At 37.9% G+C, this 141831-nt stretch overlaps 10 protein-coding genes and 1 long non-coding RNA gene across 30 annotated transcripts in view; 6 read left to right on the top strand and 5 right to left on the bottom strand.

Moving 5' to 3' along the window:
• mitfb (melanocyte inducing transcription factor b) overlaps positions 1–4538 on the top strand; it is a 32858-nt gene extending 28320 nt beyond the window's left edge. For 3 of the 5 annotated variants that reach the window (XM_015014789.1, XM_015014797.1, XM_015014806.1), the window contains one exon: positions 555–3719. In XM_015014789.1, the coding sequence (XP_014870275.1) occupies positions 555–953 (399 nt within the window). In that variant the 3' untranslated portion in view covers positions 954–3719. Of the gene's footprint in view, positions 1–554 lie in introns of all 5 variants that reach the window. The other 2 variants (XM_015014773.1, XM_015014781.1) reach the window with 1 other exon arrangement.
• LOC106934726 (2-epi-5-epi-valiolone synthase-like) lies at positions 4080–8674 on the bottom strand. The gene is made up of 5 exons (XM_015014817.1): positions 8469–8674; positions 6601–7231; positions 5683–5922; positions 5146–5398; positions 4080–5036 (listed from the first exon to the last, which is right to left on the bottom strand). The coding sequence occupies exons 1-5, from the start codon at positions 8591–8593 to the stop codon at positions 4939–4941; spliced, it is 1347 nt and encodes a 448-aa protein (XP_014870303.1). The 5' UTR covers positions 8594–8674; the 3' UTR covers positions 4080–4938.
• Positions 8675–10142: 1468 nt separating this feature from the next.
• On the bottom strand, positions 10143–25048 carry LOC106934736 (forkhead box protein P1-B). Its single transcript, XM_015014826.1, has 16 exons — positions 24933–25048; positions 22317–22457; positions 16821–16958; positions 16644–16733; positions 16350–16470; positions 15460–15562; positions 15258–15365; positions 15057–15144; positions 14665–14742; positions 14364–14559; positions 13684–13760; positions 13452–13553; positions 12803–12930; positions 11398–11452; positions 11086–11252; positions 10143–10996 (listed from the first exon to the last, which is right to left on the bottom strand). The coding sequence occupies exons 2-16, from the start codon at positions 22440–22442 to the stop codon at positions 10834–10836; spliced, it is 1740 nt and encodes a 579-aa protein (XP_014870312.1). The 5' UTR covers positions 22443–22457; positions 24933–25048; the 3' UTR covers positions 10143–10833.
• A 2004-nt stretch (positions 25049–27052) lies between these two features.
• LOC106934852 (eukaryotic translation initiation factor 4E type 3) lies at positions 27053–32008 on the bottom strand. The gene is made up of 7 exons (XM_015015001.1): positions 31522–32008; positions 30675–30747; positions 30382–30476; positions 29776–29836; positions 29631–29697; positions 28745–28900; positions 27053–28640 (listed from the first exon to the last, which is right to left on the bottom strand). The coding sequence occupies exons 1-7, from the start codon at positions 31671–31673 to the stop codon at positions 28594–28596; spliced, it is 651 nt and encodes a 216-aa protein (XP_014870487.1). The 5' UTR covers positions 31674–32008; the 3' UTR covers positions 27053–28593.
• Positions 28579–38125, top strand: LOC106934765 (serine/threonine-protein phosphatase 4 regulatory subunit 2-A-like). Of its 6 annotated transcripts, none has more exons than XM_015014906.1 (10): positions 28579–28671; positions 33108–33189; positions 33978–34148; positions 34263–34356; positions 34474–34511; positions 34606–34680; positions 34787–34933; positions 35698–35972; positions 36884–37045; positions 37104–38125. In XM_015014906.1, the coding sequence occupies exons 1-10, from the start codon at positions 28590–28592 to the stop codon at positions 37217–37219; spliced, it is 1242 nt and encodes a 413-aa protein (XP_014870392.1). In that variant the 5' UTR covers positions 28579–28589; the 3' UTR covers positions 37220–38125. The 6 variants fall into 6 exon arrangements, with proteins under 6 accessions (XP_014870392.1, XP_014870401.1, XP_014870362.1 ...); XM_015014915.1 differs by having other exon boundaries at positions 37107–38125; XM_015014876.1 differs by having other exon boundaries at positions 36884–38125.
• Positions 38126–40490: 2365 nt separating this feature from the next.
• On the top strand, positions 40491–42245 carry guca1b (guanylate cyclase activator 1B). The gene is made up of 4 exons (XM_015015019.1): positions 40491–40958; positions 41343–41492; positions 41603–41717; positions 41814–42245. The coding sequence occupies exons 1-4, from the start codon at positions 40755–40757 to the stop codon at positions 41936–41938; spliced, it is 594 nt and encodes a 197-aa protein (XP_014870505.1). The 5' UTR covers positions 40491–40754; the 3' UTR covers positions 41939–42245.
• Positions 42246–42834: 589 nt separating this feature from the next.
• LOC106934864 (O-acetyl-ADP-ribose deacetylase 1-like) lies at positions 42835–44915 on the top strand. Its single transcript, XM_015015007.1, has 5 exons — positions 42835–43050; positions 43155–43320; positions 43470–43528; positions 43612–43724; positions 43851–44915. Exons 1-5 carry the CDS (start codon positions 42901–42903, stop codon positions 43993–43995), a joined length of 633 nt encoding a protein of 210 aa, XP_014870493.1. The 5' UTR covers positions 42835–42900; the 3' UTR covers positions 43996–44915.
• Positions 44916–48129: 3214 nt separating this feature from the next.
• LOC106934796 (synaptotagmin-2-like) lies at positions 48130–109796 on the top strand. 5 transcript variants are annotated; one of them, XM_015014935.1, is made up of 11 exons: positions 48130–48414; positions 48639–48700; positions 80220–80278; positions 98916–99127; positions 99458–99615; positions 104640–104777; positions 105132–105299; positions 106010–106177; positions 107734–107851; positions 108183–108316; positions 108705–109796. In XM_015014935.1, the coding sequence occupies exons 4-11, from the start codon at positions 98935–98937 to the stop codon at positions 108918–108920; spliced, it is 1293 nt and encodes a 430-aa protein (XP_014870421.1). In that variant the 5' UTR covers positions 48130–48414; positions 48639–48700; positions 80220–80278; positions 98916–98934; the 3' UTR covers positions 108921–109796. The 5 variants fall into 5 exon arrangements, with proteins under 5 accessions (XP_014870421.1, XP_014870414.1, XP_014870441.1 ...); XM_015014928.1 differs by lacking the exon at positions 48130–48414 and adding an exon at positions 48421–48542; XM_015014955.1 differs by lacking the exon at positions 48130–48414 and adding an exon at positions 48421–48542 and having other exon boundaries at positions 104649–104777.
• Positions 109797–116859: 7063 nt separating this feature from the next.
• On the bottom strand, positions 116860–138165 carry LOC106934828 (protein phosphatase 1 regulatory subunit 12B-like). Of its 4 annotated transcripts, none has more exons than XM_015014990.1 (12): positions 138054–138165; positions 136649–136739; positions 136362–136562; positions 136146–136254; positions 133780–133895; positions 125530–125546; positions 125314–125443; positions 124265–124369; positions 123856–123906; positions 123685–123735; positions 122892–122958; positions 117456–117541 (listed from the first exon to the last, which is right to left on the bottom strand). In XM_015014990.1, the coding sequence occupies exons 1-11, from the start codon at positions 138071–138073 to the stop codon at positions 122920–122922; spliced, it is 930 nt and encodes a 309-aa protein (XP_014870476.1). In that variant the 5' UTR covers positions 138074–138165; the 3' UTR covers positions 117456–117541; positions 122892–122919. The 4 variants fall into 4 exon arrangements, with proteins under 4 accessions (XP_014870460.1, XP_014870476.1, XP_014870468.1 ...); XM_015014982.1 differs by having other exon boundaries at positions 122892–122961; XM_015014974.1 differs by lacking the exon at positions 122892–122958 and having other exon boundaries at positions 116860–117541.
• LOC106934744 (high mobility group nucleosome-binding domain-containing protein 5) overlaps positions 138118–141831 on the bottom strand; it is an 8686-nt gene continuing 4972 nt past the window's right edge. The window contains exons 4-5 of one of the 4 annotated variants that reach the window (XM_015014848.1): positions 141752–141831; positions 138118–138203 (exon numbers count right to left, since the gene is read on the bottom strand). The exon at positions 141752–141831 is cut by the window's right edge and continues 987 nt beyond it. In XM_015014848.1, the coding sequence (XP_014870334.1) occupies positions 141757–141831 (75 nt within the window). In that variant the 3' untranslated portion in view covers positions 138118–138203; positions 141752–141756. Of the gene's footprint in view, positions 138204–139041; positions 140879–141565 lie in introns of those variants that run through there. The other 3 variants (XM_015014840.1, XM_015014864.1, XM_015014855.1) reach the window with 3 other exon arrangements.
• LOC106934878 (uncharacterized) lies at positions 140875–141414 on the top strand. Its single transcript, XR_001421785.1, has 2 exons — positions 140875–141320; positions 141366–141414. It is a non-coding gene; the product is annotated as an uncharacterized LOC106934878 (long non-coding RNA).

Genomic DNA, 141831 nt, shown 5'->3' on the forward strand with positions numbered 1-141831 from the left:
ATATCAAGAGAACGGAGTAATGCCCATTATGGCATATTATGTGTAAACCTGTACTGTGCCTTTCAAAAGGATTCAACAACTCTTTCATATTTTATCAGTTTACAAACACAAACTTTAAGGTATTCTATTTGAATCGATTATGACAGACCAACAGAAAATGGTGCATATTGTGAAGTGAAAAAAATCGAATAAAGAACTTCCATCTTTTTTAAATGAAATCTGACAAAAGCATCAAGTATTACAAACTTGCAGCTGTAATACAATGATATAGAAAATATATTTTCGCTACAATTTATGTGCTTGAAAACAAATGCATGCAACACATATCTGATTTTTATTTAAAGAAATATTTGTAAACTTTGCCTGTGTTGGTCTGTCACTTAAAATACTAAGAAAATACATTCAAGTTTGTAGTTGTAAGTATAGAAATGTAACAGTGAGAATGTAAATGTCTCTTTAAAGGACCTCATCTCTGCTAACCTGTTTGACAGATGGATATTGCCTGACGCATAAAAGACACACAAACCTTAAAGTCACTCTCTTGTACCTTGCAGGAGCTGGAGATGCAGGCTCGGGCTCACGGTCTGGCCATCACGTCCTCGGCACTCTGCTCTGCCGAAGTTGGGGTGCGGCCCATTAAGCAGGAGCCCGCTCTGGAGGACTGTCAACAAGACCTGTACACGCTCCACCCTCACCACCAACACCACCCCGCCGGCACTCCGGAGCAACCCAGCACGCTGGATCTGACCAAAGGCCACTCCAACTTCCCGGAGGGCCACTACGGCAGCGTTCACAGCAAAGCAGGATCCAAACTCAATGACATCCTCATGGAAGACAACTTATCACCCGTCAGAGGTGGGGACCCTTTGCTCTCTTCCGTCTCCCCAGACACTTCAAAGGACAGCAGTCGCAAGAGCAGCGTCAGCATGGATGAGAATGAAGAAGGCTGTTAGCGCACCCTAGTGGTAGACACTTTTTCTGTATCTTTAATCCCTCCATCTTGCCAGAAAACAAGAGGCCACAGGTGCAGTTATTCTTTGTTTTGTGGGGCAGGGTGGGGGTTACCTTTCTTTTCATTTTTATGTTTACATGTTGTATCGCCTCCATTTCATTCTTTTTTTTCCCCTATTGTTTGTCTTTCTAAGCTTTCAACCTTGACTACAAGGACTGATTTCAAAGTATTTTCTTTAATCAATGCTTTGGTGACAATGAGTTACAAAAATTAGATGTTTTTATATTTAAAAATTATACATTTATCTTTCGATAGAGGTTAGATTGTGTGTTTTGTTTTGTTTTTTCTATCGATTCCAAAGAATCTAGGGAAACTATAAATCACAGTCAGAGGTGTAGATATTTGTGGTGAGGTAAACACTCCTTTGAAAATCAGTAGCAATAATAGAAGGAAGGATATTTATTACTATAGTGCTTTACACTCCTTGTGTCTTAGATTGAACTTGAATGTGCCAATGCCTTATTAAAAAGTTTGTACATTATCGTTGTATTGCTATGCACACATTAGCTGATTCTGTCGGTCTTCCAGGTGAAATTACTTGCATGATAAATATTAAACGTTTGTTAATTTTATCCTATTTATGACTCTTTCTAGACATAATTTTATCTAAACATTCCCCTGAAAAGTGTCGTATTTATTAGAAAAGGACAGAGAGAAGCTGAAATCTCTCTTAAAATAAATATCTCCCCAAAATGTCCTTCAAGATTTTTAAAATACACAAATTCAACACATTTCCTTAGCATTATGAGGAAACATCAAACTACAAAGAGAGGCTAAAGTTTCAGAATAATGCCTTTTAACTACAAAGTGCTCTTTAGGCTGCAATAGATAAATTACCAATATATTATTCACTGCCAAAACCATAAAAAATACTAAATGGTTTCAAAAATTGTCTTGAAATATGAGACTGAGTTTATATAAGCAGTAATAAGACACACGGGATTGTTGGAGATCTTGGCACACAGTAATGAAACACTGCAGAGGTGTTGCTCTCTATCCTCAGATTTTTTTTATATTAGTCATATTTGTACCACTTCAGTAGCATTTTACATTCAGGGCGGGTTTTTTTTTTTGTTTGTTTGTTTTGTTTTTTTTATCAGTATGTGAAATTTTTAATGCTGAGAATAAGGAGACTGATTTTGTCTGAAATGCATGAAATTGTCCAAACACTGGATTAACCTCTGTGAACTGAACTGTAGTATGTTGGGCTTTTGTGCAGAAACGTACAATGTTTTACTTGAGAGTCGAGTAACCGAAGTACACACGTGTTGTATATTTCTGCAGTTTGTAAAAGTTGTTGCTGAATAACCATGTGCCATTACTGATATCTCTGACGCAGCACAGTCTCCGTTTTTTCTATGCAATGTTTGAAGTTGTGCCTGTGACGCATCATGTCTTGAAGTTGTCATTTATGAAGTAGCCTTTGACAGTAATAATTCAATTTCCATTTCAGTTAAGTGCCTTCTGTTACCTTGGTAATATATGAGGAATCATGCAATATTTTGAGACTGATTATGCTGGTATTTGGTGCTTTATAGACTAAAGAAATAAGGTTTAAAATCCCTTCCAAAAGTGACAGGAAATGACTTTTGGTCAGTGTGAGAAAACAAACTGCATCTCTTAAACTCAAGAACCACAAGAAATAATTTGCTAAACACTTCAAAGTGTTCAGTATTTAATGAAACCTAAAACATCTTAGTAAATTAGTAAGTCCATCTTATATATCTACCTTTTGCAAGTAGAAATCACAAAGTACTTCACAAAGAGTGTGAGTAGTGAAACATGTTTAAATTCAAACATGATTAAAAAGACAAAGATGTAATTAAATGAGCATATATGACAGACTGTAATGTATTTTTACAGTAAGTACTTTGCTTAGCTCTTAGATGCAGATTTTTTTTTTCTTTTTAATTTAGGGTCACTAACTGTCAAGCTTTACTTTTACCTCTGAAAAAATAGCTGGCTTGTACCTGTGAGCTAGACCAATGGCGCCAAAGGAAGTATGACTTGCAAAGATTAACGTTTACAACAACTAGCCTCCAAAACAAGATGAAAATGTTAAAGGATAAAGTGGGAAAAGATGGCTGAAAAGCTACATTTAAAATGGAGCTCCAAAAGTTATAAATTTAACGACCAATCAAAGCATGCAGACATATGTAGAAGCCAAATTTTCAGCAGTTTTCTTGGCTAAATAAAGACAGGAAGTGGCCAACCTGAAATAGCCTTAAAAAATATGTCCGCTAACAAAAGCTTTTGGAGGGACACAAGAAACAGAGGAATTCATTTGCAGATTAGAAACGGAAACCACCAGTGTCTCCAGCTAATGCACAAGACGGATTTATTTAAATAAAAAGGTTCATTGTGGGAATTTTGTGTGAAAGTGACGAATAGTTTATGGGATGCAATCATGGCCACTTTACTTTGACGGCCACTTTACCACTTTGCTACCACTAACAGGTGAACATTTCTGGATTTCGGAAAGAACTCTTTGAAAAGTCCTTGAGCCCAAAGACCTGTAGGTTGGAAAATGTGAACCTTCTTAGTTTGAGTCTGTCCACCAATTTGAATTGTGACCCAAATACCTTTCAAATTAAAGACCATTTACACTAACCTGATTTATAGTGTCCTTTTTACTCCCAATTATCAAATGCTAGCATTTAGTTAAAGATAGTGTAGACTGGTTTTAGCATTTGCTTGAAAAAAAAAAATAAAAAACGGCAACATAATTGAACCACTGTTTGTTGTTGTCTTTAAATACAGCGTACATATGTATTTATTACTCAACACTTTTAAGCTTCAGATATTGCTGTTGTGCTGTGTGTTCTTAGAATAACACTGAACATTTAAAATCTTTCTGACTGTAGCTTGAATGTAGTTGAGCAATTGTGCCAACAACGAAAGATGCAGTATATTTGTACAAACTATAGGTTTTGAGCTGCTGATGGTGTCTTTCATAACCTTTCACCAGAAACAGGAGCTGTAATGCTAGTCTGTAAAATATAGTTTTGGTAAAAATTGTTTAAGCAGTATGAAAGACATGGTTCCAAGAATAACATTTTTTTAAATATATATATATATATTTTGTCGCATTTTGTCATGCGTCACACAGTGTTACAATCTACTGAGTACACTCTGTACCAACTCATTGAAAGCCAGTAAAAAAGCTTGTATGTGACCATTGAGTCACTGCAGATGGACCCTTATGATTGTAAGATTTAGGGTAATAAGAATAACACGCAACCTTTCAATCAAGAGCAAGTAGCTCCTGGTTTAAAGGTTGGGTGTTGCACTTCGATATTTTATGGTGTGTTTTAAATCCACTAATGAAGAACCATTTTATCTCGGTACTTGAGTGTCTGAACAAGTTTATTCCTGTGGTTCATAAAGTGTTCTACTACTGTTTTCATTGTCACAGTTATTAAGAGATAAGTGTTGCAATACTTACTGCGCCCACTGATTTGTTAACTCACGCTCATTGGTACTCGATGTTAAACTACTCTGTTAGAAATATTAAAAGATTTATTTGGACTTTTTGACCGTGTGTGTTTTCTCTGCAATTTTAAAAATATTGCACATCTAATAATTTAAATAAAAAAAAAAAAATGTCGTTCCTTACGGAGATTTACACAGCTGCTAAATTATACTATTCCTAAGCTATTACATTTATAGGCTGTAAACATGGATGCTGTTCAAACTTTGTTAAAATTCACTTGGAATAAAGTTATAGATCTCCAAGCATATTCTGTAGAGATGTATTTTCTAATTTTATGAATGCATTTTAACTTGAGTAATAATAAAATCTATTCCTGGACTTGCCATGATGTTACCATCATGTCCCAATTTTTTATGGACCATATTTTGAACATGTAAAGACACAGAATATGGTTTTACAGTTAGCACTGCTGATTTTGTTTGTTTTATTAATATTAGTTTATTTGGTTACTAGCAAAGGTAGAGAGTTCTTCTGTCCACTTCTGAAAGGCTTGATATATGACATCGTCTTCTATCATGTCATGGAAGATTTCTGTAAAATTAATAAAATTAACATTGTTTTTTTATTATTCTATTACTGACAGTGGTAATTAAACGTACCAACACATCAAATACTGGCCAAAAAGAATTTATTACTTCACCTGCTCTTCCAAGCCCTGTTGGTAGAGGCATCCTCAGGGAGCCGGCCGAGTGCCTCAGACGCTCCCTGAAAGATTTCTGCACCAGGACCAGGGAGCATTCCTGGTGCCACACAGGTAGCTTCATACCCAGCATACACTGAATAATGCGGCTCTTCTCCTGTGTTGTCAGAAGCCCCTTTTCATGAGCCACATACACCATGAAGGACATATCGATGCTGACTGCCTCCCCGTGAAGCAGCGCTGGCAAAACCCTCTGGGTGGTCAGAAAAGATGGAAACTCGTTAGCTGCACTTATTTATAACAAGATGGATTGTTTGCAAATGCATTACTGCCAGTGTTCACTGATATTATACATATTTTAAAATGTGTAATACTTGTTTTTATGTTTTTTTTTTGTTTTGTTTTTTTTACTGTTATGTTTTATGACAAATTGTATAAACATATTCTTCACTTTGTGTTCGAGAACATGCTGATGAACATGCTTTTTGTTAGTTTGTGTATTGGCACAGTAAAATACATTGAAAACTGTTCCTTTACCATTTCTAGCTCAGGGCTGATAATGTGCCCAAAGTCCACCAGCCGATCCAGATCATCCTCCCACAAATTTGGAGCCAGCTCCTCCAGCATTGTTTCTGTGGCGATGCGCATGGATGCTGCAGCAACGTCTTCCTGTGCGGAGCCACCGCAGGTCTCGGAGGGCTGCAGCTTGGCATGCAGCATTTTTCTGCCGTTCACCTCGAGCAGCTCAAATAGGCCACGGTGCTTCATCAGGGCCATCTGAAATCATTACATCAATACGCTCACTATCGAAGCTGAATATTAAATAAAATCAGGTATGAAACTAATTTGTGACGTACAACTTGGTCCAAACAGACGTGTTTAAATAATATATTCTGCACTGCCACATGCATCCTTGTAAGAAATTAATATAAAGAATATTTTCTAATGAATGGTGAAACATCTATTTTTATTTTTGTGAATATAATTCACAAGGAAAGAAAACAAAAGTAGTAAAAGTTGCAACAAATTAATTAATTTGGCATATTGTGAAAATTATTTTAATTAGTGGAGCATTAGATGTTAAAACGAAATGATTTTTGATTAATTCTACTAATAGAAATTATATGTAATATTAAAAATATATATTAGCATCAAATATTAATTTAATATAGAATAAAATCTTATTAAAGATTCATTTCAAATCATTCTATAATTTAAAAAGTTTAATTGATGGCTGCTAAGTGGTGCCATTTTTAGTGCTGCGGTCTTGCAGCAAGATGGCGTTTCTGGTTTGTTTAGGATTTACAAGATGGTTGAATCATATCAACAAGGCTAAAATGTGTTTTACTGAGTGATCTGACAACCGAGTTAGTTTGTGTGCTTCACAGAAATCCCACAATTATTGTTCCACATGCAAGAACGTTCATCAATCCATGCTCATGGACAGACAAGCACCTTTAGCATCTCTGCAAGTCCATTGGAGATCTGCCGTGGAGGCAGAGTTTGGAAGAATGAGCTGTCTAAAAATGTCGCCACTGGTGGAACGTAGCTTCCCAGCTTGTTTTTCCCCCCACCAAAGTTGACCCCTGTTTTTGCCCCGACGCTGGCGTCAATGTACGACAGCAGAGTCGTCGGCACCCTAACATACGGCGTCCTTCGTCGGTAGAGCGACGCTGCCAGACCAACCACGTCCAAACAGACTCCGCCTCCGAGCGCGATGATTGGCTCCGAACGTCTGTCAATCCCAAAGTGGTGAACTTCCTCCAGGATCTTGGTCACTAACTCCATGTTCTTATTCTCCTCAGTGGTGGGCAGAGGAAGAATCTTGTAAATGACTCCCTTGGCATCAAAGTATTGAGAAACCTTAGAGCCGTACAATTCATGTACAGTTTTATCAATCACAACAAATCGTTTCACAGGTTCTGAGTTACTCGTGGTGCCTTTAAGTTCTTGGTCTTCTGTGTGTCCACAGAGCAAAGTGTCATTCCTGGGATCCAGCAGGTCTTTACACTGAATGACTCTGTAGGTGAAAACAACGGGGCTCACCACCGTCCAGGAAACTCCTTGGTCCGATTTGTTCTCATAGCTGAACGTCATTCACACCAAAGCAACAAAAGGAAGATTTGATTTAGTGTTTGGCATTATGTTACAATCAAAACTACATTGTTGTATTTACTATTAATTTAAGTTGTTTCATGCAAGTGTGATACAGAAAAACAGTGGTAGTGGAACTGTACTTGAAAGGATTTTTAAGGGTCATATTATTGCTTCAAATACTTTGTCTCTGAATCCTAAATGTAGGTTTAATGCACAGATGTTTGGGTTTGCTGGATGTTTTATTTTTCAGTTTTTATTTGAATTTGGTTCTTAATCAATTCAGTTTCTGCTCAGTTCTTGTACCTGGCAATATTTTATGCAATGTCTGCTTGGAAATGAATTAAAGCGATCATGTAAAAGACAAAGTGAGCATCAGGCCTAAAACAAATTTACTCTAGATTAATATTATCTGAAAGTCATATCTCTGGGAAAAAAGACAAAGGATCCAACAAAGTCCCAACACAAGATAGCTATTTTTTGTCATTGTGTGGTAATGTGTTTTTCTTTAGGGATTCAACCTAAAATAATAATAATGATTCAAAAAAACTTTTTTTTATTAAGTGTCTGTGGATCCAACCGAAAATTGAATAATTTTCTCTTTTCAGTTAATTTAATATTATTTTATCCTTTCAGTTTAGTTAGAGTTAAGATGTCCAAAGAAAAACTTCCAAAGATCTCTGCAGAAAGTCTCAAGAAATGTTGATCAAAACTACTTAAGGCTTTTAGTGAAGTCTGGTGATTTGGAAACAAAATATGAACGGCGAATGTTGGCTCAAAACATTCTGTAGCACTGTAAAAATTTTTCAAAACTGAGGTTTATATGGGGAGCTGCTAAATCTGGGGTTTTGTAACCAAAATATGCATCATTTTCAACAGTCTCACTTGAATTAAAATAAAGTCTTGCATCGTTAACATGGAAACTGCTCTCTTCTGGCAGTGCTGTAGATGTTTAACATGGTGCAGCAGCTTAAAATAGAAAGGCATTTCCACTCACTCTGTCCATGGACTTGACTACCTTAGACATGAGGGTCTGTGTACAGTGAGCTTGGACATAAACTAAATGTAACACCGACATACTTTATGAAGGAAAGATGATCATATGAAGGGGCAGTGTTTTTATTTTCTAAGAATGCCCAGATCAACGCCAACCTTCTTGTAAGCTGAATGTCAGTTTCCACTGTAGGTAAAGTTTTTACACAGATCATTTTCGTTCACCACATACTTACATTTTAGCATCTGAAAGTTTTCCCTCCTTGTCTTGGCACTGTGCAGCGTGTCGAGTCCACGTTCCATTCACTTGGACCAGATTGAACTCTGTTCGATCTGAACATTTGGTGTTGCTTGAATTCATGTCTCCAGAGTCGTTACCTTCCACATGTACCCACTTTGCGTCAAGAGGCGACTTACAGGATGCCAGTGAACATGATCGCAGCTAAAAGTACAGTAACCCCCCCCCCCTCCACCACCCCTTAGTGCTCCAGCCAACCCCACAGGCGTGTGTTACATTACATGTTCTCTGTGCTCAGGGTTTATTAAGACTTCATCAGAAGCATGTGAACTTATAGGAGTGGAGATACTGAATTAAAAAATGTTTGAATGGATGAGTTTTCCCATCCACAGTTGTTCTATTGCTGCCTTTGTGGTTGAATAAGTGAGTGTATTGGGTATAAATGGACTTACATCCTTTCTACTACATTCTGTTTTAATATGTTGTGTGTATTTTTACTGGAATCTTGGAAGAAGATGAAAACTAACTTTGGGCTGTAGGTAACAATGTATTTACATGTCGTAAGACGTTAATCAGGCATCTGCAAATTCTGCAGCTGGAGTCCTGACCGATAGGAAAATGGATGAAGTGGTTTCTTGTTTGTCACTTTTTAAAAATCTACTACTGGTCTCCATAGCAGTACACAGTCTTCCACCAAAATGAATTCCTGTAAAGGTTGTCAATCATGAACCGTGTAAATGTGTTAGGTTTTCAAAGAGCTGCTTTACTTCTGGTTATCTGGACCAGAAGGGAACAAGCAGAGGCAGCATTTAGTTTTTGATGCCCCTCGTCTCTGGAACAAACTATCTGAAAACTGTTGGTTCTTTTAAATCAGGATAGAAAGCATTTTTAATACATAATTTAGCATAAACAGAGTCTATTTGCCACTGTTTACACTGACTTTAGGAGACCGATTTTAATTTAATGATGTTATTGATATTGTACTGTTTTTGTGTAACTAACTGCTTAACTGTGTTATTGTCTTTTGTAAAAGAGATCTTTGATCTCAAGGAGTTTTACCTTGGTTAAATTGAAGGTTGATTGAATTTTTCTGTGTTTACTGCAGATTTTGATTACAAAATCTGAACTTTTTGAAACATTTGTTTCTTTTATGCCATGCCTTCATGCAGATGCTGTTATTATATTTATCTTTCCTTTGATGTCCTGTGAGGCATTTTTGATTGCCTTGTGTATGAATGGTCCAACATGGTTCAGTCACTGTTTTAAACAAGTAAATCTGAATAAATAACTTCATTCTCTTTTCTTTCCCATATAAAGAAATCTAAACTCTGTGCTTCTGTTTTTTTTCTCTTTCTTTAAATCTCCATCCAGACTCAACTCTTAGCAGGCTTTTAGTTTTTCTTTTTTTTTCATTTTGCCTTTGATCAACGGAATCACACATAATTCAATTTATGTGTAATCTCACTACATGATTGCACTATCTAAAAACAATTTTGATTCATCGATCAAATAGGAGTCCATATAATATCTGAATTAGACATGTTCAAATTGATCTGCTCTCTAAAAATAATTTTAGTATATGTTATAATCTAAATGAGCTTAATGGATTTAATAAACTAACATTCCCAAGAACAACCTGGGAATAAATTACAAAAATCACAGAGACATATAATTTCACATAGATCATGAGCAATTTAATATACATAGAGATGCACTGGTTTACAATAAGGATAAAATCTGTTTTATAATGTAATGTTCATGAAAGGGTGAAAAACTTAAATATAAAGAAGCAGTGTATTCTTCAGATCAGCTGGATCGATTATACCTTGAATACAAACAGATCATGTTTGGCAGTGAACATTTTTATTTTTATAGCAACATTTTTCTTATGTCCTCTACAAATCTTCATATATAATGATTACTAAAAATAAAATCAGGTAGTGTGGCCCCCCTCACAGCACAAAGCTGCAATTAAAACAAGGGAACGTTTATTGTTAAGTGCTAACTATTGGTGTTCCCTTTCCTTTGGCTTCTCTCATCATGGTCTTTTTTTATTATTGTGAAGAGATAAACTGTATAAAATGAGAAAAATCACAAACAGTTTCACAAACGTCTTATTGTGATCTCAATCACCTGTACAAAAACAGCTGAGAGCTAGATTACCAAACAAAAACTAATGCTCCAAAATTTTTATAACAATAAAAAATAAAAAAAAATAAAAAGAAGAAGAAGAAGAAGAAGGGAAACAAAACTCTAAAGGACAGAGTGTTTGGTTACACAGATGAAGCTGCTGCTTTCTGGAATGCCACTTCACACATGTTGTGAGTGATTTGGCGTCGCCGTGGAGAAGCTGGACCTAATCGTCAGAGAGAAGGCACGCGATCGAAGTGAAGCTCGGTCCTCTCCGGGCTGCCGTTGATTTCCTCCTGGAGCATTTCGGGGCTGTGGCCATGCTCGTCCGTGCTCTCCGGAGACTCGTAGGGATAGTTTTCGCTGATCTCCTCGTCCTCCTGCTCTTCTTTAATACTGAGGAGAGGACGCGCGCTGTCAGAACTGACGTTTCAAACCAGCAGGGGAGGAGCGCGGCGGAGAAGGCGGGGGAAGGGAGAACTTACAAAGCTTGAGGAGGGGACTGCGTTGCGCTGCTGTCACTTTGGTAGCCACATCCGTTGGCCAGCGCTCCGTTCATCTGCTCCTGGAGAACGTGAGGCAGCGAGTGCAGCGCGATGCTGCCTATCGAGGCCGGGTTGTACAGGGAGTTGTTTCCATCTAGACCAGCATTCTGAGAGGGGGGGGTGAAAGTGGCATTAAGTGTCTCAAACGTGCCAACTTTTAGCTTCGTCTTCATCTTTCATAATACTAAGCTTTCAAAATGGCAAAAAAAAAAAAAAAAAAAAACAAAAAAAGCCTGAGATCGTATCTCTCACCTGAAGAGCAGACCCGGGCAAACTCTGGCGACTTTGAGAGTTCTTCAGCAGAGATCTATTGGCAAAAGAAGATATATATTAAAAAGTTGCAGCCAAATGGGGAAAATGTTACAGCAATATCTAGATTCAATGGAAAAAAAGTGCAAAACGCTTCAAAGTAAACACATTTTCATTTGAGTAGTAAAATTTTAAACTAAAGATTTTATCTTCAATCTAAACTGAATTTCTTTGAAAAGTGAAAAAAATTCTGTGCTTAAAAATAATGATTTTTTTTTTTTTTACAGAATCACCATTAGCAGGCTCAGCAGCATCCTTAACAACTTTACAGGAGTGTTCAGGAAATTTTAATTCGACTTCGAATAAATGTACTTTTGCCTCTCTGTAAATTAGAGAAAAATCTGAAATCCTTTATTTGAACACATTTGGTCAGTGAGAGGAAAGCAGCAGAGAATATGTGCCATTAAATTAAGGCAGGTCAATGTTGACCCTCATGCTCAGGAAATGGCTGAATGAACGGAGATGTTTCTGAGGTTCTTCAAAAAACTGAAATTTCTTACATGGCTTTTTTCACACGTTTATGTAACATGACTGCGTCCACAACTAGTCTTTAAATGTAAGCACATTAAAATCTAAAATATCTCAAGCTCTGGATTTTTAAAGCAGTGAGTGAAGAGCTAACAATAATATTTTGGCACATTAGATTTTAGTTGAGACATTTTTTCCTTCCTGCAATTTCCCAAACAAAAAAACCTGGCAAAAATCCAAAGAGAAAGTTTTTTAAAAAATCACTTTAGTAGTCAATTCCCTTTCCTTTTGAATTTCATATGTGGGCAAAGGATATATAAATAGCAGTTATGCTTTTTTTGTGTTGATAACCCAATTCCTAATTTTGTGATGCACAACACACAAAACAAACTAACAAAAAAAAAAGTATAAATTCTTGGTTTATTACAAGGATCAAAGATTTTTTTTAAGTCTACATTTATTTCTTTGTGAATCCCAGATCAGACTGCCTGTCACTTCCCACCGTAAGTTCAATGATTTATTTAGCAGAAGTCATCACTGACCCTTTTCTGTACCGGCGCCGACTTGATTTAAATCAAATATACTGTAAATCTTTCACCTTCCCTGAGCTGTTTACGGTGTTGCTGTTGTCATATTTTATTTAAAGATGTCGAGATGCCCTTCGGTGTCCTTAATTTTGCTGCACAAACACAACAAATATACGCGGTGTTAGAAAAAGCAAACCCGCGGGGCTTCTTAGCTTCAACGCTTGCTTACAGTAAATATCGCAGGCGCTCGTGAGGCAGAGTGACAAGGTCAAGTTCTTTGATGTCGGGCGCCTGACTTCTAGTGAGGCGGGAAAGCACACGGCGTCCCGTCTTACTGTCGACAGTGTACATACCCGTTCCCAGCAGCCTTCTGAGGCCGCCGCCGGTGGAACTCGATCTCGTCTACCGTCCACACGGCTCCCTTCACGTTCTCCAGGCGCACAAAGCATTTATGCAGACTGAGGTTGTGTCTGACAGCATTCTGGAAGATTGAAGGAACGCGTTGCGCCGTTACACAAATGTCATGTAAATGACCACTAAATGTAAATTAGGTGCGGGAGATATGGACTTAAAAGTTTTATCCCGATGTGTAGTGGTAATATTGACCCTGTGTCACATCGATTGTAGCCCCACAAACACAAATACTGCTCTTGAACAACATTCCTATTTGTAATGCGCTTCTTTACTTTTGATTAGTGTCACTAAAATGCACACAGTAACAGCATTTCAACATATTTTAAAATGTATTTATACTTATTGATACACTACTACTGAACAGTGGAGAAAAACATAGTAAAACTAACAATCCCAACAAAACGGATAGTTTTAAAAGCTTTTAAATGTCATTAACTGAATTTGTTTGTGACATCGATGAATTAAAATCTTAAAAATTACAAATTTACCATGATAAATGATAAACGATAGGATAAATGCCCACCTCTAATTTAAATACAATGAGATGTTTTATGTTCTCATCTTTAAAATGTGTGATGTTATGGATACCTTCCAAGTAGCTGCATTGCGCCTGAAATATGCAAAGTTCCTGGTGAACCAGTTGTAGATTTCGTTTAACGTCAGCTGATTGCGAGGCGATTCAAATATAGCCTGAAACAGACAAAAAGGGAGTCAGAGATGCTGCTTAAAGAGTGACCGAGTTATGGAGCTACGCAAAAGAAAGCTGAAAAAAACCAAAATATTGAAGAGTTATATAGCACATACAGTCAGGACGTGTTACCTGTCTTATGAGGGATGCGTATGTAAATGGAGGTCTAACTTCTGTGCTCAGGTAGAACTCTTTATTATCAATTATATCTGTAAAAAAAAAAAAAAAGCATAAAAAAGATGTTTGTGAACTTAATATAAGAAAAAGATGCAACAAATAGAAACCGTTCTTTTCAAGTAAGATATTTAAAATGCCATGCAACGTATCTGTACCCACTGCGCTTGTGTAAATATTGTCATGTTACAACCATAAACTTCAGAGTAATTTATTGAGATTTTACGTGACAAACGTGGCAAATACAAGACTATTCAATATTCACATTTTTTTTTTTTTTTACCAATTCCGCTGAATGAATTCATTTAAAGTTTTACCACAGATCTCTAACACGATTTAGGTCTAAACTTTCAAACACAGGAATACGCTTTGATCTAAACCATTAGAAGTTATTTTTAAGCTTATTTCAAGTCAACATCTTGTTGGTACCATTAGATTTTAAGAATAGAAATGCACATCACAGTTTTCAGGTCTTCAATTTACAAAAAGCTTCACGATTATGCACTACTAATCGTGTCTCGAGTGTCCCGGTAAAACACAATGACGTTCGATATGGTTGTAACGTCGCAGAGGTCAACGGGTGTCAGCGTTTTGCAAAGCGCTGTAAATCCTGCAGATACTCCTGATGTGTTCAGTACCTTGGCTCACAGAGCGGCTGTATCGCCTCCGTACAGGCGTGCTGGTGAACAAGCTGTTGGGGGTGAGGACTGACGGCGAGTCAGAGAGCGGTGTGAGGGGCGTGGAGGGGGCGGTGGCACTCTGAGAAAGACTCATAGGAGGAGGGGCTTTGGGCAATGTCACTGGGGTGAAAGACACGTTAGACCCCAGATTCACCTGCGCACACACACACACACACAAAAAAAAGCACAAAAAAATTTGTTATCTACAAGCCCAGCGGAAGACGATTGCAAAAAGAGTAAATGGTAAATGAGAACTAACGGGCTGAGCGGCAGGTTTGGGTTCAGACGATTTGAGATGAGCCATCATAGCTTGCAGTCGCTCCTTGTCTTTCTTCAGCTGTGTTAGATGGAGGACCGAAATAGAGCGTGAGGTTGGTGAATTCACAGTTTTAGTTACATGGCGTTCAATGTGTCATCCTGAGCGCTGTAATTATCCAAACACAACACCTCTGCTTCCAGGGAGGGTGCAAAAAACACAGCAGAGCTACAAATACATCCACGTTTACTTTGACAGAGCTGTCTTTTAAAACTAATAAAAACATTTTAGTTTTACGAAAGTAAAGCACGCAAAGATAATTCTGGTAAACCGAAGAGGATTCATACATTTTTTTTTATTTTTTTGTTCGAGAAAGAAACCAGCGTTCTCCGTACCTGCAGCTCCAGCTGTTGAACAACCTGCATCTGCACACGGCACTGTGCCGTACTCTTGTCGTCAAGTGTGTGGTCGCTGTTCAAATGTCTAGACGTAAACAAATATGTTTAAATGTTAATTAGTCAGAGGACGCTGACAAACTGTAAAGTTGGGCAACTAGAAGGAGATTTAATACACTAAATGTCCTTGTATGTACTCACTTCATGAATGCCTTAAAGTCTCCAAAAACAGTCTCACAGCCTGGCCATTTGCACATGCCGTTTCCGTACAGAGGATGGCTGTTCTGGGGGCTTTCCTCCTGTGACCCACTGCACAAAACGCAAACGTCAGCCATCAACAGAACCTCCCAAAAATACATACAAACATGTGCAACCAGAAACGGAAAGCAAGTAAACTGTAAACCTTTCTTTCCTCTTCAGCAGGGCGTGGTGACCGTTGGTGGTCGACTGGCTGGAAGACTCTCGGATGTCTCCACCGGGAGAGAGGACGCTGCCGTTTTCACACCCTGAAGAGTCACAAATAGATAGACGGAGTGTTTCCTTAGAGATATACGCAGCTACAACACAAGTCATCTGAGTGAAGCTCAGATGAAGATCTGCTCCACACCAGGCGCCATGACATCAGAGGAGTCATTAGAAGTTTATTGGTTTGATCAAGAGCGCCCACCCCAAGGATTACTTAAAGTAAGTAATCCAACTTAAATATTTTCAATTTATCTGCTATATTTTGAGTCTGAATCATTCAGACATACAGAGGAAAGAATATGTGGGCATGAATCCTATTTCACATTCAACAGGAAACCAAACGATGCATTTTGAGCAAAAGATCTCTACATAATTAGCCTTGGGTCTTTCCAATCAGCTTAAAGAATTCATATTTTGAATTTTAATCAAAACCTATGGTAAGCATAAATAAACCCAGCTGAAATGCGAAATGTCCTAACAGAGTCCCGAGTCTGTAGTTCAGGTTGTTCAGCAGCCTACATGCAGAGCAGTCGAACCTGGAGATGCTCTAACCATTTCAGCTCAAAATACGTTAATGAAGCAGGTTTGTACACACCGTTTCCATTTTCATTTGTGTCTAAGAAGGCAGCTTCAGCAACCCAACCAATTAAAGATAAACATTTAGCTGCTTTCTTCGCTAAATTTAACCCGCGTAGACCCTCCAAAAAGTTCTAGTTTTTGAAACGGAACTTGATTTGATTCCTCCACAGGAAGTTTCTTTTTTAAATTTAACTTCCTCCATAGTGTGAGTAATGAAGGGAAGACGTGGGGCCGTGCGATGCGTCATACCTGGAGCTACAGTGGAGGTGCTGGGGAGCACAGACAGCAGGCCTTGCCTCTGCAGGTTGAGGAGATGCTGCTGCTGCACCTGAAGCAGCTGCTGCTGGATGGCGATCTGCTGGGCTGTAAGCTGCGACAGACGATCAGGGATTAAACTTCCCACAAATATTCTCTGTTGGGCTAAGAAACAGGAGCTTTCTGGACTTTGTATTTACACAACATTCGGTGTTCTGTTAATAACCACAAGTCAAAGCAGTCCCATTTAATTACTGCCCTGACGTACTGAGTAGTTCTGCAAGTTACCTCTTGAGTAACTATCCCGGCGTTCTTCTGTTGCAACAGCTGCATATTTATCTGCTCTTGCTGATTCTTGAAGACCTCCTGGATTTGTTGCTGCAGACATATTAATAGCGTTAGAGTGACGCGGGCACGGGGCCTGTGCTAAATGCGCCATACGAAACGAGCTGGTCGTGCCGTCACCTGGTGTAACATGAGCGCCTTCTGCTGCTGGACCAGCACCTGGATCTGCTGAGGACTGAGGACGGGCGGCTGCGGCACCTGCTGCAGCGGCTGCGGAGCTTCGGCGGGCGGGGTCATCATCGACGACGACGCTGGAACCTTCGTCGTCAAAGGAGAGAAGATCAGACTGGTCAAAGTCTTTCTCAGAAATCCAGGGAGAGGAGTCATTAATTGTTTCTGAGAAGGAGAAAGGGTTGGAGCCTTTAAAAGGGACATGTGCCTGTTTACCAGGTTCCACAAACTCAAATTCAAGATGTTTTAAGACCATTATGAATTAAATTTAAGCCCTATATCACAACAAAAAATGTAACAGAGATGCAATAGTTTTTTTTTTTTTTTTTTTTTTCAGGGGATCAGTTTCAGGGGAATTTTCGGTGTTCTTTTTGTGGCTCTTGGCTTTGTGCTTCTCACATGGCAACCCTCATAGCGTCAAACGTTTTCGAAGAATGTGCGTAGTCTCGATCAGGTTACATACAAGCCAGTGCCAAAGACAAATGTTGTCCAGTCAACTGCCGATAAATTTTACACACACCCATCATAGACGCAAAAAAACACTAGTGGCTTTTTTTTTTTTTTTTTTTTTGCTAATGTCGTCCAGCCGATAAATATAAAAATGCAAAAAAGCCAGCTAGCGAGTATTAGCAGCAAGCATTCAGCTTGTTGGTGGTAGGCTTAATCGCCTCAAGGCAAAGAACGCAGTGAGTGAAAACAAACGTCCCATAAGAAAATAACTTGCATAGTCACGACAAAATTTTAAATCCGTGGCTATTTAAGGCCTCAATTTTAGATTCATGAATTTAACACTTTTTAAGGATGCTCACTGTGAACCAGATATTCAGGGTGATCAAGTCAAGTCAGGCATTTTCTGGAGGACAATACTTTTCTGGATGTTATTTCAGTGAGCAGGGAGTTTATAGGCTTGGATTTTGACCCAACAGCTGCTTCCATTTCGTCCATAATCTGCTACAATGATTTACCTAAAGATGGATCATTACCAACTAGAGCAGCACAAATCAGAAACCAACAATTTGATGGGCTTTTCTGTGACTGTCAAACAGTAAAAAAAAAAAAACAAACAAAAAAACAGAAAAAAACAACAACATATCTTTCCAAGTCCATCAAATGCATCAAAACTAAGAGCTTCCTCCATTTTTGGTCAATTTGTTCATCGACTACCAGCACATCCTTCGTATGAATTCATTAAATTTCAGAAAACGATAAGAGACACGTGTTTGGTTACTTAAAACAGGATAATTCTGAAACTACTTTTTTTATTTTCTATTGGACTGAAATTTCTGCATCGACAAACAAAAAAAAACACACGTTTGTCCAATCCAAAAAACGTTGAACCAATCAACATTAAAATCGGCTGGCCACGCTTAAATGGCTAACTAGAAAATGTAAGTATATTTCAAAACATCTTTTCTATCAGCTGCTACATAGCCAAGCTCGTTTTTCTGTGTATGCAGTTAAGAATGGTCATCTTGGATGCCAATGGCTCTGATTTGTATAGTCTGTGTGTATAAAACAACCTGCAGGTTCCTGCAGTTCTCCTGCACTTAAACCGCAGCACATCAGACGTTTCAATGGGAGAATGTGATGATTTTCAAATATCCTCGAGTTTTGCACCCATCCTCCTTATGCACTGTATAAACAAAACTGTGCATGCCTTAGAAGAGAGTGAAGTATAAAAATACAACTTTATCTTTGTTGCTGCTTTTATGGCGAAAAGGTTAAAAGATAAGAAACAGAGGACACCGAGTTCGGGCCGAACAACACAAAGTAACATTCCTCACAGTGAGTCAACCAAATTTAAATGAAACTAAATTAAGACCAAACGGGACCCACATTATTACAGGAGGTAATTGGTGAAATATAAGCAAAGCATAAACAAATAATGGCCTATCAACAGCATTACTCTCTAGGAATCATGTGTCATTATGGACATTTTTGTAACTGAGTAGTGTTTTTCCCCCTTGATCTAGTCATTATTTTAGCAATATTTTTATATCAACTTCTTCATTGGAATTTTACTTTAATCCTTTTTTTTTTACTACATGAAAACAATTACTACAAGCTTAAGCATTTATTCCCTTTTCCTGCATACATCTTTTAAACTATTTCATTCTTGCACAAAAATAACTGTATACAAAGCGTAAGAGTTCACTCAATTGCATTGATGCACCACTATATTTTTCTGGGTTTTTTGGGGGTTTTTTTAGGTCAAAACTGCTCAACTTCAGTCTGGATCAAAACTCTAAAATGTTAAACATTTACCAGGGTAACAGAGGACGGTATGGTAACTATCCGTCCTCTACTAAACATCACAACACCAGTATTCCTGGTATTCGTCCTGATATTCTGGAGGGACTGGTTCTGTTACTTTACAACACCACATTTGATAGGCGTAAGGAGACGTGTGCAGGATTTTCAGTCAAACCATGGTTTTGTGATGGAAATATGTAATGTATCTATGTCAGTGCATCCCTGAGCTCTTCACTTTTTCACCCAGAAAAGCTGAACATCAAATACAAACATAACGTCATCACACATTACAGTTGTGATGAGGAGCTGTCCGCACAAGCGATTAGGCTTGGATAATTAAATTTCTACTTTTCAGCTATAAATCTCTTCTGGTTTGAACTCGTTTTTAAATTGGACGCAACAGCTTTCGGTGTTGTTTTTGGGAACCAGATTGCTGCCCCTCCCACACTTGTTGCCATCAACTGGTTGGAAAAAAAAAAAAAAAAAAAAAAAAAAAAGGCAACACTTTCCCTCACTTTCCAGAAAGACAATTTTTATCTTGATTACATCTTAAAGCATTAGATCATGGAATACCTTTTTGTTTTAGTTTTAGTGTCAATTCAGTCAAATGTTGTTTTTTTCTAAATGTTATCATTCAGTAATAATCTCAAGCTCAAATCAGCTTATTAAAAAACAAACAAAAAAAAAAAACAAATAAAAAAATAAAAATAACTACTGAACCATGTATAATTAAACCCAGCGCCACTCAGGAAAAATGAGATGTTATTCTTGCCTAACCACCTGTTATTAAATTCTTTCTGTAATTCTCAGTTCAACTTTGCGACGTGACCCGAGTGGTTCTGACATTACCGCTAAAAACAGCAGCAGAAATACAAAAACAACCAAAACACAGGATGGCTCAGGGGAATTATAACTCCAGCGAAAACAACAACAACAACAACATCAACAGCAGCCAGAACCCGAAAAACAACAACATCTTCTTCTTCTTCTAGTCGGAGCAATTATCTCTCCCCCCCCATCCTCCTCCTCACCCCCCCTCCCCAGCCCGCTTCACCCCCACCCCTCAACCGTCCCCCTGCTGTCAGCTTCACAGCTCAGGAGTTGTTTATGGTAAACATAAACCGAGGAATCAAAATGGCACAGAGATATAAATAATGAATAAAAAAAGCACACAGAGCCTGTTTACGAAAACAGAACTTGAGATTCGTATTTTAATTAAGGTTTGAACCACAAACAAACATTCCTCTCCGAAGGCACAGTCTGTTTGGAGTCGGGTAAACAAACTGACAGAGAATTTCACACAGGCTTTGGGCTAACAATAACAGAGGACTGCCTCCTGGTTTGCCCTTTCTTATGAAACTGCGTGCTGCAGAATGGCCACTAAAGCAATGAAAGGAAAAAAGAAGAAGAAAAAAAAAAAAGGCAGGGTCCATCCCACGGACAGAGCCAGTTGGCCCCCTCTATTTTTTTTTTCTGTGGACACCATCAACACAACAACAGCCTTCGCCTAATCCCCGTTGCTATGGCAGCGTGCAAGTCCAAACATCTTCTGTTGTTGTTATTGTTGAAAGTCATACCAGTGAGCAACTGAGTGTAAACACAGATCTGTTCCCGCAAGACTGGTCTTGTGAACTCTTTTGAGAAAAGACTGACAGCAGAGAGAAATGCTGAAAACATGCAGGGAAAAGAAAAAGAAAAAACACAAACAAACAAACAAACAAAAAGCTTCTCATTCCGGAACCGATACTTACTGATGTGCTGCGTTTAAAAATAAAAACAGCACATGCACTTGCTGATAAATCCAAACATCACTCTTATGCAAAAAAACAAAAAAAAAAACAAACAAACAAAAAGAAACATAGACAATAAAGGAACTAATTACAAAAGTCTGGCTCTATATGCTAGAACACAGCAAACCTGAGCGTCTCCATTGGAAGGTTTCTGAAACACTTCTCGGCAACTATGAAAATCTAACCCAGCTTTTCCACGTGACGCAAGCGTAAACAGACCTAACAATATAACACTGATCCCTCCACCCGGCAGGAGCCGAGCTCCCCCCTCCTCTTCTAAACCTCAGCTCCACACACACACACACACACTCCTCCAAAACCCATTCCCTGCACTCTCCTTCAGAGTGCAGGGAATGGTAAAGAAGCTGAGAAACACAGACGAGAGAATAGAAAGGTTTAAAGACTCATTAAAGTCATCTAAATGCGCGGGTTACTGTGTAAAAAAATAAATAAATAAAATAACTGTGGTGCTTGGATATGGTTCAGATGAAACAAATCTATTCACGCGTTAGTGGGTGGGGGAAGCATCTGGATCTGCTGAAGTGGAGATAAATGTTTATCCATGTCTCCTTACACCTATCTAGTGTTACAAAGTAACAGAACCCCTCGCTTCGGAATGATGTCATGAAAAATATCGAGGTCATCGTTTTCAGCTGCGGCAACACGTTTGTTCTCTTTCCTTTCGCAGTCAAATGTCTTTCATTCGCCGGTCAGTCAGCCAGAGATCAGAATATCAGCTCCGATCAGCGACGGTTCCACACTGAAAAATCCAATTTGCTTTTCTTCCATTCATGAAACCGAGAAACTCCCAGCACTTCTTACACATATATACGCCTATAACTTAAAGCATGTGCGCTCTGTTTGGGTTAGGTAAAGTCCAGATAATCTATCGCAGCTACAAACAATTTATCTAAAGAAGATAGAATGCAGAACTTTTTCTTTTTAATTCTAAAATTAAAATTGGATGAAAACTGGAATCAGGAATAAATGTGGAAATCATACAAGCCAGGAAAAGACTGATCTGTGCATCTGTACCAAACACCTTAAAGAAAAATATAATTTTTTTTGGAGGCTTAAGTGTTGTAAATTAAAAAAAAAAAGATATGGGAAATATGTTTTTTTTTTTTTTTTTAACTGCCCCAATTAATCAGCTGATTTGGAATTTGACTGTTTTTTTTTTTTTTTTTTTCAGAATCGGCTCCGATCAACGATCGTCAGGTTGAATACTGAAAACCAGATGTTTTTTCTTTTTTCCCCCCCCAATCCAAATGTATCAAAACTAAGAATGCATCAATACGTAAAAATGATTTGAATCGGTGTCGGCCGGATTGACGCATCTCTAGTCATTATTTGAAAAGCTGACTCTGATGGACTGAACGAACGCCCCGTACGGACGACTGACCCCTGCGACCTCTGGAGGAGGAGTCTGGCTGCTCTTCACTCGACTCTCATTCTCAGAAGGATTTCTGCTTTCTATGTGGATTGCTTGTATGGTGTGTCCTGCTGGATCTGACTGGGATTCATGCATCTGGACTTCACTGGCCTGCAAGAAAAGAAGAGAGAGAAACAAAAAAAGAAAGACGTGAAAGTCACTCAATGAAGCCGTCGAGGAATGGCGGAAGGCTGAAAGCATACATGTTTGGCCGCCTTCAACGAGGCACGAGAGGCAACGAGAGGCGATAAGAAATTCATTCTTCAAGAAGAAATATAGAAGAATCGGCAGCAGCTGAAATGAGCATCGCAGCATGCTGGGTACGCGAGTGAAAAGCACTAAAAGCTGAGAAGTTCGCTTCTGCGGCCCAGCCCAGTAATACAAACACACTCTACCACTAGTCAGAGAGGAAGATGTTAAATCTATTTGTTGAATAACCAAGTGCTGCCATGACTACTGTAAACACAGGGGCCCTGGGTCCGTGTTTATGTGCAAACATATCTTCCTTCTGGAACAATTTACCATTAACCAGGTGGTGCGATAAACGGCCGTGGCAGGTAGCACAATGCACAAGTAGGCTTTTATGTATACAGCTTGGGAGTGTTTGAGTAAAAAGCTCAGCAGCATAAACAAAGGTAAATAAAGAAGGCAAACAAAAAGCATAAGGAGAAGGAAGGCAGCACAGAAATCCAGCGCCTAACATGCTTGAGAGCTCCACATTTTGAGATTAATCTTCGAATCAAATCAATCTCATACGCACGACTGAGAGGCAACAGTCGGAGAACATCAGATTAGACTGCACTGCATATACTGTGATAAACTTAAGGCCAAGAGTCTGCAATGAGTAAAAAGAAAATTAAAATCAAACAAAAAAAAAAACAAAGGTGAAAAATGATGACTAATCAGCAACAAGTTAAGTCTAGCTCTAGAGATGTGTCATCCATGCTCAAGACATAACTTATACCTCTCAGCTTCCAGTAATGGCCAACTAAAGCTAAGATCTGTTGAAAACAGGCAGGGGCTTGGTAACGTCTGCACTGTTTATTTTAGCTCCTGGGATCAGGATTAGTTTGGAAGACAAAGGGCAGAGTTTCCTGTAGAGTTTTTTAAAAGAAGGCTGGAGGGGAAAGCTGAGCATAAGGGCAAAACTGTAAACTTTGTCAGCCACCTCGTTCTGAAAGTAATACAAACGTTATCTGGTTGTTCATCAGGTTTATCTTATAAAAAAAAAAAGCACATCATATTTTTTTTTCAAACAAAGTTGTAACTTTTCAAGGTTTGGATTTTGTTTTTGCTTAAATGAAACACTTTAAGTTGTAATAACTACGATTTTGAACACCAAGCTAAAAAGAGCATGATTCTCAGATCAAAGATGCACCAATAAATGGAGCAAACATTTTCAAATGATTTGTTGATAGGCTTTGATCAGTGGTCAAATGCTCAAATACGACAAAATCAGACTCACCCCCCCATTTATTTAAGTCTTTTTCGACCTGAAAATGCTTTAACCAATAGCGTGTACTTCAATGCTAGTTTAATTAGTTCAGTGGAAATCTGATTATCTTCTAAGGCATGTTCATTTACATAAATTCAGTTATCTTGTAATTTCTTCACTTTCTAATAGATTGAGAACTATTATCTCAAGGAAGCCACCTGCAGCACATTCTCTCTCATATGTGCCCGAGTTTTTACAGGAGTAGAAAAAATGGAAATCGGTCAGAAACAGCCTAATTGTTGCATATCTTCCTCAAAGTTTTAAATTTGTAAGTGTGATAGATTTATGATGCTTTCTGAATGCAGCTCATTAAGACACAATTAATTCTTTAGTCCAATCGTTTTATTTATTTGCCAGTATTTTTAATTTGTGCTGTGTTCCTTATGTTCATTTTTATATGTACTCTCACACTTTTATAGGATATGGATCGCCAATTAAAAATAAAATTAAACAGACCTACCGTGAAAAAACAAACAAACAAGCAAAAAACAATATAACACTCAATTACAGTTATAATACTGGAACAATTAGGACTGTAATATCCAAAATTAACCAAACGTTACAGCTAACTGCGTTCTGAATCTGAACTAAGTGCAGCCATTTCACTCGCAGCAGCTCCAACCAAGAACTTAAACTTATTAAGGACCAATAGAAGATGTCACCTGAAGTGTATTATTGTAATGTTATCTTTAACTTGCCTTGAGGCGACATGATCACATCCGATATCCGTTAACGCCAACCACCGCAGTTCTGGGTTTCCGTTTAAGATTGGAGCCATTAGCTTACATAAGCTAGAGAACCAGATAAACCCTGATACTTGAGTCTAATAGATCAACTATACAAAACAATCGAGCAACATACATGAGAGTCAGCTTCACAGCAACGCCGTTTTCAATCAACATCACGCGTGGCGTGCACGTTAACATCAGCCCTAACAAAAGCTATATTACGGGTCCTGACGTTAGCTCAAATGAAACGGTTCTCCCTCTCCTCTTCGCTGCGCCTCCAGGTGGTTTTCAAAATAAACCCATTGTTCATGCCTGTAATCGTTCAATATAAGGGAGAGAGCTGGTATAATGTCGTTTACTCACAGAAATATGTGCGAGCGGACAGTCTTTGACGCTGGGTGGTGTCAGAAGAAGATCCCTCGATGCTCTCTGCCTTCCTCGGTAACGAGCTAGCCACAAGTTGCTAACGGGGGCGTGGTTTGGGTAAAAGTAAACAATGGTGACGTCATGTTAACACGAGGACTTCTAAATTTTTGACGCAAGTCACTGCAGGAAAAATGTTTCTTCTATAATAGTTTTTAATAAATAGATTTAAAAAAATTAACACAACCAAACATTATCATGCAGTGTGTAAAATGTTAGCTTGTTCATGAATAAATTATGTCTCGAATAAGTTTGATTTTTGAAGTAATAAAATAAGGAAAAATGAAATTTTCTAAAAAGCCTCTTTTTTAAATAAACAAGAAAATAAATGAATAACGTGAGGGGGAAAAAAGTATAAACAGAAAACATGCTGATAGTTTGCATAGAAAATGCTAATAAATTATTAAGTTGGTTATGAATAAATATCTGAATTCACCAAAACAACAACAAAAACAACGTTAACAAATGCAGACATTTAATAAAACACAAGAACAAAGCAAAAACTAAATGACATTTTAGAAAATAAAAGCAGTTTTGAACATGTAAAACCAACACATGAGTGTAATAACAGACCCAAGCACGCGAATCACTGATGCAAATTGTTTTCTTTTGTTTGTTTTCCTTTATCAACATCTTTTGTTTATGTGGTTTTGCATAAATTACTGTATCAATGTGGCCAGGGATAGAGTTTGCTTGTGGCACTGGTGGGGTAAGGAAGCCAAAGTTGAATAAAGTGGCATTCAACTTGTTGAGTCTAGTCCTTAATTAATCTCTTGACAATAATAGTCAAGCTTCTTTATGGTATTTTGGTCAGTTTGCCAGCCTAACCAAGCCATAACCATTAAAGCAAATAATGGTTGTGTGAGAAGGTTTCAAGTCCTGCTGGAAAATGAACGAGCATCTCCACAAATCTTGTCAGAAAAGTGAACTAAATCTTTCTAGTAGATCACTGCACTAATTTTGAACTTGGAAAAAATAAAAATAAATAAAACAGCAATGGATCAGCATGAGGCGATGAGGTGATACCTATATTACTGACTGTGGAAACTTCACATTGGACTTCATGCAACATGGGTTCCTTTCTCTTCACTGATCCTCCATAGTCTGCAACACTGATCTTCAAAGAAAGACTAAATTTACTTTCATTTTTGCACCACTGGGCAACAACGGAATCCTTTTTTTCTTCCTCCTGATAAGATTCTTCCGACTTTATCTCTGCATCAAGCTAACAAAACCAAGCAATTACAAACAGTTATAGGCCATGACCTTGACACATCTGTGTGTGGTAACACCCCCAAACTCTGTAATGGGCTGTTTCACAATCCCCTTGAGGCTTCACTAGTTATACTAGTTGCTTGTGAACCTTGTTCAACCATATTTTTGTTCTTCCACAAAATTTTCCATTAATACATTTTGATACATAATGTGAACAACCAGCTTTTTTTTATTATTATAATTTTTTATTTACAAGATACTTTTTGTGGCTTACCCTTTTTGAGTAGGCATCATTGGACTGCTGAGAAGTCAATAGCATTTGACATTACCCCGACATGCATAATTTCTGTCCAACAAATCCTTTTTTGTTTTGGTCTTAAGCAAAAAAGGCTCAGGGCATCATTTACCCTGAGCCATTATCATCAAAATTCACAGAATTTATGATTGTGCATAACAGTGATATGCATTTCACTCTTTGAATTAATTTACTAAAATAGAATTATAAAAAAAAAACTAAATGCTCATCTAATTGATCTATTTTTAGGTGACCCGGTAAATAATATATATTGTATCCTTCTCTGCAATTAATGGTTATTATGCTTATTATCCACAAGTTCAAAAATGTGACCACAAGAGGGAGACATTATCAAGACAGATGCTGTTTAAAATGCAGTATTATTTTTACTATTGGAAATAGCAAGTACATAAATATAAAAGTATTTCTTCCATCTCAGTGAAAATGTTCTTGTTTTTATTTTTAGCCCCCTACCCCCAAGTTTGAAAAGGAAACATCCCAAATATAATATTTTATATAACTTTTCACACAATATTCCAAACAATAATGATTAAAAGTTCAGAAAATCTTTATTGTTTCCATTTCCAACACATGGAAATCTAACAGTGAAACATGAATAGGTGCACAATTAAACCACAAACAGGGAGAACTTTAACACCATAAACAATCAATAAACAAGGCACAATTTGAGATCAACAATCAGTTACAAGATCTTTGATCTGAAGTCGTCTGTCAGCAGTATATAAGTGCAGGACAAGAACATTATTATTCTTAACAACAGTGTACATTTGAATGAGCACAGGAATTACTAACAAAGACAAAATGACGTTAAGTTTGATTAAATGTGTTGTATTAAAATGATTTTTCTTGTTGATACATGTTTTAATACGAGAAGTGAAGACAGCACTGCCTTAGTCTTAATGGCTAAGCGGCTCTGCAGAAACAAATTACATTTGCTGTACCTGATGCAGTGTTAGTTATACTACTTGGAATGAAACCCACACATGAATATCACAGAAACTGCAGGAAATTTCGTGTTGAAGCAACCAACAATCTTTGATATTTTCATTTTACTTTATACACCTAAGGCCAGTAACATAAGATATAAACAACTCCTGTGACAGTTATCTGATCAAGTTTCTCAGGGTTTTTTTCCTCCAAGGACCAGTTAGAATTTTAATCCGAACAAAAGTCAATTAAAAACCCCTTTGACAACAACATTTTCATCAAAACAAGCAGAGAAACTTCTCATTTCATCAAAATGTGACACAAAACCGAAGTGTATTTGGTCTCCAGTATCACAATGTCTCATAATTGTCAGATTATCAGATGTCTTGCACACAGATAGAAAAAAATTAAACAAGGTGCTTAATTTAGAGCAAAAATGGCAACCACAACAAAGAACATTCTACTAGTTAAACGTAATTGCATATATTTCCCAGAATGTAATCAAGGTGTTTTGTGCATGGAGATTACTGTGTGTAAAGTTTAGGTAAACATTACACAGCATGTTTAGAGTTTTGCTACGTATTCTAAGAATGGCAAGTTCCTTCACACAAAAATCCAACACGAGGAAGATGAAATGCTATATGGTACAAAGGATTTTCATCTGTAGTGCATGTAACATTTTCCTAAATATAACTCAAAAAGAAATTTTGTAGAACATATCACCTATGTATTATGTCGTTGTATAATCTTAGATCATTTATTTAATACAAATCAGCAGTACCTGTCATTAATTACATCAGAAGGGTCTATGCTAGGTTAACGGCAGATTGGATGTCAGAGATTATCTAAAACTAACAGATCTATTTTGCGTTTATAAAACTTTACAGTGCAATAAAAACAGAAATACATTCGAAGATACCATAAAACTAAACCACTCCGTATAACTGTATTTTTTATTTTTTTTTTTTGCAAATGTCAGTGATGCTCAGATGAAATGAATTTCTACTGATTGAAAACACTTGGGCTAAATTGAGGTACTTAAGAGGAACTATAGCAATTTGTAGTCTACCTGAGTAGTCTGTAATAACTTTATCAGCAGAGAAGATTGTTGCACAACTGAAAACATCTAATGTGCAAAAATGTTTAGTGTCTTGTTCGACCGCCTTCGAAAGCGTGGTGCTCCTTGTGTGCTAAAGATAACAGAAGATGCAAGAGGAGAAGGTAAGCAAAGTACTCAAAAGTGTGCTATGAAAAACATACAGAAGACAATGCTCAATGGAAAGAAGATACTCACGTTTATAAAACACGGCTTTAAAAGGTGTCTGAGGCAGGAGCTCGTAGATCTTTCCCAAGATGTTTGACTCGTCGGCACAGGAAGCGTTCCCATTCCAGACCTGAACGATGTCTTCTCTGTCCCGTACGCTGATGCTGACCCCAACTACCTCGTCTCCTGTACACATAGAAACATACAATGAGATAGACTGCTCATGGTGCAATAAAGACATTAACAATATCCACTTTTTTATGTAAGAGCAGTACCCCAGTTAAAACATGATTGATCACAGTTTTTCATACAAATACAATCTGTCCAAATACCAGACACGGAGTTCCCCAAGTCTTTGTATTTGGATTGATACTGCTTATACTCTAAGTTTAGGTAAATATTACACAGCATGTTTTGAGTTTTGCTAGATAAATGAAGCTGACTTAATTTACCAATGGAGAGTCATAAAACTGATTAGATGTTTAGTCTCTAAGCATGTCTTAAAAGCCCGGAAGAGTTTTTTTTTTTTTTTATTCAGTTAGGACGCAGCTTCATCTCTAAGGATCTACATCACCCTTCACATTTATTGGTTCCCATGGGAGAGATGTGCTAAAATTTCTAAAATAAATTTAGATTTTATTGTAGCATAATATGTCACTGAAAAATTACAGATAGCTCACGTCTTTATTCCCGTCCATGTTGGAAAACAAACTTAGGTCATCGACCCTGCATAATTCTTACAGTTGTCTTAGGGGTCATCAGAAATGTTCTGATTGTAGATGCATGCAGTTTTATGAGATTAGCCATGTTCTCATAATAACCTATTGACTTATCCATTTTCTAAAATGGCTTGTTTTCATGCAAACTTTAAGCCAGTTTATTTCAGCATTGAATTTATTTATTCAAAGACATTTACCTGAAGCACAATAATCGCTGAACTGTTCTCCAATTGTGGCCAATAGTAACTCCTTCCACACAGAAGACTGTAAATATGAGGAAAGATTTAGCAAACAGAGAAATCAACTTGCATGTTAAGTACAGAAGAGTGCCATTTCACTTACAGTACACTCTTTGGGTACTTTCATTTTCCAAACCCCGCCTTTAGCATTGCTTTCTTCTTCCCTGTATGCAAACCAGAAGGAACATGAGCAAATATTCATATTGGCAAGCATGATAAAAATACAAGCGCACCGATCATTTTTTTTATTTTCCCATATCCCGGCCTCTGGTTTTTGTCAACTGTCAAGTGATGCGTGTCTCATTTCCTATCTGAAACAAACTTCTTGGGTGAAAGGAAGTAATTTTAAATCTAAATTGGCCAGTGGTATGAATAATTTTGATCTTAACTGTATAGGTCCTTGTCTCAACCCTTAAGATTTCCAAAAGGCTGGCAGCTGTTCCAAATCCAACATGTTCAGTGGCAGACAATGTTGAAAGTTTGAAAGGATAACATAGAGAAACTTGTCTGTATTCTGTTCAAGCTTCCTGCAATCTGATGAAGCTCACTCCATCACCGATACTTAAAATACTTCTTCACTCAAAGTAATGTCCAACATATTAAGGAGCGTTGACACACAGGATAGCCTAATAGCTCATAGGTATCCTAGTCTGGTCACCTGATGTCTTCTCCAACGGTTATCTAATTTGACCGTGCCAGCAGAACTCACCAGAGTGGCTTCCTTTCTCCCCTCATCAGATGATAGCTACATCTCAAAGGCAAGCTGGAAACACTCGGGATGTTGTTGTAAACTCGCCAAAAGTTCTGTTACGTTTTCAAGGGGAAAAGAGAAAGCGGGTTAATGTTTGACATCAACAACAGTCAAAACAAATATGACTGACTGGCCTTATGACACTTTTATTATTACAACAAATAACTAAAACTCTGAATCAGACTTATTTTTCTTTTCCATACATGATTAAATTGTGACCGAAACATACTAAAAATAGCCTCGCATCTTACCTGAACAGTCTCCACTGTGTAGATTTTCTTCAGGTTTGACTCGCACTCAGCTGCTGTTGTACCTGGTAGAGATCTTGCCAAACAAAGACAAATCAAATGTCTGTAAGTATATTTTATTTTAAATGTGAACATGTTTACTTTTTTTGTAATTTTTTTTTGTATCAGATATATCATGGCTGCCCTCTGTGCAGATAAATTAGAGCAGCGGTAGGTTAGGAGGGAGTCAGATGACTGACAAGCCAGTAAACAGGACTGACCCCATTTTAACACGGTCTCCCCTATGCTCCACTAACATGTACACATAGAGCATGTTGCTTGAAATCAACACTGTTCTGATTATATAAAATTATACATAAAAGGGTGACTTTTATTTATTTTTTCCCCACTTGACAGTTAATAAGAACTTGACCCACAAAAGCTTTGTTGGTAAAATTGAAATGGAACAGAGACACCAGCAATGACTCAGCAAGCTGAGAACAATATGCCGTGCTTATGAAAGCGGACACTGACCTGATTTCTACTTTGGATTTATTTTTGAGTTACTAATAGTTTCAAATTACAGTTTTTCTTGTAATGTTATTTTGTTTAACTTATAAAAAATATTTGTAATTTCCCACAGTTGTATATTATATAAAAATGTTTTTTTTTAATTATTATTATTTTAAGAAAAACAAGTTTTTCCACCTTTTCCAACAATCTTATAATAACAAATGGATAACAAAGAGAAATTCTAGGTCTGTTTGTCTTTTATTCCTTTAAGAGTCAATCAATTCGAAAGAGTTCGCTCACTTGTCGCCGACAACAGTTTTATAACAAAGCAGTTTGGAGAAAATAAATTCTTTCTTACCTATCAAGCCAGAAAGTCCAGGGTGAATGTAATGGCAGGATGTCATTTTCAGTGTTGTGTGAAATTTTTCCTAAATCTCTGTCGTTGATATGAATGTTTTTCTCCAGGCTTGGTGGTGAGCTCAGTTGTAAAGCAGCTAATGGCACTGCCATTATTAACCATGAAAACCGACGAACTTTTTAGTGGAGAACTATCATAGAGCAGGATTCCCACGCAGGCGTTTCTTCGGAGTTATGGTTGTTTATACATATATATAGATTCCCTGGGTAAATTTATCCCAGACCAGCTGATGAGTCATTGGTCGAATCCCCAGTTAGCAGAGAAAAACGCTCTATAACCGCCAGCCCACAAAACACCAGATAGATCTCGAAACTTCTATTGCCAAAGTCACGACATGCCTGAAAATGCAAATATAGCTATTCGCGTTATTGGATCGAGATGTTCTTGAACTACGCGGATTTATTTTTAACACCAAGTTGCATAAAGACCTTTGTTGATGTCCATCTCTCTTCCTCAAAAGTGCAAACGTAATTGTAGACATGCGCAGTTCTGCACTGCCAGCAGCTTTGTTGGATTGCTACCTGCTAGCTGTTCTGCTAACCAACAAGCATTTCCTGCCTGAGGACTGGACACAGCAATGGATATCGACGCAATATTGGAAGCGTTTCAAGGCAATGTTTACATTTATGAAAAAAAATAATAATTCGTTTTTTAAAATGTTTAAGTTAAGTGTTTCCCCTCACGATAAATCGGTATTATTTGCTAACTACGTAACGCACGTTACCCTACGAAATGCAGCTTTTTATGAAAAATGTGTTAAGAATATTGTTAGGCAATGAGGTGTTATCATTAGTTTGGCTTGGCTGCTTTACATGTACCTTTTGGTAGGAACAAGTCCGTCACATTCCACACTTTTAACCCGTTTATGTACAATCCGAGACGGTTATGTAAACAGCTAGCTCAGGAACACACTGCTAGCAATAAACTGCTAACTTTGATTTGAAAGTAATGTGGTTATTTCAATATCTAACTATTTGTGTTTTCCTCCCAGCTATTTATATTTTCCTATTTCATAACTAAAGAAAAGAGCAGTTGAAATTTTTAACCTAATACCATTTTGTGTTATGTGTGGCAGTTGTGGTTTGACGGGCTGCTTTTTGACTGTCAATAAAGTTGATGTATTTTAGTTATTCAGACCTAAAAGGAAAACTCATGTAAATATTTCTTGGTAATATATGTTTGTTATTTTTAGTGATTATGCCTAACAGCAAATGAAAACCCCGAAGAATAAATCTAATTTCCAGGCTACATTTTTTTTATTGGTCTCATAATAGTTTCTGAGAAACTAAATAGAAGGTTTTCATCAGCTGTAAGTAAAACAATGAACAGAAATGGACAACTGAAATATATCACTGTGTGTTTTAAAGGCACTTTTTGATGCTATTTTAAGATTTTGATATACATTTATAATAGCTGTCTTTTAGATTCATTTCTTGTATCTTCTGATGTGCTCATGTTATACAGTTGAATGAATTTTAATAACAATAATAAATAGTTGTACCCTTTTTACTCACTGTGATTTACAGATTTTGAGAAAAGAGGCAAGAAGGAGACCTGTCCTGCTCTAGAGCAATTCCTGTGTCATGTCGCCAAAACAGGACAACCAATGTAAGTAGGAACTTGCAAATCTGACACAAGTAGCATAAAGTCTTTATGTTTTCAATTACACTGTGTTCACAATTGTTAGGCATAGACAAGTGAGTATTTTGACCGTAGGATCATTTTTAGACTTAGTTTTCTAACTTCAAGGCATATGAACATGAATTCTTAATGGTCTTAAATATAGCATATGATGTTTATCTGTGTAATGAATGTGTGGCCGAAGTAGATCAACACCATGTATTAAGGTATGCATCATTATTAGGCAGTTTCTTTTTTTTAGACAGAATTAGCCAGAAAAAGAAATTGAAGTGGTTCTAGTTCTTGGTGCACAAAAAGTTGACTGTCAAGAGATCAAGATGCTGACACACTTCATGAATGGAAGGCTTGTAATAGTTATTGAAAAGAAATGTGACTTGTTTAGCCACAGGTTTCACTTTTGTTAAATGTCAGAAATCTTTATTAGACATTTTTGAGTTGTTCATTCACTTAAGCACTTGAGCAATGAAAATAAAAAGAGATGGAGAAAATGTGTTTTTCATGTAGTTGAATTCTGCACGGTAATGATTGTACAAATATAGATATTCTTCTAACAAAGCCCAAACATCATTTTTGCTTTCTTAAAAATTCATGTTTTAAGGTTTACTAACATTTCGGATTAGTCAAGAGCACGGTAGATGGTGATTTATAAAACCAATCCAATAAGACTTGCCTAATAACTGTGCACACATTGTAGACCTGAACATGTATAGCTACTTATTATCTGTACTTTTTTTTTTATTACGTATCCCCTTTAGGATCCCTTGGTCACAGTTCAAAACATACTTTTTATTTAAGCTGGATAAAGTGATGGAGGATTTTCATGCTTCAACACCAGAGGAGAGAGACTCTCACAATCCCAATGTGGAATATATTCCCTTTGAAGAAATGAAGAAAAGGATCTTAAAGATAGTGGATGGTTATAATGGGTGAGTGAAGCATGAGCATGGGCAAAAGAATCAAATTACAAACTTTCCAGTTCTGATGCTGGGAGCGAGATGTCTACTTATCACTTTTACTTATGTCTCTGATAACCTTTTCAGGATCCCATTCACCATTCAGCGGCTGTGTGAGCTGCTTACAGATCCCAAGCGTAATTACACGGGTACAGACAAGTTTCTCAGAGGTTTGGAAAAGGTGAGATACAGTCAACATTTTAAGGCCTAAACTCCGCACATTTGGTGCTATGTAATGGATATAAATGTGCAGTCTGAAGCTTTGAACTGAATTTTTCTTTTCTTTTGTTTACTGCAGAATGTAATGGTGGTAAGCTATCTGCATCCCACATCAGAGTAAGTAAATCAGTTGTCAAGTTAGTTGTAACAGCTACAAATATTAATGTGAAATTGATAAAAAAAAAAAAAAAATTTCTTACTTCCTTAAAAGGAAAAATGGGACATCGACTATGAATAGAATGAATGGAGTGATGTTTCTTGGAAACTCATCTCTATATTCAGAAAGGTGGGGCTAATTGCTGAGTTAAATAGCTGATATTTCTTTTAAGAAAAAAAAAAAAACAGACTCCTGAATGTGTAGATATTAATCTGTTTGTTGTGGTCTTCTTCAGCAGTCGAAATGTGAATGGGCCAAGTTTGTCAAAAACACTCAACAGACCAAAGCTGTCGTCGTCTTCACTTTCCACCAACGGGCTCCCAGAGTGTCCAGCCAGTAAAGACCCAGATGGAATCACTGAAACAGAGGAGCATCATTCCAGGTAAATTATGAGTCAACGTGTAGTACAGCATCCTCCACGTTTACTGGTATTCGTAATAAAGATGTGTATAAAGAAGAGTTTAGAAAGGAAAACTAAGAGATAATTGTTTTAAGCAATTCATCACAGACGCTCATGTAAAACATGAGGTGCTTTACACTTTTTCATTCCGAGTTTCACCTTGCTCAGTCTTAGTCTTGTCTGTTTTGAAATAGTTGATTCAATCTTGTGTCTCTGTAATAATGGCTGCTCATCAAATGTTTCTGATGAACAGCCATTTTCTATCTTATAAAGATACATCTTTATAAGATAGACACCATGTTCCTTTTTTCTCCACTTTGAAAAATAGCAAAGACAAAAAAGGGCTTCTACATGCCATTTTGGATTTTATCCCAAAGAAATAGGAAGTTGTGCAATAAAATGCTTCAGTTATGCTTTTTTTGGAGAAATTGTAAGGTGTGAAAGTATGTAATAACACTTTTTTCATAACATTTGATCCTTACTTCTGATGAGTAAAAATGTACAGAGATTAAAGATTGAATATTTCAGAATTCAGTGTGAAATCATCTTTGCAAAACAATAATATTTTAATAACATTTACTAGGGATACCAGTAAGCGAGTATGAAACAGACTATGTATATTCACTGTGAGGAGACTGTGTAAAGCCAGGTCCTCACATTAGTAATACAATTTTGCTAAGTTAAGACTATGTCTTATAAAAGCCAAAAACTATGAACATTACTGACCGATTTATTGTTTGTGGCAGTGAAACACCACCTTCAGAAGACGAGGCGAAACCAAAACATGGAATAAAGCACAAACATCGAGAAGAAGACGAAGAATCTGATTGTGACAAACAGGAGGCCAAGAAACGGAAGACTGGTGAATATGATGACGAAAAGGAAAGGGAAGAAGATGAGTCATCTTGTCATAAAGAACCAGAGAGTTCATCAGACACACCAGAGTCAGAGGAAGACACTTGTGGTCAAGAGTGCAGCAGTGAAACATATCATGACACACCCTGTAAATCAGACAGTCATGGTAGGTGTGAGTTCATCCTTACTTAGGCCAACTTGTACTTAAGAACACTATAACAGCAGGATTGTGTTGTTTAAGACACATTAAAAATATGCTACTTCACAGTCCACAAATATTATTTTTTAGAGCACAAGTATGACTAATATATTGGTGGACATAAACATTTAGCTGGTTCATGTACAGATGCATCTCCAATAAATTAGAATCTCATCAAAAAGTTTATTACAGTAATTCAATTTAAAAGCCAAATTCCTATTCTGTATAGATTTAGAGGGCTCTTTCCAAGCATAATAATGGAAATTGAACTGGAAGGTACTTTAAACAATCAGCTGATATTTCCACGCCCTTGTGAAGCAAAGGCCAAGTTGAGAAATATCAGAACCAACAATAAAGGCTGCTATTAAAGCAGCTTTGGCTGTCCTAACACCTCAGCAACATTGATGCAGTAATTCAAGCGGAAGGAAAACCTCTACTTTCTGTATTATGCATTCATTGTAATACAGTAGGTGGATATAGTTTCCACTAAGCTGACATTTCTGTATGGAAATATCTTCATGATGTACTGCTGTTATTTCTAAAGAGAGTTTATTTTCACATTTTCAGTAGCTGCAAGCCAAAATATTCAAAACTGGCAGAACTAAATACTTTAAAAGTACCCCAACATTTGTAATAAATCTAGTTAGAATTTGAATTTCCCCTTTAAATTTAATTATATAACACATTTTCAATGATTTTTAATTTTTATTTAATCTTGTTAAGCAAATGAAGGATGTAATCCCTTTGACATTCTCCTCTTGCATAAAATGGAATAAAATCTAAGCATTTTTGATTTAACTGCAGTTCAATTTCTTCATAATAATTGTGAATATTTGCTATATTCTATCACTAAAAAGTGACATCTTCTCTCTTCTTAGGGGAAAGCAGCACACCGTCTGAACCACCTGAGAGGGAAGGGGAGTCGAACGATGCTGGTGCTGCCGCCAGTGTTCAGAGCAACATCTCTGTGGATCAGTCGGAGCAAGCGACTCCATCAGAGACACATTCAACCTCCGAACAGGACAGTGCTTTGTGCAGCAGCAGCAGCAGCAGCAGCAGCAGCAGCAGCAGCAGCAGCAGCAGCAGCAGCAGCAGCAGCAGCAGCAGCAGCGATGCAGAGGGCTTACCCAGCGAAAAAGCGTCTTGCAGTAATTCCCCTGAGCTGCCAACAGAGGGTGGTGCTGAAACTTCGGACAGCACAGAGACAACATTAGAACTGGGAGAAGGCAACTAGCTTGAAAGGCGGGAATGCCAACTGACTTGTTTTCTACACTGTATGATAGAACCCCAAGGGTATATCTGTAGCACTGTGGACCATTAGGCTTCAGGACCAAGAGGCATGTGGACTTGGAGACTTCTCAGAAGGATCTTGATGTCCTCTTCTGTGTCAGCTTCTCACGGCCACTGGTCACCAGATCTTTAAACTGAAAGATGATTTAACGACATAACGAAGACTGCCTTTTTCAATATACAAAACCTTTTTCTAACCTTTTTTTCTTTCCTAATTTTTATATTTGAACATCTAATTTAATGTAGATAATGTATTCAGTAATTCCATTAGTTATTTGGTGTTTATTTCCAAGGAGAACCATTTGAGAAAGTTGTTTTAGGCCAAGCACAGTAGTTTCAGGTTTCTTTTCTTTCTTTTTCTTTTGTATTAATGCTGTTCAGAGATGATTGAGAACACCTTTAACCAAAATATCATACATGTCTGCTTTTATTTTGAATAAAGCACATGTCGCAAGTATATTTTCTGTGATCGTGCACTTCAAACTCTTGAAAGCTGGAGAAATGTTTTGCTCCCTGTCCGTATGACGCCAATACAACAAGTTGCCACTTGTGAGCCCTTTTGTCTGAGCAATTTGGTTTGCTGTAAGGGTAATCATTTTCAATTCAAACTCTGGAACAAAATCCAAGGTACTTTTATTTTCTTTGTGTCACACCATAGTCATACAGCTGTCTTTTTTTGATAATTGAGATTTCTACAATACTTATCTGTAAATGAGCTTTTGTAGTCTTGTAATACATGTCCACATTCTTTGTAAAACTGACTGCTGGAAACCGAAGGCTTGAGCTTGTGTGAGAGTATTCACAGAAAGCAATAAAAGCTGAAATTGGGATTGGTTTGGCATCTTGTTTTTCTTACAAATCAACATGTCACACATTTAGAATAATGAGAGGGAATTCTGGAAATGGCTGCAAAATTTTCCTTTTGTTCACATTTGTCCTCTATCACCTAATGATGATTGATCATTAGGTGATGCATCACCCTAAACAATTGATCATGGTAATGATGTGCACCAAGCCCATGAAATTTTCCCCCCCCCCCAGTGTCCTTACAACTCTTGAATTTTACCACATTTTGTTCCAACCACATTCAATGTTTTTGAGATCTTTAGTGATAGATGCAAACTATTACTGAAGAAAATCTGAAAAGTTTGGGGTGCATGTTTTAAACCTTCTTCACACAAATACTTGTAAATAAAATTAAGTTCCAGCAGTTCCCTTCAGATCTTGCATGAATAGTAATAAGTCTACTTCTTTTAGCTTAGTAATAAATACAGCAGTGCTGTGAAGACCTGAGAAGTTTGCTTGAGACCATTCATGAAAAAAATGGTCTCTGATAGGTTGAGGATAAAGTGGAGAAATTTAAAGCAGGGTAGGATACAGAATGATAGGTTAGCAAGAAAGCGACTGTAATAAAAACAATAAAAACAACTCACATGGTTTAGTAGAAGGATATGTTCTTATGTCTTTTCCATTTTAAAGAGTCGGTCAGAGAACTAGACCTCACTTCATGTATCACTTCAAATTTAAACCCCAGGTAAACAGGAATGCATGAATTAATTACTAAAAGTTCCAAGGCACTTCGGTTAGCTTAAAAAAAGTAAAGTAGGTATTAATAAAATACATGTAATCCACAGATACCGGATAAATCTGGAAGAATGTGAAGATCCAGATAACTGTGGCATAGTTTAAAATATTTATTTTTCAAGATTTTTCATCCTACAATGTAAGTCAACGTTTGGGTATTTCAGATTTCTTTGTGTGTTATAAGCACAATTTATCTATTTAGTTTTGAAAATCTTATAAGGAACTAAGTATGGAGTATGCTGTAGGTAAATGGATCACTGCATGTCAACCCTGCATGTCCATTTAAGAACATCTTTTAAACATACACCACTTTTCATTCCCTCTGCTAATATTGATCCCAGGCTCAATCTTTAAATGTTGGTTTTAAAGGTTTTCCAGTTTACTTAACAATCCTCAGGTACAGACATGGATCGAACACTGGGAATATGAGCTAGGTGATTGGTAGAGAGAAAGCAAGCAGGCTAATTTAAAATATCGGTTGTGTAAGACCAGAGCGTATGAATCATTTTAATCACAAGCGGATAACATCCAGTGACTCCCCAACGGCCTTGACACATCTAAGCTAAGATTATCAATATAGCTTCTGTCAGCACATATATGGACTGGGGCAGACCTAGCCAACGTACAGTGTGGTCGTTTTTCCACTAAAGTAAGTTATTTCCAATGGTGTGACACAGAGTTTATGTCACTTAGCAGCTCTCACATCAACACATTTATGGTGGCCTTTAGGTAGATAGACTACAGCAGACATGTAAATAGTAATTAGGACTTTCGAGGATAACCGAACACTTGACCTCAGTGAATCATCAGACGGATCAGGATCTTCCTATTCTGGGACTGGATTAAAATTGCCACACCAGACTCTTTGTTTTCATCTGATCTTCTCATGTTTTAGTAAAGCATTAATTAATTTCACTAAGCTGCCTTTGTCCTTAAACCTGTTGAGTGTGAAACGAGAAGTTTCTCTACAAATGGATACTTGAGACCAACTACACTAAATTCTACTTCTTGCACCATTTTGTGGCTTTTATTAAATTCTACTACAAATTAAATTTGAATAATTTTTTTATTATTATTGAACCCAAAGGGAAATTAAATGCTGTTGTAACTTATACAAATTAAGTTATTAAATTAAGTATGTGGTTTCACAATTTATTTGTTGCAATTTGTTTTGAATGATCAGGTTAAATGCAACAAATTAAGTTAAAAAAAGTTGATAAAAACCAACTTGTTTGAAAAGTGGGATAACGTATCAAGAAGGACAAATTAGCTAATTATTCTCTATAATTCTTATTGAAATAGTGTAGGATAGTGTAAACGTGTAGAGTTATTGCTTTAAAAGAGAGACCAAGTTTGTCAACGGTGGTTTCCAGACATTGCTGTTAAAAAACAAAAGTATTTACTTTAAATATATTTTAAACTAAATATAGTATAGAATATATTCCTGGAACCTATTTTAAGGATGTAGAGCCCACAAGGCTTACAGACAATGCTAAGATGTTTCTTTGTTTACTGTGATTGAGAAGGATATCCCTTCATGATTGCATGATTGATTTTGACAGGTCTTCATTTCTAATCCTTTACCATGTGACCCACAGCAGTCTGTGTCTCATCCTCACTTTCAGAAGGGATTTGCCACAACAACGAGGCTAATAACTGTACTGCTTGTATGGACCTTTATGCTTTTTATTGATTACTTTCATTTTTGCTGATTAACAAAAAGCTACAGAAACCATTTTGTTGATGTGAACTGGAATTTATAGATTTTGATTTCTAGAGAAGGAAGGCAGCAAAGCAGCTACAAATCTTAAACTGGTTATTTGTAATGTGAGAAATAATTTGAGTTTCGGGGGAGTTACAGAAAACCTTCCCGTCATGGGTCAGCGCCTGAGCGAAGACAACGACCCCGACAAGGAAATTGATGTGGCAGAGCTGCAGGAATGGTACAAGAAATTTGTCGTGGAGTGCCCAAGTGGAACACTATTCATGCACGAGTTCAAGAGTTTTTTTGGTGTCACCGACAACAAGGAGGCCGCAGATTACATCGAGAACATGTTTCGAGCCTTTGACAAGAACGGCGTAAGTACATTGGGCCTCAATTCTGATATTATTTGCTCTGAAAATAACTTTAAAATGTTGTGCACATGAAATGAATCAAATAATTTATGTGGTTGGATGACACTGCATGTGTTTAACAGCAATAACAGCAATTCAAGTGTAGTTGAAAAGCTCAAACAAACTCAAAAGTGGGTCGCACTTTAATTGTTACTCTGTATTCTTTAATTTTTTTTCTATTTTTATATTTTTTTTAAAAATATGATTTTGTCACCTTAAATGTCTCCAGACATTCTGAATAAATGTATCTTGTTTGACATTTTGCATAGCAACAATGTTGCCTCTTTAGGATTTCATCTCATTTTTTTTTTTTTTTTTTTTACATTTGAACTCTCTCTGATTTCACAGGACAACACCATAGATTTTCTGGAATACGTAGCAGCTTTAAACTTAGTTCTTCGAGGCAAATTGGAACATAAACTTAAATGGACATTCAAAATGTACGACAAAGATGGGAGTGGATGCATCGACAAAACAGAACTTCTTGAAATTGTGGAGGTAATATTTCCATTAAATTACTTTCACACGTGCAGTAGTGTTCATTTCAATGCTTGCTTAAAAATAGATGTGCAAGAAGTCATGGTGACGTCCTTTCCTGTCACTTACAGTCTATTTATCGGCTAAAGAAAGCCTGCCACGGGGAGCTGGATGAAGAATGTAATCTGCTTACCCCAGACCAAGTGGTTGACCGGATATTTGAGCTGGTCGATGAAAATGGAGATGGTGAGAGTTTGTGTTTTTGGTGTCATTTAAAGCTGCGCTTGTGTTCATTGTTAACTGGATCAAAAAATGGAAAACCTATATTTTGCTGTCACACAGGTGAGCTCTCGCTGGATGAGTTTATCGATGGAGCACGCAGGGACAAGTGGGTGATGAAGATGCTGCAGATGGACGTGAACCCCGGTGACTGGATCAATGAGCGAAGACGCAGTGCTAACTTCTAAGACTGGAGATCACATTGACCTTTTATGTGACCATGTTGATTTTGTACATACAAGTATATAAAACGGCATTTTGGCATAAAAATATATGCACAAAACCTAGATGTATCCATTGCTTTTGAAGGGATTATGTGTTTATAGCAGTTGCACAATCTGTGAAGCATTGGTGCAAATGAAGAACAGTGTAAATAATCGCTACCTATTTTATTATAGGTTTGTTTTACAGCCATAAAGCAGTAACTGTGTGTTCTATTGATTGTGTCAAGAATTAAGCATAAAAGTTGTTCAATAAAAAAAAGTTGAAAGTTGGCTTGTTGACTTGGGAAGTTATTTATTTTACATGAACTTCAGTAAAATATTGTGAATATTGTGATCTGGGCTGATAAACAGAAATGTTGCTAGAAAAAAAAAAAAAAAGTCAGTGTGAGTGAACTGGCAAATGCCCCAGCAAGAAGTGAGGATGTAGGAAGTCTGTGTTCTGATTAATCTCGCTGCAACTAATTAAGTCTTTGATTAGTTGTGTGAGGTGTGCCTGATGTGGGTGTGTAATGCTTATTGCACTATTTGAACAATTAAAAATTTCCCATTAATCTTTATTTGCGGCGGGAGAACGGGGGATACTTTTAGGCACAATTATATGTTAGTATTACTCTTAATGAACCCTCTCCAGTCACAAAATCCAAGGCTGAGATTGAAAGCATACTCCGCCGTCACGGCCGCGCCGCTTTCTGCGCTGGTATTTAAATGGTGCGAATCGTTTCACTTTTTCAAAAACTCGTTTTTTCCTCTCGCGAGAGTCTAGATTGTGTTTCGTTTCTCCGCTTTGGTCCTGCTGTGGAGCTAAGTATAAGCCAATTGTGTGTGTAGTTTTTAAACTCCGAACGGCTTTAAAGGTTTTGCTACTTAAACGAGACACTTTAAGACTTGGAAGAAAACTATCAAACTAGTCTTAAGGTCGGAAGCACATGCGTATAGTCCTCCGTAGCGTTGCGTGTTTACTTAGGCAGAGGTGTTCACGGATTTTACTTCTGAATCCAGTCAACAAACAGGATCTAAACACAATGTCTTCAGTGTCTTCTAATAGCCGAGCGCCATCATCCACTTATAAAATCCAGGTAATGATGAAAGTTGGACGATTTAGCAATCGTAAGTGCGTCAGAGCACATTGTTTCAGTTGCTGTTATTTAACTCTTGTTTAACGCCGCCCCCTCGTGGCTAGCTTTCAGAAGACAGCTGGACATTGAAGTATGCCACCGGCGACTTGTTTTCCTGCCCACGGGACGAATCTTTGGCCCACTGCATCAGTGAGGACATCCGCATGGGAGCAGGGATAGCAGTCACGTTCAGGAAGAGGTTCGGTGAAGTGTTGACGTTAAAGGAGCAGAGTGAGTCAGACTAGTAATTAATAAGCCTTTGTTTGGGGAAGAATTTCAGGAGAAAAAGTTTTATCCTTGTAAAGTTTATTCAAATGTCTGGTTCCAACATTGGGTACTAAATCATAATATTTTGTATTTTTCTATGCATGTCCGAATAGAGAAGGTGCCAGGGCAGTGTGCTGTCCTGACTCATGATCGACGTTTCATCTATTATCTGGTAAACATACTGTGGTCAATTATTATAATGAAAGTTTTTATTGTTCAGTCTTGTAACTGCGTCTTTCCTATTATGTGCCTCAGATAACAAAGAAAAAAGCCAGCCAGAAACCCACATATGACAGCCTGAGGAGGAGTCTGGAAGACATGAAGACTCATTGCTTACAGAATGGTGTCAAAAGGATATCAATACCTCGGTTTGTAGGAGCTACTGTGGAGAAATACTGTTTTTCTTTGTTTTATTTTACTCAGTAATTTCCCTTAATTCTTCTTCTTTAGTGGGAATGATTAAACATCATGTTTGTCTCGTGTCTCCCCCTCAGAATTGGTTGTGGCCTGGACCGACTGCAGTGGTCAAAGGTGTCACAGATCCTGGAGCAGGTCTTTAAAGAGACGGATATCACCATAACCGTGTACAGTCTGCCCAAGAAAGCAGAGACCACAGTGATGAAGGAAAATATGCGATGATTCATGGTTTTTATAATCATTATTGGCAGGGTTCACTGTATGCACTTTTCTCCATTATTCCTGCAGCATGAAGTCAAGAGTTTTTCCAGTGGAAAAGCAATTATGTAATCATTATATTGAAAATAAAATGCATTTTCTAACAAATCGGTTTCACTGCAAAGAAATGACGTGGAGCTCTTCAGCAGCTCTGTTAATAGAAAACTCCAATTGGTAGTTTTCTGCTCTCTGATTACAGCAGGGCTCCCTCTTGTGTGAATTTAGGTTTTTATCAACAGCTCAATATTTAACAGAAGAGGTGTTTAACACACCACTGTACTGGCTTTAGAAAACACACCACTGTACTGGCTTTAGAACACACACCTCCAGTAGGGCTTTTTTGAAAGCATTTTGAAATTATACTGTTTGGAAAGCTCTTGATCCTAAAATAAGTGTCAGTTTGTCGCTTACAACTACACACAGCTTCTTTTATTCTATACGTTTTTCATCTGATGCTTTTATAACCTGCCTTGTTCCCCAGCTGTTCAGAATGAAACAATGGCTTACAGAATGTTTTCTTCAGTATGTTTTAAAATGTGGCAAATGAGTTATCTGAATAGCCAAACAAACCCAAAATGTAACTTTTTTTTTCTCGTTAAATTAGATGAGAGAATTTTGCTCGACTATACAGAGTAATTCATATTTCCCTTTGATAAACGCATGAAGGAATGGCTTCAGTCTTTTTGCTGTTGCACAAACGACTCGGTAGTGAAGCGCGTCATCAATGACCTTGCTGCCACGTCAGTCAAAACACTTTTTATCTAACTTTGTTGTAAAATTGTAACCCAGTTTGTAAGTAATGTAGATTTCTGTGTGTCAGAGCACCCAGAAATCCAACCATTGCCTTCACATTTATGTTCTAATAAATCTTTTATTTTAGCAGATCTACAAGTTTTTTTTATTATTTTTTTTTAATTTCTTTACATCTGTTTTACTGTGAATTTACTACGACAATGCATAGAGCTCCAGTTGTGTCCGGTAATAGCAGTCCGACGCCATTAAGCACATCAAGCTCTATTTTTGTAGAAAATATATTTCTACATGGCAGTTTATTTACTACAATTTGTAACAGAGAGATGATGTGATGTAAATGGTGCTGATTCTGAGAACTGATTAGTTTAATGATTTTTCCATTGTAGAGTTCAGTCAGTGAGGTCATTCATCTTGTGAACCAGCAGGTGGCCCTAATCGAAGAAAGAAGGCGGCCAGTGAACATGCTGGTTACACAGGATTCCCCTGAAAATTTGGATGAAACCGGTCGTTCCAGAAAAAAAAAAAAGGTAATTGAAGAGGGGGTAACATATAAAGAAGCACAGACATTCAGGCGATGTGAATGCTACCAATCAATGACATATGCAATCTGCATATTTCACTTATTTTTTTTAACTGATTTGAATAATAAGTTTAACTTGATGCACTATATGATAAGTAGAATCAATTGGAATGCTTATATGATTGAATTTAAATGACTTTTTTTTTTTGTAAATTGCCTTATGTGTTGTGAATTAGCAGTTTATAAAGAAACTGAATTGAATTAAAAAAGGTTACAATTTGCCAAACTTACTGGAATGACGAGAAATGACGCAATGAAAGCAAAATTGGTATTTTTGGGTCAAAATACTTAGAGGTCCTGTTGCCTCCTGCTGAAGAGGAAATTTTATAGAAGTACCTGCTGTAACATGATATCAAACCCCTATCATGGCCTGCCGACCAACATGCCAGTTGGCAGGAGGCTTCTTGGTTCCAAACCAAACAGATTTATATTATAGGCTGTTCAGTCCAATTCCTGGGTCTTGTTTGGTAACAAATCTTGGTAATTAATTTTTGTGGCAAAACTAAGAAATGCAAGGAAATTGTAGAATTTATTCCAATAACTTTGTTACAGACACCATCCTCTGGTGTCTGTAACAAAGAGACACCAGAGGATGGTGTCTGTGAACAGGTAAAGGTCATCCTTTGAAATAATGTGAAGGTAATCCTCAGAAATCGTGGTCTTAACCAAATAGTGAGCAAAGTTTATATATAAAGCGATTTTCAAAGACATAAAAGTCACAATATACTGCACAACATAAATCACAGATATAGAAAGTATAAAAACAAGAAATAAAATCTTGGTAAAAACATTGGAACAATAAGAGTTTTCAGGTTCATTTTAAAAATCTCCACAGTCAGCAAACCGTTTCACAGTTTTGGTTTACAGATTCACAGGAAAGCTAAATCTTCAAGAATTTTGTAGTTTCACAATAAATGTTTTTGTCAAAAAAAAAAAAAAAGTAGGCATAACTATTGTATTTTACCTGCCTAACGTTCCTTTTGGACCACTGTTTGTAGCTTGATACCAAATTCGATCCTTTTTTCCCCTTTGTCACGATTCGCATCCCCTGTTCTATCTCAAAGATCTAAGTCTAGAGTTCAGCATCAGTGTTTGCAATAAGTTTTGCATCGTCTATGAATCAATGGCAGGAAACTGAGTCTTCATTGTGGTACTTTTGCCTCTGGCTGAAACGAGTCAAGCTAAGTGGAAAAAAAAAAAGACAGCCTCCCTGCCGAGAACTGCTTTGAAACTCATATTCCTCAGATAAAAGTGCTGCAGAGGACTCTCAACATAATACATGACACCTAACATTTTCTGTACAACATATAGAATAAACAAGAGAGCATATTCAGTTCAAAGCTTCTCCAGCTCTGCTGCAACAAGGAACAGGTCATCCCTTCCCACTATAATAACCATACATCTTGTGTCCCTCTATAATTTCTGACTTGTTATATCAATACTATGTTTCAGGAAAATAAAAGCAACATTATTTCACCTTGAAGGTAACATAAGTTTAACTGTATTCTGATTTTATGTGATCCTTCAGCTTTAACCCAAATTAAAGCAAGCTTATAACTATGTCCTTAAAATCTACCTAGCTCAATTACCAAGAGTCTGACTTGTTAAAGGAGTGTTGATTTCATCCATAGACAAATTTTAAGTCATGTATATTTTCTCCTTCACATGAAAGAAAATGCAATGGCAGACTTTTATAAAATATTATATGCTAAAAAAACACATCTTCCACATTCAAAATGTCTTACATTTGAACCTTTAGTCCAACTCATCAGATTTCCTTTTGCTATTCTCTCATCTGCCATGATGGTGTTGACTGAGCAGGCTCATCAAATATAACTTGTGGTGTGCTCATTGTGGCCCGTGCAGATGGTCGAGGTATTGTATGGTCCATTATTGATCTGCTCGGGTATTGTGCTTAAGTGCAGCTGGGACACAATAGACCAGATGTGAGTGGTTTCAAAAACAAAAAAAGAAAAAAAAAAAAAAAGAGGAGGGGGAGGAAGAAATCTGACACCACAAAATCAATCTCACACATTTGCTGAGCAGGAAATCTTTCAGTGCATCATGAAATAAAAGTAGACTGAGGAGACATTTTATTTTATTATATTTTATTTTAGGGCACGCTGTTTTTAAGGTACCAGCTGAGGACATGTACGGGTGTTTGCAATAATCAGGAACCTTAGCAGCGGCAGCAGAGAGGCGGTCTGAACCGCCAGACCTCCCATTCTCCTTTGGGACGCTTTCAATAATTCATAAGGTGAATGCATTAACCACAGTGAGCTCTGTGGCTGGATGGCCCCCCCTTTTTTTGCCCCCCTCCTTCAAGTCAAAGACATCCTGGAAGGCTGTACTTCGGCATCACTGCAGCCATCCGTAGCTCTCCTCCTCCTCCTTCTTCCTCCTCCTTCTCCCTTCCCATCCCCCCATTGCTGCCTGGCTGTCAGACTCACACTGCAGCAGAGCCACCTAGCTGCGCTGCAGTGAGTGCAGAGAAATCTGCTGCTTTCATCTGACCTGCTGTCACGCTGCTGCGACGGGCAGAACCAGCCAGTGCATCCAAACCCATCTCTCACCACACCTGAGTCCCCTCCTCGTCTTTGTTCCCCTGCCTGCCTGCTTGTCCCGCTGCAGCATAATAATCTGCCTCAAATGTTCTCCCCCCCCCCCACCTTCCATCACCACTAACACACACCCCATCCCTTTTCTTCCTCCTCCTACTCCCACTTCTCTCTGTCCTCCATTCCCGTTGTATTCTTTGGTCGACGCGTAGGAAATTGCCGAGCTCAGCATTCTTCTCCACAGGCACTTAGGAAGGAGGGAAGGGAAAAAAAAAAAAAAAAAAACAAACAAAAAAAAAAAAAAAGGATGAGTTGGGCGGGAGGGTTTCTGCTGCACCACATTACTGGCTCCCTTCCAATTAAAAAAGAGAGCTTATGTTACTGAAAAGCCGTGTACCCAATCAGGAGGCAGCGCAGGGTAAAGATAGCTGGATAAAAGCGAGCGGGAGAGTGGGCAAGAGGACGAAAAAAAGGAAAAAAAAACTGCAGTGTGTGAGTGTGTGTAGTTTTCATCCCTCCCCCCCAACACTGAGCAAATCTTCATCAAATTGTGGTACTTCAGTCTTGGGGTGCATTTGCAGGGTTGTGAGGGTTTATGTGGTGGAGTTGTCAGTGTAAAGGTGTGTGTTCTGGGCTCTGTCAGATTTGCATTTGGTCTGAAACTGGAAGTACGAGAAAGTAAGAGGAGACTCATTCTTTTTCTCTCTATCTCAAAGTGTCTCGGAGTCTGCGGAGAAAGGGAACATCTCATTGTCAGGGGGAACATCCTGCACAGAAGGTAAGCTGCTGCGTTTGCTTCTTAAGCTGCAGTCTTTTCACTTTTTATGGGTCTGTAGTGGAGAGACACAGATGGCTTTAAAAAAAAAAATGCTGATCTTGATCTTCAGTGATTAGTATTCTTTACAAAATGAGACATTTCTACTTACCTTTTTATCTATATTTTTTATTTGTTTTCATTGCAAAGACTTGAAGTGGAGTGAGACAGTGAGGCAGAGGGAAAGGGGAGGGAGAAGCTCAGTGCGGGACTCCCTGATGCTCCTGGGCAAGTTTTCTGTGCACACGGTTCTCTTGTGCTGCAGTATCCTGTTATATCCCCTTGTGAAGCTGCCTCAGCATCCAGCAACCAACATCCATGCTGGGCTGCACAAGGCAGCTTCCAGTTTTTGACAACATCGGCTTGGCTTGTCTTTTGTTTCGCATCCGGATCTTAAAACAAGCGAAGTTTCTCGGTGACATTTTGGATTCAGTTGGCCAGGAGGCTGCTGTAGCCCCTGTTAGTTTGGTGATGCGTGATCTCATCGTGACTTCTCATGGGGCACTAACAGAAAACAGTGAGCTGGCTCAGGATTTGGCTGAGTCTGGTGACTAGTTTCTGTTCAGTTTGTCCAGTTAAGAGGAGGCGCTGCAGTCAGAGCTTGAAGCAAAAGTAGGTTACTTCATCGATCATTCAGCGCTTGCTGTGTGTAACAAAAAGAATGAAAACAGAGCTACAAACATTGTAATATTAATAAACTTTCAGTCAGTAGTTGAAACACAGAAAATATCTTATAAGGTAGAGCAAGAAGGACTCAAATAACGGAAGTAAAGTTGGCGTTTTTCGGAAATTTACTTCAGTCTTTTCTTTAAAATCTACAGCTGTTGTTCTCCACCTCCTTCTCTTCTATTCTGACCTTCATTAACTACAAATGGAGAGCCTGATGCTGTCCAGCAGTGGGCAGTGTGTTACCTCTGCCCATGCACAGTGGCCTGCTGCAGAAAAAGGAGCAAATAATAGACTTGTGTTTTCCTGTAAGCACACTGCAAAGCCACATTAGAAGTAGTAAAAGGTACAGCATGTGCTAATATATATATATATATATATATATATATATATATATATATATATATATATATATATATATATATTAAAAGTTATCTTGCTTTTTTTAGGCATCTGGTCTTAGTTGTACCACAAAGCTGACCCAAATTTCTGATCCTTGTTGCAAGTTTTAAAAACATTTAAATTATTCAAGAAGATGGGAGAATGAAAGCAAATCCACTTCAGCATCAGCACCATGGACAGCAGCTCCTCTTCTCGCTGTTTAAACCCATTTAGTCGCACATCCAGAAGCATGTTTAATGCTGCCGAGAGCTTTGCATGTCTTTTTCTGTTTTAGACAGAAGAAAAAAAAAACACACTTTTTATTATTAATGTCATTTTTTCATAAAGCACCTCCAACGAGAACCAGTTTTCTTTTTCAGAAACAGCCTTTCACTGATTCAGCTCAAAACCTGCTGTCCGTGTTGTACCTTCATTATCTCACTGTGCTCCATGTGGGAGTGCCTTCACTGTGGTTTTGTTCTCGCTTCTTTGTCGCTGCAAACATCCAAATGGTTATGAGGCAAAACAGCAGCCCAGCAGAAACGGTAGCATTAAGTCCAAAGATGAGAACAAGAACTAAGAAAATTTGAGCCTCCAATACCGATTTAGCCAATTTCTCTTTAAGGAAATATTCTTTTCTGCCGCTTAATCCTTCCAGATTATAATTGGAGGGCTGTTGATTATCTCTGTCAGTCAACAGCCGAGAGGCAGGATTCAAGCCGGACAGTTCACCTGTCCATCACAGAAACACATAGGTCAAACAACAGGATCTGAGGGTAATTGAGAAGTGGGCATTGATGCTTTCTGACCCCGAGAGGAAGCTGGAAAACTCACGGATAAACATGGAGAGAATACAAACTCCATTCAGAAAGTTCTCTAACTGGGAGCTAAACCACAGACCTTGTTGCTAGAACTGTATAGACCCATTCAATAAATTAAAATATTTTTAAAGAGGGTCATTTATTTCAGTAACTTAACTGTGAAACGCCTTACATGGGTTATTTACACCTAGACAGACAATTATTTTGCTAATTATGCTGATTTACCAATTATAGCTAATAAAAAAATACTTTAGTATTATTACTTAAGTAAAAAAAGTACTGTACAGTAAAACCAGTCTTAAAATTGCATTTAAAAACATATACAACTAATCATAACAGAAAATGTAATTAGGTACCACCCATTTCTGGTAAAAGTATTGTTGTTGTGAGCACAAACCAGGTTGTGCTTAGCATGTTAAGTTCACAGATTGAAACATTATTACATTTTTGAGTGTCTGGGTCACCAATCATAGCCGATTGTCAGTTTAACTCTCAGATTTCAGTCACCAGTGGCTTTTTCTCTGTAAAGCACACACACACACACACACACACACACACACACACACACACACACACACACACATATATATATATATATATATATATATATATATATATATATATATATATATATATATATATGTAGAAGGTGCTCAGAGACCTCAGTGACGTGTTACAGCTGCCATTAAAAAAATCATTTACAACATGCAATGTCCTCAGATCATGTAAGTCTGACACCAGCTGTGAAGCAAAGCTTTGTTTCATGTCACTGTTGAGTGCAGTCTGGGTAGTGTCTCAGCAGGACTCTGCTTGCATATGGTGAGACTCGTCTAGATAGTGATGATTAGAAACACAAGTTCTGTAATGGCAAATGGAATCGGGACCCCTCACTGTTACATGAATTAGCCAATACCTGTCATTTCACACGAACAAGGTGTGGACACGACTTAACATTTTTTCATCAGATGGAATGACTAGTTTTGAAGAGCTAGAGTATTGAGGAATTTATGAAAGTTTAATGATTCATTCTCTCAACAACCAATTCAGTTGAGCCGTTGAATGTGTAAATGATCAAATTATGCATGATAACTTTGTATTTGGAGGAAGAGAACAGCTGCGAGGTTCATCATTGCTCATCCTTTGAGCGCAACATCCTCTGTCCCAGCATGTGTAGTACAGGGATTCAGCGTGTCCCAGTAAATGATGGCCTGGGCAAAAACAGCAGAGCATCATCGACTGTTACTACAGCTGGTAGCCATCCAAAAATTCTTGACGTGGTTAGAAGAAAAGAAAATCTGCCAATTATGTTGTTAAGGTGGTTAAATAAAAAAAGAAAAAAAACATTTACATCTTCATAAACACAATGAGTAAAAATACATGACACATGATAATAGAGGAATATGTTAGAATTTGCACATAAGGTCACACCTGAAAAGACAGAACCTTTAACATATTAAATTCAATGCATGGAAAGGGATAAACTTCAGTCATTTAGAGTAGACAGTATCCATTGCATAAAGGTTTTTGGTGTGAAATTCATTTGTATTTATGAAGATTACCCTGAATACATTTTAAACTCTCTTTATGGCTTAAAAAGTTAGTTGATTAAATTTTATCTTTAAGACACTATAAATTAAAAATTTAGCAATTAGTGAATTTAAGTAAAAGCACAGTTTGTGTGTGGGCTAACCTTCCAGACAAATGTCTTAGAATGTAGTTACTCTTTAGTGACTATGGATAAAAAACTTTTAAGTAATTTGAATTTACACTTATGGATAGTAGTGATGTTTTAATGTTTTCTGAACAGGTCGCTGTTGAAAATGAGAATTTACTCTAAATGATCTTACCTGGTTAGATAAAGGTAAAATAAAATACATAGATGACTTTCCAGTATTTGAATCCAAACTGATCTTTTCACCTACAGTATTGTAATTTGATGTGAACCACCATCAAGTTTGTTTGTGGCACATTTCTGCAGTTTAAAGTTCTTTACTTGATAAAAAGATCACACAATTAACAAACAAAAAAAACAACATTACATTTCAGTGGTATAAAAAAAGAGAAGTCATGAAAAGTTGTAATCCAGACCAGAATTAATCCATGTTCTAGTAAATATTAATCCAACCCAGCTCTCAACAAATGGCTTTTTAATTTAAAGGAACTCAGTGTTTCAACAGTTTTGTGGTTTTCTTGAAGTTTGCTCCAGATGTAGTCCAGCTTGTGTTGTGTAAATGCTTTTGTTCAGCAGGTGAAGGAAAAATGGTTTTAGTTGATCAGAATATAGATGGAGGGAATACAGAGTGATACCTTAAGAAAACTTGTTGAGGGCTACAATTGACTTGAGATCTTCCTTTTGGGACAACAACCATATAATAGCTTAGTTAAACGTATGGCAGAGTCCGGCGACGACAGGCACTTATATTCCGTAACAAAAGTATGTTTTTATCTTTTTTTTATTATTATTATCTTTTTTAATCTTTTTCTTTTTTTCAGAATCTCTTTCTCTTTCTTACTGTTTATTCAATATCACATGCTGTTCTTATTTTTTTCTTTAATTATGTAAAGCACCTTGAAATGCCTTGCTGCTGAAATGTGCTATACAAATAAAATTTGATTGATTGATTGATCAAAGAATATTCATATGCTACAATGCCACATTCAAAGTCCAAACCTAAATCTGACTTGGAATCATATTGAAAATTGCAGTCTATAGATGCTTTCTAGCAAATTTGACTGAGTCTGAGCTGCATAGAAGAATGGCAACAATTCCTGATGAAGTGGCATTAGATGGAAATATTATCGAAACAAATGACATTGTTAATACTTCGCTATTCAAAGCCCAACACTTTTCTAGCTCAACTGGGTTTGTTGAGATTTGAACTACCGTAACTCATCAAATAGATTATTTTGTACATTTGTGATTTTATTTCCCATTCATGCATCAAGCCTAAAAAAAATAACAATAACATTAAATGTAGAACTCATTTGAAATGCTAAGCAGCCAATCAGGGATCTTACTCACTAAGAAATATGCTGACGGAATCTGACAGAACCAATGATGCGTTACGCAATGAAGGAACCGAAGAGGCAGACTTTCACTGAGACTCCAGATGTTGCAGCCTATTAATGGCTTGTTGTAAAGACACTCATAGGAGATTAGGGGTTGTGGTCTTAATCTTGCATCTTTCTAAGTTTGGTTAAGTGTGGACATTTAGCTTTTCTCCACCCTTTCAAAACATCTTGCTTTAGAGATGCACATGTCAAAGGACATGCACAAAAGCATGGGGCAGTTTACTTCAAGAATGCATTAAGGACATGCACTGCAGTTTATCTACAGAGAATGGAGGAAAATAGACTCCAGAAAAGGACAAGTGCCCTGCAAAGGAAGTGAAAAGACGACGGAAGTCAAATTATTTAGGCATGAGCCAGAAAGGGTTACAGAAGATTGAGAGACTGTCACAGGCAGAGCAGGGATGGAAGAGAGTGGGTGTGCATAGCAGAGCTATGAGCACTGCAGCACATTGCAGTGCCCAGCCCCCGCTGTGTTCTCTGCTCACCATCCGGCACCATGCGCTGAAAAGACCCCTGCAGCAGCAGAGCTGTACCGCACACAGGGCTGCCTGCCGATGAACAGAAACATGACAAAAAGCCTCTGACCCTCCGTTGTGCAGTCTGGACATCGGTTGGTGGACAAGTGATTGGTGGAAACAGAGTTGAAGGCGAGCAACCGATCGTCACCTGCAAAGTCATGTAAAAGGGAGCAAGTCACGTTGATGCTCCCCCTGGATTATTTAAGTGAATTACACATTTACTTTCCCAAATGCCTGCTGAATGATCCCGTCTTCCCTGGCCACATTTTCCCAGATTAGGAACATCTGCCTTTCTGCTTGGATTTTTCCAGAGAGTAACACCTTCACAAACACTGGTGAGCAATTCTCTGTAAACCCAACAGAGAGGCAAGTATATGAAGATATCCTAAATGACAGAAAAGAGCAACTTATAGCTTCCATCTGATAAGGTCTCCAAGTTACTTCCAAGTTAGCAATTGTAGTGTAGTGTAGTACTAATATGAGCTTTTATTTAACCAGATAAAGAACTCACTGAGACCAAGGTCTCTTTTACAAGATCAACCTGGCCAAGAGGTCAACAGTATACACTTCAGAAACACAGATCACTTAGAATAAAATAGCGGTCATGAATATTAAGATAAAGTGCAGTAGCTGAAAATAATAATATAAAGAACAATTAAAAATTGGTTACAAGGTGCAATTGTTCCCTGTGACATCCTGGCACTATTTTGTGAATTCCTTTCTGCCTTTTACGTAAGAAAGAACTAAAGGTTTTGAATGAGACAAGTTAAGACAATTATAGTATCGTATAGTATAGTATAGTATAGTAAGCACTAATGCCTCCCACTATGTGGTCTCACACTTAAGTTCTGTTAGATTCATTAAACAGCTTTCGGGGCAGGCGAGTAATACCAGAGCAAGCACAGGCACATGCATGTGAACACATGCAAGCAGATGTGAAATGAGTCGACATCACGTGAGGAGCCCAAAGGAAACGAAGGAGAAGCTTCTTTCTGCATCCATTAGCAGTAGCTGTGCTTCCGCCCACTGCTTGCCTGGGGGGCTGCTTGGCCAAAGCGTGAGAGCTTCCCCCTCCTTTTGTGTTTGTTTTTTCTTCCATTTCCTTCCGGTTTGCTGATACGGCTGACTCAGGTTTGCGGAGCGTGTACTCGCTCTGCTTCCTGTGACATGGTCTGATGGAGTGGCTGAATCAATTACACCTTAACAGACAGGTGTTAAGTGTGTTTACCTTGGCACTTAAGCCATGTTTTGTTCTGTTTAGCAAATAAGTCAGCGGCAGGCTTTCAAACTGATACGACACAAAAAGTATGTGCTGCGTGGTGGATCACACTACAGCTGGCACAATTTGTATTCTTGTGAAATAAATGCAACGTTCAAGGGAGGTGAATTCTAATTTAAAATTGTATTTTGTATTTAGTCTGGTAGGTTACAATGATTATTTTCATGAACTGCACATAAGAATGACCGAAATCCAGAAATATGAAGTAGAAATACATGAAAATTAAATTTTAATAGTTAAAATGTAGCTTAGAATGCAACTAAAAGAGCGATGAGATCACATTTTGGACATCAGTGTTTAACCTAGTGACCACAACAAAGAAAAGGTCTTCTAAAGTTTTAGCTAAAGCAGGAGCTTGGAAACATTGCAAACCAGCACCCTATGTTAGGATTTAAAAGCTCTCCATGGTGAGCCCACTTTGCCATAATTTACCACAGTGTCAAATATGAAACACAGAAATTCTGCCACCGTATTTTGTAATTTCTGCTCTCGTTCTGACCAACATTGTTACTCCAGATGTTCTTATTTTCATCCAGCATATGCCCTCTTAATAAAGGTGTCACTAGAATAGCTGACTTTACATTTGTGAGCTATGTAATTGTGCAAGTCTCACTTTTTTCTACATAGATGCTTCACTCTAGGTTTACTGGCATTAGTTTAACTACTACAAAAATGTATCCATCAACATGGTTCTTCTGTCAAACCACTCAAACTCAATAAGTCCATCTATATTTAATTTCCACACATTCTATTGTTAGCTACCACAAGTCAGTTCAAGTTGGTGCTACCTATTTATTTATTTATTTTTCATAACAAAGGTGTCTTTGAGTGTGTAAATCATATTTACCCTTTAAACTTTCAAAATATCACAAAGGAAGAAAAATTTGACCCAGTCAAGTCCATAGTAAGACATCCTATTTTAATAAAATCAAATGTTGCTTCTTATTATGAAGAATATAGAAAGAAAGTAAATACTATTCTGTGGTCTGTGTGAGTTACAGAGACAGAGGGAGTGGGAGGAAGCTGGAGAGTCTTGTGGTGTGGGTGAGCTGCAGCAGGGACTCAGAGTGCTGCATTGAGCTGCATAATTAATGTTAAGAGGGTGGAGCTAAAGGCGGAGATAACTTGCTATGAAGACAGAGCTGCTACAACACCAAAAGAAGAAGAGTAGCTCTGTCATAAAATATGGAGCAGTGCTCCAGCAGCCAGACAGAGATCAGTATGAATCTGAATTTCTGAAGCAAAACAACAAAAAAGCTCAGACTCTTTCAGTCCGGTTCTATGCCTCCATCCCATCTGCTGCCCCAGCCCTCGAAGCCAATCTTTCTCCTCGGATCTGCTTACCTCAGCCAAATGTCTCAGTGTTGGCTGCGCTGCTCTGTTAATCATCCAATTTGTATCGAAGCACCTTCCTATATGACACGTCTTCTATATTTCCCATCTGATCTGTCTGAATTGGACCTCAGAGAGGGAGGGGGCAGTTGTTTTAATCTGTTGGATGGCGTTATATTTAGCCAGCTTCTCAAAGATTCCCGGCATCGGTTTTCTTTTAATGCTCATGTGTGTGCTTCTGTTTGAGAAAGATGGAATGTGAGTCAGTGGAACTCACTTTTGAATGAGCGTTAATGTCCATAGAGGTGCATATTGAATGCATTCAGGCGTTAATGCGAATACTCATAATCCTCTGTGCTGCAGTCAGAGCTCACAAACTCGTTTAGCCTCTCTGTCTCCAAGGCCATGTTTCTTGTTTGCTGACCGCATCATTATCGCACTCCTCCGCTTGCACCTCTGTCACGGCACCTCACTGTCACAGAAGCTGCTCTGAGTTATTCTCTGCAGCAGTGCTCCATGCCTCTTTCCTCACCGCATTACAGTAAACAAAGGGTAAAGAATCTCAACTTGCGTAGCACTTTTCTACCAATATTGACAACCGAAACCTGTGTTATTTTTTTTCCTACCAGAGCCACATTCATCCAGCTGCACTCACAAACAAATACACATTTACACACTAGTATGCAGATTGGCAAGCAACTTGGGGCACATAACCAGCTGGTGGATGATGCTTGAAATGAACTCGGCTTTAACTCTCTAATTGCAAGATGACTGCTCTTTCTAGTGAGCTACAGCTGCCTATGTCTTTGGAAGAGATGTCGTCTGTCTGTTTAAAGAACTTCAATGTCTTCTTTTTACCATGTTCCTTATGAAGCAATGTTGTTGTAGTGTACGAAAAAAATGTTGTTAAAGTTTCTACAAATGTGCATACAAATGCTCCTGAGTCAAAAACCTGTCCAATTTTTTTATTTTTTTTGACAATTCTTCTTTGCAAAACAGCTAAAACTCAGTGAGACAAACACCAATTTTAAAATTAAGTCTTACCAGCACCTCTGTGGAAAAGCCTCCAAACAGATTGGTCACAACTAATAGTTGATCTGATAAGTGGTTCTGCGGATGAGAAGCATTTATGAGCTGCGGATCTCTGCAGCTCCTCTAGGTTACCATTGGTCTTTGAGCTACGTAATTGTTTAATCTTCTCCTTGCCCAGTTTGTCATTGTACTTTGACAGTCATAGTTGAAGTTCATAGGTTTGAAGCTGTATCATGTTCTTCCTGTTTTCAGATAGAGCAGTTTTCCCTATTGAAAGACCAAAAATATTCATTTATTCATAGAAAAACAAAACTTTAATGTAGACATTTCTTATCCCTTGAAATGCCTGATTTGGAGAGAAAAAATTATTTTTTTTTCTCTTTGCCTTTCCAGGGGCTTTTGCTGTGGCAGAGCAGTGTTACCATTTCTTACTGTTGCCAAGAGAAAATGTGCCACCTGACATGTGGACCACTGAGAGCGAAGCAAATATCAGAAGAAAACCTTTAGGAAAAAGAAGTGGTTTTCCTTCTTTGAGATAAACCAAAGGTTTGCACTTTGACAGTGTCATCCAGTGAAATAGTCTGAAATCCATTTAACTGCAGGCAGCGTGGGTAAATTTTAAAATCTTATTGATTCAAGTAACCTGAAAGCTTCTGTGACCTATGGCTTTAAGTTTCTGCACAGATCAGGTGTACAACAACTAGCTTTTTATTAGACAAACACATTAGAATTCAGAGAGAAATAAGATGAGAGGACCAAACAGGCAAGAAAATGTTTTCAAAGTGAGAGTAGGTGTGTAGAATAAAACACTTTGTACTTGAAGATGTTTGAGGTGAGGGACATTGCAAAACGAATCACAGCTCTTCTTTGATAAGAAGACGATGAAAAGAGGTGGAGAAAAAAGGGTGAAAAGAAAAGACTTCAATTTTGCACAGTTTGAAAAGTTTCACAGTTCAAAGTACATTGTGTTGTTGGTCAACCTTGAATCAAAAACATTGAATCAAAAAAAAAAAAAAAAGATTGGATAATCTGTTTTCAGCCCAATTTCATCAATAAAAGAACCCATAACAACATCTGATATTAAATTTAGAATTCAACAAAGGTAAGGCGCTTGGAAAAAGTTGAACCTGTGGATCACATCCAAGGCCAAAACAAAATCTGACCAAAGGCCCATCTCACATGTGATACCAAATGCTTTCATGATGCTTAGCAACCCCAGTCACGGCCAGCCCCACTCATAACAACCCAAGTGGATCTATGTCCATTTTATTTTAAGAAGATTAGCATGTTTGGTCAGCTAGTTTGTGCAGTGACTGCTGGAAAAGATGTGTTTAGACTTGCATTCAGAAACTACTTATTGCATCCTTTAAGGTTGTGCAGGAGGCTTCTTCTGCTTCTGGGTCTGACTCAGGTTCAAAGATGTGCGGTTGTACAAATGTGCATCTGTTAGCTGCCATTTTCATGTGTATTTTGGATTCAATAGAAGATTGAAGCCAAAAGAAACAGGAAATTTTGAAAAAGAGGAAAACGTGACATGCAAGAACATAGAACATCAACAACCAGATTATGTTGAGTGGTGACTCTGCAAACCTCAGTGGTTTGGGAAAAGTCAAATATCTGGCCTCCACTGCAACAAACCTTGGATTTATTGTTCACCACAATTTAAGTTTTAAATCGCTCTTGTAGCACATTTCTACAACCTCTGTCTTTCACTTCTGCCGTTGTAACCAAATTAGGAACATCCTGGTCCCAAGTGAGCCAGAAATTATATAAAGCTCTGTTAAATAAAGCCTTTTGAGTAGCACTTAAACACAAAGTCAGTGGATCTGAATGCTGAAAAATATACTGAGGGTTTACACCAACACACGTGTTTACTGTAAAATCATACAGAGATTAATATGCATTTTATAATGTGTCACTAAGAATTCCCAATGTACATGCATTATAAAGACTCTAAGATGATGGGTCCTCCTTACTGGCCTGCCTGCAGTGCTTACCTGTCCCCACCAGAGCTACTAGGCTAATAAACTAAGGCTCTGTGAGTGACAGGTCTTTTAAGGTGCTTTACAAAGCTGAAGGTGTTGAGCCATCCTTTTAACTCATTTTCTTCTACGGTTGTTCTTTAGCCACCAAGATTACAGCTGCTCATCAGTATTCAACAGATATGTCTCGAGTCACAGAGTTGACAGAATCAAATCAAAACAAAGCATTTATAATCTAGCTCCTAAATAGGGAAGCATATAGTTTGAATGTGATTTTCTCAGTGAGTATGCGTGTGCATGTGTGTGTGTGTGTGTGTGTGTGTGTGTGTTTCAGCTATATTGTGGAAATCTTGCAGATTTCATCTCCCCCCGATGAGATTATTGACTTGACAGCAAATTGGTTGGTGCTCCCCAGATCATGATGGAGGGTTGCAAAGTGTATTATATCCCATGATAAGCCTGGTAATAGTTGTGCCTCGCAAGAGGGACACGGCACTTGTTCTGTTATATTGATCAAAATAAATACCCTGATCATCCGTGAGCTTCTGGTGACCATCTTAGAACAAAGCTGTCGCAGTCTATCGGGTTTATATGACTCATTTTCAACACACAGAGTTTAACACGAAAATAGTGATTTTGCTATTCTCGTAAAGTTCACAAACTGCATGTGTATTTACAGACATGGAGTTGTGGTAGTTGCCAAAAAACTTGCATGAGTGGATGTATAATATCTGACAGCTAAGAAAGAAAACAAAGAAAAGAAGAAAATCCAGAAGGCTCCTCAGTGGCCTTGTATCCTGTTGTGTGCTGGGGGGAACCGTGTTCTAATTTAAACCTTCAGTGAGTCATTACCCTTCCAGTTTTTCTCCAAATCATGTTTTAATTAGTCAACATGTTCATATGTTTTACTGACCCTCTCTTTGGTTACCTTCTCCCATTTAGTTTGACAAGTTGGATGTTTTGCCTCACATTCAGCCAGTTAAACAGCATTGATTAATATTAGTCATCAGAGATTTACTATACTGATTTTAAAACTCGGCCTCATCAGATCACTGTCTGTATATCGCCTGATAATTAGCAACATGTTTTTTTTTTCCTCAGGAAATGTATGTTGTTACTTGACAGGAGGTGAGCTGCTGAGCCTCTTTTGTTCATTGCAGCTCTGGAAGCGATGTGTCCCTTTGCACAGTCTGATGTCATGTAAACCTGGATGCTATAAAGAGCTTTTCAACGCAGTGCAGGGTATTGTTTATCTGGGACATGGCTGCTTTGTGGTCCCTGACTGGGAAGTGACTAAGACACTCTGAAAGCAAGCCTGATATTTAGATTTTTTTTAGAGGCTCCTCATTGACACAGTGGGTAAATATTTGGTTAACATTTCCAGCTTGTTCTTGTGATTCAGCAAGCTATTAAGGCCTATTTGTGGTTATTTTATCTGCCTACATAAAGCAAAGGAATAATGGAAATACTCTAGGAGGGCTCAAGGAACATAAACGGTCAAGAGTAGTTTAGTTATATTGAAAGTTTAAGTGGTGGATGCTTGAATTTTATATGTTTTCTGTCTGTTTAGTTTCAGTTTATATCCTAAATAAATGTGCCTTTATTGGCAATCCTAAAATAACGTAATTAATTAGAAAAAGGGAAGTAGTAGGCAAATGTTCTGGGTGTCAACATGAAAGAAAAAAACTGGGAAGTTATTGTTTTTGGCAACAAAAATAAATGTGTAAAATTAATATTAGGATATATTTGTTGATAAAACTATTGGTCACAGTGTTCAGATCATAATTCTACCAAAAGACTCAGTAAAGCAAGTGTTTCCAATTTAAGACCACTAGACTTTCTAAAATCAAAAATCTCCTGGCATTTCAAAGAGCTCATAAAATGGGGCAGCTTAATAATGTTGTCCAGATCTTCATAATCGGAAAAAGACCCGGGTCCACTGCTGCGCTTATCAATGGACAGAAGTTGCTTTTTCACACTATCATTGTTTTTTTAATTAATCTATGAAGTATTTTGTTGATTAATCTTTATGCACAACATTTTATTTGATCAATTAAGGACTAAATAAAACTGATCAAGGCTTCTGCACAAATTCTACAAATGTACATATGTATGGACAATGCTAATCAATTATACATGCATCTAAACAAACGGAACAATTTAGACAGTCTCATGTCACAGTGAATTTAGCAGGAAACAAACTTATGCAACTTTTTTTGTCGAGCTGTTTTTTAAGCCGCTCTCACGTGCTCTGGTGCTGATGTGCATGTGACGAGACCTTATAGAGAATTCAAATCTCAATTTATTTTTTTACTGACATAAAGTGCTGAGACACTTTAGATCACTTTGGTTTTTAAAAGTTTTACAAACGCCAGTGAGAAGAGCTGAAGTTGCCTGAAACATGCAGGGTGCATAGTCACATATTACAAAAACATTTAGCATTGCTGACTGTAGCCAGGGAACTCTTCACACAAACTGCAATTTGGGTTTATGTCAATGGTTTATCATAGTAAATATCATTGATTACATTGACAAACAGATATGGTTTTTCCTAGTTTACTTTCCAAACAAGTAGCTGGAATGGAGATTGTATCTAATGGTTGTTATTGAGATATTGTGACTTCAAAATGCAAACAAACACACAACACAAACACAAAACTTATTTCACTAGTATGAAATTAGGCCCCTACAATAAGAGATTAAATTACTCTGAGGATTTTAACACATCTTTACCAGGCTTCTAGTTTAAATGTGCTTTAATATTTGTTCAACTTTAGACTATCATCTCTCTTCTGGATTTTTTTTTTTCTTCTAATAAATTAAACATCACAGAGAGTGAGAAATTGTGGAAACTGGACAACATCTTATCTTGGCTCCATGTCAGCTGGCAGACTTGACCTGCTTCTGACTGGGTTTCCCCGCTGCCACGGCTCTATGACAGCTAAATGGACCTCTGGTGCCGAGCTGATTGTGCTGTTCTCAGACTGAAAGCACAGAGAAAAAAAAAAAGTGAATTAAAGAGTGGCTCATACAAACACTCCAACTGACATTTTCCTCCTTATCTAGCTTCTGGCACGCTGCCGAAAAGCCTCAGGATCTTTTCATAAGAACACTTTTTTTTGCAGCCTCATCATTTTCATTTTACAGAATAAAGGAATTCAAATTAAAAAGTTAAGCTGAAGCAAAAGTCAAATGTGCATTATGTGTTCACCAGCTTCTACTGCAAGCTCAACTTTGAGACTCTGTAGGATTTTACAGACATAAAGCTGTAGCTTTTAAAAGGTGGCAAAAAGAACACCTTATTTTTGATAACCTTGCAATATTTCTAGAAAAGGTAATTTCAGAACTTAGTTTACTGATTCACTTGGTTATTAAAAGAAAAAGTATTATTTTATGCTCAAAGAACCAAAAAACTTACCCAATGGGTTTTTTAATGAGAGTTTATGCTAAAATCACAAATTAAGCTATGGAGTTCTGGACAAGCTACACTATATTACATTACATTTAGCCTATTTTCTGTTTGCAGATATTAGAAATTAGGAATTTCTTTGACTCACTGCTGGAAAACACATTTTTTCTTCAAGCAACACATTTACATGATCTGCATGAGACAAGATTTTACAATCAAGGTTCCTTTTTAGTATCGTATGGACCCTTTCATCATCCCCTCCACACACAACAGGCACACACATAGAATAAGACACAGTGTATTTTCTGTGCCCTTTAGCCTATTCAATATTGATGGAAATTTGGAACGTGTCGGCACTACAAACTAGTTCTTGTTGCTGAGCTATCTCAGTGCGTTTCCAAACATAATATCTGAACATATGCATGAGATTGCAATACTGATGCTGATATAAATTTATCATACTCAAAATTCAAGGGCTTATGTATTTTTTTTAATAAACACTGTCCAGTGACAGAAGACACGTCAAAGTAGTTACTAGTTTTAGGTGTTCTCACATCCTGTGCTTTTTTTCAGGATGTTTGATGTCAGATGACATACTCCTCCTGTCTTGAAAAGCATTGTAGTGGTTGTCACACAACTTTGGGAATTACTATCCCCTTGTGGCAGTAAGGTTAGCAGTGTGTTGCCACTAGGTGCTGGTGGGAGAAAGCGAGATATCTTTCAAAATAATAGTGGCATCAAGTATTCAGATGTGTACACTTAAATAATATTTTGAACACTCATAAATTAAAGAAAATTTCGCATATGAACAGGATAGAGAAGTTGCCATGTCCTCTTACATATTTTGCAGTTTTCCTTGAGAGATTTCAAACCAGAGGATTAAACAGTACCCAGAGAAGGTTTCCATAAGGCCTGCTGATTCGACTCGTCCTTATTCGAGAAGCATTATGACACAAACAAGCAGTTCATTTACTGATTTATCAGACATTTAGGGGTCATGCAAAGTTTTTTTTTTTTGGAAAGTACTTTGAAACTGACAGAATGGGTAAAATGTGGCAGGAGTGACTCACACTGCGACACCAAAACATGTAACAACACAGTGCAAATAATGAGATGAGCCGCAGTTTTGACAGGGTGAATGACAAAGCATGATATTGAGTTTGACATGCCAAAATAGCAGTTAATCAAGAACATAATGAGTACTGCAGTGGCTTCATTTTCTTTCATTTCAGTTTGGGAAATGGCTAACGTGCCAGAAGAACAAGTCATTCTGCCCTGACAACTGTGTTTTTGCTAATCTGTTTGTAACAAGGTTTACCCAAAAACACTTTGCAGGGGTTAAAGATGTAATGAGCTTTACCTTTCAGCAACATGGTTTGAAGATTATTTGGACTGATTCTATTGTACAAAAACGTGATGAATGTCTTGTTCATGTGTTTACTAATGATCAAAACTTGAATTAGGTATTCTAAGCGACTTGTCAAGCAGAACTTTGGTTCTGAGAAGGAGAGCTTTGTGTTATTGAAGTCTGAACATGGCACATTTTGCCATGAGTAAATTAAAAGGACAGTATTCTCCATATTACATAATACTGTAGTACTATTTTATAATACAATTGAGAATCTATGTTACTGTCAGTTGTTGTAAAAATGCTGTATATATCAAACATGACTGGAAAGAAATTTGATGTGATTTAGCACATAGAAATTGGGCCACTGTCTCTTTAAGAAGCTCCTATTCTACTGACACACTGCCATCAGCACGTTGTCACAACATTTTTTGTCATTAAGCCATTTGAAACCATTCTTAGAAGCATTGGACTGAGAAGTAGTTTGTATGAGAAGCTCAGCAGACAAGACAGGGTGAATGTCACCTTGCATTAGTAATGTTAGCATTAGCCGCAGCTGCTAGTCTGGAGGAGCTGGGTGGGGATGGGGTGTTTTGTGAGGCGGAAGCTTGGCTGGAGACTTCAGCTTCAAGGAGGAGCTTTGTGGAAATAGGTGGCGCTTGAGCAAACGTTTAGGCATTCTCAAATGGATGCCGGGGGGGGTGGGGGGGTATTCAAGGATTTATCAAACATGCATGAAAGAATCAAAAGCAACTTTCCAAATATGTTTCATGAGGGATTTGTTAAAATTAAAATGATAAAATGATCAAAGAGCAAATTTTGCATAACACCCCCATTTTAGATATCCAAAACAACTATGATGTGAGCATATCTTCTTCTCACAGTATTTTAATTGTAACCTTCTAATCAATCACTGACAATAAAAATCAAAACTTCAGGACCGATTTTGCAGCGTGCTCCTGTGCACACAGAAACCGATGACTGCGACGTGCAGCAAATGGTGCGCTATACAGTGATTTACTGCTGTGGAGCCAGAGGGTGCCGTACTTTTAGCGAGCATTTCTTTTCCTGAATAATTGATGGAATCCTGTCAGTTGCCTGTGCTAGATTTAACATATTGCCAGCTGAGTGGAGAGATTTGCAATAGGTTATGTGTTTCTTCAAGGCTGCCTGCTTTTTAATTCTCAGAGCAGTAGCTCATGTCTTCTGGGAGGTAGTAAAGTGTGAAAATTATTGTTTGTTTTATTGTGAAATCTGGCTTAATGTAATGTCGTAATTCTCTGACTGCTTCTAAACTTGACAGTGCTGGGCAGTGATAAAGACTTAAAGATTATTATTAAAGAGAACTGGCTTATTCTATAAAGGAGTTTCCGTCAAATCTGCTGCATCATATAAACCACATTAGGACTGTTTCTGAATGTCAGCTCACTTTTCTAGCTGTTATTTTTCTTGCTTCCCTGGCTGCTGCAGGTATTGTTTGCCTTTTCAAAAGTGACATTTTCTGTGCCCTAATTGTTTTGCTTTTCTTGGCCGGGCAAAATCCTGCTAGGATAATTTGATAGGCTAAACGGACCAATGGTAGGACCCATGTGGCTGTCTTGGAGGATTCAGTTTGTGTTTTGGCCAAGGAAGAAAGGAACCTATTGTAATATTTACCAGCCAAACCCTGAAAACTGTTTGTGTTTTTGTGCCAACTGACACTAACAGCCAGGGATGTTTGACAGTTCCAGGTTTTGCACCATATTTTGGAAATTCTCGTTTGTGAAAAAATGCTATTTTGTTCAGACTACTTTCAGCTGTGGTGTTTTTTTTTCTTTTTTTTTAAAATTGAGCAGGGCATCCACTATGACATTATGGCAGGACACAGAGGCTTATTTCTGTCAGCCACCCTGCATAATATGAAATACTCAACAATATACCATTAAAGTATGACAGATATGTGTTGATCATTGTACATTGGACATTTACTACAAGAACATAGCTATTCTCCTAAGCATGGCTGGTTCAGTCAGAGCAATTTTTAACAAGTAACCAGTTATACTGGACAAGTGTCCAAGTTTGCAGTCACAGTCTGCTTAACAGTTTATGTTAGAGCTTTGGTCTGGGTGTAATGCAGGCGCTCGGTGTTTATTTTTTACATTCAGAATACATAGCATTTAATATTTCTGTTTCCAACTGTAAAGTATTATTGCTGTCAGGGACACCTGTTGCCAAACAGTCTATAAAATAACATGCAACCACATTATTAGCCGAGTTAGTCAGAAAATGAGGTTATAAGTTTTACTTTCAACTTTAACCATCCCACAACCCATAGGTGTGTAAAACATCTGCATTGGGTAGGTTAGCGTAGCGCTTAAGTTAGCATTTGAAATCACTGCAATATTTGAGCTGCTGTTGCATTGCTTCTGCAGCAATGCTGCTCTAATGATAAGTGTGAGCTGAGGTGCACAAGTGACAACATTTTTCAACATATTACAAAAACTTGTGGCAGACCTGTGCACTGCTGGTCAGCTGCCAAAAAGCAGACACATTTTTCTTGCTTAATACAAAGACAAGCAAGTAGTCTGCCTTATTAACTAGTTAATGCCAGTCATTCATCCAAGGTTTAATGTTTTTAACAATTAAAGAATGCTGCTAAATTTGGAGGGTAGTCATATTCTGTTTTTTCATCAGCACATATGAAAGTAAAACTAGTGATAACTACATTTTATAGATAAATATGTTATAAATACTTCATATAATGTTACCAACATTATGTGCAACAGTCTGAAACATGTTTTTGTGTCTTGTGTAAATACCATGATATGGTGGTATTTTTTTTTTGTACTGAATATTCTCATCCTGTAAGAATTTCTTACCATAATCAGCACTTTATAGACTGTTCTCTCAGATGCTAATATCCAATAATCAGAACAGCATATGAATAAAAGACTGACAGACAGGAATCCTGTCACCACTTGGTCCCAAATCTGATAAAATGGTGGGTAACATGAAAGTTAAACTGCCAATCCGGTGAAGTTCAGAGGTCATTTTCAACCTCTGAAATTGTTACGGGGCATCATAAAAAAACATATAAACTGACAGGGGATGCACATTGTCAGATCCACAGACAGCAGAGGGATTCCCTAAAACGAGAGAGCTGCTCTTCACAAGAACCACTACAGCCACCATTGCCATTGCAATTAAGCATTACAAATACGTCATTTAATGTAATATTCTGATAATTCAACTGAAAATACTAATACCCAAATAAAATGCTTCTATTTAGTCCAGAATAAAACATCCGAAAAGTACAGTTGAATAAGTTGCTCAACCTGGATGAAGACAAGACACACCGACTGTGTTTTAGACTCTATGGAAGATATGTTGCCCATTGAATGAATTAAATTGTTATCCCGGGGATATTGTTACTTTTATATCTGCCACTTGCATTGTATGAAGGTTTAACTAGTTAAATGTGCTTGTTTATGATCAAACACCCAGAAAACAAATGGCTCCTCCATCTGCCTCAGCAACACTTCGTGTCTAATTAGCAACCGCTAGCACATATTTGCCTGTTTTATTGTTGCTGTAGAAGCAAAATATACTCCCATAAGAACGGTCAATTTGGGTCCTGCACATAACAGTTCTTCTGTTTTTCTTCTAGAATTCCCTTACTCGACCCATAATATGCTAATTGGATAGTCCTCTATTAAACTGAATACTCCATAACGTTGTGCAAAATGAGGTCTGGGGAAACAGCTGCACAATAACCAGTCTGAAAATATATTTCTATTTAGTTTCTATAGAGCAGGTAAACTGAAGCAGTTAAAATTCTAATAGAAAAATAAGCAACCTAAGTTTTATCTTTTGGTCAACCAACTCAGACTCATTGCGGTTTCTGCTTTGAACTGATAAGTGCACAATTACCGTAGTGTTTCTAACAGGCATCGATTGGTCTTGTCTTCTCTTTCCCTCCCAGCATTGATTGTGAATGCCATTCTCAGATTACAGGGCTATGTGAGGCCAGATGATAAAAGACTACTAGCTGGCTCTCTGGCTGGCCGGCTGCAGGGGCTTCCCTGCATCCTCTTATCTTCGTGTGTAACATTCTGTCGTGGTTATATTTTTAAAACGACTGAGTTCCATAATGAAAGGACTGGGTCAAGGATGGATAGTTCATGTGCCAGAGACACTGTGCAACTTATGAAGACAGTTGTGAATAATTGATCACTTCTCAGTTGAGTGCACTCTCTTAGGATTTAATTAACATCAGATATTTACAGATTCTTGAGAGCTTTGGAGATTTAAAATTATAAATGCAATTATATTGATATTTACAGAAGATGATTAGGGCCACTGGAAAAAAAATAAAACAGTTCTGAAGTTTCAGAATTCTGAGATAAAAATCAGAATTCTGACTTTTTTCTCAGCCGAAAAACTGCTTTTTTCTTTTTTCCAGTGGCCCTAATCCCCTGCCGTAGATATTAAAGTGCATTTTAAAAACATTCATACTCCTTGAACTTCTTCACATTTTGTTACATGACAACTTTTCTCTAAATTATGAGAAATGACTTAAACTTCCCATGCAATTTTATTGAAACTGAGCAAAAACATGAGCAAACATTACATTTTTTAGCAGAGCTGGCAGCGACTTATCCCAAAAGACTTGTGTCTGTAATTGGAGTAAAGGTGGTTGTACAAAGGGTTGACTCAAGGGACTGAACACAAACCCACATCACACACTTTTGAATTGATAAAAAAGAACTGTGCATTGTTTACCTTCCTTTGCACAATCATTTGCTACTATGTGTAGGTATGTCACCTAAGATCCTAAAACAATTCACTCTATTTTGTTACATTAATGCGACAAAATGTAAAACGAATCAAGAGACATGAATACTTTAGTAAATCACTGATTTCACGTATTTTTTGTATTGCAAGACAAAACATCAGAATCGCCAAGCAGCTGAATATATGCTGAAAAATAAAATTTAATACAAAAATAATAAATGATTAATTGCGCAACTCAAGGAGATAATTTGCAAAGGAAACCTCTTAACAGCTCAGAATTAGGAACAAGATAAAAAATAAATAAATTGCAGCATTATGAAGGAGCTTTTGTAGTCTGGAGGCAATTTCTTGTTGACATGAAATTAAATAAACCTTTGAAACAAAACCCGAAGTTCATATTTTAATTAGAGATAGATGTTTTGAAACCTCATGTCTACCTGTCTGTTCTCTTCCCTCTGCAAGTTTCTTTCAGGGGTCAGTGCCTAATTTAGTTTTTAATGAGCCTTTAATTGAAATATGGTTCTCTGTCTACTTTACAGATTATCTCAGTTAAATATTGCAGTGTTATTAGGTCAAATCTTCCCATCACTTATCAGGAGACCATTTTTTAAAAAGAATTTAGCTGTGTTATGGAAAACTATAGTTTGAAAATGTGAGTAAAAAGAACTGCATTTTACACAAGTGGAGAGTCTTTCAGCGTAGAGCAAGGTGGTGTTAAAGCTGTGTGAATCTATTTTACTCTTAGACGAGCTGGAAAATAAAGAATTTAAATGAGAGATCATCAAGGTGGGAAGCAACAACTTACAGTAAGCCCACCTTAAGCTCACTAAACCTTGTTACTCACTTGTAAGCACAGCATACAAGAAAGGAAAGCCTATTGTAAACATGCAACAAATTACACAGTAACTTGTAAAAGTGTTGACCTTTGCAAAACATATTGTATCACACTATAATCACAGACTCCAATATTGCGTTTTTATTTGACAAGCCTTCAGAATATACAGACTTTGTGTGAGATGGAAGATAAAAGATGCATTGTTTTATTTATTTAGCATTGCACCTAAGAATCGGGAAAATGCTGCATACTATGTATTTGCCAGTCTTGAACAGACAAGATGTGCACAAAGATGCTCTGGTCAAATGTAATTTTCTTATATGGGTTCAAAATTATTTGCTAGTTGGAAAGCACAGCATATGACAGGTAAAACACTATTTCTATGTTGAAACGTGGTGGTGGCAGCCTTTTGTTTTGCGGATGTTTTAGCCAGAAATGACACTGGAAGGACCTTAAAGCTGTTCAAATACGATCTCCATCTTATTCACTGAGCGTGAGGTTTTCAGTAAAGAAGAATGGGTGAACATTTTAGTATCTAGATGTGCAAAGCTAGTAGGCGTACTCCAAATACTTGCAGATGTAATTGCAGCAAAAAGAGATCTTAAAAAATATTAAGTCCACTTAAACATGTATGTCACCCTGCTTAAATAGTTACATGTGTGCTGTATATTTTGGGAAAATAATGTTCTTTTAAAGTCAAGTTTTATGTTGTACAGGAAGATCATCACCAGGGGTGAGCTGTCACTCTCAATCTGTGTTTGACTAATAGCACAGTGGTTTCCAAGATTTGGGCCTGACTGATAATGGTGGCTCACTGCTGATGTGAAGGTGAAGGATCCCCATGAGCGTCCACTCGTCTGCCGTTTGTCCTACAGTAACTTTGACTGCATAACAAGGAGCAAAAGAGAACATCTTGTCCTACAAGTTTTTCGTCTGGAACTTTTACAGTTTCATAACAGGCCTGTTGTCGTTTTGTACTGGCCTTTCAGACTAACAAACCAGCAACTCAAAAAGGAAGGAGATGTAGCACTCAGTGGACAGTGTGGGAATAAAATATTCCTTCAGCTACGGATGGACCTTAGAAGGTAATATGATTTATTATGCTGAAAAGCACTGTCCAATTGCAGTAGCTGTTTGCAGAGCACATTACTAAAATCTATTTGACATTTATTGGAGTTCGTTGGTCCCTGGGGAGTTTGTTGTTTTTCACGTGTCACACTGTTTTTCAGCAGCCGTGCAATGCAGGGACACCGAGTCCTGGATGCTTTTGTGTGCTGCTCCCTTTTCTCCTTTCTGCTTCCAAAGATTTCCCTCTTTGCTCACAGTTGGCTTATTATTTACCATAACGTGCTACATGCACGGTGTTCAAGTTGATCTGCCAGCAAATTATGCTAAACAACGCCGATGTATGTAAGGAGCAAAGACTAAACTGACACAATTTGTGGTTTCCTTAATCATTTTTCTCTGTGTGGCGTGGTTTGTAGCTTCATGTTTCATCCATCAGGCAGGTAAAAATGGAAGTAATTAATCTGGAACTGTGTGCCGTTTCGATCCTACTGTTGCCCGTTTCTTTGGGACCGGGTGACAAATTGCCTTATTTTGGCACATAAACACAGGTCCTGTCTCCCAGTGAAGCTGGTTGCCAGAGGAAAGGTGGCACTGTGCACCAGGATTTATTGACAGTACATTTTTGAAAAATTGCTGTTGTTCCAAAAAAGTGAAGTGAGATTACTGCTCTTGTAAAAGGTTTGACAACTTAAATAAAATGGAAACCCTCTGAATAAAAGCAAACAGACGTTTTCCTTTTGGGTATTTTGTGCTGCGTCACACATCTGATTGAACAATTAGTTTGTAACTGCTGCCGGGCAAGAAGCTAAAGTTAATTTGTTGCAGCCATTTTAAATTTAAGAGATTTATGAGATTTATCCTGTTCTGCTAAATTAAATGTGATTTTCACAAGGTTTAATGAATGTAATCTCTAGTTAGGGCTACATTTCTGGGGAAAAAAAAAATCAGATGTCATGTTTTCTAAGCAAAATTTTAAATGAAATATTGAATGTTTTCCTCAGTAAATTTTTGTTTGTATTGTGTGACATTATGGACATTTGAGAACAACATATTGACCTTTAACTGCTTTATTTGTATTCATGACCTTATTATCTGAATGTTTTATGAATTATGAAAGAAAACAATGCTTTCTGATTTTTGGAGTGTGGTTAAGCACACATTTCATTTATTGCATCTGCACTCAGACAGAAAAATATATAATTGTTGGACTACAATTGTAACATAGACGGCCATTTCACTTAGCTACTCTCCAAAATGGAAATGACAGGAAAGCATACCATCCAAGTAGAACATGTGTATGTTGATCTTCTTATATCAGGAAATTCCTACGTGAATAAAACTACTCACCTAAACTTGGTTATATCGAACCTCTTTAAGTCACCAAATGTTTGTAGCACCAAAGCATTTCAAGTCTTTTATTGCACTTGTTTATTGCATTAGCTCTTCAGCAAAACATCAAGTTTGGCGAAGACCTGGTAACTATGGAAACAAGCCATTCATTTGATTCAGCTTTTTTAGAGAACCTACAAGACTGCAACTCTCAAGGACCCGAGTGGGAGACGCCTCTTATAACCCAGAATGTATCGCACCACTACTTGGCTTGTTAAAGTTTCTGTCTTTGTATATTATGCGACCAGATTTAACAATCACATCACATTTAAAACTCTTTGTCGAACATTATGTACTCAGTTGTGAGTATTTACTCACAACTGGGTAACTACTTAAACTGTGTTATAAAGTACATATTGAAATATTTAGACACTTGAGCCAAACAGATAATGGAGGCTTTAGAATGAGTGAAAACAGCAATTAACCTCAAAATTAAAAAGCATGTACATACAAGAGCCTCTAAAGACATTTCATTGAATCTGTATAGCTGAATTTTGTAAGCAAGAAGACACTTTGAAGGCTGCAAAAATGCTCTGTGTTGTATAGTATAAAATGATCAAAATATCTTATAAATGGAAGACTTATAGATATATTTTGTTGCAAATCTGAAAAAAGTAACACCACCAGTTAAACTGTTTTTGAACCCTGTCAGTATAATCTCCTCCTAGCTAAAAATGTCCTATTAACCCAACTGGCAGAAGAGTCTGGGGGCCATTTAGAGCCTCTGAAACTGTTAAAGGGGCTTCTTTATAAACATATAAACTGACAAAGGATGCACCGTGTCAGCACAGAGGACAGCAGAGGGTTTCCCTGCATCAAGAGAACAGCTTTCCGTGAGTCAGCATGGATAAGAATCACCACCTGTATATTTTAAACATAAAATTTTAATTAACATAATACCCTGGAATATTTGATGAGCAACAATATCAATTCTCCCTTATATCCTAACTCCTGGCTTCTGTCAGAAGTCAACATAATTATTTCTGCTAAATGTAAAAGGCACAGTCAGCATTTTGTCTTAAGGAACGTCCCATCGCCTACCTTCTTCAACCTTCGTACGCTGTGAGAGTGGATTGGCTGAAAAGTAGCCCCACAGTGACCTTCCTACCTTCTTTTAATAAACTGAGTCCAACTTTGTTAAGGTTGCTGCACTTTTGCAAGTTATATTGATAATGTTCAATTTAAATGAGTGGGATTTTATGAAAACACTGAGAAAAAGTAATAATTGTGAAGTTGAAGAAAAAATTATGAAGATGTTCTCTTTAAAAAAAATGTCAGTGTTGTAGCATTGACTTATATTCAACCCAGTTTATTGTGAAACACTAATGGAAAAAAAACCCTGTTTTTAGAAATTCAAAATGTGATATTTAGAGGAAAACTATAACCACTCATGAACTTTAAGACACACATATATTGTTGGCAGCATTATGCTGTGTGGATTCTTTTCAGAACTGGACAGAGTCATGATTTAATTAAATCTTATTGTCAGATTTTGTCACTTGCACAATAAATGCAAACAAACACCAATAAAGGAATTCAATTTACACAATATCTACGCAGAACAGTAGCTTATTAAACCTATAAGTTTTGTAAAACAGGCAAAACAAATAAAACAAAAAAAACAACAAAGGGGACAGAATAAAAAAAAATAAAAAAACATCAATAATGATGGAAATATACATGATGGGAAAAAGGATGAAAAAACAAAAAACCTGCAAAAGACTTTGGAACAAGAGAGCAACGACATTAAAAGTCCAGCCACAGCTAAATCTATCAAAACATATCCATGTGTTAGAATCATCCAGAAAGTTAGAATATCAATGCACAAATCTGGATCCAACTGATTATTTCTGGCAAAATGTGCTGTTCACAGACACTCCCCATTCAAAATGACTGAGCAACGAAGACACACTCGCTTCACATTTTAGAAAAAATCTATTTCAGTCTCTGGATTTGTATATCTGGTAGCAGAGGCGCTCCAGGAATTGTGGGCCCCCTGACAAAAAAAAAAATTGTTTGGGCCCCCCTGCGCAGCTGCTGTTACAATTGTTTGAGTCTATTTGACCCATAAAAAACGTCACAATTTTAAAGGCTTGCATCTGCCTTGTTCTCTTTGGTTCAATACTGATAATTAGCACAATATTTACTGCTCAGGAATTAAATTGGTAATTTAATTTTTTTTTTATTTTATTTTGATATTCTCATATTAAACTACCAAATTAACTGAGTCCTGATGTGCAGATGTTTTTTTAGAATAGCTGGTAAGACGTGTTACAACACGGGATCTGCCTTCAAGTGTTTTTGTCATGCAGTTATCTCAGATAACATGGGCTGCTGTGTTGTGCATGCAAGCATTTGTATGTCTGCACATACACATGCTTGTGTGAGAAGGGCCTATTATCCAAAGGCAAGTTATTTAATGTGTTTGCCTACCTTCTGGCTCAGTGTTAAACCCCTGCATTGCAGCACTGCCAGTGGGATTTCAGCAGGCACCCCGCTCCCTCCCTCCCTCCTTCCCTTCCCTTCCCTTCCCTTCCCCTTTTCTTCCCTCTCTAACCCTCCATTCTCACAATAGAGCGATTAAATTTGGGGCAGATCCCTCCTGCGTGGAAAGCTCTTTGCTCACACATGCACATCTTCCAGTGTTCATATGCCACGCTCCAGAGACCCTGGGCAGCTGAGAGAGCCCCCAAAAGTCTCCGGTAGCAACAGTCATGGAGAGCCACGTGTCTTGGAGACAGAGAGAAAGAGAAAGAATGGGAGACTAAGACAGAGGGAGAGGAAGCAAGCACAGGACTCTTAGGGGGCTCTGCAATTTGAGCGCTGTCAGAGAAGATGCACAGTGGTTTTCTTGAAGAGTGGAAAAACTGGGGATGTGGTACTGCGTGACTTTTCCGGTTCTTTGGCTTGCATGGTACTCTTAATTAAACAGTTACTTTTAGAGAGAAATATTAATCAAAGGATTCCTTCTTCTGGGCTGCAGGGTATTTTTATCAGTTTGGGATATTAGAGAAACACTTTGTTTCAGAACTGCTGCTGTAGGTTTGTTTCATCTGGGAAACAAATTGACAGTCATGGACAGAGACAGAAACACCAACCAGCACAGACATCTAAGGGACTGTGTTGGGAGTCATTTTTAAATATAAATGCTGAAATGAAAACTCCCCACAGCTACAACATGGTTTAATTGTGATGCAGTCTTTAAACATGTGGACTTATTCCAGAGCATTTCTGACAAAATGATGAACATAAGTGTTTTCAGTCCTGTCGAAAAACAGACAAGGATCACAGATCAGATCTGATCAATTTCTCCAGTAAAATATTCAGACCTTTACTGCTGAACTTGCTCAAAAGCAGAGACATTGTATGGTCCATTTATCGGGTCCTAGAGTGGCTATGCTACTCTAAGACAACATAGCCACTCTAAGAGTGTTAGTGTACAAAGCCAACATTAACACAGAGTCAATGCATTATAAATGCAGGGCCTCTCCCCATTATTAGCAGTTAATATTGTACATACACTCACCTATCATAATAATTACGTTCCTTTAAAGACATCATTTTTTGTGTGTGGAATGAAGATACAATAAAGACTAAGTGCTTCAAAACTCTTTTTTTAAACAATTGGGTTTCCTGGCATACTTTATTTATTTGAATTCAATTCAGTTTGCTTATTTCAGAACCAGTTTGATGAGTGTTGTTCAATAGAAACCCTAATTGTAGACATCTGACCCAAGCTGTCGCCCTCAGAGGAAAGTACAATGATTCCGATGTTCAGGAACAACACATGAACCACCACGGGTCAAGCCTGCTAGGAATCTGAAACTGCTGAGCATGAGCGTTTCCGGCTTAATATCAGCATAGAGTGAGAAGGTATCGACCAAGAAGTAAGTTGCTGCTCCAAAATAGATTTATTAAAGTTCGACTGAACTTATGGCCCTTTTCCCACTAGTAACTACTCCGCGTGGCTCAACTACACTCAGTTCTAATGCTTTTCCAGTAGTAACAGTTGCGTGGTATCAAAGCCTTCCCCCTTTCTCTTCCCTCTCTAACCCTATAACCGACTTCACTGTTGGTTCCAAGTGAGCAGAGTCGGGCTGAAAATGTGAAAATGTGAAAATGTGAAAACCTCTTCAGTGTTTTGTCTAGCCTCCCTGAAGAATAAGAGAAAGCTTAATGGATAAACAGCAAGCTTGTGAAAGGGCGATAACCTTAACCCCATCCAAACAGTTTTACCTGCGGTTGGTATCTGTTCTGAGAAACCCAAATGATCTCCCTATTACCAATAAGAGAGGTCCAGTCACAATTATTCCAGAGGCTTAAAAGTGGCTAAAAATAAAGTGATTTATTTCACTGTAACTTAGGAACGTGTTACAAAATACCAGGTGGAGTGTATGTAAATATTTTAGCATGTATTTATATTTTTGATCCTTAGTGGATTAGAGAATTTTGCCACGAAAGATTCAAACATCAGAAGTAAGATTTTCAGTTTGAAGTTGTTTGCTGTGAAGTCATTCCACTGTGAAAAGATAATGCCAAATTAAAGACCTGATATTAATATGTCATTACCGCCTACGGTTGTTTGTGTAAACCTAACTGAATTACTGTAATACTCTCTTGGTTACACAAAGATACCATTTATTTCCGCAGTTCAACAGTGAGCTATATTGTTCTTCTCACTATGCATCATGGGAAGGTAAACTTGGATTTCTCATCTAGGTTTTTTTTTGTTTTGTTTTGTTTTTTTTTGTTTTTGTCACAGTTCCAGTGATTCCAGAGTTTGTCATTGTTGCTCTGACAGCAGGTTGGTTATGAGAACAGTCACTGAGATTTTGTTCCCATTTCCTGACCGCTGACGTCTCCAGCCAGAAAATCAACATGAATCCTTTTCTTGAGTCACTTTTCTCAGTTCTCCTATTTTGTCTTGTCAGTTTCATTCCACCATTGATAGATTACGTAAAAAGTTTTACAGATTTACCGATATGTGGATGAGGCTTCATGTATTTTGCTTTTATTTGACTCCATTGACAGGTTGCCTCACTTATGTGAGCCTGCGTGTCATTGCAAAATTCTGTCTTGTTTCATCTCGGCATTGTTTGCTCCCGTAGGGCCATAAATAATAAGTCTGGAAGGATGCAATTATGTTCACCAAGAGGCAATTTCCTTTAATGTGATTCTATCTGAGAAGATGCACATCAGAGTCTGTGGCTCCTTTCAGCTGCTAAAATTACAATCACTCTAGATTTTATTTGTTCTTGTGGAGTAACACGTACATGTGCTGTTAAGTCATCTCGCTTCATGGCAATGTATTGACCGTCTTGTTTTGTTTAATTGAACATCCTTGTTTTTGTGAATTTTTTGGTCTTCTTTCTAAGGAAATGCCACTTGGATTCTTTCAGGGTGCAGCGTTAGAACTGTTTTTCACCTTCCTGTCACTGGTACCGCTCAGCTAGCTGCAAACAGCTCACTTTGACATTTTCATTGTGTTTTTACAAAGACTGCAGGTATTCCTCTGTGAAGCCAGATAGAAACAGCCCCTGTCTCCTAGTACCATGAAGATTATATATATATATATATATATATATATATATATATATATATATATATATATATATATATATATATATATATATATATATATATATATATTGCTTTGTGATCAGCCATCTTGTTGTCTAAGAGTACCTAAAGCTGTTCTTTGGCAATAAAAGCCTGCTTATACTGGTTATGAAAACATAGTTTTTTTTGTATTTTGTTGCAGTGTACACATAGGTAAGTTAAATTATATGAATTACAATAAGTACGTAACTAAAATCTCACTAACTTTGCGGATTTAAATGGGATGACAGGCATTTTCTTCACTGAAGTGCACAAATGAATTTGAAAATCTCCCCCAATGGAAGTTTTTGATGACACAATTACAATAACTCAATTATGTCTACTGAGTCATGAAATTGATTGATTTTATAAAGCACAGTGGGAAAATTGCGCCTCAAATAGACACAAAGTCTCTAAACATTTGAGACTGCAAATACAATTTGAGGAACCACAAATGTCTGTTGCTCCTCTAGTCAGCAAATTTGAGATTCAACACCTTAAAGAAAAATAAATGTTAGAAATGTTAAATGTTATTGTTAGACCATAGATAATTATTTTATTATTTTGAGATCCACTTTGACAAAAGCTGATCTTCCCGAAGCAGGAAGCCATGTCTTTCTGTCTCAACAAATAGATTTTACTTAATTGGTGTTTATACCAACAGTAAAGCATAATTATGAAGCAAAACATAACAATGTTAAATTTTTTACAAATTAAAATCTGGCTGCCTCTATTCTTAATCAAATCAACAATAATGAGTTGACTTGAGAAGTAATCTACCGGTAATTAATAAGTAAGGACCACTTGTGTGTAATCTTACTCCAAACCTCTAGGGGGGGTGGGGCAGAGGGCAGGTGAATTGAGTCTCAATGGAAAAAACCCAATATTAAAATATACTATGCAGTTCTGAAACACTATGCATGAAGGCAAAACTGTGTTACTGTCATTCAAATGCAGGATATATTAACTTTAGGTTCAGTTTTACAGGCTCACTCCTGAGAGCAGAGCATTGTACAGATGCTGGAGTGTTAATATTAGTGTGGATGCAGCTAAACACAGGGAAGTCCTTGGAAAATAGTTCAGTAAGTAGTTCAGGAGTAGGAATAATTTGTTTACATAAAAGCACACTGGCAACATTTTGTTAGAATTTATCAATTTAAAACATTTTCTGAGAGAAATACAATCAGTATGTCTGGCCATGGCCATACAGATATGTTCATGAAGGTCCAGCATGCTACTCAGAAAGAGCAGCATAGAAATATGAAAACTTGCATAATTCTTTAAGAGGGCATGCTCTGCTTATGCTCAAAGATCAATTGAGACAGACAGCTTAATTTTCTTTAAACATTACCAATGTCAAAGTGTATTGGACCTGGTTAATGCTAGTTAAATCAGCCAGTTAAGTAAATATTCTGTTAAAAAGCTTTTCGTGCAGGAGGAAGGATTTAATTCTGCTAAAATTATACAAAATGAAATAAGATCTATTATAAATGATAGGCACCTGCTCCATTATAAATTATAGTTTTGGTTATTAACAAAAAAAGTAATAATTCTTTTGTAAAAAGATTATAATTTTTGAAGTTTTACAATTGTGTGACTTAAACTGATGTTCTGTACTTTTCCAAATGTTCATTAGACTGCTGTTACAATAATGAGATTGAATTAGTTCATTTGTTGGTGGGCAGCAGTGTGCAACAAATTGGCTGCCAGCAATCTTTTACATGTCCCCCACTTTTATGGATTTAAGCAGATTTAGACATCAGGTTGTCTTTGTGACAAGGAGACATTTTTCTGTCAGGTTTGTTTGTGTTTCAGTGGTTATGTAAGGTGCCATCTTAATATACATCCCAGTTGTTCTGTAATTGGAAGAGTAACAAGACATCGCCATTTATGTAAACCGTACTTCGTTCCAAACCAAACTTGGTTCGTTGCAAAGTGTTTTTCTTTCCTAATTTCACTTTATTTATTTTTTTCTTCTAGGACTTTGGACTGAAAACACTCACTGTGATAACTTCCAGCTAAGACAACAGATTTTGGCTGTGAGTATGCCAGAAGTAGATCTCCCTTGTGTTTGACTATACCATTTGAGATTTTCAAATATATGAGAAAGAAGAAATGGATAGAAATTTACTCACCCCATAAGAAAGAGCCACAGTTATTGCTGTGACTGTCCTTTTTTTTTTTTTTTTTTTTACTGGGGACAGATCACTGCACATTGATACCCACCTTCATCCTCTGCAGAAATCCAGCCTACATATGTGCCCTTACTGTCCACTGATGTCATGGCCCAGTTGGCAGACAGTCCATGGCTGGATGCTTTCTGAAGCTGTCCAACAATATAACACTCTTATGAGCTGTAGGGTTGAAGCAGCAACTGGCCTGAGAGGCAGATCTTCTTGAATTTTGTTTAGAATTGAGATACGATGGAAGGTTTTTTTAAACTTCACACTGATTTACTCCATGTTTTCCCATGCACATCCGATATTTATGTCACAAATCAGCTGAATGTAAATTGATTTGAGTTTGGTGCTCGGTCACATGTTGTAGGTTCGACTAGATGTCAGAATGAAGCATGGGCTGAGTTTTCCCATCTGTTCTTAAATAAAAAAAAAAGAGGAGGCAGCCAACTGCAGTGTGAACAGAGCAGGAAAGGCGTGCTGAGGATGAAGGAGCAGCCCAGTGTGAACAAGCATGATTTAGTGTTAGATTTGCTCTTTATACGCCATGCTTCAGCATTTCCCCCACTCGCCAGCACTCAGTTGATTAATCCCAGTCATTTTTATGAGTGATGTAAGCGTGAGTACCACAGCGGCTACAGAAAGCTAATAAAACCTACTGGAAAACATCAGTGCCTGGAAGGGCAGTTATGGGCTGCTGCTTTGAAACTCATTTAATTCGTCTCTCTCTGCCCTCTGCCAGCCTCATTAATACTAACTTTAGTTAGCTCAAAATCTATTCAGAGACATTCCCTACATTGGAGGCTGCTGTTGAAATCTGATATTTACATACTCAGCATGAAGACATAATCCTTTTCCTCACTGTCGGACACTGAAGCATGCTAGACCTTTTCTGTGTTGGGATTGTTCAAGTCACCCAAATTATTTCTGTTGTCTGAATATCAAAACACCCAAAGAGAGCTTGCATTGTAGAAAGTCATAATTTCAATACATTTCTACAGTATTTGGTACAATGGCCAGTTAAAAAGAAAACCTTGGTTAGTTGCTTTGGTTCTCCTCCCACAAGCTTCTCTATTTAGTTTGCTGGAATTTTGGTCTATTCCTTCAGACAGAACTGCTGTAACTGAATCAGACTTTGTTCACACATTCGTTTTCAGCTTTGCCCACAATTTTTCTAAAAGACTGAGATTAGGGTTCTAAAATGGACACCCCAAAATATCTGTCTTTATCATCTCTTAGTCACATTATAACTAGTTTGACTGTATGTTTAGGTGACTTCTCTATTTGGATGACAATTTCTGTCCAAGCTTAACTTTTTTGGCCGATGTCTTGAGATGTTGCTACAATATTTCCATGTTTTGTACTTTTTTGTACAACAGGCCATTATGGAACAAAGAAAAAAAAAAAAAAAAAATTAAATCCCTGTTTAAAAATATTTGTTAAAACTGTCACTATTTTGTGATGTGGTACAATAGTGACAAAAACTTAATTAGATAATATTGAAACCAATGAAATTTGAATTACAAGTAAATTGAAACAAAAAAATTAACATAACTAAAGTAGGATTTATATTTAAAATGTAGATATTAGTCATATCTATAGTACATTCTTATCTACTAAAACCTAAGGTAAAATTTTTGGGTACATCTGGCTTGATGTTATGAACAATTTCAAGATCAAATCCACCTCCTGCACTCTCGCCCGATGCTTTTTAAAAAGCAGCTTTGGGGCTCATTATGGAGGCGACAGCAGCAGTGAGGTTTCCCTCTCACTCTTCCTGATCTGAATGAGCCAACATGATGAAATGCACAGCATCGCATTATTGCGTCACCTCACGTCTGCCACAACCAGGCAGAGAAACAGAACCAGATCTAATGCTAAACTGCCACTGTGGCATGCAATATTTATCATGGCTACATGAAAGCAGCAATCAGTGAAAAGATGGTGCAGATGGAACAGACTCACACAGCTTTCTGTTTGCAAGCCTAACCTCCTCTGATAAACAGCACCAGTCCTTTTGTGTGCAAATGCAGCTCCAGTTCTCATGTTACTTATGATGAAAATAAGCATTAGAGTTTCTTTTTGTACTTCCTTTTACCCCATTTTGGTTAGGATTTATTACAGCCTCCATGAAGTAGATCATACATAAGCAAGAGGAAAGGTTTTACGGAGATAGGCACATGCAGCATCCCAAGAACATGCAGAAAGGGAAAAGTTAAACTATGCAGCCTGAAGGACACAACAGGAAGATAGAGTGGCTTTCAAACACGTACACACCGCTGTTAAAATGCCTGGATTGTGTTGCCCAGGAGCGTGGACCTTCATAAATCATTTCAAACGTTTTGCCACTTTTATAGTGACATACGTCCTGTTCCAAGGGAACAGGAAAACAGATGAATGTGTTACATGAAAATAATGTTAAACATAAAATACAACCATAACCTGGTTTGCATAAATACAGGCGCTATAAAACAAATGTTTTATTGAAATGCCTTATAAATCAGATTCTGCAATAAGCATTTTTAGGTTTTACAGCAGTGATGGTGCTGCTGCGATAGTTGGGGAAAACATTGGACAAAAAAGGACGTACTCAAATACTGACGAAAAGGAAGGCTTCCAAGAGGCCGACAATGGCAAAAGTACTTCTAATAAATACTTGCATTATAAAATGTGCCGAATTTATCCCTTATTCTCCATAGGTTTATGAATTTATAGAGTAGGGTTGAGAGACAGAAGTCCAATTTTCCAGAGAAAACATAAAAAAATCTGAAAATGTTGTTGGAATATGTCAATGTCAAATTTATTTATATAGCACTTTACAACAAGTATAAAACTGCACCAAAGTGCTGTACAAAAACAACAACACAAATGACAAAACAGAACACAAAACAATACAATTAAATGCCAAAGAGTGAGTTTTAAGAAGAATGAGTTTTAAGAAGCGATTTAAAATGATCCAGGCTGTGGGCAGATCTAATCTGGAAAGGTAAGTTATTCCATAAAACAGGAGCAGCAACAGAAAAAGCTCGATCTCCTTTCCTCTTAAGTTGAGTTCGAGGAACTGTAAGTAATAACTGATTATTTGATCGTAAAGTTCTGGACACAGACTGGAAATTTAAAAGGTCCCGAAGATAAGGAGGGGCTAACCCATTTAAAACTTTAAAAGTTAACAAAAGAATCTTAAAATCTATACGATGGCATGGTCTAATTAAACCCAACTCAAAGCTTTTGGCCCCAATTTCAACAGTTTCAACACTGAAACAACACTGCAAGTTATCACAAGAACATAGACTGTAGTAACACATGGTGGTGGCAGCATCATGGTTTGGGGTGGGGCTCTTCTTCTGAAGGTTTTGAAAGCTAAAGATTTTTCATTTTTCAGCATTGCAGGGAATCCAAACATTCACCCAAAATCAACATAATTGCTACCTGGGGGGAAATGTAAAGTTTTGGAATGGCTAAGTAGCAGTCTAGAAATAAATTTGATGGAAGATGTCCTCGAGGCTTAATATTCTTGCATTTTTTTTCTGGTCTTCAGAAGTGAGATTCTGGGAGATGCATTCATGTCAGTGTAAGTAATGCACAAAAAACATACGGTGCTATACGTCATTTTCTTTCAAAACTCAGAGTGGTGCATTTTAATGGCTTCACAGTCAGCTTTTGATACATGCTGCATGTGTGCTTTATTAAATATGTATTCCAGCTTTCACTGAATCTCTCTGGAGGCTTGGCCTGTTTAGTTTGAAGTCAAGTCTGATGGATTTTTTTTTCTCCTTCCTTTACTCCTTACTTGATGAAATTGTGCTGATAATTATTGGATTATCCATACATACATTTAGTATCTGCTGAAGTGGCAGTGATAAGCAGCATAAATCTATGTCAAGAATAAAAGTATTAGCCTCATGTCTCTACAAGTCAGTGCTTCTGTGCGCCTCCTGCATGATAGAAAAGGCACCAGCGCCGGTCACGATGGGTTTATCCAACAAGCTATGAATCTTGGTTGGATCAATACTCTGTTCCCACTCAGCCACTAAAACAAACCTGCCAGGGCTTCAGGGCGACAGACTGCAAGAAATGTGTTACTCTGACTGCACAAAAAAAAAAAAAACACGAGTCTGAGCAAAATGACCAGAGTTGTTTATGAGTTAAACATTTTGGTTGCAGAAAGAACAATTACTGTTAATGCTTTGGGTGCACATTGCGAATGAGTTTGACTTGCTCTTTTTCACTGTTATATAAAACAATATGGAGGTGTACTGCTGCAGAGAGATCAGAGGCATACCCTGTCAGGATGTCTCTCAGTTCTGTCTCACAGATTTTAAAAGTAAGACGTAGAACTTCTGACAAGTCAACTAAAAAGTCACAAACCAGGACAACTCAGCCGTATAATGCTTAACCCACATGACATGTGTTTTAGAATAATGTGAAAAATGAAAGAATTCACCTTTTTGTTTTGAAGTTCTTTGAGGTCCCTTTTGATGCATCAATAACAAAATCTAACCTTACCCTCCAAGTACAAAGTGGGCCCCTTTGCACAAAAATTGGGCTAAAATGTGACACTTTTTTTACTTGTAAGGGGTGGATTTTGGTGAAAAACACATTATTTGAATTTAATTTGTTGACAGTTTGTAGAAGTCTATGCTTCTGGAAAGTTTGGCTTTCAAAAATGTTACCATCAAAGCTCTCCTGGGGAGCCATCCAACCATCTCAATAGATCTGTTTAAAACAAAATCTGCTCCAACACTCGAATAACACATGTTCAGCTCATTAGAAAACATAAAAGTCTCAAAAACATGACTTCCAAACAAACACTTTTTTGTTTATGCCTCATAAATAGATTTGTTTGCTGCTCTGAGGCAACTGGAACATTTTAATCTAGCCAGGTGTTTGTTTTAAGCCCCATCTAGTTTTGCTCAAATGTTTGCTTATTTTATCAAGCCACGATAAAATGGCTTGCTAACCATCTTATGACCAAAGATGTTGTTAAACAATGTAAATAAACAATGGTGTTTATTTACTGAGATGAAAGCTTTAAACCGACAATAGCCACATTTTTTTAAAAAATGTGACTTGCTTCATTGGGCATCACAGACTTTGTTGCAGCAAAGTCTGTGACATGACCACATAAATCAGAGGTAGCAAGACAGCTAGTAGCAGTGCTATTAATAATTACTATTTTAGAACAAAAACTTTCCTAGCTTCAAGTTGCTGAAATTTTCCACTTACCAGAAATTTGTAAAACAAAAAAAAGTTTGTTTTATTCTCAGCGTGGCACTGAACTGTAGTGTTTTAATGTCAGGTTGTAGCTGCAAAAGAGACCGAAGAAGAACTTATGATTGACTTGTCTTTATTTTCTCTTTTGAGACTGTGAGCATTCATATAAAAAGTTCATGTGAAAGTTGGGACCACCTGGATAATTAAGGCGGATTCTTAGTAGCTTAATCAACACTGGCACTATTACATTCCTCAGCTACAGCCCACTTTCCAAATTAGATTATTTTTATTACCCTGTTGCTATAAAATAAATAAATCTCTGCTAGTGCATACAGTATTTTACTTTCTTGAACTTAGGTGGCAATACATACTTACACTGAAACTAGTCTTATCCTTTAAGGCTTGCCAATTTTGTTAACCGAGTGAATTGCTGTTGTATAATAGGGGACCATTTACAAACATGTCTACTTTTCTTGTCTCACCTCCCCTTTAATTAGTTTATCACTTCTTATTAAAAGCAGGTTTGCAGCTGTATAATTAGAGTAAAAGTAAAACAAAGCAAAATAAAAAAAAAAAACACAGTATTCTTCACTCTTTCTGCTTCCCATTTTTACTGATTAAGACTACGTTGATCTTTGGATCAAGTTCTCTTTGCTGGCCAATAAGGTGTGTGATTCATTTGGGAGGAGGACTATAATTCTTGGCGACACACAGCAACACCCAAAGGGCTCCGAAGTGTCTGGCTCACCACTGGTGTTAAGCAAAGAAGGCTGTCATTATGCCGTAATGAGGAGATTTACAGAATCGCTTTGCTGAAAAATATGGTAAAATATGGCAGTTTTTTTAGACTTTTGGGACTTTCAAAAAAAACCTTTTTATAAACTTCAGAGGTTTGGTAACGCAGGATGGAATGGCAAACATTTGTAGGTCAGCTAAAGTTTTTAAAATACATGTACACACCATTTTTTATTATTTGTTTATAATGCTAATATCAAAAATTTAAATTATTCTTGATGACAGTGGCAGTAGTGAAAGTACAAATAACTACTGTTGTAACAACTCAGCAAGCAAGAACTTTGTCCTTTTCCTCTTTTTATCTCAGATTAATCTTATATGCCATAACCCTTTCTTTCTTTTTTTTTTAAATTTACATCCACTTTCCCCCACACTGAGTTGCAGCTCAGGGACATATCTGATTTCCATGGATTCCCAGGGTAGCAGCAGCTCTCTTTGAATGAGAGTACGGATGCTGGTGGCTCCCACAATCCCACAAGCATATGGATGCTTTTGGTCTGCCCTTACGCGTCGGGACACAGATTGCTGCATGCAGCGCCCTGTGAGCAGCATCGCAAATCAGTCGTCCGAGCAGCGAGCACCGCTGGTGCGGAGGGAAGGGGTGGGAGATAAACTGGGGAAAAGCTAGGAGAGGGAAGGAGAGGTGAAAAGGAGGGGAGGGGGATCCTTTCAGGCTAAGAGACAGAGTGGAGAGAGGAAGAGTATGAGGGGATGGAGAGATACAGCGGTGGGGGTAGTTACAGAGCGAGTGAATGCGTGCGTGTGTGTGGGTATGCATTCGTGTGTGTGTGTGTGTGAGTGTGTATGCAGGAGAACAAGTATTGCTGCAGTGGAAACAGTGCGAAGAGGACTGCAGTTTCTGATGCTGATGGGAGAGCGGTCGAGGCACATCATCCAGGCACTGTCATTTTAACCCCAAGTGCCTGTTTGGTGAAGGGGTTTGCCCGTTGTGGAGAACAGGATTACGCAATTACGGTAGCGCTGGTAAGGGTGTATTTCAACTCTGTTCTTGGGATTGCAGGAACACTGCGTATGAGGAATCTGTAATAGCTTATTGGCTATAGTAGTGTTGTATTTTCACCCGCAACAAGAAAGTTAGTATTTATATCATTGTGTTTTCCTGATTACACCACGGTGAAACTGTGTATTAGTCTCTGTTTTGTGCTGTTGCAACTTTACTCCAAGCTACATTAATGTCTCCCTATTAAATACTCAGTTACTTGCATCCTAGTCTGTCCTATAAAATGAAGTCATAAGTCATGTCCTCCTTAGTACAGAGCTTTTGTATGGATTTTGGATGAGTTGTGGTTTTTAACAGTGGTACTCAATTATTTTCATTGATCATGCCGTGGTTAGCCTCTGCTGCTAGGTGCACCCCTCTCTCGGAGAGTCTCCTGGAGGCTGCCATGCTGACAGATACCCTGCTTACCTTTTTAGTCTCACCAGCATCTCGAACACTGACAAGGAGCCAGGAAGAACATGCTACTCTTATGAATTCCCAGGACAGATGTGTTGTATCTGTATATCGTAACAAAACAGGAGCCAGCCCCCCCTCTGGTCTTTACCTTTAAAGGCTGAGTAATCCAACGTAAAAAGAGGCTGACAGTTGTGCTGAGGAGTATAAAGAGATGGGTGGGGATTTTATAAAGTGCTGCAGGATGCTCTTTTTTTCCCTGCTGTGCCTCATGGGACATTTAGCTCAGGCAGCACTGAGGTGACTGTACCAAGGACAAAAACCTATCTTTGGGCTGCTTGCACTTCATACTGGTGGCTGCTGACTCTTATGCTTCTGGCTGGAACCTGTCATTAGCATCGTTATGTGTAAGAGGTTCATTTCATCCAAATTCCTCATAACAAATCGACCACAACAAAGTGCGATGGAAATTGTGCTTTGAATACTATCATTCTTAAAAAGTATATCTCTTTAGGTGGGGTTCTTTACTATGCACATATTTCTCTGACACCACATATCCTCATATGACCTGAAGTGAAACCTTGAAATATGATCCACGTTTACTATCTGGGTTTATTACAGCAGTCAACATTTTATGTCTTGAGCAAATGATTTCTGAGGTTTTAGAAATGCAGTTAACAATAAACACTACTATATTAAATACACACAAAAACTGGTATTCTGGTATAAAATTCAGTCGGAATGTAAAAAGTAGCTGCCTGATATTGTGCAAGTCAATAATATCTCACGAAACCACTCTGACTCATTGGAGTATCAAAAGACAATACTTCTGATTGCCTATTTCCTCTACATCAGGCTCCAGTGTCAAACTATATTCAGCAGAAACAGGATAGGAAACCAGGGAGCTTTTGAGCTGTTGCTAAGTGTATTCTGCTGTTTGTGTGTGTGTGGAGGAGTGATACAGCAATGGTGAGTGTTCAGGTGGGTCAAAACATCCACCCATGCATGCATTGTCTGTACCTGTGTGTCCTCACACAGGGTTGAGAGTGGTCAGCGTGTCCTCCTAGAGGCAAATAGCTAAAAGGCAAGTTACACCCACAGGTTTACAATGCATTGGAGAGGCATAAAAGGCAAACAGCCATTCCCACACACTCATACTTGGGGCAAAGTAGAATTTTAAGTTACTTTCACTCTCATATTTCTGGACTGAGGCAGAAACCAGAATAACCAGAGAAAACACATGCATGTTCCAGGAGAACATGCAAAATACACAATGAAAGCTGGTTGGATTGGATCTGAATCCAAAACCTTGCTGCAAGGCACCAGTGGCAACTATTACACCACTATGCAGACCCTTCAAAATATACATAAACAATTCTGTGGTCCATTGCTCACCTGCCCATTGTTGAATGTGGTGACCATAAATACTGGCACCTTGACTGGTCTGTGGCTACAAAGCTCCACTGTTGGACCGAACCACAGTCTAGGTTTTGTCCTCCATGTGTATCAGTGAGACTTAACCTTGCATGGCTGTGTTCTCAATTATTTTCTTGGATCACTTTTTATAGCTAAGTTTTAACCGCAGCTTCAGTTTTGGCCGTGATCTGAGTCAGTTGTCTTGCCATTGTAGTTTAGGTTTTAGCAAACTTCCTAACACTATTTTCCAGCTCCTGACATGTCATCTATGAAGCTCACTGTCTTATATTGCGCCAATTAACTGATGGAAAGATAGCTGTGGTATTATAATTTATTTCCTGATTGGTTTATACCAGTTATTATTTATTTAATCTCCACCAATAGTTGAGTGCTATTGCTGCATGTCTACTTTGATAAGGCCAATAATACAGAGGACTGTGATAATGAGCATGCTCTGATTGTTCTTACTTGCCCATTGTTGAAGGCCTCGGGGTCAATACTGGCACCTTGACCCATGTGTGGCTACTCAGCCAAACATGAAGGAAACTACACTTAGCTGCTCTTTTGGATCTGACCACAGGTCAGCATTTGCTCTCCTTGTGTGTCAGTGAGGTTTGACCACCCATTTCTCTGTCCCCAATTTATCTCTGTTATGTCCGTGGTCCACTTTTTGTAGCTGATGTTCACTGCAGCTTGGGCCATCAAGAGCTGCAGTTTTGTACATGATCTAAGTCAGTACAAATACGAAGCTCACTAACTGGCTTATACTGTGAGATTCACGTCATCTGTCAGTCATTACAATGCTATGCCTGATTGGTGTGTCCCAGTTATTATTTATTTTAACTCCACCAAACAATGTTTATGTTGTGAGCTACTGCTGCATGTTTACTTCTCTAATGCCAATAGCGCAAAGGAGTATGTGATACTGAGCATGCTCTGATCGTTCTTTTTTTTTTTTGTCAGGCTTTAAAACATTTAGACAGGCTCATTAAGTCTGTACCTCAGGCAGCCGCTCCCAGTGGCTCTCACACTAAGAAATACTCTCAGAGTCTCTCATACATAATCAGAAAAATGAGACGAGGCTTTGAAGTTCACCAGTCTCCTTTCCTTTTTCTTGTTTACTCCCTTCCAAGAAGGCAGCAGACGCCCAAATGCTGAAAGTGCTCAAAGAGGAAGAGAGAAAGGAAAGAGGCTTACTGTAATAGTGTAGGCTTCAAATAATTCAAGCAATATTCTGGTAGAGTGGGTGTGCCCTCCTGGGGCTACGTCGCTGCTGTTGTCCAAACTCTTGCAACTTTATTGAAACATTCTCTCTAAGCTTATATTTGTATGCTTTCTAAATGCAAATTATTGCTGAAAAGGATCTTACTTGCATATCTCATTGAACGCCACCAGCTCTTCACCCTGCACTGAGGGCTGAGCCTTCCCAGGCTTGGGCCCTGGCCCATTTGCTGATGGGTCTCTGGCAGACAACAGCAGGGCGCCTCGGTGTTAAACGGTCAGATGCTGTCACAAATCACACACATCCTGCTGTGCTGACAGAGCAGTTTGGCTTCTCTTTAAACTGTGGAGCCAGCTGTCATTGTGGGGTGTTGTGAGATTTTTACCTTCTTGCATTTTCTGTCTGTGTTGCTTTATGGTGGAAATAGAGGTTTGTGACGGTTAAATAGAGTACAAATTAGAACAGGCAACACTAGAGGTTCACGACATTGACTTTTCAGAGACATTTTTGAATTAATTATATTTTTGGATGAATGCAACTTGACAGGTGGTCAAGTCGCGTAGTTGGTGTATTTGTTTTGTTTGCGTACAGGTAGATGTATTCCAGCATTTTAGTAGATAATCTGATGACCTGCAGATTATTTCCTTGCCATCAAATCCTCAAAGAAAGTTCTGTGTTTTGAGATGTGGTATTGGCGGAGAAATTGTTAAGAATTTGCGATTCACTTTTCATGAGAGCCAGCAGAGATCTAACATAAATAAAACTGAGAAGTGCATGCTGTTAGATTCCCCTCCCACTGAAACGAGAGCTTGAGAAATCAGGAAACCTCTTATTCAGAGAGTCTCGCCAACTTGTGATTACATCCACTGGAGAAATATTTTCATATTTCAAAATTTTGTAGCTCCTCTTGTGGGAGTTGTAATTCCAGACCCAGTGTGGCAGCTTCAGCCTCCAGATCTACATTGAAATGCCTGTAAGAAGTCATCTTTCTGAGGCAAAAGACAAAATCGCGTGACAAAAGCATCTGCAACAAGCCCCCGTTGAGACATCGTATTATGCACAAGCAGGTGAATGCGGAACACCTGGAATAATGAAACCTACAAAATAATAATGCATCCGAGCATTAATTGTGCAGTACTGCACAGTAATTATTGGGATTCCATGTAACGTGTGGTGCTAGTATAAATAAGGTCTATCCCTTCATATTTTAGCTCCTAAACTAATTTGAGAGTAAATTATAAATTTGGCCATTACAATGACAGCTTGTTAAATTTCAAACCACCATCTCTTCATTCGTTTTGTCTGCTTTTCCTGCATTTTATTGTTTCAGTGTATACGAAATGAATCTTTGATACTCTGAATACCTACTGGTTTCACCTCAAAATCTAGTGAATAGACTTAAGAGTAGTAAATCTTTTTCCTCATCTCATTCTCCACCTGAAAGGATGGAAGCAAATAGTTCAATATGACAGACTGCTTCTTTAATACACATATTCCTTGAATTATTTCCGTCGCCTGAAAACCATTTTTCACTTACGGCCTCCTTTGCTAAGAATTTTCCCCTCTGAATGTTATTACACATTGCTTATCTGCTGTGGTGCAGGAGACCCTCTGCTCGTGTCACATTTCCTCTACGCAGTTTTACATGCAGATTGGGTCACTGTCTGCGTGACAGAATGATTAATCGGCCTATCGGGAGACAGGGGAAGGGGCCGTGCTGAGGGGGACCAGGGAGGATGTATGGCAACTGGCTGTAAATGATGCCCGAAGTGCCTCGGCTCAGGATTCAAATGCTGGCGCCTCACTCCTCCTTTCCAAGTATCCCTCCTGATAATAGCTGAGTCACAGCCGCGGGTGAGAATGAGCATTGTTTTATCTATGCAAGCAGGTTTGTAAATGAGCCTGTCTGCACCGCCCTTTGGGTCAAGACCCGCAGAGGTGTACGAATGCGAGGCCTTTTTCTCTAATTGTCTTTAGCGAGATGAAGCATAAAATAACTTTCTGACATCCTTATCTCGGCTACTGGCCTCCCATCAGTAGGACATCGCGATGCTCTTGCATTTGTGGACATGGAGGTGTAATTGCCCTGATAGTATCACTGATTGATGGTCAGTTTTCCCCTCAAGGATCTTTATAACGTTTATGTTTATCTGAAAAGCATTTGTGCTCCCCTCCCCCCAGGCTGAACACAGTGTGCTATTTAAAATGTCCAGGCGTGGATGGAAGCATGAGCTGTTTAGCTGACAGAGTTAAAGTTCAGTTGCTGAGTGAGAGTTAGTAAATGTCATCAGAAAGTAAGCCTGTAAAGTTGTCCTACCATGAATTATTTTGTCCTGCTGCAAGTCCACTCTTGACTGAATGTTGCATCTTAATGTATTAGAACGGTATGTGAAGCATTAACCTTTAGGAGAATGCCACTCTAAGAGAGCATGCTCTGTCGGGACCAATGCCCCGTTCACAGAGTTAAAGGAAGTGATTCACGTCAAAATGCCACTAAGCTTTATGAAAGAAAACATGATCATGTAGTGTTCTCCTAGAACTTTTCACGAGGCTGAAGCAGAGAAATATGAGGCTATTTAACCATTACAGTATATAATTAGTGTAGATTGCCCAAAGGCCTGGGTCGTTTCTTTGTTCACTCTTTATTAATCTTTTTTTTTTTTTTTTGATTGTGTATGGTGAATTAAATGTGTACATTTGTCCATATTTGGGTTCATTTTTCTGTTGAAAGACACATTGATGAACCACTTCTGATTTCCTGCTAGAGTCCATAATATTTACTAAGACTCTGTTGGTACTTCAGGTTCAAGAGAAGTTCCCCCATATCAATTATTTTCCACAGTAATTAGCGGTGGGCCTGAGGTGAATTTATTCTTATTCATCATAATCTATGTTGCTGAAAAGCTAAATCTTAATGTCATCTGACTGAATAAATAGTTCCAGTTAACATCCCAGTAGGGATAACAAAAAACTGGGCTTATTTACTTATGGCAGGAGAGTGCTTTCTCCTGACAACTGATCAGCTGATGTGCGGCGTCAAACGGTCTGGTTAAATTTTCTTAACCTTCTCCCCTTGTCACTCTCTCTCTCTCTCTCTCTCTCTCTCTCTCTCTCTCTGTTTATACACATATAATGTAAAATCAGAGCAAAACTATTCACTAAAAGACTATACAATGTTGTTATTGCACACCACGGAAATCACCCATTCTCATATATGCATAAGTGCTAAAGAGTTCCAAATTGTGAAAACATTGAAATGTGTTAGTTAATTGTTGTGTTTTAATCTTCGCAAAGAGGAACTATGCAATCTGGGCTGCTTTCATTGATGTATTTGAGCTGAAGACTTTTTGGTTAACAATGTCTGGTTCTGGCACATCGTTTTGGAACATGAGCTGCGACTCCAGCTTTGCCAAAGCCTTGTCATGTTTTGGCTCTCTGTCATGAAATGATAAAAGAGCTAGTGCTATGTAACCACAGTAGACAACCTTGAAGAAATATGTCTCTGTCATGCACTTAATATTTATTTTACTGAAAAACAACAAAGGATTTTCGTTGCTCTATTTCTTCTCAAGTCATTTGGAAGACAAGCGCTCAAGTGAATATTTTGCTTTTCTACATTAAGCAGTTGTAAATTTGGGTAAGTTCAAGAGAGCTTCGCTGTGATTACCATAGATTCGGATGTTCACAGTTCAGAGCACATCCAACTGAAAATAGTCTCAGAATATATTCAGACTTACTTCAGCGGACTCTCTCATATTTCTGTGGTAAATAGCAAGCACTGCAGCCATCAGTATCCACCCTGTAATCTTATTAAAATTGACTAAAATGACACCATTATGACTGCGGGAGCCCCAAGTCCATTTCAGTTGAGGAGAATTGCCATGAAGTAGCAAGCATTCAGAATCAAAGCCGCACATTATCTCTAATTGAACCAAGTCCAGTTTTTCAGTTCAGCTCTTCCAAAGCAGGAATTTTTCTCACTAAGAGATTCTCTAAAATATTTCCTTCTTTGTTCTGTAGCTGGCTCAGTTCACGTTTTCTTCTTAAATCAAGTTCCCAAGAGATCAGAGGTCAGCTGTGACTCAGTGCTAATAGAGCCAATATTTTTATCTTGTAGCAAACCTTAATGGGTGTTTCTCATAATTCTGAAACGTATAGGTTATGCTTTAAATAGTTCATTGGGATTCAGATGATGAAATCACATAGTATGAAAAATCCAAGTATTAATCATATCACATGCTCAATGAGAATTATCTAAAACTGCTTCAACCTGAATCAAAAAATTTGAAGAAAAGGGATTTCCTAATGCGTAGAACTTTGCAAATATCTGAATTAATGCAAATTTTCTAAGGAAACCAACCCATATTAATGCAACCATAACATCAGTTAGACTTGGAGGAAATGAAGCTGCACAGGATGCACCGCTAGTTCAGCTGGAGGCCAACCACTCAGCCCACCCACACATAACCCGTAATGTCACAGATGGCGGGGGCCTCTGTGGGGACTTGAATTATGTCACTGGGGACATATTATTTAGTTTTCTTTGCATTTTTTAGAACCCATACCACCCAGTGACTAATGGCATCCTAGTAGCTATTTCTGTTGTTCGTCTTCGAACACAACAGCATATTCACAGGGCCTAATATTCGATACTTAATTTGTCGCCCCAATGCTCCTAACCGTTGCCCCGAGGAACAGTCGTGTGACTCTGGTCCCAATTTACTCTTTGAGAGGCCATTTTGAAAGTGATTGGCAAAATGTTTTTAGGCTTTGAACCACATATGAAGTTTGAATGAAAATATGGGTTATGATTTCCACTTGCACAGATCGGCCATCTGCCGACAGCTGCTGCAGACGCAACTGTCTGTGCTGGAGGGAAGCAAATGTGGCTGACTGGGTTTAGATAGTTAATTAATTGCTGTTTGTGGTACTTGTTGTCATCCTGTAAAACAGCTGCATGGCTTTAGCTCCCAATCTTTAGGTTGTTTTGTCTTGGAGCTGACATGGATGCTAATAAGCTCCTGATAAACACCCACTACCCCTCCTCCCCCACATAACCACACTCTTAACAAACTGACTTACGTGCCGCTTGGGTTTTCCTATGAGTGGAAAGTTTGGTTCACTGATCCTATATCACACATGTTTTTATTGTAACATATTTAGATGCTATGTTAAACTATAACATATAACCATTTTTCAGTCAGTTTCTCTCTTCATCAATCCTACCATGTGATTCCATATTTCATTTATAGAACCTGAAAAAGATTTTACATGTCACTCAGATGTGTGATTTCTTTCCCATAAATCAAATTAATTACAAATGATCATATACGTTTATTTTTTTAGCACTATTCTAACTCACAACCCAACCCTGTTGTGTTGCATCAGCCAAACTAAATTACCATAAACAGCAGTTTATCACCATGCAGAAATACAACAGTTTCTATATTTGAAGAGAATTACTCTTATGTAAGGTTTATAATGGCTTCATCAAAAACAAACAAAAGGACAAACAAAAAAGCCCTCTATGTCAGTCTGACGAGGCTCACATTTTGCATTGTTTTGTCACTGGACTTAGCTGATAAATTAAGCATCAGGATAATAACAAAGTTGTCCACAACTGAAATTCATTTGAGCATCACTCCTTCTTTCAATGTGCTCTATCAGAAGTGTGACCAAGAAATCAAAGCAGAAATATGTATCAGTGCTACATTATGGCTAGATATTGGTGGTGTGATATCACTCTCATATGTCCTGCTTCACAAATCCCTTTCCAGGTGAATCATAGTTGAAATTACAGTATGCAGATTATCTCCTATAGATTTCAGATAATACTTTGGCCACGGAGACGTACGGAAATCTTGATCTCAGTTTCTTAGAGTGGGCCTCACATTGTTAGAGTCTGAGTCATTATAATTAGTTAAAATAAAATTGCTTGGCTGCACTTTCTAAAGGAGCCTCAAGCATGAGCTGGCCCTTATCACAAAATCCACTGCTCAGAGTTGGATGGAGATTAAGCAGTTTTATCTTCGAGCAAGCCGGATGTGGTAAACACGCTCGAAAAGTGATTTTACTAGAAACAATACAAGAGACATGATGTTTCTCAAAAAATTAAAAAGTCCCACCTGAAAGAGTACACTTAAAAGAGAAGGATGATTTCCAAAATCTTTACACAGAAAACAATTTCGACTATGTCTATCATCAAGAGACCAAAGATTTTCTCTGTGCTGTTACCCGGCCCCTGTGAAAACAAAAGGTCCCTTTGCTCTAAGACGAAGCACAATGTAAAGAAGCCATTAAAACTTTAGATAAACATTAGAGCCAGTTAACTTGTTCTTTACTGTAAACAATGCATTCTTGTTGTAAAAACCCCATTCTGAGTCCAGGCAATGACACCTAAATCTTAATCTTTAAGTAAGATTTTTCCAAAGCTTCTTCAGCCCCAAACAAATTGTCTGAAAACTGAAAAGTGAAAAGATGCCCACTCGTACAAAGAGAGGTCTGAATGTGATTTAAAGCTGTTCTGGGTTGATGACATGGCCTACCTTAGCTTACACTTCAGCATCCTTGGTTTGTATAACATATGACATGACATAAGCGGATGTGTAGGTTCTCAGTGCAGAAAACCATACAAACCTGGATAGTCTTGTTTGTCATCTGAATGTACGTTAATTTTGTTGCACATGCGTCAGCAGCCTCAGTTTACAGGACTTTATCTATTTTAACCTTGGTTAAAAGATTAATTTAGGAGTAGCGTTTCAAAATCTGACTGGCTTATACAGCTTTCTCTTCCTCTGTGAGTAAGTGCTGACGTTAAAACAGGGCTGATGGAGATCATAAAATGGTTTTGGTCTATGTTCTTTTTGTCCTCTATGGAGGCTGTAGAGGACAGACCCACAGCTGTTAATTAAATTGATACACTTTAATCTGATTGGGGGGACGGGGGACAAACAGAATAAAATAGACATTTCTTCTTTTGTGACCTTTAAACACTGTCATAGCAAAGCATGAAATATAATTCAGGCACAACGGTAGAGATGTATGTTTTTTAAGATAATCTCATTTTGAATATGATAGATTGTTTTGAGTAATTTTCTTCGCCCACACAAAGTTTTATAACTTCTCTGTAGCAGAGTTCCCATTTCAATATATTTACCAAGTAGTTTCATCAGCAGAAAAAAAGTTTTTCCTCCATCTCACATTTTTTTTGAAGATGTATAACCCAGTCCATGGCCCTGAATAATATAAGCTTATCCTTCCTGCTGTTAGCCTCAGTTTGAATAATTGATATGCAGCAATAAATAGAAACGGCATCTCTGGCAGCAACTTGAAAATTGGCACTTGAGAAATGGGAGATTCATCTTTTTCGCAAACCAACATGTTAAAAAATAAAATGAGGAGCCCCAGTCATTTTGTGCTGTGCCTGTCATTTGTCTTTGCTTCCCTTGCAATCATTCACTCAGCACTCTGAAGGTAGGCTGCTTTCAACTGCACTTCATGTTCGGAGATATCGGGAACCACAAAGTGCCCTGTTACAACTGTCGTTTAGGTCTGTGCAGATACTTAACCTATTTCTTGCTTGGCCAAACAGCCAAGCAGGTCAGGTACTCACGGCTTAATATCAGAAACAGTATTACAGAAAACCAAATTAGGTTTCAGTTACAAACAGTTCCTTTTCTCGAGATTCTAGTAATTTATCCCTAGTAATTTTCTATCATAAAAAGTGGGAACAAAAATGTTCATCATTGTATGCCCTGTCCCTTGTGAAAGTTTTCAGGTAAAAGAGCCAAAATGACAAGTTTTGGGAACTTGTAAATTCCCTTTCTTTCACACAGATGTTCATGTTAGTGCCATGCAGGTTTCACTTTCCCCCCTGAGCACTGAGGTGCCTCGTGTCTATAATGAAAAAAACCTATTTAAATTGCATGCAACCACCAGATAATGCAGTTAGGAAAGTTTTCAGGTGTATTTGTGAGTACACTACAATACAGTATGATATATTGTAATGCCCCCCATCTCATTAGGGAAATTTACCCTGTATTCAAAAAAGTCACTTAGCTAACCGGTGAAAGAATATGCACAAAGCAGTAACCAGTTGCATTACTAATCACAGTGCAATGCAGGAATGCAAGCTACACCATCCACATTGCACTTACCTCATTTAGAAGAAAAACTGTGAGCTAAACCATTACTCTAGGATTTGGGTGTGGGTATTGTTTTATCCAGGTACATCTTTTTTGAGGTCCTGTCTGGCGTAAGAAGATGAGTTTGCATGTTGAAGAATCTGCTGAAGTTACAACAATAACAGGCAGAACACCAGCCATTTGTTTATGTAACGCATATCCTAATTTATTTAATATAACTGTACCTGTGTCGCCAAATGTCAAGTCTTTGAAAGTTTAATGCTGATGATTGTGTCTTTTCATGCTGTTTTTCAGGGACTGAGCAGCCTTAGTGATGAAGTTTAACTTGTTCAAGCAAGAAACAACGCCTATGGTCGCAGCAAAACCAACGGGGGCCAGTGACTCGACGGTTACTCCAGCCCCCGTAGGGTTAGTCTCCACTGGAAACGCCACGGAGCCAGTCAACAAGAACGATGCCTTTGATGAGATCAAAAACAAGTTCCTGAATGAAATCGACAAGATCCCACGTGAGTGCCAGGCAAAGCCCAAAACTCTTATTGACGTGGCTCTCAACAATTATTTTGGAATTAGATTTTCTCTTTTGCTGCAGGCATCATCAGTCCTATAATGTCTTTATTTGATATTGATCACTGGCTGCTCTTCCTAATGGCAGGGAAATCTAATTGTCATCCAATGTAATTGCTAACCTTCCACCTCTTACTAAATCTGTGTGGCCTGGGGCATGACATGAAGCAGCCTAAATGATCACTTGGTCAGACTTCAGATTATGTGCTTCTCGTCTTTTGTTTCTGAATGGGGCTGTTCCGTCTTTGAACTGGTCTGTGTGTTCTCCTCAGTGCCATCCTGGGCCATCATTGCCATTGCCGTGGTCGCTGCTTTACTGATTCTAACGTGTTGCTTCTGCATCATCAAGAAATGCTGTTGCAAGAAGAAGAAGAACAAGAAGGGCAAGAAGGGGAAGGGTGACATGGGAATGAAGAACTTAAAAGGCGAGGTATGTTTCACTGATACAGGTTGTGTCACAGCTAGGAAAATCTATATTGTTACTGCATATGAGCCACAAATAACTGACCCATTCATGACCCTATTAGCTAATGTCTGTTGGGTTTAATGTGAGGCGCTGTGGTGGAATAAAGATAAAAAAAGATGAGTCATACGCACGACTTAGCTAATTTATTACACTTTAGTGCAGTAGCACGAACATATTATTTTTCTTCTTAAAGTTATTTAGATTACTGATTAGACATGAACAAAGTTGCATACTGTGTTGATGTCTCTCTAACCCGGTCAAGAATTTTTCACAGATTTTGATTGCACTGTTTGTCAACCATAATTATTTGTTTCATTCTCTCTTTCTTTCTCTGTTATTCAATGTATTTGTCATAAATGTTATTGTTGCTCTTTCTTTCATGTGGGCTTTGGGGTTTGAGTAAAAAAATGACAGGGTCCTTGCCTGCACAGCCTCCTTTATGACTGCCTCTCTTACATTCAATAAAGAGTCATTATCAAAAATTACTAGCTTGCACTAAAAGTTGCCTCAGGACGTAAAAATTCAATTGTGTGCTGATGCGAATTGAACGCGGTAAAAAAAGCAGGTATTATAAAACATAAAAGCACACAGCTGAGCCAATAAGGAGGCTTTTCTATCTGTCATTTTCCTCACTCCCTGCAGAGCAGCTTACTGCATTTGCTGTGATTACCCTTCTTTGGTGTCTGCTGTGAGTTCAATCTCTTCCTTTGTCTCTGCTCTCCTCCTTCCTGCTTTGTGTCTTATATGTGCTCCGTGTATCTTGACTGTGGTGGACTTCTCTGTCTACGGTAGGTCTGACAGCACACGGCACCCCTCTCTGGCTGCTCTGTGTAAGCACAGACCAGGGCAGGGCGGCGGCGGTGCTGGAGGGTGGGGCGGGTGGAAGGGTTGTGCTGGGCTGGGCTGGGCTTGGAGGGGTTGGATTGCAGTGATGATGACAATGATTGCTATGGCTTCCCTAGTTTTTTGCAAGTTTTGGTGCTGCAGGTGCTTGAGGACTCGATGGGAACAATTAAGCTGCTTTGCAGAATCCACTAAACTGTTATGCTGCACCAACTGCCATGTCTTGACAATCCAGAGATTGCAGTTTTGTTTTGCTTTTTTTTTTTTTTTTTTTTTTTTTTTTTTTTTTTTTTTTTTTGCAAAAATAAGTGAAAAAAAATCTCTATATGGTTTGAAGTGAACATGAAACTCATCCTATGGTTAAGCCTTTGAATGTTGAGCGCACTGAGCAACTCACTAGAGATCACTAACATGCATGTGCAAGGGTTAAGCTGGGTATTTGTCAAATATCGGCTGTAACTTTATTGACCTAAAAGCACAAAGCAAGCTTCTGCTAGGACAGAAGTCAATTGCCGAGCACAATCACAACTGGTGTCTCACCAACTATTCCTCTGTATCTTGACTCGGGGATAAAATTCATTCCGTTACCTGGTTGTACAAATAAGCTCCTCGTTTTACGGCAGATGAATAGTCTGCATCTCTTGACAAAGACCAGCATACGCCCTTGCAGTAGGTTACCATTGAATGGCCACAACTTGACTTGAGAGTAACTTTCCTGGATGACCCATGCTGCTGACATACTAGGTGAAAGTCATTGATGCCCCCTCTTCCCTAAAGCCCTTGGGTCTCACTGAAGAGATATGGTGGCCCTGAATGGATGCCTAGATTAGCAATAAATAGAGGCCTGAAACAACTCAGTCCAAAATCAACTGTCTGTTTCCGTGGACAATTTATTTACTAAACCTAAAACTGAGCTCCGATGTTACTCAGCAAAAGGCATTCATCCAGGCACGGTATCTGCATCTCTGAGCTCCTACAGGAAGTATGACAAGAACCAAATCTTATGCATATAGCATGATACCTTCATGGATTTGTACATTATACTTAGGACATATAGGTGGATAAATTTTTGGATCTTACAAAAATTTGTGACTTTTTTTTTAAATACTTATTGCCTCTCAGATTTTTATAAAACATCTACACTTACCATCAGAAATAAACTTGAATCCTGCATTGTGTGGCCTGGCATGCTTGAATGAAAGACATTAGCACAACACAGCCACAGAATCCAACATAAACGGACGCAGGGTGAGAAAGGGAGTGTGTGTGTGTGTGTGTGTGTGTGTATGAGAGAGTGTGCTAAGCATGCTTGAGAGTCTGCATGTAAGCAAAATGTAGGTGTCCTGTGTGTTCAGCTGATTTTCTCCAGCTGAGCAGAAACAGAGCTGAAGTTACCAACTTTGGACCTAAAGAGGAACGATCAAGAATCGGCACACATCTTCAGTTATTACATATGTAGGATTAAAGGGCTACTGTCTCAGCAAGATCTAAAGAAACTCACCCATGCGTTTATCTTCAGTCACATTCATTACTGCAGCAGTCCTTCTGCTGGCTCCCTGTAGCTCAGAGAAGAGACTTTTAAATAATTTTGTTAATTTATCATTCATTGAATGGCTTAGCACCTAAATACAACAACATACAGCTGTTGTTGTATCAACCTTCCGGACCACTCAGGTCATTTGGCTCTGGTCTGCTCTGAATTCCCCGAATCAGAAGCTGACATGGAGAAGTAGCGTTATGTTTTTATGCTCCTCTAATCTGGAACAGACTTCCAGTAAAACTGCAAAACTGCCGAAACACTGAGTGCCTTTAAATCACGACTAAAACCCACCATGTTAGACCCACCTGGGGAACACTGATCAATATATTTTTATACATTTATATATAAATAAATATATGTATTTGTTTCTTGATTTTGATGGTGGCGTGTGGAAAAATGTAACTTTTCTTGCTTGTTTCATAATTGGTTACTGTACTGTGTTTTTATGGTGTAAAGGACTTTGAACTGCGCTGTTGCTGAAATATGCTCTATAAATAAACTTGACTTGACTTGACTTGACTTGTGATAAGTTCTGCATTGAATGTGTTTATTGTTTATTTATGAGTGTGTGTCATGTTCTTCTGGCTTATCAGTGAGTAGTGGAGTCTCTAGTTTCATGAAGACTTTGTCAAAAAGAGTCATACATCAATTTGTCATGACACTATTGTATCATGTGTGCTGAATAAGTTTATTTCTTTAAAATATAGTGAGATTTTTCCACCTGAGTGATGGAGATTCCTGCCAAAGCCATAAGAGTGTAACATTATTGTAGCAAAGATATTCAATACTTGCCTTTCATAACTCTTAATTTGACAAAAGCCTGCTGGTTTAATTTTTTCCCATTGTCAAAAGTTATTGTCCTTGCATAAACCTCATGAAGTGGGACATTTTTACAACCAGAGTCTGACAACTGAAAATTCCCCCATCATAAAGATGCGAGAAAGCTTTGTTACTTTAGAAATCACATTATTTGACACTGTTGATATATAAAAAAAAAGAAAAGGAAAACACAATTTTCAGTCTTTTTCAATTTATTCTTGTAAAAACCAATTAGGCCAGAGATCACTTTGTGTATATTATCATAGCATGTTTGAGGCTCTTGGGATGAAGCATTTGTTTTCCAACTAAGAGATGAAAGTTTATATCCTCAGTACCTCTTTGTGTCAGATCACTGCTCGCTATGTTACACCTTGCTCTTTGTTTTGCAATTTATTATATTCAGCAACTCTCAAAATTGTAGCATACGGCATAGTCTGTTAAAATGACGTGTGATATATATAAAAGTAAAAGTCTGATAAATCATTTCAAAACTATTTCCTCATAAAATTGGCACAATTACGTACTGTACAATTAAAGTGAAAACCAAACACCTTTATTTCAGAACAAAAGGAAATATATATATATATATATATATATATATATATATATATATATATATATATATATATATATAAAACCATTCTTGGGCCCAGTTATACAGTAGTAAAGGTGAAGCTACTGGCATCACACAACACAGTCTGTTGATTGGAAGACAGAAAAACATCACTGTTTGTGACAACAAGCTTGAAACATGCTAGCGCATCACGTTTGTTGTTACCCTAGTATGATGCAATTTGGGTTTAACCCCACCTGCCCAATAAGAATCCAACTGGTGGTGGAAATACTCTTCCTAATGCGCCGGACCGTAAAATAGGATATCGAGCCTCACTGACCCGTGCTGTACTGCCCAGTGGAAACGACGCACATGTGTGAAAGGATTGGATTAGTTTTCTGTCTATAGACCAGAGATTAAGCAAAATGTTAAGTCCAAAAGTGAACGCAAATCATTGGTTTGAAATCGGTACAAAATACATCATTGACAACTGTTTAATACACGTCATTTGATCTCACAAAAAAGCGGATACAGAAGGAAATAACTTTTATCAGTTTGGAAATATAAAGTAAATGTCTCACCTTTAGCTTGACTCTGTTTGGATGCTAGTTTGTGCTTGTTGGGTGCCTGATTATGTGTATTTAGCACCGATAGGTGCTTATTAAATGACTTATGGCATATTTATCCATATATATCAACACAGTGTATGAATGTGTTATGGTATGGGTTTCAGTATATCCAAACCAGCATTAGTACTCACTGCTACTATAGAAGGTTAAGTAAATTTGATGCAACATGATCAATTTTTTATAAGAGTCTCAAAACTATTGTACAGTGTTAAATCGCTGTATTATTCACTTTTGGTCCTCCCCTTCTATGATGTGTTATAGATCTGTGAAACATCAGCCATGGGTTGTAATGAGTAGTCTTATGTCAAAATCATTGTGTAGATGAGGAAAAGTTCCTGTTTCATATTTAACATTCTTCTAACACACATGAAAAACCAAAAACAGCAAATGGTGTCACCCAGGAAATAGTGAAATCAAGTCAGGTTGCAACCGTGGTCATTGATGAACAGTTTGCACTTGTAACACTGGGGTAAGTCGAAGGTAGGTGCTGTGACTAACCTGACTGCTGTGCTGACATGTAAGGTTTAATGTTCTGCTCAGCCACCCTCTCACTGCCATCCTCTCACACTCTCCTTTGTCGCCTGTCCAACTTCTATCATTGCAGAAACCCCAGGATGACGACGATGAAGAAGATGATGTTGAGCCAGGCCTAACTGGAGATGAGAAGGAGGAAGAGGTGAAGGAGAAGGAAAAGCTCGGGAAGCTGCAGTACTCCATTGATTATGATTTCCAAGAAAACAAGGCAAGAGTACTACTGATTTTTTTTTTTTTTTTTTTTTACAGATTACCCACACTACATTGCAAAAGTACTAATAACCTTTGAACCTTTCTACATTTTGTTTTATTACAACTACATAGCTGTATTAATTTTTGCTTTCCATGTGACACATCAACATACAACTCTATTTATTGCATTATTGTGAAGTTGAAGGAAATAATAGATTTTTAATAATATTTTTACAAATAAAAACCTGATGTATGACTTGAGACCATCTTCCAGAAGGACAACCCAAAACCTACACTATATATTTCGCTTTTGGTTGATCAAAAAAATATTCTTTCCACTGTTTAAATGACATTATGTTACTCTCCTCAGCTAACAATAGGAATTCTACAAGCAGCTGACCTCATCTCTATGGACAGTGGAGGCACTTCAGACCCCTATGTCAGAGTCTTCGTCCTGCCTGACAAGAAGAAAAAGTTTGACACAAAAGTACATAAGAAAACCCTCAACCCAGTCTTCAATGAGACATTCATTTTTAAGGTAAGCTTAAAGCGACTGGTGGCCGCCCGTCATTCATCATCACTCATTTCCTGCTCATGAACCAAGCACCTCTGCTTACGTGATTGGTAAACATGTCTAGTTGAAAATAGATGAAGTTAACTTCCCTTTCTTCCTTGTCCTGGAGCAAGATATTTGGATTCTGTCTTATCCTACACTTTGACTCCCCCCCGCAGTGATAAAAAGAAGCAGACATATTGAATGTGTCTTACAAAGGAGAGTCTGAAGGGGAATAAAGGAGGGGCCCACCTCTGGTGCACCTTGTCTGCTGACAGCTCCATACAAAATAATTCAACTGTTTTAGTAGCTTGTCAAAGTCAGACAGTCCTACTGAGGCAGCTTGCATAAAGCTAAATACATTTAATCAGTCAAAAGGTCAGATTCATGTATAATTTATTGTGTACCGAAAAAGCTACACTTAGCTACGTAAAAATGAACTGCATTAAGTTGATGCTTTTATCTAATCGACATGACTGAAAATGTGAATAGTGAAGAGAAAACAAATATACAAACTATTGGCTTATTGGTGTAGAGTTTTGCAGAGTGAACATGAGCTGGATTTAATAAGGGCGTTAGAGGAGGAAGTGTTATTAAAAATGCATCCCATGAAACGTAGAGGGAGGAACACGCCGTTCTGACAGATGTCCTCAGCTATTTCGATGACTAAAGTTAGACTTGCTGGTCATTTTCAGATACCATTCACTGAAATGGGAGGGAAGACTCTGGTGATGGCGGTCTACGACTTTGACCGCTTCTCCAAACACGACATCATTGGAGAGATTAAGATACCCATGAATACTCTGGACCTTGCAAAACCAATCGAAGAGTGGAGAGACCTCGACAGCGCTGATCAAGAAGAGGTAAGGTCTGCTCTGTCCATACTCTAGCAATGAACTTACTGTAATTTTTTTACTCCCAATTTTGAATACACAAGTACTGCTCACAAAATGAGAGTATTATAAAGATGTTACATATTGTGTAACACCAGCAACTGCCTTGAGAAGACTGTCAAGCAAATTATGCATTAAATCTAAATAACATATGACCTTTACGTTCTCAAATAAGTGACAAAAACATTGCAATTTCAGAATTTCGTTTCTAGGACATTCTGATTTTTATTTTCAGGGTGGAATTATACAGTACACGATGAGCTGCATAAGTTCAAATTTATTGTAGATTTCATGCTATCCACAAACTTATAGACTAATACTGTATAACATCAACATTAGTGAAATACTTGTACTTGGAGTCATTGACCTGCAGGAACATGCAACTATGCCCAAATTTCAACCATCCAGTTTTTACTTTGTGGTGAAGTTAAACAACTTGGGGATTGTTCCTTTCCATTATTTTTCCCCCTATTGTGAGCTGTGTGCCAGTATCACTGGCAGCAACATGAAGCTTACATGGTTACTTAACCATGTGCAAAGTTCTTAGGTTCAAAAACCTCATTTTAACTCCTCCAAAAATGATCCTTTCCATTCTGGCTAAATCTGTTTCTCAACTCTTCTTATTTGGTTTAACCAAATAGGAAGCTGTAACATATTTCTTGAAGGTGTTTTCAAAGGACAAGGCACATTTTTATTGGGTGACAGCCTCTAATTTCATGCTGATATAGAACTCACTTCCCTGTCGGACCTTGACTCTGTTGTTCTAGTCTATGACAGGCTTAAGTCTTGGTGGATCTTAAGTTATTCCTAAACATCCCGACTAATATCTGGCTATTAGAACTGACAGTTTGGGCCAGTTTAATTAAATATGAGTGTGATATTTTTCCAATATTTGAACTTTTAGTTTTGAGTTGGTCTTCATTAGAAAAGATGTGAACGCAATTCAAACTTGTGCATGAAATTTAGACTTTAAAATTAAATTATTTTTTTCCTGGGTGGAATGGTGACACAATATTGCACTCAAAATGAACAACTTATGGTCAAGCTTTATGACAATCATGCTAATTATGAATGTCTGTAAGCTTCTGATGAGGTTCTATGAAGTAGATGGGATTTCTTAGAAATATTACTTGCCATTTTTTTACATTGTTTATAAACTGTGATTTGCTGTTTAGACTTAAAGAAAGCACAACACAGATTCTCTTCTGTAATTGAGGCAAAAAGTCTGTTATGCTACACTGCTCACTGAGTAACTGTGCAGCTTGTTACGTGGAGCTGTCACTGTGATGCTGCACTCTATGGAAATATGAGGAAACCACTTTAATCCAAGAAACTGTTCCCCCAGAAACATCTTAAAATGAAACATTTTCTCTACAGCAATTTCAGTCTAAAGAAGCAAAACCAAACTGCATGTCTTTGAAAGAAAAAAAAAAACGCTAGGTCTTTATATGTTGTAGGTGAACCTCTTTGTCTAATTTATCACTTTATCTTCCTTAACGTTCTGCTTTCTTTGCTCCTTCTCACAGCCAGAGAAGCTTGGTGATATTTGCATCTCTTTACGTTACGTCCCGACTGCTGGCAAACTCACCATCTGCATCTTGGAGGCTAAGAACCTAAAGAAAATGGATGTGGGAGGACTGTCAGGTGGGCTAGTTTATATAAACACAGCTGTGCCGTAGATGTTCAGTTTTGCTTCACACTTGACCCCATATCACGGCATAGTCCTGAGTAAAAAGGACCTTTTCCTTGCTCTGAGACTGCAGAATGCTAAAGAACGTGACTTCAAGCCCAGCCATCAATTTTGTGCCGCTCTGCTCACGTGCTGTCGCTGCAGTGCTCACCCATTCTTCACTCTGTCTTGCATTAGAAGTGGCTCCATCTGTTGGCATAATAGAATACTGCAACCCAGATTTGCATTTAGCACAGAGGTTCCTCGTCCTCGTGTCATGATTCAGTCCTGTGTCTGTTTTGTCAGATCCCTACGTAAAAATTAACCTGCTGCAAAATGGGAAGAGGCTGAAGAAGAAGAAGACGACAGTAAAGAAGAATACTTTGAATCCTTACTACAACGAGTCCTTCAGCTTTGAGATTCCTCTTGAGCAAATGCAGGTATGGATATGGAGCATGTTTTAATTATTTTTTTTTTTTTAGTTCTTTTCAGAAATGTAAATAGTGCTTCATTTAATATTATAGAGAGACGTTCCAGTATGAAGGAAAAAAAAGTTGTTCAAGGAAGCTACTTTAAAGTTGAAATACATAGATATTGTTTCATAACTTAACAGTTTCTCCATAACTTTTTTTCGGACCTGTGTGGTGTGCTCCCTCGTCTTCACGACGCTGTTTGTGGTGATGCCGTAAAAATTATGACGAGAGAAACACAAAACTCTGGGATAGCACCACAAAAAATTAAACCAGCGCCACATTTCCAGTCCTGACGATCCTTTAACCTTCTCTGTACTCTGAACCAGGTTGTAATGCTCTCCCCCTGTTTCCTCAGAAAATCCAAGCCGTCATCACAGTGCTAGATTATGACAAGATCGGCAAGAACGATGCCATCGGGAAGATTTGGGTGGGAAGCAAGTCCACGGGGGCTGGGCTGAAACACTGGTCCGACATGCTGGCCAACCCCCGCCGCCCGATTGCCCAGTGGCATCCGCTGCAGCCCGAAGAAGAGGTGGATGCCGCCCTAGCAGCGCTGACTGCCAAGAAGTAAAATTAAGAGAGAGAAGAAGAAAAAAAAACTCCCACCACCCGCCCCTACACTTTCCTACCTTTGCATATCCAGTTGTTTCACTCAAGTCCCACATATCAATGTATATTCCAGAAGAACACCCAAATCTGCTCCCTCCAGCACATTCTGTCCCACAGCCGTCATTTAAAAAGATCCATAGAAACTATTTGACATGATGGGAAATGTAGTTTAAAAAAAATCATATTATATAAAATCATGTCACTAAGAAAAGAAGACAAGTTGCAGGATGGACAGATACTCAGTCATTTTTGTTTTAGATCTATTTTTATATCGGAGTTGTGGTTCCATTATTAAGCTTACAGAGTATACTATAAGAGGAGTGTTATTTGGGAATTTAGAGGGATGACACGTACATTCATTCATATCCTACTTCTCACCCTTTTTCCCTTTAGTGACAAAGTTTGCTTAGGATAGTGCTTAACAATAAAATGCTTTATACTGCCATATGATAGAGAAACAACACAAGCAGGTCCATTCCGTAGGTGTTTTGTGCACCATATCCCACACCTGCCAGTTATCATCCTAGATGATTCTGTTAGTTGGAAGTACATTCCTAGATTTGGGTAGCAAAGTAGGGATTAGATCCGGTTGCCCACAGACACTGCCTTTTTGGATTAGTTACCCTTCTGCCCATCGTCTCAGGAGAACTGAGAGGAAAAACTCCATGCCTTTTTTTTCTAAACGGGTTCTTATTGTTAGCAGTTATACAGCGTGATGAGAAAAAAAATATGTTACACTAAAATTGTAAGAATTCTGCTGTCTTTAGGCTTTTGACTGAAGTTAGTTAAACCACCATTTATTGAGTTATATGGAGGGTATGACAGATAATTTGCAAAAAAAAAGTGTGCTTGTGTATTTTAAATTGTGTTAAAAAAAAAACAAAAGCAACGTGTGTCATCCGTACTACAAAAAAGTTTGGAAATACCAGAAAGAGAGACTGATCCCAACCACAGCTGACATTATATTTACAAGGTGTCGATTACTGCCTACAGCCCTCGACGTTCCCCTCCCGACATCTCTGATTCTGTATATCACTTGTTCAGTGTTCCTGCCATTAGTCATGGACTTGACACGAGGGTTTTTACTTCAAAGGAATCCCTATAACCGTCTTACAGTCATAAAGGAGACAAGCCTTCCAAGTAACAAAATAAGCAATTTTCAACTACCAGGGACGCCTTCCAGTTAGAGGTGTTGTTCTCTTCCTTTCCTCTTTTTCTTTTTGTTCGGCTTTTTTTCCCTTCTACTTAAGAATTGATTTTAACTTCAAACACTTTTATTCCTTAAGCACTTTAATTCCTAACGTTTTTTGTACATACGCTCAGAAGTCAGAGCTTTAACAATTTAGGGAGTTTCATTTTGTTGCTTTTGCTTCTGCTTACTTTGGCCTCAGCTTATGTATGTGTGTATGTGCGTGTGTGTTTGTGTGCGTGTAGGTGTGTGTGTGTGTGTGTGTGTTTTGAATTGTTTGGACTACAATTATTTCACTTAATTGCAAAAAGTCTGGAAGAAATCGCACTGATCCATGTGTATTTTATGCACAGCTTACCAAACTGTCGATTGTGAATTGCACTAGCAAGTATTGTTCTGTCCTGACGCTGTTCTTAGGCGTGTGTTTTTCTTTTCCTGAGTGATATAGCGTGATGAAATCCATCATTTCTGTGGCACACACAGACGAGTCTTGTCTTGTGAATGGAAGGGAAAAGAAACACATTGAGTTCAATGCTGCTTTGTGGTCTCTTCCCAGAATGAAACAGTGCAGCATAGAGAGCCAAAGTCGGGTCCAGGTAACTGGAACTGATTTTTCTGACTAATTTCGACCTTTTCACACATAATAACATCTCTCAAAATGTGATTTCAGCTAGTCTGCTCAGGTGGACAACTTCACTTAGACTGAATAATCAATGTGATGTCAAATTATCAACTTTATATATGAACTATAAATGTTTTAAAAAAGCTGCTATTGAGCTGTAATGGCCACATTTTCGACTGACATCTTTCAGCCAATGACACTGAAATGACACTTCAGGAAACGCTCTCTACACATTCACCTATCACGCAGCTATTTCCTCTTCCAATTTAAAAATGTGTTTCTGCAAAAACAACAAAAATATTCGCCGTAACAAAAAAGGAAAATTGCATCATTCATGATCTTATTGATAAAGAAACATATTTACAATTGTTGGCTGTTACAAATATCACTGGGACCATTTGGCTCTTTATATTTGTACGTTTAGATTCTGACAGACATTTTTTGAGTGAAAACTTGGGCTTGCAACAGACAACACACTACTAGAGCTCATCACCCGTGAATAAAGTCAGTTAAAAGTTTATTAGGTTTTGTGAGCATTTGGAGCCCACTATGCTTTTTCACAAGAAAACTTCCAGTTAGCTTTCTGTATAGCAAATGCAGGTACAAACATTTGACAGCATTTTTTTGGGGGTTGAAATTTATGTTTTTTTCATTCTTTTTAATTGTTTTCTTTTTAATATTTATATAGATAACAATCAAAACTAAATTTCTGTTTGTCATCTTGCACAATTCTTTGTTTTTAAAGCAACACTAAAGAAAAAGGCAACATGGAAGCAATCAAGCAACTCATTGGTGTGTAGTTTTGCCTATATACATAGTTCATACACGTTGATACTGCATGTTTATAAGAACTACTGTACATAAGAGCATGTTTTAGAGACGACGCAAAAATAACTTGTGTACGTTAAATGGGTGTCATTTGCCATTTTAATAACATAGCAAACTGAAACAAAAAAAAATGCACTGTATATTTTCTAAATAGAACAAAGTGTGTATTTATTTTCCATGAGGGTCATTGGAGAGAATGTCATGCAAATATTAGAGTACTATTACAAATAGGAATCTTTCCACGCCTGAAAACTCTTAAGCAAGTGTGTCGTCCAGTGCTGTGTGTGAGTTCATGTAGGAAGAAAAATGTAGCCGCATGCTTGCTATGTAAATTCCTTGTGCTCAGTTTTTTTTTTTTTGCACTATTTATTTGCCATTTATTTCATTACTGTACCTTTTGAAAATATTAGCGATTGTTAATTATGCTACAGTTTCTATTTTTTTTAATTAGAAAGTTGTTACATTTTATTTCAACCAGGGGATCTCCAAGTCTGCAGGACTGTTTCTTTCTCTCTTATTTTTAAGTAAGTAATGCAGATTAAACTTGATGCTATTCTGGAATAGCTCATTTGGAAAAACAATGTATTAAATTGATTCTAGGAGTGATTTATGCCAGCACTAGCCAAGACTAAAGTCATACGGACCATATCCTATCTTAGGCGGGATTTCCAGGGCCAAACTGTGAATAAGCCCTTTTCCACTGAACACAAATGACTTGGAATCCTCTCTCTCTCTCTCTCTCTCTCTCTTTCTCTTTTTCTCTGTCTCTCTTTATTACTATCATTTTTAATCAGAAGATTATTTTCCCTCTTTCTGTTTGACTGACCTGATACATGTTGCAGATTGTGTCTCTTTTACTCTGTTACTATACAATGGGTGTACTTGTAAACAAAATAAATTAATAAGATGAAAACAACTAAAAGCCATAAAACTCAAGCACTAACTCTTTAGAGCTCTGCTGAACAGCTAGAGTTTATTTGGGAGGGAACGAAAAAATCTGACGTCTTCATTTTTCCATGAATAATGTTCCTTCTCGCATTCCTTTTTCTAAAGTCTTTGTTCAACCAGAGGGAGAAAACCATTCTACTGTCTGTGTGAGCGTGGAGAACAGCTGCCAATTCAGGAGAGCAAGTGTTTTTTTGGTTTTTTTGGTTTGTTTGTTTTGTTTTGAGAGGCTGGTGTCATCGTTACAGGATTGTGTTTGGTCATATTTGATTAGCATAAATAGATAATATTTACAATATATTATGACATTGAATTCTGAGTAATAAGGGTAAAACTATATGTGTGGGAGTGTGTTCTATTTTAGGGCTGAGTGCAATTTGTGACGCAAACTGGGTCAAGCTGCTAGTTTCTGTTCTCCCAGTTTGAGAAAAAGAACTTACACAATCAAATAATAATAATAATAATAATAATAATAATAATAATAATAATAATAATAATAATAATAATAATAATAATAATAATAATAGTGAACCTTTGCATTATTTTAGAGGCTATTAGCAACAGTTTTTGCTCTTTTTTAATCAACTGCTCAGTAAGAATGAATAAACTGAAAGAAAAAAATTAAAACCTAAAATTTAAGGCTGTATCCCTCCCACAGAACTATGCATATGTTTATTTTTCAGACTTGTGTCTACAACTCTACAACTTGCTTTCTTGCCCTGAGTTACATAAATGACAACCTCACACATCTGCATATGCTGATGTTGCTCAATGAGAAAAGCTTACAGGTTTATAAAATGGCTGTTGGTGTGTGAAACCATGTCCACAAAACAATTAGCAATAAACCTTTTTTTTTTTTTTAACCTGAGACATTAAACATGTTTATTTCAGGAATTTTAACATTACAGGATACAAATTATGTTCAGTCTTTTACAGTAAAGCCAAATAGATTTAAAACAATAGTCTTACCTCATACTTTTTCAGAGAACGTTTAAAAAGAAGGAGAAGAAAGTAAAAATGTAATAAAAATGTTTTACACTTTAACTGAAACGTAATCTGGAACATTTAAGGGTTTTCTTTTCCTTTTCACAATAACTAAAGAAAATCAATAGAAAAGTAAAGCCAGTTTTAAACATGTATTAATTTATTTTTGAATTATATAGAATTATTCCTCATTTTACATAGGAAACTTTACAAAAATGTTATATTTTTAACGGGTCAACAACATTTTACAGCTCTAGGCTAATTTCATTTTACAGAGAGAGAAAAAATGGGCTCTTTGGATTGACTTCTCTCCTAAGCAGGGGTTTGGTACCAAACATTTTAACATTTCATCTAGATAACGTGAGAAAGTGGCTTCAACTCTCCTTTAACTTTTGGCAAGAAAGCAAACAAGCCCATATTTTCCAAAATGTTGAAGCATTTTTTAATATTTTGTTTGATGTAAGTTGCTGAAGTTTCCTAAATTGAACTGCCACGTCCGTCATGACAACAATCTTCAATGTGTTGCATAAAACTGCTGCTCCACATTGTCTTAACGCAATACAGCAACAATCACTGTCCCATCAATACCAATGACTGTGACCAAATGATGCACTGAGAGCAGGTTTCAGTGTGTTTTAGAAATACTGCCACCACCTGATTACACCTGCCAGCATTTATCTCCACAGTTTAACTCTGCACAGCCAATATAACAGGAGAACTACAATAGGAAGGCACCAAATATTAAAAAAAAAAAATTCAAAGGTACATTCATGGTGCATTTACAAACGTCTTTGCTTCCTCTTGAAGCCTGGGTCATCACACATACACAAGATCCTCAGACGATACGGTGGACTGAGACTGGTGAGCTGTGATTGTGTTCTTGTGTATGTGGAATAATAAAATGTCCAAAACATTGCTTAAAATCACAGAGTTAGATTATGCTACTCTCGGTACAAGTCTGCATGCATATTGTTATTTTTTTATGTATGAGTAACACGGTAAAAATAAAAGCTTTATGGTTTAAAAATGGCTAGTGATCTGTTTCCCTGATTGCCGAGTGTATGTACTTATGCACAAATGCATCTGCGGTCGCCCTGCTTCAGCTGTGCAAAGACAGTTTTAGAACACCGTTCACACATGTGTGATTTGTTTCTGTCTTGTTTTTTTTGTTTTTTTTAAACAAACACTGGGATTTAAAAAGGGAAACTTCAGTCCATTTGACAGTCGAAACGTGATGTCGAGACCTGCAGCGGGTAAAGGCGCTGCTTTGAAACATGCTGGTTCTCTTGTCAGTTGCTGTATTTCTTCTTGCTCTCTTTGTGCATAGGCGTAATCACTTTTGTTGTTTATTTTTTCTTTTATTCTGTGTATCCCCGATGTAGAATGTGGAGCTGTGTTTGAAGCGACGGCACAGACGTGTCTCCATGCTCTCTCCTCATTTGCTTTCTGTTTGTGTCCTTGTCTGGTTTCTGTGTAGCCGATTCCGTCACTGTCATCGAGGTGAATAGGAGCCTGAATCTGCTTTTGCAGAGCATAAGGAACCACCGGCCTTCATGTTAACAACATGGACATACTGTATACTGCCAAACATGCAGGGCCGTACCGACCTCCCCCCTTGAGCACTCAGTTCTCCACCTCTGTTCCATCATGCAGCTGTTTTCTCGAGACTCATTTGTTTTCCCAGCTTCACCTTCTTCTCTTCATCCTCTTTTAAAGCATCGGAGGACAGTCAGGTTACGTCCCCTAGCTGTGTTTCTTCGTGTCTAGTGTTGTGGTGCGCGTGTTCATGTCAGTACTTGTGCCTACTGTGGATCGCATGCTTTAGCCTTTGACTGGACACAAACGTTGCTCACAAACTCCTCTCGACCCTTATGTGGACATACGTTGGGGATCCTTCTGAAGTTATCAAGGGAACCAAATAACTTATTACAAATTTATCTTATGTGTTGCCAGTTCTGTAAAAACAAATAGGAAATAAAGGCCTTTTAATAACCATGAGTTGTATGTGTTTACTATGCAGTATGTTTTATCTCACAAAGGCGCTTGATCTTTTGATGTTTCCTTTGGTTACGCTATTCCATACCAAGCTATCAGTCGCTTTTAACCCATTTAAAGTAGTGGATTTAGCACAGGCAGGAGCAACACAGCTCCATCTATGTTACCATTAACTCTGACCATCTCCCCCATCAATGTTGAAGAAAACTATACATCCTATCCCATCTGTTCTTATTACGTATTCGTGGTAGAACATTTTTTCTTGTGTGGTGTCCGACAGATCTTGTGCGGTCCGAAACTGGAAGTGGGCGTGGTTCCTATACAGACATGCTACAACCCAGTTGGTTCTTTCCAGTAGTTCTAATCAAGTACGAAAAGTCCCAGCAAGAAAGAACTTTGTTCTTAGCCTAGAATAAAAGAACAATATCTTCTGTTCTTAGGGAGTATGCACTTTTACAAAAAGCACATTAACCTAGCATTAAACAAGGAAGAAAAAACCTTTAATGTTATTCAGACGATACATGAAACAGTCTATAATGTGTGTAGTTGTTCAGATATAATATTCAGACCATTTCTGCCATATTTACTAACCTGAAGGTCTGTAGTAAATATGGCAGACCAAAGCCCAGTCTAAATACGGTGGACCCTTTGTATAGGGTTAGGGTTAGGAAAATTGTCTGGGTTATTTATAAATGCAGTTAGTAAAATGAATGGAAGTCAATAATACAACCTAGTATGTCTGAATAAACTTTGAAAAACACAACTTCAGTCAATATGGCCTTCAGAGATATTACACAAGCAAATAGCTTTGCAATGTTTTTAATTTCCTGTGAGGGTTGGTTACATAGCAATCCAATTTACCCCCCCGAGTCTAGATGTTGTGAATTTCTCTTGCAAACTTGAAACCACTGCTGTAGACAATCTGGTAACTTACAGTTAAAGATGTGACAATTCTGATAAAAAAAAAAATTAAATTTTAATGAAATTGGGATGACGCTTTAGATTAAAAAATAAACAGTTGCTTTGGCAATTCAGAAACATTTTATTGGGCAAGGACTTTGTTTTTGGTTTTACAATTCATTTTTTATTATTTCAAACAAGGACAGCCATCACATCAACCCCGTCTCCTGCAGTACAAATAAAATATATATATTTTTATTAATAAATACATTATAATCAGTCTTTCTTCTTTATTTACAGAAATACCTCCTTAGGCTTTAGTTTTTTTCAATATGACATATATGGATTATAAAAAAAAAAACATCTGATTCAGGGGTGTTTATGTATTCTGGTGAAAACAAAATATTTTTGTAACTCATAAGATGATTTTTTTGTGTGTGTGCTGAAGATATAAATGTAAATTCAACATTTGTAGGCCACTGAACTGTCCTTCATCTGGATGATGCATCAAACAATATCAACCAGAACCTATAACCACAAAGTTTTATCTTTCAGAGAGAGAGAGAGAGAGAAAAAAAACACAATCGGGGAGAAAATATTAAAAATGTATTCCCAAGTCCATTGGTATGTTCCAGTAAAATGATCAAATCTTATAGACTATTTAAGTATTATTAAAACCATGTGCTGCAAAGAGTATAAACAAAAGTGAAGCATCAGTGTGATATCACACAGTATGGGAAAAGTTCAAATGTATTTCTAAGTTTTCAGAGACACTGCAGTCCAAATAGTACACCTGCTCCCTTGTTTGTGGATGTGAAAAGTACTATCTACTATAAATAATATATACTATGTAATATAAGAAAATAATTATAAGGTGAGAAAACTGAAGTGAGTCTGCTCAAGATCTACGTCTACAAGAGCTTCAAAGGTGGCCTATCAATAACTCATAGAGGAGGTAAAACATGGAACCTTGTGAATAATTAAACTGCTGAATCAAGGTTGGAGCACGAGAACAAAAGCTTCAGACATCTTTTCACTTTGACAGTTTGCTGATTACTCGGATGAGAGCTCCGTTCTCATCCTTTAGCCTCTGGTTGTCTGACTTGAGTTCGGTTAGGACCTGGAGGAGGGAAAAGGAAAGACACAAAATTAGAAAATGCCCCGTTTACCTTGTGCATATTTGGAAGCTAATATTAGTAGCTACTGAAGACGTTTGCGATACAAAGCATCGAGTATTGCAATGGCCAATTCGCCCACTGTTTCAAGTGCAATAAGAAACGACTCTAGCAGTATTAACAAGTGGGCCAAAGGTTTCATCAGAATCTGAGAATAGGTAATGAGAGCATGCTTAGAAGATGATCATGCAGTGAGAAGTGTGACAACAGTATGCATAGAGACGAGGTATGAGATACTCGTTAACAAAAGAGAGAAAAGCTCAAGTTTCTAAATCTTAGTCTGATGAGGAACTTTGACTTCAGAATATATTCCCCTTAAAGGAGACAAATAATCCTTTGAATCCTTTGATCATGCAACACGACACATATCTGAAAACAGCGAGGGGTCGAGGTGGCTACCCCTCTGTCCACCCCAGAGAATCACGTTCAATTCATACAAATGCATGTTAAGTCATCTCCAATCGAAACATAAAGGGAAAATCCCCCGAATTAAAGACATTCTACATGTATATATGTGCATATACACATATATTTATAAATATATATATTGAGGTGATCTGTCCACCCCGAGGGCAACACTACCACTGGACACACCTGTGGAGTGCCATGGAAAAGTATTTGCCCCCTTAAAGCTGGATTCAGTTCTTTTAATACTTAAATACTTAAACCTTGAATAACTACAAAATTGAACTTTTAAATAATTTCATTTCAGCCAGATGCTTTGTGATAAAGTAATTTCCCCCCTAATCCTAATAACTGGTTGTGCCACCTTTTGAGACAATTAAGCAACTATATTAACTGTGAATGAGTTTTCAACATCGTTGTGTTGAAATCTTTGCAGAATTTTGTGGTTCAGTTTCATATACTACAAAATATCAATTAGACTTAAGTACAGAATTTGACAAGAGTACCTCGCGACCATCATTTTTTTCCAGTTTTTCCTGAGTTTTACCTGCCGGTGTGGTTTGCATCAGTGTCAGGTCCTGTAACTGAAGAGCAACTGACCATTAGTTCACACAGACTGTAGGGCAGAAGTTTTCTTTCGGATTATTTTAGTGGGGAGAAGAATTGATTGTTCCAAAAGAAAGCTATCTGATACCATCACTATGTTTCTGTTGATACTTTTGTCTTAATATGCACAATACAGAATACTTGCCCCATAACCTTTGGGGAAATATTCTACTTTTAGAATCGTCCGGCACACTGATTTTTGGCAAATGCGAGGTGAACCGTACTGTTGTTTTTGGGTAAACACAGTGGTTTTGGGCCTGGAACTCTCCCATGCATGTATTTTTCTTTTTTTTTTTTTTTTTTTTTTATTGTCGACTCATGAACACTGACCTCTAACGAGGTAAGTGAGGCCTGCGGTGCTTTAGATTTTGTTCAGGGTTTTTTAGGGACTTGCTGAATGAGTCACTAGTTCTGTCTTGGAAAAAAAAAAAAAACCTCCTGTGACAGTTCAACGCTGCTCCATGTTTCTCTACTTGTGTTGGTTTTCACTGTGGTTTGCTGGAGTGTCAAAGACATGTTATTTGACAGCTTCTAGTTAAATCATTTATTGATTATACAGGTCTGGCATCAACTTCCTGGATATGCCCAGAGAAGCAAAACTCACCTTTCCTAAATATTTTTTTATGATCAAACAAGGGGGCAATTATATTTTCATATAAAGTCAGGTTAATTTGGATAGCTTTGTCCCATAATAGATTGCAGGTTCATACAGCAAAATGTCAACATGGAAATTTAACATCCAGTTAAATTTCCATGTTGTTCCAATTATATATAGATATAAGCATATATCTATATATATATAGGTTTATAACTGAAGAATATAAAATTATCAGCAAGGTATGTGCCCATCTCAACACCAATGAAATGATGGCCTTTTGCCAGCTGTATGTGCCATTTGTTCTTTTGTTAGATAAAAGCCTTTTGTGAACTTCCTTGTTCATGATCTAAGCTCTGGGCACAAAAATGCTACAGCCTGATCCGAGTTCGTAAATGTTAAGTCTGTCTTTGCTCAAGGCTGTTCATGGGTTGTTCCTTCTTGTCAAGCAGACGCGCCCTGAGGAGAAGATTACAGCTTCAAGTAAGTGTATCGGTGTTTAAAGGCAATCATTATCATTATCAATCCAGCAACCCACTGATGATTTAATGATAATGAATGAGTGTGTGATATGAAGTTTTCCTATAAATTACAGCCTTTTAACCTAAGTTGTAATTTACATTTAAAAAGTGTATGTCCACTACAGTGATGCGCAAAATTAAGGAAAGCCAAATACAATGCAATGCTTGTATTGATTAGACTTCCAATCATACATATCCTGCAAACATCAACAAATGCTCTTCAAGCTTGCATTTGTATACAACTGGTCAGCCCTTTACACAAGCAACAGGGAGCAAATTTTGTTTTAGTCATTTTAAATTAGCATGAATGTAAATATACCCATGTTAATAACAAATGTGGCAGAAAGTTGCCCTTTTAATACTATAAAGAAGACCGGGTGAAAAAGCAAGCATGCAAAACAGCAATCATCCAAAAGGGGACGGGACCTGCCTGAGGGGAGGACAGCGGAAGAGGAGAGGCGGAAGCTGTGACAGCTCCAGAAGGAAAGAGAAGTGTAAAAGTTAAACGGCGCAGGAAGGGGGACAGCAGGGAGGAAATCAAGGCCAGACGATCCCAAGGATCAGAGGTCCTCTGTCTCCGGCATGGAGGCCGTTTCAGAGAGGCGGGTGAGGACACGCAGCATGGCTCTGTTCTCAGCCAGGAGACACTCGTTGACTCTCCGCAAAGCCTGGACCTGGGCCAGGGCAGGGAAAGCCTGCATACATGGGGAGAGAGATATAGAGAGGAGCAGGCAGAGAGAGCAGGCAGGAAGCAAAAAGCAGAAAGAAACACGGACAGTGACAGGGTCCATGTCCACTCATACAAGCATGCATACACAGAGGAAATGAGGTCAGCTCAGCTGCAGAAACTTACTTAAAAAAAACAACAAAAAAAAAACTGACAAGAACAAATATTTACACACGAGGGATCATTTGAAAAAAGTGTAGAAAAGCTAAAACATGCAAGAGAAACGATGAGACATGTACTGTTTAAAACTGACCTTAAATCATTGCTCAGTGAAATTCAGAAAACACACTCGCTACGCCTTTATACAAGAGTTCAGTGAATAAAACTAATCAGCAGTGAAATGAATCATCTTCCTCTTTAATGTTGGCCTGGTTTCTTGAGGTTAACCTCAATGCGGTTTGAAAGAAATGTCTACGGTTTGACGCTGCGCCCGTGGGCAAACCACGCAAGTGAGACAGATGGAGTCAATGGAAATCTACAACACTCACTCTGACAAATTGATATCGATTTCATCATGTGATCCCCAGACAAGTTACAAAAAAAAAAATCCCAGGCCACCCACAAACACATTTGTTGTGAATACAAAAGACATTTTTTTTTTAATGTGTTTACATTAAAGCCCCAACTACTTCAAATAACACCCAAACAGACTCATAAACCTAATTCAAAACAGTCTGGTTTTAAAGCTTAACAGCTCAAGCATATAATGTTCTCCTGGCATTAGAACAAACCATTTCAGCCTTTGGCCAGCTTTCCAAGTCCTTGGCAAAACAGGAGGAAAAAGTCAGAATGAGGTGAGAATATGTAATGACCAGCATCCCTTATTCATCCTGTTAAAATTCAGACCTTTGATTCTGAGTAAGCAAGAACAAGACTCTCAGGTTCCACAGATTCTTCTGATTATGTCAAAAACAATTTAGGTTTTCTGCAAGAGGTTAAAGACACAGGAAAGGTTTTGTTTTGTAAAGTAGGAATAACCAGAGTTGAAACTCTTTCACTTTTAGAGCTTAGAACGACCAATAGTGTATCCCTATTCTAAAGAACAAAAGATAAAGAAGATAAAAATGTGTTGGTCAGTATTGGCAAGGAGCGTAGGAGCCTCATGAATTTGGAAACTTGACTGGCTACTAATGGCAATGAATGTTGATTTGTTTAAGTTTTAAGCTGGACAGGCATAATATCAGTAAAAATATCCACCATTAAAGCTGGTAGACAGTTCTCCCATACAGAAGCTAAAACTCTGCAAGTTTGTTTGTATTTCACATTTATTTTTGTTTACTTCAATAATTAGGGCTTACAGCTAATGAAAACCAAAAAACACAATTTTTCAGATTAGTAATAAAAACGTAACATAAAACCAAATAAAAATCTTTTTTACTACAAAAATGTGCTTTTATGACCTTCACCGTCATGGGAAAGACTTCTGATCACAGTCCTCCAAGCGGGCTGTCCAAGAGGTTAAGTAACAAATCATTATTGCAAAATAATCTGGCTGTCTATGGAGCATTTTATCCAAGCACAGTGATACGAAGTTCAGTAAAAGACAAAACTGTGGTCGTAATGGTGCCCGAGCAACAGCTTTGGGTTATAGCTGTTACATTTCTTTATTTAAATCTCTTTTGAACCAGACACCTCAGTAGTTAACCTCTTTTCAGATGGAAATAAATTCTGCATTTTATTTGGAAATCATGGTCCCAGCAGGCTCTGAGGGAAGAAAGGAAATGATTCCAAGCTGCTTCAGGCTCGGTGTATAGTATCCACAGCCAATGATCATTCGGGGAGCTATGTTATGCGCTGTTGCAGATCTACTGGGTTCTATCAAGTCAAAACGCAGGGAACTGCTTCTATCCACACTGCCAAAAGTAGCAACACCTGGTTAAATGAGCATTATAAAACTGTAGGTGACTGGCCAGCAAACTCGCCTGACTTTAACATCGTAGAGAAGCTAAAAAGTACCAAGAGAAGGATGAGAGGCACCAGAGCCAAGAATGCAGATGAGTTGGAAGACACTATTAAAGCAACCCAGGCTTCCTTAACACTTCTGCAGAAACTGCCACGATCATCAAAATGCGCAGAAATACATGCTTAAAGTATATTCTGACTTGTTAAGTTGCACCTCTACGAACAAGTTGGAGATGCTACTTTTTAAGTGCTGCTTGCTGAAGCTCAACAGTTCCCCCTTGTGTTGGAAGACTTGCAGCTCGCTCAGTACGAACAAATAGCTGTGGCAGAGGTGCAAACTAGAGTGGCTTGACTGAGGTGCTTCGGAGCAAAAGTTGTGACGCTCAAACAGTGAAGTTCTTATACAGGGAGTAAGACAACTCGTCCAAGTGTGTGTGCGTGTGTGTGTGTGTGTGCATGCCCCAATCCCTGGCAAAAGCAGAACGTGTGAGGTGAAGGGTGGGTTTTGATCACTCATCAACATCAGGGCGAGCACTCACCATCCCCCCTCCCTGAGAAAGCCCCTTCTCAGGGCTGGTACCCACAGCGGAAGCGCAGTGGGGGAGTCTGCTGAGGGGAACCAGGATGACACGTGGATAAAACATCATTCCATCTCAGACTGCTCTTTGCTACATTTCTACCATTCTTTGCTCACATTTGATTTTTCTCACATCTCAGCCATGCCTTTAAATATTTACAGCTTAGCAGAAAAATCGATTCAAAGTTTAATAACACGTAAAATGTATTTGATTTTAAGTACAAATTCAAATCCTTTGTCTGCGTACGCTCAGGCTTGAAAGTTGCCTGCTGCCGTCGCCTGCGTTTCTGTGTCAGGCAGAATGCACTCTGGAATGTCTCACAAAAGAAGGCCTTTTGCAATTGGACGGATTTTGGTATTCGAATGGAACTAGGTCACAATGTTCACCCCGACAGTGGGAGAATTGGAGCAGGGGAGCTGCAACACAAGGCAGAAAGTAGCCCAGCATAACAGTGTGGCTAATGAGCCTGGAGCATTAACCTTCTCCTCCCCTTGACTTCGAACCCACCTGGCCGACCACAGAGTCTACAGGGGGCTATATGTGCACTCCGCTCTGGGAAAACTATTCACAGGCAGTCTTTAGCAGCAGTGGAAGCAGCTTTGCTTGAGCTGTGTACTGTCAAGGACTGTTAGTTAGTTAAGGCTTTCGGAGAAAACATCAATAAGAGAAATGAAGCCCAGCATGTGTCTGAGACAAAATGATTGCCATATAATCCCAGGGTGGGTGCACAACATTTACTGATGCAAGGACTGACCTTTATTTCCTCCTCCATGTCTGTGACTCTTTTCTCCAGCGCTTGTTTTTCCTGGATGTCATAAAGAAATTAAATACAGGGATGTTGAAGGCTGGGAAGCCATAAAAACATCAGGATGTTCACTCACTTAGTGATATAGCATAATGAATTTAAATGGCATGAGTTACTCACCCTTTTCTCTGTTTCAAGAACGGTGGATCGCTCGGACATTCTGTCCTGCCTCTGTAAGTTTGAAAAGCGGATGTTAAAGAATTTTGGCTTAATCAATCAGAGTGGTAAGAAAGTTCCATCCGTCGGTATTGTCTACACCGGCGTGTCCTTGCAGAGCTGCAGGACGCCTATTTCTAAAAGTCATTGAGTGAGAAGCATGACAGACCCTGGACACGATGCCAGTTCACCACAGGACAGATAACCATGAAGAGAGTGACCAATTAGTCTCACAGTCATGACTTTGGCATTATTGGGAAATATGTGATGGGACCTTTTTTTTTTTTCCATTTCCATTTTCCATTTCAATTTTGTTCCCATTTCCTGACGTGTCTTCTCAAATTCTTTTAAAAAAAAATTGAAAGATTGGCACCTGAGCAACTTTCTCCAGTTGAGAGCGAATCTTCACCAGCTCTTGTTTGCTGTCGTGAAGTCTGGACTTGAGCCTTTCATTTTCTTGCAAAGCTTCTGTGTACATCTAAAACAAAAAGAAACAGATTACATGCTATTAAACTTTGAATCACTTTTGTATTGAAACACAAATTCAGCTGAACAGACAAAAAAAAAAGGGGGGGTGGGGGGATAAACATAACAAAAGACAGATTAGAAAAAAATAGACATTTTCAAATAATCTCAAGCAGAAAAAAAAATGCTGCAGTTTTCAAACAGTGAAGTTTACAAGTATATTTGCTTCCCTTACCAACCTCCTCTGTCTGCGTAGTGGCAATATAAACTGGGGTTCTTGTTCAACCTTGTTTGTTGCAGTTACAGGATTTTTTTAACTATTTAAAAATTCTTCTAACCTTGTTTATACAAGTGGAATTTGTAATATATCAATTTCTATTAGCAATTGCTGGGTCTGACTTCCATGCATTGGCTTGTTTGCTTTGTTTTTCACATTCTGACGTGTGAATAAGAAATTAAATCAATAAAACAAGAAGTACTGGATTACTGGATCAAAAGTTCCTCAACACTCGGTTTTAACAAAAGTGACCATAAAATGTACAGGATGAAAGGAAGTAAGGAAATGAAAATTCGGATCCAGATGAAATTGCTCAGAGTGAATATCTCTGCCATTTTATAAGGGGGGCAAAAATTACATTACTTGTAATTCAAGATTTATTGCTGTAGCATGACAAAATACCAGAACTCATCTGTAATGTACTGTCAGTTTGAGGTCCAGGCCACTTTATGGCCCCATTAAACATATATGTCATATTCTATGTACCTTACATGTGCAAAATATTTTAGAAAACACACAATAATTGCATGCTTGTTCTTCATATTCCTTTTAGGTCCAATTAAATTTCACAGGGTTATAAAAATGAAGGTGTGGGCAGTCAGGCTGTGTTCAAAGCAGCAGCTTTGAGCCTGTTGAAGGGAAGAAGTGTGTTTGTAACCGAGGCCTGGGTTACTTGCTACCTTCTTATAGTCTTTGGCAGTGGAGTCTTGCTCCTGTTTATTCAGAGCCGCCAGCCTCGTCTCTCTCCTCGTGTACGAACTGGTGCGGCCCATAGGTTTGTCTGTGGCGTTTTCTCCGGTGGAATCGTATCTGAAGTCAACACAGCTCCATCTCAGTACACAATGGAGCTATATGTTATTAAAAGAACAAAAATAAAAGTTTTTTTTTTTCCTTACCTCGACAGTCTTTCATGCTGGGAAAAAAAAAAAAAAAAAAAAGACATGTTAGTTTGATCAGTCAGAATCGCATCATGAGAACAACACAGTGTAAACATTTCTGAAGTGGATCCAGATTTGTTTGTTTGATAGGACTCAACAAAGGCTCAGCAGAGAAATATTTTCCATTTGAGAGAAAAGGAGAACAATAAGGAAGTTTGAGAGTCAAATTATGACTCCATTGCTCAGGAGCCCATGGGACCAGGAGGAAATGTGCAGAAGGGAGATATAATCCCAAAAAATGTTTCACAAATGTCATGCCGCCTGAGCCTGGTTGAGCTTTCTAAATTAGGTAACTGCTGCCTCCACAGTGACAGCGGCACACAGATGACATCATGACATCAGGAGTGAAGTATGACAGGCCACCGACTGACCCCAAACAACTGGCAGATATCAAACTGGCCTGGAAGGGTTGTGCTGTCAGGAGTCCTGTCATGGCTGCCAAGTTCACTATTGTGACCACATTTTGTATTTGCTTGAGCATTGGGGGGCAATCTGTGTAAAGTGGCAGATATGTACAGCACCTGGCAAAAACTCATGACTCTTTAACTTTGAATTTGACGTTTTCTTATAGAATTTTATGTCAATAATCTATGTGTAGCAGCACAGAGTTGGGATTTTTATTTTTTCCTCACTTTTGCAAAACAGCTCAAGCTCAGTTAGATGGGAAGGAGAGTTTGTGAGCAGCAAATGTGATGTTCCACCACAGGCTGTGAATTAGATTTAGGTCTGCACTTTGACTTGAACATTCCAACACACAACTTTGCTTCTACTTGGGTGTAGTCTGACCATCGTTACAGTCCTTACTGAACAAAACCACAGAATGACGCTGCCAATGCAGGTGAAGTTCATAGTTACTGTTGGTTTCCTCCATGCACATTTTGGATATAGGCTATAACTTTAAATTTTGATCTCTGACTCTTTTACACATTTTGTCATTGTCCCATAATGCATGTGAAAGGGAGCTTTCATGACTTTGCTTTAATTCTGGTTTTGTTTTGGCCATTTCCATTAAAGCCATTTTTTGCTGAATGCAAAACTAATAGTGGTGTTGTTGCCCTGGATTTTATTTAGGGATATTAGAGTAGATGGGGTTGGGTATGCCACAAATGTTAGAGTTTTATTTGTGTCATGTGTCATTTTCCTTTCACTTCACAGGTTTGTGTTCCTGTATCACATAAAATTCAGTAATATGGCTTCACTGTAAAGAAAAAGTGCATAAATACTAACACTTTAGAAAACACCTGAATACAGCTGGCTTTAATTTGTCCTCTGTGTGTCAGCAATCACAATACTAGCAAAAAAAAAAAAAAAAAACTGTTGTGAAATTGTTTGACTAATAGTTTTGTTTAGATATTTCTTTTAACAACTATTTTACACATCGGTCAGAGATGTTTAACTCATGTTTCAGATGGTTACTTTGCTAAAGAAATATGGCTCCTATCTATGTCAAAGTACCTGTTATCCTAGTTTTCACATTTGCTGAAGCATGAAGATCCTTCACAAGGAGTCACAGGAGCTGTTCTGCAGCAAGTGTTTACATAACTAAGCCTAGCAGCCGCTGCCTGTCCTTATGTGGTCATGTGCTTTTGCACAGTTATCCAGGAAAAGGCAGACTTAAAAGGCCTCAGATGAAAAAGAGCCAAGGAAGAAACTGGGAACAAAATTCTACTTTCCTTTTCTCTCTCGTCTGTTTAGGAACAGGAGGATTGCTCGATCGGACTTGGCATTCATGCATTAATCAACCGGGGTGACTGGATCCCTCGTAGTCAGAATAAATCATCACAAAATCTTCATGTAGGGTTATGAACCAAACTTCGTTCCTGAGGGCAATTTAATGTGTATTTCACATTAAATGATCTGTAATTGGTTAAATCATGTATCGCCTAAACAAACTTCTAGGAATGACTGATTTCTTAAAATTGAGAAGTGAATACGACTCGCCAGGCAGCTTATTTTCCCCAACTAGAATTAAGATTTCAACAGAATACCTTACAAGGGTTTTCAACTTGGAGCTTAAAAATTTTGTTCTCTCAGTGGAATGCATGAAGCTGAATTATTGAATGAAGAAAATACATGAATAAGAACAGTGATTTCCCTCTTCTTTTATAACATGTGGAAATAAAACAGGATTCAACATTTTATTGCAAAATTATATAAAAAAAATCTTTAAGTGTGGTGGAACTTTGAAACTTCAAGGTTGCTATTTATTATAAAAAACAAATCCAAACAACTTCCATAACTAACAGGGCATTATTTAGAGACAGGTTCAGTCAAGAAAGTTCAGAACTAAAGAACAGCTTAGACCAGAGAGAAAACTAGATTTACATTTCATCTTTTCAAATTATTTCAAAACAGATTTTTTTTATTTATCTTTTATCTATTTTTTATTTTTATTTACAGTTTCGTGCAATTTAAAAGAAAAATCTTCATAGTTACACAGGTGATACTCCCTGTCACACTACTGCTCATTTGCATTGTAGTTCATTTGCATAGATTAATAAGCACTTCTACAAATAATACTCCAGCATCATCTTTCTATGCATCTTACACTGTAGCATTCTTCACTTTATCTCCAGCAAAGTCTGTCAAGGATTATGTCTAAAAGGTTATTTTAAATTGAGTAGTTTTTTTTTTTTCATATAGCGATAAATATCTTATCTTCCATTCATATTCAGCGGATTTCTTAAAATTAAGGATAAGCTCAAACTCATTTTTATTCATGCTTCAAGTATTTGATTAAGATATTATCGTTGCTGTTTGTGGATGACAGCAGCAGGCAGCAGTGCTAACACTTGTTTGCTTGTGTTCATGTTGATCCATAGCTGTAAAGCCTCAAATTTTACTGAACCTATCAAAAATCTTTGCAATGTACAGCAAGCGCTCTAATCACCCATCTATCACTTTCCCTCAGCGTTTTCCCTTCCAGCAAAAAAAAAATTCTGCCATTTCAGACAAGGCTGACATCATGGAAAACTAGTGTCTGCGTTTTACCAGGGACAAAGCAAAGGAGGAATGACACTTCCATAAAAGAGAGCAGAATCCTCTCTAGGGAGTGACAACATGTACTTTTGGCAACCGCGCAACAACAAGAACGTCTGCAGCGTTGCATGATGTTCCTGTATACATTTCTAGATAGACAGAATCACATTGTGTCCCTTTTTCCTCCTTCCTATTTTCTTGAAATGTCTGTGTCACACAGACTCCAGCTGACATAAACACAACAGTCAAACTACGCCCAGGAGAATAGGCCACTTAAAGCAGGAAAAAAAAAAAAAAAAGCAACAGGAAATTACAGAAGGAATGCTTCAGTCCTACAGCCTTTTCCAGAAAACAGGATCAGACCGCTTCAGAAAAAAACATTCGCCTCCCTTTCACAGGTTTAGTACGTAAGCTGTGAATAGTAGCTGATTATGACATGCCATGTTAAGTGCTGAATCACGCCAATGTAACACTAATCCAGTTAACTTTTAGTGACAGGTGAAATTTAAAGTGCACTATTGGCTTAGTGTGTTAGAGTATGAGAGAGGAATAATATTTGATAATACACTGAAGTTAAGTTGTTAAATATATTTGAGGTAGAATTGTTGCAAATATCTCGATATTTTCAAGAGCAAAAATAATTAAGATGAAAATAAAATAAAAAAACAAAAACAGAAAAGAAACCAGATTTAGTCTAATATGTTTTAAATAAAGCACATCTTAGGAAGAGAAGCTTACTCTGTAGTTTTTGTCTGTATAGGATGGAGAAGACGGCGGTGAATCTGTCACCGACTTCCTGGTGCGGGTCAGGTCTTTGGTCCGGGGGTAATAGGATGACATCTTCCGCTTCTACTCTTAACAGGCAGGTACACTTCAACTTTAACACTCGCTGAAGGCCGCTCAGTAGATAACAGACACGCAGATTCCCTCAGGCAACAGAGCAACAGGAGTCCATGACACCATTCCAGGGGAATCCTTTGCAACAGGTGTTAGAGTGTGGCTACACGTGGTGTCCCAGTCCAGTTTAAAGCTCCGATACGAGCCTGAACGACAGCTACGTTAGGAGAAATTTTCAGATTTGTGGGTTTTTATTTTCCTTTTTTTTTGTTTACTGATGATCGGATGAATCAAACAAGTAATCTCTCCAGATGGAAAAAAAAGAAAAGGAAAATAACAATTTAGTCAGGACATCAAGCACAAAAATGCTTTCTTGTCTTGTTGAAGACTTTTAGAAAATTCGCCAAAAAAAAAAGAAGCTTAAAGTAAACAACTGTGCAATGCTGCCTCTTCCTGGGTTTCCCAAAGTTATACCCATCTCCCTCCCTCTCATGCTTTTTCTTTCTCTTCTCCCTTCTCTCTCTCTCTCTCTCTCTCTGTTTGGCCACCCCCTCGCCTAACCCCAGCCCCCTGCTTCTCCCGGCTCTTTTCAGCTTTGGCAGCTCTCTGTGGCAGTCGGCCAGAGAGGTTCTGGCTGCTGCGGACAAACTCGGCAGTGGGGGCTAAAAATTGTCCACTGATGTGAATGGGGATAAGAGGGTAGGTGGAGCACAAGGCCAGATGCAGGAGGGGGCTGTGGCAGCTTATGTTCCTCTAGAAAGGGCAACCACTACCTGAGGAGCCATCAGCAGCCTGGAGGTGCTGAGTGCATGCCTGCTCTGCACACATGGACGGAGAGTGGTTGTTGGTGCTCCACGATGTTAACACAAAGCACTCATGACATGTCTCCTCCTCATAAAATATGCCTGATCTGAGGCCGAAAACTGTGAAGAAAAACCCCAGTGCTGACTTTATTTTCACAGTTCGGTTTTAAATTCAGCTTGGATGAAACATAAACACTGTTCCATCTTGGGAACGATAACTTCAATGCATAAATAATAAGTAATTATGGGGCAACTTCTAACCTGATGTTTTCTCAAGAATTATTTAAAAAGCAGAGTATCAAACAAATTACTTATCTTTCATTAGAAAAGCTGTATTTTTAGTGCTTTTCTCTTAGCTTTTAATCCTGGTATACTGGAAAAAAGTGGACAAAACTATTTGATACCCCTCTAGATTAGATTTAGCAGACCACGACTACTCTGTGTCATTTGGAAATTAAAAATCTAATCAATCACATGTGTGGTTCCTCAAGGCTTCAGGCTGTGCCCACTTTTACTCATGTCAGATGCTCTCATTTAGCTCTGGGGACATGTTAATGTCACTAGCTTCGCCTCTGTTCCTATATTTTCCTGTAAAATGTTTGAATTCTGCTGCTGTACAAATACAGTTTTCTGTCCATGTTTTGCACATAGTTTGCAGTGTTTTCAGGAGTAGTGGGGGGCAACATGTGGCGTTCTCATGATCTAACAGACCTTCAGTCAGGAGCTTGTTTATAGCCTAGCTTAGTATAAAGACTAAAAGCATCGTAGTAAAAACTACAGTTTCCAATCCATTTTTTTCTGACCGACAGATTAAACCTGTACTACACTAAAACTTGGACTAATCCAGTTTCATCTGTTTCATACAAACAAGTAGCCACTACTATTCGGTTTTAGTTTACACTGCGAGATCTCTACATAGCCGTGTATTTTGATTTGTTTCTCTTTAAAATTGCGATTCAGGTGCTTGAACAATCTGTTGGAAACAGCACTGATATCAAGATTTCTTCTGAGTATCACTAATGCTATTAATACCTCCGTAACCACTAGATAAGTTGAGAACCATGGCATTAGGTACTCTCTTTCCACAATTTCTTTGGATTCTCATGTGCAAGCACAACATTTTTCTAGGCCAAGGAAAAACAATTAGTCATCCTAACAGATATGATTCACTGACTCTTGCAGTTCAGGTTAGTTGGAAAGAGTGCTCCTCTGCGCTTTAATTAGCAAAAAGTGTTTGTAAAGAATGAAAGAGAGGCAGGTAGCTATCTTTGTGCCAAATTCTTTGCAAGAAAGCCAACTGAATGCTTCACAAAATAAAAAAGTCTGCAATGCTTTCTCACTCTTCCCCTATTTTTGTTGAAACCATATCACTCCTCCTCTTATAGAGAGGTTCACAGCTCCTTGCTCTTCCTAAAGTCTCTTATCTTTGCTCAGGGGAATTAAACAGAAAGTCTGACATGAAAGGAACCATCTGAACAAAAGCACAAGCTAAAATCAAGAAAACAGAAAAAAGATGGGCGAGAAATGAGAGACAACAGATTCATGCAAGTTCGTAATTTAACAAAGAACATGTAATGTGACTTTCAGCTTCGGGATGTTGCACTAGCAGTGAGTTCCTCTAGAAGGTGAATTAAAAATGAGTTAATTCACCTTTAGTGAATATTAAGAGATATAACTAATTTAACTTTTCATTGATCCGGTATGACACAGTGTCATTTTACATGTGATTTAAAATTCCAAGTTTGAGTTTTAACAAATAAAATAGCAAAAAATCTCAATATTTTCATTGGTCTTTTTTTACTGTGCAATTATAACCTGAAAATAAAGAAGTCATACAAAACGTAAAGAAAACAGCCAGGGGGAAACAGTGGCTCAATTGTCAGATGAATATGAAATAGCCTACATAGGTGAAGTTCATTTAATATTTTTCATGTTGGTGAGAGAAAAAAAAAAGTACATGATGAACTTTGTCTTTAGTCATTTAAATATGTAGCTGCTCTTATTTTATGACAAACAACATAAGTGCAACAAAAAGTTGTGTGTTTTATCAGAGGCCCCTTTAAAATGTTCGGGCACCTTTAGTACGTGCAGTAAACTATTTAATTTTTCACAGATTAAAATATTTAATATGTCATAAAATATTCTATAAAATATAGAATATTTAGTCGACAACATTAATCAAGGATACACTGCATTATCTAAATTGATGGTGAGGCATTGAACTCCACTGGAACCTGCGCTGGAATCTCACATTGAAATTATATTGAATTGTCCCTTGTCTGAAACACAGCTTTAGTGCATTACCTTCACATTATACAGCGTTTGAAACTTAGTGATTACCAAAAATAAACGGAGCACTGGAGCAAATGTCATAGTGAAGGTTGAGCCACTACCAGCAAGATCAAATTTCTGTCCTGTTGTAAATGATTCTGCACTGCGGCGATAGGCATATTACCGCTGGCCCTGGGCGTCACTATCGAGCAGCAGAAATCTCCTAGATGCCCTGCTCTGTACTTGACTCTTTCAGAGTCGTTAAATCAGTGGAAAATCTGTTCATATCATCAAAGAGTCACGTAGAGGTTGGCTCCGGTAATAGGCAGCCTGTCATGGAACCTCACCGCTCTGGATGATTATCACAGACAGATATAGTTCACTTGGTAATGCTCTCATGTTACCAATAGATCTCTGTTTCAGATTCCAGAAGCGGGGGGACAGCTGAAGTTCTGAGCTAGACTCAGCTCAAACAAAATTTCTGTTTTTGCATGCAATGCATCACATTCATGACACATTGCATGCAAGGAACTCACGATCGGTTTCTTTGTTAAAGAAAATACCGATGAGTGTGTGCTGTTGTAAAGCACCACCCACGTCACAGGTTCGAATCCCGGGCCTGACCTGATGACCTTTGCCGCGTGTCTTTCCCCGCTTCCCCTGAAGGTTGTTTCAAGTAAAGTAGGCAGGTGGAGAGAAAAGAGTATCAGTCAAAAAGTGAAAGATTGAAATAAAGTAAATCCTTCTGAATCCAAAGCTAAGACCAAGCAGAGAGCATCTCAGTTTTGCCCAATAAGGTATGGAATGCTGAGATACCTCGGCCATGTGATGTGAAGAAGCAAAGTGACTTAGAGGGAGTGGGAGGCTGGTTCTCCTGCTATGTCTGCCAACAAGATAATAACCAGCTTTTCTAGTTGAATAAATCTCAGAACACACGTCTAAAATTACAAAAATGTTGCGTCACAGATCTAAGAAAATTGCAGCTTTGAAGGAGGATGAAACAGAATGTTAGAACAATGATGGTGAAGTTTGATTTTGTTCAGAATAGATTCTGTGTGTCTGTGGGGGGGGAAAAAAAAGAAACATATCCTCTAGAGATTATTAGAAATATTACATATTACAATATTTTGATCATTTAATGACAATCTTTAAGAATTGAAGTACTTTTGCATATAGACAGAACGGCTGCTAAAAATTCTGGAAAAATTATGAAGAAAAACAAATGTACTTTTGGCTCCATCTAGTGGTAAACCAACACTCGACTCATCTTTCTCCTGGTTAGTATAAGAGTGAAATCTGATGAAGGATTTTCACACACCTCTGTGCCCTCAGCATCACAGCGGATATATCTTTGCTGGAGCTCTGTAGAAAATGTGAGCTGTGCTGCATCTTCAACTGGATTCTGGTTTTCATCTCTCCATGTCGTTTCACCAACTGCACACAAAAATGTATTCACAGCGTTTTCTTCAACAAAATGTTGTGCTGCTGGAGATCTTTGACCCATTTTATGAAATAAAACAGAATTAACTGATTCTGTTTTTATCCAAACAGAATCAGTTAATGACTTGAGAACACCCCAAACCAAAAAATGACATCAGGATGTATCTTGTAAATTTTGTTGTTTGTCTTGCATGCTGTGGATGTGTAGTAACATTAACATGTAGGGCATGCCTGTTTGGGCAGTTGAAATTTTGCTATTTTAAGTATCCATAAGACATGGAAGTCACAATTTAACAAGAATGTAAGCTTAAGGTAAAAATGCATCCGTCCTAATTCAGCATTGCGTCGCTGTGGTAACAAGGCTAGGAAGGAAACCCAGATATTCCGCTCTCCCAGGAGGCATACTTGAAGAATCTTCAAAATAAATCCACCTGGGAAGCAACCTTATCTGATGCCCCACTCAACACAGGAAACCATTTTTCGGTGAGGAGAAGTAGTTGACCTCTTTGCCCCCGATGATGAAGTTCATTGTCTTATCGCTGACATTCATCTTTCGGGATCCTAAGTACAGTTGGCCAAACGATGAAGCTCATTTCGGTGTTTTGTATCCAAGATCTTGTGCTTTCATTCCTGATCCATATCTCATGGCCATAGGTGAGGGTCAGAATGTAGACGGTCCAGTAAATCAAGAAGTTAGCCTTTTGGCTGACCTCATTCTTCACCACCATGACAAAAGGGAGCTCCCTACCCATATACTGCTGCATTATGCAGATCTTAGTGACCGTAAGGTTTCACATGTAAATTGGAGGGACAGTTTAGAAGCATATTAGGATCTCGTGTCTTTGTTTATCAAAGGCAGCTCTTCTGTAGAAAATTCCCTTTCCTGCTCACAGCTAATCGAATTAGCCCCGTCATTATCAAAGTCTATTTTGAAGACAAAAGCACAACACAGAACATTCACCACCTGGCAACAATAGACAAGATTAAACCCCTAGAAAATGCATCTTAACAAGAAAGCGTGAAGAGCATTCTATGAACAGACAGTTAACTCAGTTAAACCTGTTTCAGAAAATGTGAAAAATAAAAGTACTGTGCACAAACAGGCTCAACATCAAATGCAAATTAGATTAACTGCAAAATGTATTAAGCCACAAAAATAGACCAGGATTCCATAATTCTAACACAGGAGCAATGTGGCTTGCTGATGCAACACCAGCAGCTGAAGTTGAGGAAGTTATTTAGAGCACAGATAGACTACAGACTAAGACAATTCTGTTTTTATTGAGGCGTCTGCAGAACAGCATGGGAGAGAAATCGCCTGGCAATTGGAAGTTGGTGAGTTCATTCTCAGCTTCCCCTGACTGCATGTCAAAGTCTCCTTAGGGAATACACTAAACTTCACATTGTCTACCAATCTGAAACCTTGTGTGTCTTTGTATGTGTGAGAAGTGTAAATAAAAAAGCACTGCAAGTGTCCTGTAAAACTGGAAGAGCACTATATAAATGCATTTTATCTCCCATCACTTAAATACATTGATTTAGTTTTTGAATGTAAAACCTTGAATTTTCCAGTTGAGACAGAAGAACTGTCTCAATTACTTTAGACACCTGGAGAATAATCCTACTAAAGCAAACCAAAACCAAACATCCAAGGTAAAGTTATGGTTAGCTAATTTATTTACATGTTTTCATCATGTAAACCACTTTGAATTGCGTTGTTGCTGAAATGTGCTATACAGATAAGCTTGCCTTAGATTTTAACTGCTGAAAAAGGAGAATGTGATATCAGAGAGGTGGAATTCCTCCATAAATACATTATAGATAAAAAAAAAAATTAAACCAATAGTTGAAAGGAACATGAACATTAAGTAGATGGATTCCTTTAATTTAATTAAATCACAATGTCACAAATCCAAATTTGAATATTTAAAATTAGTTAGAAATACATATCAAAAGCAGTTTGCAGTAACAATGTATGTGACTGCTGTGATTTGACTTTAAATTATCTCTCCATCCATTTTCCATGATATCAAATGCTGTGAAGGATTTAAGACCTTCATGACTGGACAGGTTACCACTTCGTCACAAGATGTTAAACAGGTTTAAATGTTGATTCATTATTTCCATCTGATCCCTAATATTGGTAATATAATCATATCATTTCATTTCCCATAAATATCCGTGACCCCATTTATCATGAAAGAACAGCAGTAAAAAAAATAAATAAAATGACTTCAATCCTACCTCTGAAGAAGCTACTGCTTTGAGGGGAACCATGGTATCCAGATGCAGACAGATTTGACAGGTTTGGAGATTCTGCAACAGTCTCTAACCTGTTCTCAATGTTCCCCTCCTAAATAAGTAAGAAAGTAATATAAAATACATTAAGAAACTCCAAATTTCATAAAATGTACAAATAAAGTGCTGCAGCAAAAAAGCTCAGGTGTGATTTCTGGCTACCTTGTCTACTTGGGTCCACTTCAGAGTAAACGCAGACGTTTCTTTGGACTCAGTCAGGCCAGCCTGATCTCCTGTGTCATCTGCAAAGCCTCTTCTCAGACACAGCATGTTTCCTTGAGTGCTTTCTTCCTCCTTCTCTCTGTCTTGATGAGACAGGCTGTAGCTCATCTGAGCCTCTTTCAGGTCTGTGAGAGTCACACCCTGCGGGATATCCACACAGCTTCGTGTCTGTCAGCAGTCAAACACAATCTATTAAAGCCAGAGCTTGTGAAGCACTTAGTTTATACCTGTGTTGACCTGCGAGTTTGCCTGGCATGGCGGGACTTTGCTTTCCTCTGAGATTCTGCTTCTTCATCCTTCACAGGAGCCAGATATGACCTGACAATAACAAGCAGATAGATGTTTAAGAGAAAGTACAACTGTAGAAGAGACCTTTCTGTAGATGCAGGCTGCGTTTCTGAAAGTAACCCCGACATATGTAATTGAACAGCAAGAAAACTATAACTCCAGTTGAAATATGCCAGCAAAGGCTTTTCAATGTGAAATTGTTGCATTTCTCATCCATGTAATGCACCTTTTTTAAAGCTTTGTAATTTTTTTTTTATAAAAAATTGCTTAGTGTTATACACATTACAGAAGTTGTCTCATATCTGACACCACATTTAAGCATTAAAACATCAGAAATATCTGCAAAAACACATACACACTATCTCTATATCTTAATCCTGCCATACAAATTTTAAAACAAATATAAGAAACCAAATCAAATAGGAATAAAAACCAAATTATCTTTGCTTGTACTTGCAGCATTACCGGTTTTGCAGTCTTGCAAACGACTGCATCCCCCAAAAGATGAAAGCTACAGTTGAAAGAAAACCGTAAGTACTTGTATTCTAAACCGTAAGTATTAGAATACAAAGTCTTGGTCTATTATTGAAGTTTAAAGTGGAAAAAAATGAGAAAAATATCAAGGAGAAAGTTGGCAGAGTAACTATTGAAATGTATACTTGTGCTGAACAAATAACTCTTATTTTTCTCTTCATTTAGAAATAGATTTGCTGTTGTCTTTGAAAATTCTACATAAACTGGGAGCTTAGCATTGGCAGCAGCTACTAAGAGACAAGCACATCATGCACCACTGCCTTCACAGACACTAGAAAAGGGCTGAAAAAGCACAAGCTGCGGTTGTGTTTTGGCCACTCCTCTGCTTCACTTTTACAGTTATTGATCGTTCGGTTCCAGAGTCACCACAAGATTTCACAAAGCTGTTCAGCAGCAGATTCTATTGTAAAGTGAAAAAAAAAAAAAAAAAAAAGCTTTGAGTATGGATAGACTAACACAGGTTCTGTGGCTGACATCAACAATGACGAAGCAAAAGAAGAGAAAAGTCAAAGATATTATTTGAAAGACTAAAAACTATATCTCAGATTTTGGAGGAAATACTGCTCATACTATGGAAAACTGCTTCCCTTAAGCTCCGTATTTAGAACTAATTAAGGATGTGCAGCCTCAAGCCAACAATTGTTATTTACAAGAAAAGCCCATCAGTACCAGTAAAGAGTGTAATTACTACATTAAGATAATGAGCCTGATGACAAAGAGCTTCAGGCCTTTTAAAAGTCTGAAAGTGAAATAGTTTACATAATAACCCAAGAATAAAACAGAATGACTCACACTTTTTTTGAAACGTACCTGGAAACAAAAGCTTGCATGGTTCCTGTGGAAGGTCAGAGACTAAGGCACGGAGATAGTGCAGCAGTGATGAGAGGGAGAGGCTGGAGAAAATGACTCTCTGCAGCAGGCTACACAACGGGGAGGGAGCAGGGGAGAGCGGCTTCCTGTCTGGATGATGCATACACAATCAATTTATACTTTCTGTCTAAGAGCAGCTGATACAAGCAAGTCTACTTCAAAAGGCAAGCAGCAGGACAGATCTGTACAGAGAGCCTGCAGGGAATTAGCTAAGGAAAGCTAAAAGCAAAAAATAAAAGAATATAAAATATTCTTGACTTAGAGAAAAATAAAAACATAGCATAGTTTTATAAAAAAATAAATAAATAAAGATGCTAAATATGGTTTATAATATATCAAACTGGGGTGGCATACTCAATTATATATCTATGGATGGATGATGAACCATATTTAGCAGTAGGCATGCATATCATATACATACGCGCACCCCCACTTCCAAAATTACCAGTAGAACAGTTTAAGCTCCAGTAACAACGCCGTCTCTTCAAATGCTCAACGTCTTGTAGCTATGGCTGACTACGTCTTATTTCCTGTACGAAGGATTTGTTTGAAAGCATTTATTTGGCCAGTTATAAACAATATAAGCTTAGTATAGATCCGAAGAGGAACATGGTGGCCTTGCTCAAGACATAAAAGGTATTTGTGGCTTTTTTCAAACAACTCTGGACTTCAAAAACAAATAATTCCCAAATCTGTGTTGAATAAGTGTTACCAGCTTTCAGAGGTCTAAAATAAATATTTCCACCTTTTTCATAATTAAGAGAACAATGTTTGGAGGAACCCCAGAACTTACTAGCTTGGGAAAATGGGCCTCCAAAACCCAAATCCAACCGTGAATGTTCAGATGAGACACTCTTAACTGTGTACTGAGAAGCTGAGGTCAATCTGTTCAGCATATGAATGTGATAGAACAGCACTACATCGAGTATATAAAAGGAAAGAGGGTTTATTTTAACAACAGAGGGTACCGACACACATTAACAGAAACCATACCAAAGAAAACCAAAACAGACAGATTCAGTAAAAATTCACAAAGTAACATATTTTGCCCTTATTATTGTTGTGCAGCAAATAATAACTGTCATGTGAGGATTCACAGTATCAATAGGCTTTTCCTGATGAGTTCTGAAAAAAAGCCTGATGCGGCTTTACTTCCAACACAGCAGATGAGATTTGTGACTGCAATCAAAGGAACCATGAAAACCATCGTTTCATATTCCTTTAAATATTACTACCCAGGACATATTTTTAATTAATGTCTGACACTATAAAGATATGACACAGCAAATTGAAGTGGTTAATCTACTTGATACATCGTCACCTTTTTTTTTTTTTTTTCCTGCACTGGCCTCATACCAGCTCATTTCCACACCAAAATTTGTTCAAAATCTTGGGCTCTTCTTTTGTTCAAGTATGTTTGGCATCATAACGTTGCTATAGTTCAGCGGTGACCGCACAGCCATCTATGTAAAGAATGATTTGTCCCTGAGCTTCTTCACTGTGCCATTTAAAGGCTGCATGAAACAGTATTCACTCTGAGTAAATCTACCCATTGTACAGTAAACTAAAGTTATAAAATACCGCTGAAGAAATAAGTCGATCCATTTCTTTGACCATCTTGAGGATATAAATCTAACTTGAACTATGCATGTACATCTTAGTAAAATATATTATGTCATATTTCAAAGTCAATACTTTACAATTAATTCCACTATTTTATTAGATTCATTTTACTGATATTTTTCAAGTATTTATTTCTGTTAAGTTTGATGGTTGGAAACCCAAATTCAATTTCAGAAAGAAAAAAAAAATATACATACATATGACAAATGAGCTAAGACAAAAAAAAAAAAGGTTTTAGCACAGTAACGTTGTGCTTAGGGCACCGTTTGATGTACGAAGTCATGAAGTGAAGACTGCTGTCTGATTGGTGCTCAGCAGAAAGCCATTACCTCTCTCCACAAGAAAGCATCCAAAAATGATAATAAAGCTGGCTGTTCACAGAATGCAATGTATTAAAGCAGCAGAAAAATCAACTCTGTGTTCATATATTAATGGTTATTAAAGAAAAACTGAATAAAAGGAAAGAAGTGTGGTTAAAAAAAAAAGATGCACAAACAACATGGGACGCAGTCTTGAGAGGACAGTGATGCAAACCCAATAAAGAGTTTGGCAGAGCTTCCAACAAACGTAACCAGGACATGGGATTTGATTTCCACTTCTCATTAGCTGTAAGCCGTAATTATAAAAAGTAGCAGAAATAAATGCTTGCAAAACATAACGCTGTGTGTAATGAATCCATATAATAGATGACTCCCACTTTGTCAGCTGAATTACCGAGAGAAAGCCGCATGGGATTTTATTGAACCAAAAAAGCTTATGCAGTGACTTCTTTATGTTACTTGGTTAAACCTTTCAGGTTGTGCAGAAACATGATGGGAAAAGTGGGACTTATGAAGAGTGGGTCATTTTCTTTAAAAAGGTAACTCTGTTATGAATTAAGGCTTTTGACATTGTTATTGAGAGGTAAACATAAAGAAAAAAAACAACTAAATTTCATCATTTTGATGTTTTTAGTTTCACTTAAACTCCAGCCCAGTGCACTCTGATTTGGTCTGCCTTCCAAACGTCATCTGCCTTCAAACAAAACTAAACAAAAACGGCATTTTGTCATGGTGTAGACAGTCTGAAAAAGTTCACGTTCTTCTTGGTGGATTTCTTTAGCATACTAACAAAAGAACAAAAAAAAAAGTCATCATCCAGACCTGTAACAAAGATCAGAGGACATAAGAAATGTAACAGAAGGGGCATCTTCTCAAAAGTAGTCTCAGTCTCCGTCTTACAACAAAAATATTCACACCCAAACTTTTTCATCGTTTGTCATTTTAGTCAATTTTAAGTGACAGACCAACATAAACAAAACAAGGTTTTCAATATTGTACAAAAAATAAAAAATAAAAAAATGGAAAGGGCGACCTTGCATTTATATCCTCTTTACTCCAATATAGCCAAAGAACATCCAATTAAAGTAATTGCTTCCAGGGATCGTCTAATAAATAAATCGTCACTTTTATCTAATTTAATCTCAATAATATTACAGCTGCTCTGTGAAGGTATCAGAGGTCTGTTAGAGAACTCCGGTGAATAAAAAGCATCATGAAGACAAAAGTAAAACACGACGTTTTTGAAGGAAAGTCACTAAAAGCCGTGTTTCATGGTGTTGTGGGGATGATTTTCCTTCAGCAGGTTCAGGGAAGCTGGTCAGAGTTCATGGGAAGATGGACGGAGCCAAATGCAAAAAGAGATGAGGCGAGATCTAAGGTTTCCCTAACGAGCTGAAACTCTGAATGTGCTTGAGCAATCTTTCTAAAGAGCTAGTACAAAACTTGCAATTTGTACATGGACTTACAAATATTTTTAAATGTAATAAAATAATAGTATACTTGTCAAAATTTTAGTTTGAAAGCCTCATATTTATTCCCTTCCAATTTACATTAAATAGTACTCTGTGTTGGTCTGTCACATAAAACCTAACATAACAAATATGTTCAAGGAGTGAATAATATCACAAGACATTGGATTTTCAATTTACTGAGTCCAATAAATTAATTTATGGAACACAAAAGTGATTTTCTTACTTGCTTCATTTATTTTCTAGAAAAGCAAATTCTTCCGATAACTCTTCTTCTTCTGCCTCCTGTGGCTCCTCTTCAGTCAT

This window comes from Poecilia latipinna, unplaced genomic scaffold (assembly GCF_001443285.1).
Source record: "Poecilia latipinna isolate Pla-1442-1.1 unplaced genomic scaffold, P_latipinna-1.0 Scaffold70, whole genome shotgun sequence".
Taxonomy (NCBI): Eukaryota; Metazoa; Chordata; class Actinopteri; order Cyprinodontiformes; family Poeciliidae; genus Poecilia; species Poecilia latipinna.

Excerpts from the sequence above, each read along its gene's own strand:
- LOC106934796 (XM_015014935.1), top strand. The coding sequence starts at position 98,935 with ATGAAGTTTAACTTGTTCAAGCAAGAAACAACGCCTATGGTCGCAGCA. Across the intron at positions 99,128-99,457 it reads TGAAATCGACAAGATCCCAC|TGCCATCCTGGGCCATCATT; the intron begins GTGAGTGCCAGG and ends TGTTCTCCTCAG. Across the intron at positions 106,178-107,733 it reads ACAGCGCTGATCAAGAAGAG|CCAGAGAAGCTTGGTGATAT; the intron begins GTAAGGTCTGCT and ends TCCTTCTCACAG.
- LOC106934828 (XM_015014967.1), bottom strand. The coding sequence starts at position 138,073 with ATGCAAGCTTTTGTTTCCAG. Across the intron at positions 136,740-138,053 it reads ATGCAAGCTTTTGTTTCCAG|GTCATATCTGGCTCCTGTGA; the intron begins GTACGTTTCAAA and ends TGTTATTGTCAG. Across the intron at positions 124,370-125,313 it reads CTGCCAAAGACTATAAGAAG|ATGTACACAGAAGCTTTGCA; the intron begins GTAGCAAGTAAC and ends TTTTTGTTTTAG.
- LOC106934765 (XM_015014876.1), top strand. The coding sequence starts at position 28,590 with ATGTTTAGTGTCTTGTTCGACCGCCTTCGAAAGCGTGGTGCTCCTTGT. Across the intron at positions 28,672-33,107 it reads AGAAGATGCAAGAGGAGAAG|ATTTTGAGAAAAGAGGCAAG; the intron begins GTAAGCAAAGTA and ends TGTGATTTACAG. Across the intron at positions 34,357-34,473 it reads TTCTCAGAGGTTTGGAAAAG|AATGTAATGGTGGTAAGCTA; the intron begins GTGAGATACAGT and ends TGTTTACTGCAG.
- guca1b (XM_015015019.1), top strand. The coding sequence starts at position 40,755 with ATGGGTCAGCGCCTGAGCGAAGACAACGACCCCGACAAGGAAATTGAT. Across the intron at positions 40,959-41,342 it reads GAGCCTTTGACAAGAACGGC|GACAACACCATAGATTTTCT; the intron begins GTAAGTACATTG and ends CTGATTTCACAG. Across the intron at positions 41,493-41,602 it reads AACTTCTTGAAATTGTGGAG|TCTATTTATCGGCTAAAGAA; the intron begins GTAATATTTCCA and ends TGTCACTTACAG.
- LOC106934864 (XM_015015007.1), top strand. The coding sequence starts at position 42,901 with ATGCGTATAGTCCTCCGTAGCGTTGCGTGTTTACTTAGGCAGAGGTGT. Across the intron at positions 43,051-43,154 it reads CATCCACTTATAAAATCCAG|CTTTCAGAAGACAGCTGGAC; the intron begins GTAATGATGAAA and ends CCTCGTGGCTAG. Across the intron at positions 43,529-43,611 it reads GACGTTTCATCTATTATCTG|ATAACAAAGAAAAAAGCCAG; the intron begins GTAAACATACTG and ends TATGTGCCTCAG.
- LOC106934726 (XM_015014817.1), bottom strand. The coding sequence starts at position 8,593 with ATGAATTCAAGCAACACCAAATGTTCAGATCGAACAGAGTTCAATCTG. Across the intron at positions 7,232-8,468 it reads AAACTTTCAGATGCTAAAAT|CTATGAGAACAAATCGGACC; the intron begins GTAAGTATGTGG and ends AATGACGTTCAG. Across the intron at positions 5,923-6,600 it reads GACTTGCAGAGATGCTAAAG|ATGGCCCTGATGAAGCACCG; the intron begins GTGCTTGTCTGT and ends TAATGATTTCAG.
- LOC106934736 (XM_015014826.1), bottom strand. The coding sequence starts at position 22,442 with ATGCATGAATCCCAGTCAGATCCAGCAGGACACACCATACAAGCAATC. Across the intron at positions 15,366-15,459 it reads CTGCTGAAGAGGAAAGAAAG|TGGGTCACAGGAGGAAAGCC; the intron begins GTTTACAGTTTA and ends CGTTTTGTGCAG. Across the intron at positions 14,560-14,664 it reads CCAAACCTGCCGCTCAGCCC|GTGAATCTGGGGTCTAACGT; the intron begins GTTAGTTCTCAT and ends GTGTGTGCGCAG.
- LOC106934852 (XM_015015001.1), bottom strand. The coding sequence starts at position 31,673 with ATGGCAGTGCCATTAGCTGCTTTACAACTGAGCTCACCACCAAGCCTG. Across the intron at positions 29,837-30,381 it reads GGAGAAAGGAAGCCACTCTG|GGAAGAAGAAAGCAATGCTA; the intron begins GTGAGTTCTGCT and ends GTTTGCATACAG. Across the intron at positions 29,698-29,775 it reads AAGTACCCAAAGAGTGTACT|TCTTCTGTGTGGAAGGAGTT; the intron begins GTAAGTGAAATG and ends TCATATTTACAG.